Source organism: Chiloscyllium punctatum, chromosome 35 (assembly GCF_047496795.1).
Source record: "Chiloscyllium punctatum isolate Juve2018m chromosome 35, sChiPun1.3, whole genome shotgun sequence".
Classification (NCBI taxonomy): domain Eukaryota; kingdom Metazoa; phylum Chordata; class Chondrichthyes; order Orectolobiformes; family Hemiscylliidae; genus Chiloscyllium; species Chiloscyllium punctatum.
In genome coordinates, this window is record NC_092773.1 from 50,827,753 (window position 1) to 50,971,931 (window position 144,179).

A 144,179-nucleotide genomic window follows, 5' to 3' on the forward strand; every position below is an offset into this window, starting at 1 on the left:
ATAATTTTCTGCTGGTTCGTTAGGTTAGCTCCAGTCCAGCAGGGAGCTTGTCTGCAGAACGGTGAAGCATTGCAACAACAAAGATTGGCAACAGTGTTGTGTTAATGATACAGCCCTGCTGGACACCAATTCGAATGGAAAATACGTTAGTGCGGGAGGGGGGACCATTTACCATAACGGCGAATTCCATGTCACCGTGGAGCAGCGGAAGGATGGGTACAAACTTTATGGTGTAGCCAAGGCTGAGAAAGGCGCTCCATAAAGTTTCTCCGGAGACGTTACAAACACATTATTAAGATACAAGGAGGCCATGAACATGGGAGTTTTGGGTATCTACATTTCACCTGAAACTGTCACACGGTAAAAATCAGCCGAGACTGGTGTTGGAAAATTAGAGTAGGTCCAAGAAGCAGATTACTGACGTTTCGGGCATAAGCCCTTCAGCAGGATTGAGCCTTGTGGAACAAGGGAGTGAGAGACAAATGGAAAAGGGGTTGAGGCTGGTGGTAACATAGCTGGTATAGTGATGAATAGATGAAGTTGAGGTGGAAGTGATAGGTCGGAGAGGAGGGTGGAGCGGAGAGGTGAGAATGAAGATTGTCAGGACCGGAGTGTGGTGCCCAGTTCGAGTTTTGGGACGGGGATAAGGTGGGGGGTGTGGAAAGGAAGAATCTGCACAAATCCGTATTGAGACAATATGATTGCTAGGTACAAAGACAGATGATCTGGCGTTCTTCCTCCAGGAGTTGTGTAGTTAGGCTTTTACGATGGCGGTGGTCAACGAGACGCATGACCTGGGTGGAGTGGGCGGGGCAATTAACGTTTTCTGCACCAGTGCAATGAAGTTGGTTGCTAGGTGTGTCCGAGAGATGTTCTCTGAGACATAGAATATAGCATTACAGAGCGTTGATCAAAACATTTAGATCTCGATGTTACGCCGACCTATGAACTAATCCAAGCCCAATACAATTCAGTATCTCATCATCATCCAAATGTTTAATTAAGGACTGTTTAAATGCCCCTACCGCTGCTGAGCTAACTACTTTGGCTGGCAGGGTATTCTATGCCCTTACCACTCTCTTAGGACAGAACCTGCGTCTGGCATCTGTCTTAAAACTCCCATCCCTCCATTTGCAGATACGCCCCATCGTAAAAGCAGACATCTTAATCCAAGAAAAAGTCTCTTATTGTACATCTATATAATCCTCTGATGATCTTATATTTCCCGATTAAATCCCTCAGATCCTTCTTCTCTTCAATGACAACAAAACCAAGTCCATCAGCCCTTCTGCATATGACCTTCGCTCCCGACCAGGCAACTTTCTGGTAATCTCCTCTGCATCATTTCTAATGCTTCCACATCCTGCACATGCACGCTACTAATAATCTTTCCATTGGTGCAGTATTCTGCCTTCCGGTTATTCTTCCCAAAGAGAATCACAACAAGTTTATCTGCATTGAAACCCATTTGCAACCTTTCAGAAAAAAATCTGCAGTTCGTCCAAGTTTCCCTGCAATGTGTAAAATTCCTCCACGCTGTCCACCACTCCACAGACCTTCGTGTCATCTGCAAACTCACTAAACCATCCACCTTTGCCTGCGTCAAAATCAAGCATAAAAATGAAAAACAACGATGGTCCCAAAACATATCCTTGTGGCACAGAAATAGTCAGTGGATTCCATCAACCACCCCTCATTGCCTTCTTCCAGAAAGCCGGTTTCTAATCCAAACTAAATTTCCCTCAATCCCACGCCTCTGCATTTTATCCAAGTGCTTACCATGCGGTACATTATCAAATGATTTACTGAAGTCCATGTTCACCACGTCAATGGCTCTACCCTCATCCATATGCTTTCGTCACGTTCTTTAAAAATGAATGTGGTTTGTGAGACACAATCTGCCCTTCACAAAATCACGTTGACGATCTCCAATCAAATTAAGACTTGCTAGATGATTATAAATATTCTTTCTTATAAGCCTTTCCAAAACGTTTGCTGTAACAGATGTCAGGCTCAACGATTTATAATTACATGGGTCACCTCGACTAACCTTCTTGAACAAAGGCAAAACACTTGCAATCCTCCAGTCTTCTGGTACCGAACATGTAAACAATGATGACTCAAAGACCAAGGCCAAACTCTCCACCACTCATCCCTAGCTTTCCAGGGAATCCTTGGATAAATCCCATCAGGTTGAGGGCTGATCTATTTTCGCACATTTTAGAATTGATAGCACCTTCTCCGAAATAACCTCAATCCTTTCAAGTCTAACTGTCCGTATCTCAGTTTTCTCCTCGTCAATGTTCACCTTTTTCTGAGTTTAAACAGTTGAGAGATATTCGTTAAGGAACTCACAGTTCTCCAATGTGTCCACAGACAACTTCACACCTTTGGCCCTTTTCTACCCTCGTCATCGCTTTCCTCCAAGCCGACCAGTAGAATCTTTAGATTTTCCCTTTATTCGACCTGCTAATGACTGCCCATATCCTCTCTTCTTAACTCTTTTCTTAAATCCTTCCCAGTTAATCTGAAACTGTCCAGCAATCATCTGAACCAATTCGTCACGATGTCACAAAAGCCTCACTCTTTTCTTAAAAAGAGCTATAATTTCTTTTGAAAACCATGGTTCCCTTACCTTATGACTTCCTCCCTGCCAGACCGAAGAAAGGATATGCAAGTTGGCGTCCTGTCTCCCCGATGGAGAGGAAAATACATTGGGTAAAACAGAGACAGGAGATAACGTGTGTGGAAGTGCAGATAAATTTCTGTCGGATGTGAATGGATCATTTATGGCTTTGGACGTAGGTGACGGTGGAGGTGTGTGCGCAGGATTTGCAGTTCTTGCAGTACAGGGGAAGGTCTTGGAAGTGGTGGATGTGCGTGCTTTGGGAGGGGGCTTGCACCTGACAAGGGAGTCACGGAGGAAATGGACCCTCCGAATCGCAGACCATGGTAAAGTGGTAAACGTATACCCGGTGGTTGGATCTGTTTGCAGTTCGCAGAAGTGTTGGAGGACAATGACATGGACCTGGAGTTTACTGGGGCAGAAGGTGAGGACCTGCGGTTCTGTTTTTGTTGTGAGTGGACGATGGCGCTCAAGGGCATACCTGCTGGAAGTGGAGGAGATGTACTGAGGGCCCAGCACTACACATTCCTTGTTGGATTTTCGACATGTTTATGTGAAAAGAATAACTTTCAAAACATCTGACACATCTTTAAAGCACACGACTGTTCCAATAAATGTTGGGACTGGAATCGCCTGAATAGAGTTAAGTATTATTGCTTTCATTCGTCTCACTGATCTGATTGCACACCAGGGCATGTATTTTCTTTGAACTCGGGTCTATAATATGTCCCTGTAATGCTTTGATTCTGAGCTCTACCAACAAAACCTTCCAATATGTAAACCCTCTTCCATATTGGGAGATAGGGCTAAGGCTGTGGAAGCCAAGGTATTGAATCTATATAAGAAATCCTATACAGTAAAGGAATGGGGAAACAGCACGAATATGATGTTGAAGTTTAGGTAGTCAACTTCATGGACCAAAGGGACTACTGCAGTTCCTATTTTATACCTACCCAAGGTTACAATTATTCAGGAATGTATATAGATTCTGTGCAGAAAGAGCATTGAGGAAATGTTCACTCATGTCCGAGAATGTACGGAGGCTCAATGTGTTGAATAACCTACTCCTTTCCCGATGTTTCTGTGACGTCTGTGGGAAAGCAATGATAATGGCGTAACAAGTTCTAAGATATTAGGAAAGAGTTCTCTGCATGGTCGACAAGTCTGTGTTTCCTGTTCCATTTTCTGAAACAGAGGTGCGTGTTGTGGATTCTGTCCGGGTTTATACGTGAAGACCTCGGAGCAGGTTAATACAATAAATTGGTTAAGAGGCCATTGAAGAGTTTATCGCATGTCTGTTTATCAGGAGTCATTGTATACCAAATTAGGAAAGGACGGGTGATTTGCTTTTCCTCAAAGTACACTGGTGAATCAAATTGGTGTTTACAAACGACATTTGATTCAAAGTCAAAATTAATAACACCAGATTTTCGATCTCGATATTTTGTTAATTGTATTTAATTTATACAAGTGGCCAGAGAATTAATCTAGTCTGGATTAGTCATTCAGTCACATGGCCACAAAAAAACATCTAACGTGAGGAAATATCGGAGACCACGCTGAGCATGTTATTTCTGATCTGCTTGACAGTCTCCTGGTGAGACTGAAGCGGTGATAATTGTTCACTCGAGAAAATGAAAATGTTGGCTTGGAAGAAACAGAGATACTTGCATCTTGACTAAAAGAGATTGAGGTACACAAAGAAGAGGTATTCGAAAGAATGAATAGTGTGAAAATGGACAAGACCCCTGGGCCGGATGGGATCTATCCTAGGAACCTCTGGGAAGCAAGTGAAGAGATTGCCGAGCATTTGGTATTGACCGTAAAATTATCATTGTCGACAGGAATAGTGCCCGTGGACTAGACAGTAGCAAATGTGGTTCCCTTGTTCAAAAAGGGTAGGAGAGACAATCCTGGGAATTACAGACCTGTGATTCTCACTTCAGGTGTTGGTAAAGTGTTGGAAAAGGTTATAAGAGAGAGGATTTATAATCATCTCGAAAATAATAATCTGATCCGGGACAGTCAGCACTGTTTTGTGTAGGGTAGGTAGTGCCTAACGAATCTTATTGACTTTTTTGATAAAGTGACCAAACAGGTATATGAGAGTAAACCGGTTGATGTGGTGTATATGGATTTCAGCAAGGCGTTTGATAAAGTTCCACACAGTAGGCCATTATACAAAATGTGGGGGAATGGGATTGTGGGAGACATAGTAGTTTGGATCAGTAATTAACTTGCTGAAAGAAAAGAGGACTGTAGTTCATGGAACATGTTCATCTTGGTGTCCAGCGGCATACCACAAGGGTCGGTGTTGGGTCCTCTGCGGTTCGTCATTTTTATAAATGACCTGGATGAGGGAATAGAAGGGTTGCTTAGTAAATTAGCGAACGACATTAATGTCGGTGTCGTTGTGGATAGTGACGAAGGATGTAGTAGGTTGCAGAGTAACATAGATAGGATGCAGAGCTGGGCTGAGAGGTGGCATATGGAGTTTAATATGGACAAGTGTGAGGTGATGCACTTTAGGCGGTGTAATCGGAATGCAAAGTACTGAGCTGATGGTAAGATTCTTGGGAGTGCAGATGAGCAGAGAGATCTCGGTGTCCAGGTCCACAGATCCCTGAAAGTCGCCACCAGATTGATAGGGTTATTAAGAAGGCATACAGTGTTTTGGCCTTTATTCATAGAAGGATTGAGTTCCGGAACCAGGAGGATATGCGACAGCTGGACAAAGCTCTGGTACGGCCACACTTGGAGTATTGTGCACAGGTCTGATCATCGCATTAGAAGAAGGATGTGGAAACTTCGGAAAGGATTTACTCAATGTAGCTTGGTATGGAAGGAAGGTCTTACGAGGAAAGGCTGAGTGCCTGAAGCTGTAGGTGTTAGAGAGAAGATGGACAAGAGGTGACTTAATAGAGACATACAAGATAAACAGAGGGTTAGATAGGGTGGACAGGGAGAGCCTTTTTCCAAGTATGGAAACGGCAAACACGAGGGGACACAACATGAAGTGAGGGGAGATAGGTATAAGACATGTCAGAGGTAGTTTCAGTACTCAGAGAGTAGTAAGCGTACAGAATGCTTTGCCTGCAACGGTCGTAGATTCGCCAAGTTTAAGTGCATTTCAGTCGTCATTGCACAGGCATATGGACGCACATGGAATATTATAGGTGGGATGGGCTTCAGATTAGTTTGACAGGGCGGAGCAAAATCGAGAGCCGAAGGGCCTGTGCTGCGCTGTCGTGTTCTATATTCTATGCTCTCATGGGGGACTGGAAATGGTTGAGTAACTTTCCATCTTGCCAAGGAGATGTCAGAGTTGGAGCTGGAATGAAGTAGCTTCCCCAGGGACTCGGCTTGTCGTGCAGCACAAGTCTTCCAGCCTATTGCAGGAATGGTGTCAGGGTACATTCCCTTTCTTGTTTCTCTTGTGTTCAGTTGTTTCTTCGTTTGACGTGCAGCGAATCAAATAATTTGAAGAATGGCAAATGTAATTCTGTAGACATCATTGACAAAGGTAAGGTGGGTTAACGATTCAACAGTTTTTCTTGAAAATGGCACAGATCATTATCATTTGCGCTGGTGTGCAGGATTTAACCAGTATTTAGGATGGGGATACTTGTCGAATGCTCTAGATCACTGATTTGTTTCATCATTGATCACGATTTTTGAACAGATGTGGCAGTCTGCAGAGCTGATGTGTTAGTCTATTGAGATAATTTTTCGCTCTCTATCATATAATTTGATGTATTGCCACCTTCATCCAAGTACAATGAAACGCTTTGTTTATGAGCAGTACTGACAGATCAGTGAGGTTTGAGAAGAGGATTCTTGCAAGGCAAAATAAGGCATGATATTAAATACAGACTCCCAAAATTGCAAAGATAGTGATAAATTTGGCTGTTAAAAAAACAGCAATGATCTGTAACAAGACAGAGAAGAAGCAAAGGCATTTTATGAACAAAACATTGAAAAATCACTAAACAAAAATGATCTTCTAAACTCGTTAAGGATGTGTTCAGACACAGAAACAATTGCTCATTGTTTTTCAGAAACAAGTTGTCTCTTTGAAAGTATTTACCACAGTACGATGTTCTATTCAATGATTTTTCTTTATATATTCACTGTGACAGATTTCAAAATAATTACAAAAGTTTAAAGAGATGCTTGGCATATATTGTCTTATTAGCAAAAAAGGGTAAAAATAGATATATTTATAAGTATGGATATTATTATCATTATTGTTGTTGTTATTATTAATGTTAAAATTTCGTATAAAATATCAACATTTCTCGATAGGAAGGGGTAATGAAATTTGATAAGAGAGAGCCAGTAGAACGGGCAATAGAATTCAAGCCGCCGTCTCAAGACATAAAATGAAGATTATTCCAAAGAGTATAGCCACTAACTTTGACTTGCAACACAGAAAGATCCCAAGATAACAAAAATTGTTGAAAATCATATATTACTGAGAACCAAGGGTATTCATAGGTGTGCCCAATCGTTGATCAGATATTTCACAAGTTTTGTCCCACAAGGCAATGGGTGGATATCGTCATCATATGATGTATTATCAATGTAACAAAAAATGTCGAAACGTAAACTGTTTTTACACTCTAAATTCAGAGTGTATAAATGATCTATCTTTTGATTTGAGCTGTGTATTAAGAAACCAATTTTATTCTCACATCAAACGCAGATTCGAGGAATATTCGTTGCACCTCTCCCTTGATGTGATTGGGGCTGTGTTCTCGTCCTTTAGAGCGGGAGGATGAAAGAGGAAGGTCACGGAATTTTGCAATAACTATGGACGGGATTCCCACAGACACGAGACTTTAAAGTAAATAATAGTCTTTCAAAGGTGACCTTGTTGTGGTTTACACAATCAAGAGAGTCATGGATAGTGTAATTCGGTAAGGTTATTATCTGCATTAAAATGTTCGCCTTGTTTCTCTTTCAAATCTTCTCCCCCTAACGTTCAACCTACGGCCACTATTTTCAGACTCTACTATCCTGGGGAACAGACCTTCACTATTTATCCCATCCACGAATCTCATGGTGTTATAAACCTCCAGAAGGAGCAAATTTGACTCCAATCAAAACTGTGCTTTCAGTCACTACAGGCTTAAATTCAGAAAATCAATACTGACACCTCTTCCATTTCTATCAATACTATAATAATTTTAAACAACTTGTTTCAACATATCATGAAACACCTCTGTATGGTTTGAATCTAAAACTTTCCGCCTGTGTGTAGGGACAGTACCACAACTCGGCAACAGCCCCTCACACATTATTCTCCTGTGTGTTTGTTCAACAGCATGCTCTGACATGGTGTGACAGACCTTCGTGACAGGCAGGACTTGAATCCAGACACGATAGTCTGGAGGGTAGCGGCACTATGATACACGTTCAGGAATTGATATCAAATCAAGAGTTCTGGCTCAGAAGCTGGGGCGCCTTCTGCGACACAAAACCTACACAATGCCCAGGTTTTTGTCACATTTTGAACGCCAGCTTTCACATCGGTATGGATTCAATATCGTCTATTTAACCTTACTGAATTACGAGCACCACCAATACAGTCTGCCTAAATCACTAATTTCATTTTAGTTGGGGGTGCTGTGTGGCAAATTTCCCAAAGTCACTAAACATTAAAATAAATGCAGGGTGACCGTACACACTTCGGCCTCTTTGTTAAACGAATACAAGGTGTTTGCCTCAACTGTAGGATGTTCAGTACCTATGGTCTGCTGTCTCCCGTCTTTCAATGCACATCATCAATTGTTTGGCTATGATTTCCAACTAAACTGGTTATTATCTGTATTCTGCAATGTTACCGAGTGAAATGCTGCAGACACACTCTGTGCTGTGAATGATCTCGAATAGATATTATTACTGAACACCAAAGACGAAATAAGAGTATAATTTCTGTCCCAAACAGCAATCATTCTTACTCGTCTCTAACATAGAGGCATAGAGTCATAGAGATGTACACCACGGTAACTGACCCTTTGGTCCAAAATGTCCATGCCGACCAGATATCCCAATACAATCTAGTCCCACCTGCCAGCGCCGGCCCTTATCCCTCCAACCCTTTTCTGTTCATGCAAACTTCCAGATGTCTTTTAAATGTTGCAATTATACTAAACTCCGCCACTTCCAATGTCAGCTCACTCCCCGCACGTACCACTCTCTGCTTGAAAAAATGGCCTATTAGGTCTCTTTTATCTCTTTCTCCTCTAACCACACGCCTGTACCCTCTAGTTCAGGACTACACCACTCCAGGGAAAAGCCGATGGCTATTTATCCCTATTCATGACCCACATGAATTTATAAAAAGTTTTTAAGTCACCCTTCAGTCTCGAACGCTCCGGGGTAAATCGCCCTATCCTGATTAAACGTTCCTTGTAACTGAAATCCAAGAATACTAGCAACATCATTTTGAATCGTTTCTGAACCCTTTCAACTTTCACAATATTTTTCCGATAGGCAGGAGATCACAATTGCAAGCAATATTCCAACAGTGTCCGAACAATTGTCCTGTCCTGTATAGCCTCAACATAACCTCCAACTCAATACCTACACCAACAAATGATAGCATACCAAATGCCTTCTTCACTATCGTGTCGACCTGCGACTCCACTTTCAAGGAGCTATGAACCTGCACTCCAAGGTCTCATTGTACAGCAACACTCTTTTGGGGCTTATTATTAATTGCGTAAGTCCTGCTGAGAATTGCTTTCACAAAATGCATTACCTCAAATTTACCTAAATTAAACGTGTGATTGTCATCGATCTAAGATCATTACATTATACAATTGGTTGATTACTTTCCAACCTCCTCTCCCTTCCTGGCTGGATCTGCAATCCACACCACTTTCGTTCTGGCCAAACAAGGCAAACTAAACTCAGGGTCTCAGTGAAAATCAAGGACGTTGTGTGTAGGCCTTCTGAAGATGGCGGAGGGTCCTATGAAACCGGAAAGTGTGGGTGGGTATCGGTAATACCAGTCACTGAACTGAGGAGTGGCAGATAGACTTCAATTTGGATAAATGCAAGGTGTAACATTTTGGACAACAAACAAGGGGCGGTCACGTACCATTGGAAGTACGGTCACTGTTAGTGTTGTGGAACAAGTTAAGAAGGTGTTTACCACGATTATATTCCTTGATGGGTTTTTTGCGTACAGAATATGGGACAACATGTTCAGGTTGTACAGGATACTGATCAGTCCTCTTCGAGAATAGTGTTTCCAGTTCTGGTCCATCTGTTACAAGAAGGATATTAATGAGCTGGAGACGGTTCAGAAGAGATTTAAAAGAATGTTGCCATGAATGCGATAGTATCATCTTGAAATTTTATTATATCATGATCTATTCCATCAAATAAATGAAAGTTCAGATTGCAAATATTTGAGGCCTGACAGCTGAGTGCTCTGGCACTCTAAAAGTTGCATTTTTGCAAACAGACATGAGCCATTTATTCCATCTCACCGCATTTTTAAATTCTGTATTCCTGCATTAAAGACAACACTTGCATCCAAACATATGTGTTCTTATTCTGCAGATTAATTGTCTGTGTACACATTCTTCAATGCCTTTTGTTCGTCCAAGTATTAAATCTTCAGAGTCCTCATTTTCCAGCTCGCCTGTCACATCTTTAAAGATCTGGAGCAAATAATTTAAACACGATTTATCGTTTGTAAGATCATAGTTACTCTAATAGATTATGGTTTGACATTGCAATTGCCTTGTCATTAATTACCGAACAACAGATTTTTTGCAATATTCCTTAAATTCCAACAGTCTTCTCATTATTTTATACTCCAACGTGAAGATGATAATTGGAAATTATTAATTATCTATAATTCCTACGTTCTCGTCCACTCCTGGACAATTGGCACATGGCGTAAAGTGAACTGCTCCAATTGCTGTCGAAATGGGATTAGTAGCTGAACGGACTTACTCTCTTTCTGTTGATGCATAAGTGGTTTGAGGACTTATGGAATCCTCCTGTTGGCATATAACATTTGAGGGGCTGAATAACATCCTCATATTCCTCCATAAGTGGTTCGAGATACTGAATGGTCATCTCCTCCATCCCTGAAACAGGTCCCAGGGAGTGATTCGTCTTCCTCTTGTCCCATATGCCAGACACGTGAGATGAACGTCCTCCGACATTCTCATACAAATTCTTACATAGTTTGCTTTCATCTCCAATGACCATGCAGCATGCCCAATAGGGCTGAATGGCCTCCTGTTATGCCAATTTATCAATCTCTGTGGCTTCTTCTAGTTCCTACGTTACAGACATGAGGAGGCTAACGGAACTGATTCTGTTACTGTCTAACCCTCAGAAAGGATAAAGAGGCTAACTGGCCTCCTCATGGAACTCTATAGCCGGACTCCAAGGACTAATTAGCCTCACGTTATTCTGGTGTAGCAGGGTCAAAGGCCTGAATATGCATTTCCTGTTTCTATGTATCAGGCCAGAGAATTGGAATGGATTCCTTCATTTGCTGTGTAAATGTCTTCTGTTGCTGACTCCTTCTGGTGTTATGTGACATCACGTTTCATTCACGTAAACTCCAATGGATATTGGATTAATATGATTGTCCATTCCTCATCGATTCACACCTTCACTGCAGTCAACAGTTGAGCGAACCAAGGAGGTTTCAATGTAACAATATCCTATTTTTTCATTGCCGAGATCAAACGTGCCCATACGACACGAGATGTGAACTCAGAAAGATCCTGCACAGCGCCGGCAATAATATGCAAGCTCGCTGTAATGTTCCCAATCAGGTTAGAGCAGTCTCAGCTGTCTGACGAAATGCACAGCGTTGTTGAAATAACATTGTCATCTGAACTCCACCAATAAAACGGTAGCTCTCGTGAAAACGTCACAATTACATTTGAGCAGTGCATGTAAGATGTGGTGAGATGTACACAAAATAGGTTTAAAAAGATCTCATTGAATATTTCATCTCAATCTTCCATTCATCTCCCCATAGCCCACGTCGCTCAGATTCCATTGAATCTCGTAATGTAGAGCTTAGAAATTTAAGAAGTGGTAAATACTGACGGTAGTAAATTATAAAAGTGAAAATACAAGACAAATGTTGGGCATGTTCAAGAAAAGGCATTTCAGTAAACAAGATTGCATGTACCACAGTTATAGTTTTAGTTATAGAAGAAAATCTAGTTACATCTCAAACAGCGTTAAACCATGCGAATAGAAATAAAGAGAAAAAAAAATATATTATGAGCGTTAACGAGATGGATTTCTTTAAGAGTATGTTAGCGGCAAGCTAGAAATCACGTTCTTTTGGAATGTTTGCTGGAGGAAGAGCTACTTGAACACCTTGTTGTAAAGGTGCTTTTTCGGAAAAGTGATCATAATATATTGATTTTTTCAAATGATATTTGAGTACAAGATGGCTTTTTTGTTGTTTTTTTTGAGGATATGTTTATAAACTAAATCATAAAAATCATGAATGTGTGAGGACAATTGTGTTCATTGAATTGGAAAAGTGAATTAAAAACATATTTTCGAAGACAGGCAATGTTTGAATTTCATAGAAGCACTGTAGGGTGTACAATTTGCAGTCTTCAAGGACAAAACAACAAAAGGGAAAGGTGACTTAATAATGGTTAGCAAAAGTTAATTTGATTTTGGTAAAAAGCATGCAGCTTTGGTAAAATGGGGATTTTGCGAGAAGCATTGGATTGAGAGAAATTTAGGATCCAGTAAGGAAATCAGCAAAAAAAACAACATTACCAATTAACCAGAAATATGAAAACTGCCAAAAATCGTTCGCCGATATTTGACAGGAAAATGCAAGGTCTACAGTGGAACAGTTCGTGTGCAGACAGGTATTACGGTGCATGGTCATCCCTTGTACTAACTGAAACCAGCACACAGAAAAGATTCATATCGTGTTGTAATCTGTTAGAAATTGAGAGACAAATATCTACCCTCAAGTTAACGATTCAAAGCTGAAAATATGTTGCTGGAAAGCGCAGCAGGTCAGGCAGCATCCAAGGAACAGGAGAATCGACGTTTCGGGCATAAGCCTTACTTCAGTAAATCTTACGTTTCGGGCATAACAAGGGCTTATGCCCGAAACTTCGATTCTCCTGTTCCTTGGATGCTGCCTGACCTGCTGCGCTTTTCCAGCAACACATTTTCAGCTCTGATGTCCAGCATCTGCAGTCCTCACTTCCTCCATAACGATTTAAAGTACAACTTAAGACATGCATCCTGTAAGTCCAACAGAGAACATTTAAACCAAAAACTACTAACGACTCCTTTCTCATAAACCTATCTTTTGCCTCCCACTTAACATTTCTAATCTGATTTTTAAAAAAATCGATGAAGACTTACAAAAAGATACAAAGATTCAGCAACTTTCAGCTTGCATATTCCCCTTTCTAGATATTCCTCTGTAGAGCTTCTTCAGGTCGGCCACGATGTTCTGCTTCGCAAACTCCCCACAGGCAATTACCTTTCCGACAGTTCCTCATCGAAGAGTCTACATTTGCTGGTCTGTAGAAGTTCTCCGTCTAACTGTTCAAAATGTCCCATTTTATAGCCGAAAACATCTGATCTTTTCATTGGTATTAATATTAGCAAAATAAAACATTCAAAATTGATTAGATTTTGCAATCTTAGAACACAATCTAATTTGATTGCCCGAATTTGAGCGTGTTATTGCTGCATGGCAACCCTACTGCTGCCATGTGTTTTGACTAATTGTTACATTTTTACCTTGTTCATGAATCTCTGTGCTTTGTCATTCCTTGCTAGCTTTGCAACTTTCTTAAAGGTACAGTATATCTGTACACCTTCATAACACATGGTAACTTTTTTCTTTAGAGAGCAGAGATATTACAGAGGAACGAAATATTTCCTTTTGTCAATTTTTATGGAGAAATTTCCAGAAAATCTCCAACAAATACCAAGTGACTATGGGACTTGTTCAGCTAAAATCTAAAACATTTCAAAACAATAATGATGTAGTATTTGGAAACATAAATGGATTAAACATTGATACAATTGATGAACCAGATGTACATTGCACCAGAAACTCGGAGAACGTGGTAGTGCCCATATATATTACATTCAGGAATCATTTTTATCCCTTGTAATTTCTGGAAAGGCAGGAAACTCAGCGTTGTCTAATGTTTCGACAAATGTCAGGTGTTCGCAGTGATACTGAGAAACTTCACACAAAAAGGGAGTGAGTAACACAGGGACACGGAGAAGTGCGGGCAGACAAGCTTAGGCAGAATCCCAAGGTATTTTACATATGCATTCAGCAGAACAGAATAACCAGGGAATAATTAGAACCCATTCTAAAACAAGAGAACAATCTCTTTATGAACAAAGATAGATTTTTACATTAGATCTTAGCATCTGTTTTACTTAGTAGAAGGACAATGCTGTTGAACAATTTGAGAATATGGACTTTGAAGATCTTAAGCAGATTGTTACAAGATGTGAGCAAGGATTGATGGTTTTGGCTGGTATAAAATTGGCCAAATCCGTAGGACCAGATGAGTTGTATCTCAGTCGACTGTGAGACTAAAGTGAGAAAAGACACTCATCCAAATGGTTAAGTGACTCTTGCCACAGGTGAAATTCGAGAGGATTGGCGAACAGATAAGATGGACCCACTGCAAACGAAAGACGTTGCATGTATACCAGGGAGATGTAGCCCAGGGAACTCTCGAACAGTGAGATTCAGAGTATGTTGATGAACGTCTTGAAGAAAATATGGAGAGAGAAAATTGAGCTCCATCGAGAGAGGCAATATTTGACTAGGGATAGTCAGCATTTCTTTCAGAGAATGAAATTCAACCTAATAAATTTTATATTTTCTCAAGGAATCGTTTATACGTTTTTCAGCAAGATCTTTGAGAGAGCATCACGTGGGAACCATCAAAGGAAGTAATACCTCAGCAGCATTTAGCAAATTGCAAACAATTTATTTTGTGTGGTAGGAGACAGAAGGTGTTATGAGAAGTCAGTTGTGTGCGTGTCCCCCCGTCTACCACAAGGATCAGTGTTGTGTCCTGTCTTATTGTTGTATTCATAAATGACGTAGAACTGAATACGAATGGCTGGAGGAAGTGTGATAAATAAGTTCGTGTTTGATGCAAAGTTTGGCCAGCTGGTTTGCAATGAGGAGGAAAGTCTGAAGTGACAGGAGGATGCAGATATCATGAACAGATGAGCAGATCGATGCCACATGGAATGTAACTCTGATAAATATGAGGTGATGCACTTTGGAAGAAGGAACCAGACAGCGGAGTGTTCAGAGAATGGAAGCACGTTAAGAATCTTCTAGCGTACTTCTCCACAGACACCTGAGTGTGACTGGGCAGGTTAATGGTTGAGTGAAGAAGGCATAGGGGGTTGTAAGCATAAAGTCTATGAAGCGGGTGATAGATTATACCATCTGCACTGGGGTTTGATGAGGTCAAGATGAAATATTGTGTGCAGTTAATGTTTGTGCCACATTGAAGGAAAGATGTGATTGCACTGGGAGGGTTACAGAGGAGTTTAATCAGTATGTTCCCTGGAATGGAGCATAGCAGCTGTGAAGAGTGCCTGGATAATCTCAGGTTGTTTAGTTTGGAGCAGATACGCCTCAGAGCGAGGTGATTCGGAAGTATAAGATTCAAATGGCCATGAAAAGCTGAACACACTTCTAAAGTATAACGATTGAGTTTTCGAGTGGAATTGAGGATTGTGTTAAACCCCAAGCATGTTCGAGGTGGAATGCACTCCTTCAGAGGAGAATCGTCACGGGTAAACCTCACGACCGTTAAAAGCAATTGGTCGACCTTTTGAAGTGTCATAACGTTCCTGGCAATGGGTCTTGTGGAGGAAAGTGAGACTATTGGAGATAGTGCTGTGATTCTGAAAGTACGGATTCTATGCTGTTGCGTTTCCATGGTTGTGAAAGGTCATTTATTGAGCAAATTAAAACAGGAATTGCTCGTTTTCTGAAAGCTGCATTAACAGGGTGATATAAATGAAGTGGATCAGTTTTTTTAAAAAATTATGACAATGGAAAACGTAAGAGGAATCAAGTGTAGCTTCCTTTGCCAGAAATCAGAGAACGTAGAACAGAGAATGGAAAATAGGGAAATGAGAGAACTATGAAAAAAAAATCAATTCTGTCTTAGCAAATGAAACAAAATACAATAAAATACAATCTTCCGCGTAATGCAAGGAATTCCAAATCTAGTGAGAGAAAAAAATCGAATGGAATGACATTTGTAAAGAAATTGTTTTGGAGAAGCTATTTGGACTGAAATCCAACATAGATTTATGAAATAAGAATCATGTTTGAGAAACGGATTGGGAGATAAATTATAGTGAACGAATCAATGTAACACATCTGGGTTTTCAGAAAGATTATCAATAAAGTCTGAAGCCAAGTGCACAAAATCAAATGTCATGGAATTTCGGCAAATATATGGATGTGGTTTTAGAATGGTAGAGATGACAGGAAAAAAGCGAACAGTGAGTAAGAATTAAACAATGCTTTTTTGAAGTGGAAGGCACACGAGGTTTCGCAGGAAACAGTGCTTGGGCCCCAGCTATTCCGAAAACAGCTCAAACATTTGGTTGAGGAATTCTAATTCCATGTTTCCCAGCTTGTTGATTGCACGAAACGATTTTGAATTGTGAATGGTGGGGAGCATGTTACAAAACTCCAAAGTGATTGATACAACTTGATAAATGAGGAAATACATGGTAGATTAAAAGCAATGTGGATATATGTGACACTCCGATCTTTGGTACAAAAAAACAGAAAGGCGGCCCACATTTGGAAAAGTGTTTGGTTGAAAGATGTTGATCTGTCAAGGTGCGTATGTTTCTTTTGTTGTTTTGTTCTGTGCAGACTTTGAAGGTCTCTACAGGGCACTCGAAATTACATTCCCACACTGAGCATTGTACATAGACCCACCAAATGTGTAGCTCTAACATTAAAAAGGATCTGGATATCCTTGTACACCCGTCAATGAAAGCCATATTGCAGGAGCAGAAAACGGCAAGGAAGATAAAGGGGATTTAAGAAAAGTGCAAAGGGTGTCTTACTGCAGCTAAAGAAGACCTTGTAAGACCTCATCTCGAACGTTTTGTAGTGTTGTGTGCAGTATTGGTCTCCTTACCAAATAAAGGACAAACCTGACTTTGAAGGAATGCAGTGAAGATGATCAGACTGATCTCTGAGATATCAAGCTGTCATGGGAGTATAGCTTCTGTCGGCTGGGCCTGTTTTATAGGAGGTTTAGGAAAATAAGTGGAAATCTCCGTGAAATATATCAAAACTTTGAAATGGCGAGACAGATTGGAAGCAGGGATGATAATTCCCTTGGCTCGGACATCTAAAACAAGGGCCACCCAATGTATGTACGGACAGGCCACTCTGCATGACATCAAATTCCATTTCTGCACTGAGACACTGGTGAACCTGGGGACTGCTCTAACACATTAGGCTGTGGAAACCAAGGTACTGGAGATAAATATGAATTTCTGGACACGAAAGGGACGCGGAGTGTATAGGAATATGATATTGAGACCAAGGAGCAACCATCATTACGGCTACTTCCATAATGACACGATAGTTGTGTTCCCATAGAACATCGTGTTATTGAGAACCATCCATTTTAAATATCAGGGCATGTGGCAAAAACAGGGTAAGACACGAATCAGCAAAACATCAGTAAGATTGAAAACAAAAATACTAATTAGCCGAACAAATGCAATACAACAGTCTAAGTAAATCTTTAAATCATACATTGCAATGAAATCATACAGTAAATATAACACTTTCACACTATAATCCCTGACTACAGCACTGTACCATTCATCAAACCCTTCTGATCACATGTTGTCAACGCAAAATTGCAATTCTCCCCAAGGTTCTTCGCTCGTTTGAAACAAATTTCTTTCTGCAAGCTGACTAAAATTCCCAAATGAAGCTGAGATTCAAGGCTTGCATAACTGATTGCATTCCTGTTTTAGCTGAACACACAGAATTTGCATTTTGCAGACAGAGGATCGGAGATGCAGAGAGACTCTGCATCTACGTCTCTGAGCATTTGGTTTCTGTTGTTTTGGGCGATAATTCATTGAAATGGGACCAAAATGACCGTCCTCACACTCTCACTCTCCTGCTGTCTGTCTCTCCGTCGTGTGTTTAAAGTGATGCATTACCACCTTGTGCTGGCGGATTCACATCACTGCAGAAGGACAAGCTTTTCTTGCAAAAAAGCATCAAAAACTGAGACTCTCTCATATTTGATATCAATTGGTTTCTTTGTCACGTTCACTCGAATGACTGCAGTGAAAAGTTTGCAATGCCCTCGCTTATGTTGCCATTTGAGCTGCAAGATACCTGCGCACAGACTCGTCAGCATTTCTTGCACAAATGTAACAAATAATAACTCAAAGCCCACCAAACGAAAACAAGAAGAAACAGAATGATTGTGAATTACACGTATCTGTGCCAGCAGCGAGTTTCAAGACTGTACTTGGCACAGTCTCGATGTAATACCAGCCCCAGGCTCCAGGCCGTGCCAGGCCCCGTCTCCTGAGCGCACCTGGCCCAGTCTCCAGACCACAACGGGCACAGTCTCTCTACTCAACCGGGCCCAGTCGCCCGCCAGTACCATCCCAGTCTCCAGAATCTACCGGGCCCAGTCTCCAGACGGCGTTGGGCACAGTGTCCACACCACTCTGCCTCATACTCCAAAGAGAACCGGGCCAGTCTCTCGATCACCTCATGACCCAGTCTCCGGAGAGCTCCAGGCCCACTCGCCATACCGCATGGGATGCAGTTTGCAGACTGCACTGGGTTCACACCCCTGACACCACGATGGCTAGTCTGCAGACCAAACCGGGCCCACTCTTAGACCGCACTGGTCACAGTCTCCACACTGTTCTGGTCTGAGTTTCCAGACAACACCTGGTCCACACTCAAGATCATACCAGACAGAATCTCCTGACGAAACTGGGCCCAGGCTTTGCCCGCACCATCTGTAATCTCCAGACACACAAAGGGCAGTCTCGAAATGGCACTGAGCCCCGACCCCAGATTGCAATGGGTCCAGTCTCTGTACTGACCCAGGACAGTCTTTAGATGGTACTTGACGAATCTCTATCCCATAACAGGCTGGCCTCCAGACTGCACTGGGTTCCGGATCCAGAGCACTGCAGGCCCAGTCTCCAGACAGCGCCAGACCGAAACTCCAGGCTGCACTGATTGAGTCTCTACACCACACCGGGCCCAGTCTGCATACTGCACTTGGTTCAACCACTAGACCATACCAGACCACTCTACTGACCACACCAGGCCAAGTCTCCATTACACACTTTTTCGATTCACCATACCGCACCAGGTTCAGTCTCCATATCATATGGAACCTAGATCCAGACTGAACCGGGCCCAGTCTCCAGACGACACTGTTTTCAGTTCCTAGGTTTCACCCAGCCAATTCTCCAGAACACACTGGACTAAGACCGCAGACTGCACAAGGCCCAGTCTCCGGAAGACAGGGCCCATACTCAAGAGCACCTGCGCCCCGTCTCCAGTCTGCACCTGACAGAAATGTCCAGACTACACCAGGCCAGTTCCCAGACCGAACATAACCCAGTCGACAGATCACACACTTTCCAGATCACAGACCGCATTCGGCCAATTCTCCCGAATGTACCGGACTTCATCTGCAGATTTCGCCAGGCCCAGTCTTCAGGCCAGACTTGGCACATTCTCCAGACCGCACTGGGCCCAGTCTCCAGACCGCACTGTATCAAATCTCCAGACATCATCGGATCCAGTCTCCAGATTTCATGTGTCTAGTCTCTGGGCTACACCGGTCCCAGTTTTTTAGGCCACACCAGGCCTGGTCTCCCGACTGGCCGGAACGATTCTGCAGACTGCACCTCGCCCTGTCTCCATATTGCAAGTCTCCGACTCTCGAGCAGCGCTGGGCCCAGTTTCCAGACTGAACCGTGGCTAGTCTCCAGAACCCACCGGGCTCAGTCTCCAGAGTGCAACAGGTCCAGTCTCCAGACCACAAGAGTTCGTGTTTCCAGACTCCAACAATCCCAATCTCTCAATCACACAAGGCCCAGTCTTCAAAGCACACAGGGCCCAGTTTCTATACTGTACCCAGTCTCCAGAGTGCCTCAGACCCAGCCTCCAGACTGCACTGGGCCCAGACTCCAGAACATATTGGCACAGTCTCCACATGGCATTAATTCCGTCTCTGTTCTACACCGTGCCTAGTCTCCAGACTGCAGTGACCTTTAACTCCTGAAGCCACTGCTCCTTACTCCAGCCTCCATTCAGACTAACTGCTCCATTCCCCTCTCAGCCATTTTAATGTTGAAAGTTGTCGAATAAAATAGGAAAGCAAGATAAAAAACAGAACAGTAAAAGAGCAGCGAGATTAGAGGACCTCTCGCTGGAATATTACGACCCTACCGCCATCTTCAGGTTATTTCTCGGCTGTGTCCTGCTTCAGGGAATGAAGTGAGCGACTCAGAGCAATTTTGATGATTGATTGAAAATGTCCTTCATATATTGACAGACTGAGATAAACATGCCCTTTGCTGGCCTGCATGCTGAAATTAGGTTTTCTTCACGACTTTACATTCCATTCTCCCTATAATTTGGAACAATGCATCCAAAAGCATTCAAAGTTAGAGAAAGTAGAAGAAACTTCATCGCAACCTCTGCCAATCCATTTGCCTCAGAGTGCCCTAGATACAGTTGTACTGCTGTGGTCTGCATATCTCCCAACACTGTACAGATATCTAGTTCGGGTTTGCAGATTAATGCACATCTGTGGTCTTCACAGCTCCCCATGCTGGGCAAATATCTCGTCCGGCTTTATCGATCTATGAACTGCTTTGACCTGCATAGGTCCTGGTGCTGGACAAATGCCTAATTTGGAATTAGATATCTGTACACTGATAAGGTCTGCATAATGTTGTCAGATTGCTGAATTTCACCGAACACAGTTTGCTCAATGTAGTGCTCCATGCTGAATGGATACCTCCTCCGGGCTTATGGTGTCTGGCCTGATTCTGTGAGGTGGACTGAGATTGAGATACAGAAAACAGAAAAAGCCCAATACAATGCAGAACTGGCCCTTCGGCTCTGGATACGGCACCGTATGTTGAACTACTGAGAGCCTGTCCCACTACACTATCCCATCTTCTTTCAATTGCTTTTCGAAGAACTGTGTAAATGCCCATGATGTGTCAAAATTATCTACATTGTCAGGCAGGGGATTCCACTCTTTAAGTAAAGAACCTGCCCCTAACATCTCTCTTCAATCGATTACCCCTCAATTCCCAGGTATACCACACACCCCCTTACAAGCTGAAGGTATCACCTTTGACGAGGCTCTCGCTGTGCACCCTATCAAATCCTCTGATGATCTTGTATGTATCTGATAAATCCGCTCTTAGCCTTCTTCTCTCCAATGAGAGCAGGCACAAGTTCTTCAGCTTTTCGTCATAATATCTTCGTTCCAGACCAGACATCATCCTGGTAAAACTACTCTGCAACTATTCCAATGTTTCCACATTCTTCCTGTAATGAGGCGACCAGTAATTTACACAATGTTTCAAATGAAGCCGCACTAGCGTTTTGTACAGTTGCAGCATGACATCACGGTAACGGAACTCCATCTGTCTACCAATAAAACCTAAAACATCACCGGCTTCTGAACAGCACTATCAACCTGGGTGATAACTTTCAGGGATCTATGAACTTGAACATCAAGATCACTCTACTCTTCCACACTACCAAGAAACATTCCATTTTCCCAGAATTCTGCACTTCTGTTGTTTTTATCAAAGCGAATCACCTCACATTTATGTGCATTGAACTCCATTTTCCAGCTCTTAGCCCAAATCTGCAGTTTATCCAAGTGTCCATGCAAACTGCAAAATTATTCGACACTGTCCACCACGATACCGACTTCCTTACTAACACATCCACCTCTGCCTGCGTTCAAGTAATTTTGAAAATGACGAACAGCAAGAGTCCTAAACAAGACCCATGTGGCACACCAGTGGTGCTCCATGTTGAACATAACTAAACATTGCAGCCGAACTGGCAATGTCTTTATTTTGTGTTTTCATTCTTAACACTGGATGGTCTGCCTCTCCTCCATTAGTGTTGCAGTGTGACCATGCACTGTACATCATGTCGGTGAATGCACACTGTCCTGGCTACAGAAACAGTCACTTCGTTCTGATGCAGGCAGCCATTCACATCGTCTTCAGGTCACCAGTTAGAAAGAAAGGATGGCCTCTCGAATAAAGGTCGTCCCCTTGACACAAGGCTCAAAAACACCCTCGTCCTCACCAGTCCCTACTGCGCAGCAACCACAACAAAATCTTCTGTGTGTCCCGAAAGCGATGAGGCCTTTTGGGAACGTCAGGGAACAGACCATCAGAGAAATTGACGAACACTTCCGATGTCTGAAAGGATGAGACTGAACACTTTAGTACATACTGTACAACTAATTCATGTAACCTGTCCCCATTTCAGTAGCATACAATCTTTTTTAGTTCCTGAAGCAGTTACAGGTTCACAGTTACCCATGGAATATGCCAGCTGCAAAATTATTGTTCATTGTTTATCCATTTACAGTCTCTCCGCCTTCTGTTGATGATTTTGTTTCCCAGCTATCTTCTGGTCATGGCCAAACTTGCTCTGAATACATTTGTTCCATTTATCTGAGAGGCTGATATTGGTTACCAATGGTTGAAGGTCGAGCACTGGTCACTGCGTCACTGCAGTCGTTATTATCAGTTAAACTTATAGAGATTAATTTATCTCTAATTTACCTGTGCTTCTGGCTCAGTTACCAGTCCTCATTGTATTCCTGTGTCACAACTTTGAAAGGCTGAATGGTCCCCTCTATTTCTTCTGTAACAGACATGAAATATGAAAAGGTCAAATCCGATTGTTGACAAAGAGCGAGGAATGGCAGAATGGCCTCATTCTGTACCTGTTTTATTCACTTGATGGGCTTCATAAGTTGCTTCAGTGCTTGTGCAGTTGTGAATGGTGCTGATCATTTTGGAACAATCAGCGAACAGCCCAAAGGCAAGGACATTCCATAATCTAAATTCTCCATATAATTGTATACCCGACTTTACACGGAATATTCTACTCCCGGAACATTGTTGGTTCAGCAAGAGGAAGTGCTGGAGCGTTGAGCCGGACGCTGTCCGGAAGGTGAGGAAAACATTTTATAAACTCACCTCTAACGTCGGGGCACGCCAATGTTGTTTCAGCAGCAAGAAACTTCGCGCAGATCTTTATCAGGAAGGTGAGGAAAAATGTTTAATTTCTCACTTCGCCCGTGTGGGCCCACCATGATGTTTCAGCAGCTGGAATCGTAGAACGTCGAGTAGGAGGCTATCGGAGAGTTCAAGGGGTAATGCATTTGGGCGGTTGCTTTACACCAGACATTTGGTTTGTGTCTCCCAATCATCCTCCTCTTCTAACCAAAACCTAGTTATCTGAATCGTTTATTATGTGCTAAGTGTTTTCTTTCGTGGTTACATTATTTTTTTTCAGCGGCCGATTTGGAAATTAAGAACAGTGGGAATGGAGATGAGGGCTGACGAATATTCTTCCTCCAGTATGTGGGAGGTAAGGGTGGCCTGTACTATCTGTGCAGACTTCCTTTGTGGTGAGTGGTCCTAACGCTCACTCCTCGAGAGCTGTGTTAGGGAACTGGAGCTGGATGAAATTAACATCATTCGGGAGACGGAGTGGGTTATTGAGAGGAGCTCCAGCGTGGTAGTTCCTCCACCGCTACATGAAAATCGTAGATTAGTTGCATTCATGGTTAGGAAAGGGAACTGGCAGGCAGTGCAGTGATCTTCTATGGTGGTTCACCTCAACAACAACTCTACCGCTTTTGACACTGTTGGGAGGATCAAACGTGCCACCGGTAAGCAATGGGGCACATGGTTCTGGTGCAGCGTCTGTCCCTGCTGCTCTGAGGGGAAGGGAGGAAAGGAGCAGAACATTCGTCATTGGGGACTCCATCGTTAGGGGGATAGATGGAGGGCTTTGTGGGATCGAGAGAGACTCACAATTGGTTTGAAGCCTCCCAAGTGCCAGGCTTTGTGATGTCTCTGATGGTGTTTTCAGTGTCCTTAAGTGCAAGGGGGAGCAGCGCCAAGTCGTGGTCTACCTAGGCACCAACGACACAGGTAGAAAGATCTGAAGCAGAGATTCTGGGAGCTACTTTGGAAGCTGAGAGTTCGAACAAACAAAGTGGTCAGCTCTGGCTTGTTTCCCACGCCACATGCTAGTGAAGCGAGGAACATGGAGAGCACGGAGTTGAAAACGTGGACGCAGGGATGGAGCGGGGGAAGAGGTTTGGATATTTGGATGATTGGAGCTCTTTCTGGGGAAGCTGAGATCTCTACAAGCAGGATGGTCTTCACGTGCAATAGAGGATTAATAATATCCTGGGGAGGGTAATATGATAACGCGGTGGGTTTAAACTGATGCATCAGTGGGATGGGAACGTGAATTGTAGTTCAGTGTTTCACACGTTGAGGGGAGTGAGATGGGTTTAGATTTACAAGGTCACGAGGGAGTACCGACAACCATGATGTCCCTTTGAAATGTATGTACATCATGACAGCAGCATCCGGAGTAAGGTGGTTTAACCTGCAGCATCGTTTGTTACCAGGGATGTTCATGTTCTGGCCATTTCAGAGACATGTCGAGAGGAGGCATAGGAATGGTTGTTGCAGATTCTGGGATGTACATGCATTCAACAAAAACAGAAATAATGGTCATCGGGGGGAGGGGTGGCATTGTTGTTCAAGGAGGTTTCCATGAGCCTCCGAATTTGTCCAGGAATGCAGAGGACCAGAGTGCAAAGATGATAGTCAATAGCATCGCGAAAAGCAGGGTAATTCAAAAGGGCGTCATAACTTAATAAAATTTTGATTAAGATTACTGTCGTTCAGTAGGTTAGATGAGTCAGTTCGGGTTCGATGTGTGCAGCAGGGTGTTATGACATAGTATGTAGACAGGCAATAAGGGACGACACCATTCTGCAATTGGTTTTAGGGAATGAACTCGGCCAGTTGTTAGATTTGGACGTCAGTGAGCAGTTTGGAGATAGTGACCATAATTCGGTTGTGTATACAGTGTATATTGCAGGGAAAGAGATATACCTGGGGGAAGGCAATTATGAATCTATTAGGCAAGATTTAGGATGCATCGAATGGGGAAGGAAACTATGGGATGGACACTGTTGAAAAGTGGAGCTCATTCAATGAACAGATACTGCAGCTCCATGTTATTTGCATACATATGAGGCAGGGAGGTACTTGTTGAGAGAATGCAGCTATGATTTACTACAGAAGATAAACATCTTGTGAAGACTTATGTGAGGACGAGGCGTGAAGGCTCAGATCGGGGCTTGAGTGTAATAATTTACCCAGAAAATAACTATAGAGAAGGCAAATAACAGCCAGGAGGGGTCTGGAGAATTTGTTCGCAGATAGGACCGAGGAAAACACTAGGCCATCTATGGGCACATCAGCAATAGCAGAATGATTTGAGTAAGATTCTGGCCAATCAAAGATAGTAGTGGACATCTCCATAGAACATAGAACAGAGAAGAATACAGCGCAGTGCAGCCGCTTTGGCCCTCGATGTTGCGCCGATCCAAGCTCACCTAACCTACTCTAGCCCACTATCCTCCATATGCCTATCCAATGCACGCTTAAATGCCCATAAAGAGGGAAAGTAAACCACTGCTACTGGCAGGGCATTCCATGAACTCACGACTCGCTGAGTAAAGAACCAACTCCTAACATCTGTCCTATACCTACCACCCCTTAATTTAAATCTATGCCCCCTTGTAATATCTGACCCCATACGTGGAAAACGGTTCTCATGGTCAACCCTATCTAAACTCCTAATCATCTTTTACACCTCTACCAAGTCACCCCTAAACCTTCTTTTCTCCTATGAAAACAAACCCACGTGCCTCAGCCTTTCCTCCTACGATCTTCCAACCATACAAGGCAACATCCTGGTAAACCTCTTCTGCACCCGTTCCAGTGCCTCCACTTCCTTCCTATAGTATGGCGTCCAAAACTGCACACAATATTCCAGATGCGGCCGCACCAAAGTCTTATACAACTGCAACATGACCTCAGGATTCCGGACCTCAATTCCTCTACCAATAAAAGCCAGTACGCCATATGCCTTCTTCACTACACTATTTACCTGGGTGGCAACTTTCAAAGTTCTGTGTACATGGACACCAAGATCCCTCTGCTCATCCACACTACCAAGTATCCGACCATTAGCCCAGTACCCCATCTTTTTGTTACTCTTACCAAAGTGAATCACCTCACACTTCGCTACATTGATCTCCATTTGCCACCTTTCTGCCCAGCTCTGCAGCTTCTCTATATCCCGCTGTAACCTGCCACATCCTTCCTCACTGTCAACAACTCCTCCGTCTTTTGTATCATCCGCAAACTTGCTCACACAACCGTCTAACCCCTCCTCCAGGTCATTTATAAAAATGACAAACAGCAATGATCCCAAAACAGATCCTTGCAGAACACCGCTAGTAACTGCACTCCAAGATGAACCTTTACCATCAACTACTAACCTCTGTCTTCTTCCAGCGAGTCAATTCTTAATCCAAACCTCCAAACCACTCTCAATGCCATACCTCCGTATTTTTTGTAGTAGCCTACTATGGGGAACCTTATCAAACGCCTTACTAAAATCCATATACTCCACATCTACCGATTTCCCCTCCTCCACGTCCTTAGTCACCTTCTCAAAGAATTCAGTAAGGTTTGTGAGGCACGACCTGCCTTTCGCAAAACTATGATGACTATCCTTGATCACATTATTCCGATCCAGATGTTCATAAATCCTATCCCTTACAATTCTTTCTAAGACTTTGCCCACAACAGAAGTGAGACTCACCGGACTATGTTACTAGGATTACTATGTTACTAAGTTTCTAGGATTATCACTACCCCACTTCTTGAACAAGGGAACCACATTTGCTAGCCTCCAGTATTCTGGAACTATTCCTGTTGACAACGAGGACACAAAAATCAAGGCCAATGGCACTGTAATCTCCTCCCTTGCTTCCGAGAGAATCCTAGGATAAATGCAATCAGGCCCAGTGGACTTATTTATTTTCACCCTTTCCAGAATTTCCAACACCTCTTCCCGACATACCTCAAAGCCATCCATTCTACTTACTTGTGACTCAGTATTCACATCGGCAACAATGTCCTGTTCCTGAGTGAATACTGACGAAAAGTATTCACTCAGTGTCTCCCCAATCTCTTCAGCCTCCATACGCAACATCCCACTACTATCCTTGACTGGACCTATTCCAGTGTGTGTGGATTTGTGTATTTGTATGTGTGTATTTGTGTGTGGAATCTACGGATGTAGGGGGTGTGCTTAATGTATACTTTACAGCAGTTTTCAAATTGATAAAGGGCAACGTTAGTGAGAATACGGAAGGATATGCAACAACATTAGATCAGATTGAAGTGCTCAAAAACAGAGCTTTTAGTAATTTTAGTAGATTTGAAAATAGACAAGACGCCTGGGCTGGATGGATTGTTTCCTCGAATTTTCTGGGAAGCCGGGGGGAGGTTTGAGGGCCTTTAGATTTTGACTTTTTGTCATCATTATTGAAAGGAATAGTGCCAAACGACTGGAGGATAGCAGATTCTGTTCCCTTTTTTAGGATTGGCAGTCGGGACAAAACTGATCATTTAAGGCCAGTGAGATTTATTCGGATGTTGGAAAATGTTTATAACACTATGGAAAGGAATAATTTGCATTGGATAAGACAAATTGATTTTGTGAAGGGTAAGAAGTGCCTCAGTAACGTTATTGAGTAAATCAATAACCTGACAAAACAAGTGGATGAAGGCAAGCGGTTGCTGTGTTGTATATGGACTTTATTAAGGCGTTTGATAATGCTGTACACGGTAGGTTATTGCACAAAATATGGAGTTTGGGATTAAGGGTAACTAAGTGGGTTGGAGCAGAAATTGCCCAGCTGAAAAAAGACAGACAGTGGTGTTCAGTCGGCAATATTCTTCCTGGAGTTCAGTTACCAGTGGTGTGCTGTAAGCAGTTGTTTTGTGGCCGCGGCTGTTTTTCATTTTCATGACTGATCTGGATGTGGGCGGAAAAGGATGGATTAGTCAAATTTCAAATGGCGCTAAAGATGTGGATGGTGCTGAAGAATGTTCTGGGTAACAGTGGAATACCAGTAAGATGCAGAGAAGGCTGAGATGTGGCAAATAATGTTTAATGTGGAAATTTCTGAGGTAGTTCACTTTGGAAGAATCAACAGGAATGCAGCGCCCTAGGGTCATGGTGAAATTCTTAGCAGTGCGGACAAACAGAGAGATCTCAGTGTCCATGCAATTAAATCCCTGAAAGTTGCCACCCAAGCTGATAGGGTTGTTAAGAAGGCATATAGTGTGTTGTCGTTTTTTGGTTGGTGGATTGCGTTTCGTAGCCACGATGTCATGTTTCAGCTGTACCAGACAATGGTAAGGCCAAACCTGGAATTTTACATACTGTTCAGGTCCCTGTATGACAGGAAAGACATGCAAGCATTGGAAAGGGTTCAGAAGAGATTTTCAAGAATGTTTCCTGGTATTGAAGAGATTTTTTTTCCAAGGAAAGGATGAGGGAACTTCGCCTGTATTCTTTGGAGAAATGAAATGTGAGATTTGACTTAGTCGAGATGCATAAGGTAATACGACGGTCATATAGAGAGGGCAGTGACAGAGTTTTCCCTTGGATGGTGAAGGCTAACACGAGGGGACATTGCTTTAAATTGAGCGGTGATAGATTTAGGACATATATCAGGAGTGGATTCTTCTCTCAGAAAGTAGAAGAAGCCTGCAACAGTAATAGACTCACAGAGGTGAAAGGCATTTAAATAGCCATTGGACATACACATGGATAATGATGGAACTGTGTAGTTTAGATGGGCATCAGATTATTTTGACAGGTCTGCACAACATTGAGGATCGAGAGGACTCTGCTGCGCTGCAGTGGTCTACGTTCTGAACACAATTCTGTGGAAATCTCGATAATCGACTTTGGCTGGAACTTTCAACACAAGACATTCTCCGGACGTTTCTATGACAGACATTCAGCGGACCATTCTGTACCCGACGTTCCCCGATTCATGCTGTACCAGGCGTTCCGTGGATTATTCTGTACCCGGCATTTCCCGGAATATTTCATACTCGGCATTCCCCAAAACACTTTGTACCCGACATTCACCAGAACGTTCTCTACCTGACATTCCACGAAATCTCTTGATGCGACATTTCCTGGAACTTTCTGTATCCAACATTCCTTGGCACATTCGATACCCCACATTCCCCAGAACTTTCCAGACCTGACATTATTTGTAAACGGCCGGATGGCATGAACTGAGCAAAAGATCAAATCCAGAGGGAAGAAATCGCAGTCCAGAGAGAATGCGAAATTATTCCAGGTCCACTCATTTTATGCGGTGATTCTTTTTCCCTGATTTTACATATCTTAACGACAGAGGATCGAACACATTTTCGACTAAAAATTAGGAGAGAATCCTTCAGGACAGCATTGTTTTCACGTTCCGTATTAGGGAGTGGAAGAAGTGATTTGTGCTTGCTCTTGCTTGATCGAGTGTGCGGAAATTTTCAAGAAACCATCTCTTCCTACAGATGTGTCCCTGTGTGATGGGGAGGGAAATATTCTTGTGTCTTATGACATATTTTGTCTGTAAATCAGACCTTCCTGCTTTGTTTTAGTATTCTGTTCGTTTTGCTGTTTGTTCTTTGTTTATGAAGTATGGCGTGTTAAAAAAAAGAAAGCTGGCCTGGGGCAAAATATGATGTTGGAAATGATGATACTATTCTTGCTCCTCGGCCACAAGTTGCAAAAGTGTACTCTACAGGATCCTAGTGTTCGGACAGAAAGTTCTGCTGAAAGCCTCTTAAGATTTCCAAAATTAGAAATATAGAATTTGCTTGCCCCAGGGTTGTGACTGGGTGAAACCCAATTTGATAAGCCTTGGACCCACGCTGACTTTTGTGTCATGCTTCAAGATATTCCCGATCCACTCGAGTGTCCAACATTCGTTTTAATTGCCCAGTACATATCTGCTGTAATTACAGCTGGTTGCTTCAGGATGCGTAGACTTTAATGAATTTGCCATACATGACATATTGGGCAACTAATGAAGACTCCGTTGTATTTACCTTGGTTTCCGAGCGAAAGCAGTGTGACGAAAAACTTGTCTTCAGAGGTAATGTTTTCACTCTCTGCCCATTCTTATAAGGCAGATTGCACACTGGGTTAAATTACAGGAAGGGATTTTTAGCTCTTTTCATATTATTCAATTACCTGCAAACGTGCACAGGTCGTTACAGTCATCGAAACACCAAAAAATAACAGAAATATACAATGTTTTGTTACGGCTCGAGTATTGCAGGAAAAGCAGAAATGTGGATTTGAAATTCATTTGCATCAACGGAGATCCCATTGAATGTCTGAGCAGACACAGGGTGAATGGAAGCTTCATGATGAAAACTGTGCTTTCTTTATGAAACTCGCCACTTCACAACCGGGATGACGACAGGAGGCGAGTGCACAGCAGAGGTCACAGCCCGCATTGTCCTTATATGTGTTCTTGTCAGAAACAACTGCTTTACTGTCCTTATCCCATGTTCCATCACTTGGCCGTGTATGCCTTAGCATCTCAAATTATCATTTGAGAACTTCGGAAGTTTAGATGGGTTTCTGCCGTTGCGACCCTGACAGAGAGTGAGTTACAGATCATTCCACCCGCTGACTGAGAAAGTTTTCTTGCATTTCTACTCAAGCCTTTCTTCCTCTTATCTTAAATCTACACCCCCTGGTGTTCGATCAAGAGGAAACATTTCCTTCAGTCCACCATTTCCATGTTCCTCATTATTTTGTACACCTCAGTCATGTCTCCGCAAAATATTTTCTACTATCGGAAAAATACCCCATGTTATGGACGAGGCTGGACCATTGAAAACATTCTTCAACAGATGGCCCAGACCGTAATTTCGCTCTTTGTTTTGATAACTGTACAGTGAGTATTACCTGGATTAATTTAGATGGTTTGACTACGAGATTTTACGACAGCCAGAAAGACAAGCCGAACAGGTACGACAGGTACAACAAGCAACAAGACAACTGAACAGTCAACTATTGAATGTTTGACTCCCAGGTGACTTTTCCCTTTGTCTGTGTGATGTTGAACACGGGCACATTCATTTTTGAGGTCCACAATAGATTTCCTGTGACCATTATTAGCTAATCCAATTCGCAATTCGGTGACAGTATCCAGCCATGAGCGCAAAACTGATTCTATGTGGCTTTTGTCACAGAATTGTCCAGAGTACTTTCATTGTCAAATGAATTGCTGAGCTGATTTAACCAACTGAATACTTTTACGGCCATCTCGTCACCACTGATTATCAACTAATGTCTTTCTTAAGGCGCGAAAAGCTTCTGAAGATTGCCAGATTTCTCCTGAAACTTCTCACACATATTGTATTCTCCATTTCAAAGAATATTCTTTTTATGGTCCCGACTCAAACTTTTACTATTGAATAGCCCGTCAACATGCAATCTCGCTACTTCCATAGACCCTTGTTAACTTTCTGAAACCTTCAAGACGTTCATTATAAAATATTGCGATACTTCCTTGTCCCACAGAACAATCTAAGTGTCTATTTAAATAAGGCCAATCTGACCGATTTACCCAATCGTCTCTCAACTTTCTCCTCAGATACCCAGATCCACAAAAGTCCTCGACGTTTTCTCTTCTTTTATTTTTACGTGGAGTCTTCACCTCCCGCAAAGTCCTCGACCTTCTTTTCTCGTTTAAGTGGAGTCTTCGACTCCCACAAATGTCTTCAACATTCTTTTCTTTCACTTCTTCCTCCTTTTTTGTATTTGCATCCTGTCTCCCTGATCCTATCCTTGCTAAGACCGACCCTGTTCGGGCTGGGCGAGTGCAATAGACAGTGCGGATCAGGTCAACCACTTCTTGAATGAGAGGAAAACCAACTGGATAAAAAAAAACTCACTTCTGTCTGATTCCTCAATTCTCAATAGCGGAGGTCTCAAGACTTTTACACTGCTGTCCACGATCCGTCCGTGCCAAATCCACAATTCACGGCAGCATATGAAGATCTGGACCCTCTGGAGGGGCCTTTCGGTCCTGAGATCGGTCAAAAGAATGACGAAGAGGATGGTCTGGTTCAGCAAGGTTACATAATTTAATCATATCGGCTGGGGGCAGATTTTACCTGCAACTCAAACCTTAGAAACTTATGCGTTCCTTGGAGAAATTGTGTAATTGAATTTGAACAATAAACAATTTTCTGTTTCTTAAGAGACAGTCCAACCTAAATTACAAAGCAAAACCAATGAAATGTAATAAGGTGACATCATGGACAGTAGGTTAATACAATGATATTTGCTAGAAAACAGTATTGTCTTACGCACATTATCATGTCATATTGGTGATCCAAGGTTAGTCAGGGTGGTCAGTGCATGTTATATGATTCATATTATGAGGCCTCCATTATATGCTTTATCTATTAATTCAGCTAGCTCAACAAGACAGGAATGCAGGGTGAAGAAGCCATTTTGCACATAGTGTTAATTTGCAGCCTGAAGCCATTTTATTATGTTACTATGTCTTACTTGCATTGAGGATCCATTTTGTAGTTAGTACAAACAATGCATTAAGTGATTTCTCCTGACAACAGCCTAAATCCAGAATTTAGATCCCCAAGTTCTCCACCGTTGAACCTCACTCCAGTGCACACTCCTCCATGGTCACACGTCTCTCCCACACGCTGTCCCAACTTCATGCTGAGTCCCCTGCACGCTCCCCCAGGGTGAACCTCACTCCTCCACACACTAGCTCACCATTGCACTTACTCCCTTGCACACTCCAACAGCATCACACTCATTTCCCGTTTACTCCCTTGTACACGGACCCACTGTCAGTTCGACTTCCCTCACACACTCAACCACCACCTCACTCACACCCCTGAAAACTCTCTCACCTCATGCTCACGCCTTGTCACACTCCACCACCTTCACACTCACTCCTCACATACTCTCCCACTGTTATGTCCACTCCCCTACAGTTTTGCCCATGATCATGCTCACTTCAACCTCACACTTTTCCACCTCACGGTCCCGCCCCTGTACATTTCCCCACCACCACACCCATATTACTCACACACTCAGCCAACGCCATTCTCACTCTCCCGCGCGTTGAGCACCATCAGATCATACAGCCCACACGGTCCCACACCATCACACTCACTCTCCCGTGCAATCAACCCCGTTGCGCTGATGCCCTGACACACTCTTCCACCATCATGCTCACTCCGCTGCACACTCTCCATCATCACACTCACTCCCCCGTATACCCACCCATACTGACGCTCAGTCGTCCGCTCACTCTGTCACCATCACACTCACTCATCTTCACGTACATTTAACATCATGCTCACTCCATCGCATAGACCCAAAACATCACACTCTATCCCCTGCACACTCTCTCACCTTTATGCCCACTCATGTGCAAATTCCACCACTCTCAGGCTCAGTCCACTTCAAATATCTGCACCATGGCAATCACACCCCCACACACTCCCCCACCTCTCCTCCTGACCCTGCTAACATGATACGCACTGCCCCACATATGCACTCACTGGCACACGAACACCCGCGCACAATCACACAGCATCATGCTCAATCCACTGAACACTCCCCAACCATCACACTCGCAACCCCAATCACTACGTCACTGTGTCGTTCACTCCACTGCACAATCCTCCGTCTTCACCTGCACTCCCTGACATCATGCTCACACTCTCACACACTCCACAACTGTCACACGCACTCTCTAATACACTCCCCCATCATCATGCTCACTCCAACTCAGACTTCCTTAGCATAACATTCACTCCTCTGCGTACACCTCCAACAGATCACCCACTCTCCCGCACTATACGCCACAGTCATGCTCATACCTCAACACACTACCTCACGATGACCCTCATTACCCCACTAGGTCCTCAACATCACGCTTATTACTTCATGCACCCACCACCCCACCATCATGCTCATTCACTCCCGCACTCGCCCACCATCACTGTGCCTCCTTTGCAGTCTCTCTCCCCTAAGCATTGGGCTTGAATAATCCCCAGGGGCCTTTGACCTCAAAACAAACATATTCCGCGACTAACAGCCAGTGGTTCCAACTCAGCCTGCTCCATGTGTAATACCCTGTTATACTTCCTTCACTGGTTAGCCTGAACGACGCCCGAAGATTCCACCCCGATATTTACCTTCTTCAACAGTTTGTGTCTTCACCCCATTGTGTCCCCCGCAAGGTAATTTGGCTTAAGCCCCATAAATGTCCCAACTCAGTAACCTGGATCTCCCTACATTCCTTTGATCCCCAAACAATGGTCTAAATTTCCATGCTCCCCTGTGATCTCCAAGAAGTGACCTGATGCTCCACAGCTTACCCCCCCCTTACCCGAACAATCGCAGGAATGCCCAAGTCCCCAACCTCTCTCTCCCAGCAAGAGAAAATGAGAGAATATTCAGAAAGAGAGGTTTGGAGGCAGGGAGACTGCGACGTAGCAAGTGCAATATGGAGAGGCAGTGAAACAGAATGTTGAATGAAAGGGACAGTGAAATAAAGTTTGTAAATGTTTGGAAAGAAAAAGACACACACTCAGAGGAACAGTGTGAAAGTGGTAGGGAGATGTGTTGGGATAGGGACGAAGGGAGAGATATCGATTCTGTGGAAGGCCTGGGCGGAGTAGTGGACGTGCTGTGAAAGTAAGGACGGAGTGATGTAAACCCAACTCTTGAGCTCACGACCCATTCCACTCCCCTTGTCTAAGGATTATGATTTTGACTTAGTCTGTTTCTCTCCAGCACAGCTTCTTCAATGCAAACACAAACAATAATCTCGTTCAATCGTTGGCACTTTTGAATCAACATTTTTATTGTTTACAAATTGAAGTGATAGATACAGTCATGGGATGGTACATTTTCTCACTGACCACGAGTTGTGAAAAACGCTGAAATATGTCCCTATGCCGCCTGTTGGGTAAGGTTGGACAAACCAGCACTGTCCTCAGTTTGTTACCATAGCAACAGACTGAGTCATTGCTGAAGCAATGCACTGAAAGGATAAAATCCCGGCGGGATGCATTAATGAGTGAATTTGATTGATTGATGAATTTTGATAAAGGGACAATTAATCACAGTCTTCAGCTGCTGTCTGAACTTTGTCTGGGTCATGGCATAAATCGCAGTATTTGTGCAGCAACTAAGGAGCTGCACCATGAAGCCCAATTCCTGCACAAATGGATGAAGAGACATAGGAGAATACACAACGTATCGCATCCGATTCCATATAGAATACACCATTATCGTTGTCCATAATAGAATGAAATTGGCTGAGATCACAGACAGAAGTATTATGGATTTTTTTCGATTTCTCATTTCTGTGTCCGACCGAGTGTTTGCATTGTTGTGAGCCCGGACCCTCCTGCGGGCTCTGCTGGTCACTAAAATGTGTCTGATGGTACAAGCATTGAACAGCAGAATGAGGAGAAATGGGAGAGCTGGGGTCAGATAGTAATGCATGGATTCGATTATTACCCAGAAAAGAGAGAAATAAACAGACAATGTTACCCGACAAAACCAAGGTCCGTGCCATAGCCAGTAACGAGGTGTGAGCATATAATACCAGAAAATGTTCTTTAGACAACTAAGCACAGTAACTGTTCCCAGAACCACGCCCACTGTTTTCTCACTACAATATTTACTTTTCAGCTTCGGGCAACAAATGGCCACAAAGCGATCAAACGTGAAAGTGACCGTAAACCAGACAGAACAGTCAGTGGCTGCATAAAGCAGGACGGCGTGGATATTACACAAGGGGATGGACTTCAGGAAATGAAAATGTTCCGGATAAACAATGGGAATGTGTCTCAATAACAGGTCGAGGATAATAATCAGTAGATCCGCCACTGCCATGGCCCCCAGGTAACGTCTGACACATGGAGACAATCCACAATCTTTATAAAGCAGGACGTAGATCGTCACGACGTTAACTGTGAAGAAGGAAAATAAATAAAGTATACATCAGTCTGGAGGCAATGTTCCCAGTGTGAATGATGACAGAGTGAATTTTTCCAATGTATGTCTACTTTAAGAGATCCATTGAAATAATTGCAGCTGAAGTCAAAAATGGGAAGGCCTGATTTACTGACAAAATGTGTCATAAGACTCAAGAAATGGTCCCTCCCCTTCACACAGGGACACATCTGTAGGAACAGATGGTTTTTTGAAAATTTCCACACACCCGATCAAGCGAGAGCAAGCACAAATCACTTCTTCCCAATCCCTAATGGGTGACATGAAAACGATGCTGTCCTGAAGGATTCTAACCTAATTTCTCTCTTTTAGTCGAAAATGAGTTCGATCCTCTGTCGTTAAGATATGTAAATTCAGGGAAAAAGATAAACCGCATAACATGAGTGGACCTGGGATAATATCGCATTCTCCCTGGACTGGGATTTCTTCCCTCTCGATCTGACCTTTTGCTCAGTTCACTGCCTTCTGGCCGTTCACAAAAAAATTCATGTCTGGAATGTTCTGGGGAATGTCGGGTATCGAATGTGCCAAGGAATGTTGGATATAGAAAGTTCCAGGAAATGTCACATCGAGAAATTTCGTGGAATGTCAGGTAGAGAACGTTCTGGTGAATGTCGGGTACAAAGTGTTTTGGGGAATGCCGAGTATGAAATATTCTGGGAAATGCCGGGTACAGAATAATCCACGGAACGCCTGGTACAGCATGAATCGGGGAACGTCGGGTACAAAATGGTCCGATGAATGTCTGTCATAGAAACTTCCGGAGAATGTCGTGTGTTGAAAGTTCCAGCCAAAGTCGATTATAGAGTTTTCCACAGAATAGTGTTCAGAACGTAGACCGTTGCAGCGCAGCAGAGTCCTCTCGATCCTCAATATTGTGCAGACCTGTCAAAATAATCTGATGCCCGTCTAAACTACACAGTTCCATCATTATCCATGTGTATGTCCAATGGCTATTTAAATGCCTTTCACCTCTGTGAATCTATTACTGTTGCCGTCAGACCGTTCCACGCCTCTTCTACTTTCTGAGTGAAGAATCCACTCCTGATATATGTCCTAAATCTATCACCGCTGAATTTAAAGCAATGTTCCTTCGTGTTAGCCTTCACCATCCTAGGAAAATTCTCTCACTGCCCTCTCTAACTGACCATCATATTAATTTATGCATCTCAACTAAGCCACCTGTCAAACTTAATCTCTCCACCGAAAACATCCTAAGTTCCCTCAGCCTTTCCTCATAAAGAAAAACTCCCTTCATTACCAGGAAACATCCAGGAAAATCTTTTCTGATCCCTATCCACTGCTTGCATATCCTTCCTGTCATACAGTGAACTGCACCGTATGTAATGTTCCAGGTTCGGCCTTATCATTGTCTTGTACAGCTGAAACATGACATCGTGGCGACGAAACGAAATCCAACAACCAATAAACGACATCACACCGTGTGCCTTCTTAACAACCCTATCAACTTGGGTGGCAACTTTCAGGGATTTAATTGCACGGACACTGAGATCTCTCTGTTAGTCCACTCTGCCAAAAATTTTCCCATGACCTCAGAGCTCTGCATTCCTGTTGATTCTTCCAAAGTGAACTACCTCAGAGATTTCCTCATTAAGCATTATTTGCCACTTCTCAGCCTTCTCTGCATCTTACTGGTATTCCACTGTTACCCATGACATTCTTCAGCATCATCCACTTCTTTCGCGTCATTTGAAATTTGACTAATCCATCCTTTTCCGCCCACATCCAGATCAGTCATGAAAATGAAAAACAGCAGTGGCCACAAAACAACTGCTTACAGCACACCACTGGTAACTGAACTCCAGGAAGAATATTGCCGACTAAACACCACTGTCTGTCTTCTTTCAACTGTACAATTTCTGCTCCAACCCGCGTAGTTACCTTTAATCCCAAACTCCATATTTTGTGCAATAACCTACCGTGTACAGCATTATCAAACGCCTTAATAAAGTCCATATACACAACAGCAACCGCTTACCTTCATCCACTTGTTTTGTCAGTTTATTGATTAACTCAATAACGTCACTGAGGTACTTCTTCCCCTTCACAAAATCAATTTGACTAACCCGATTCAAACTATTTCTTTCCATAGTATTGTATCTCTTATAATCTTCTCCAACATCTTGCCACATCCGAAGAAATCTCACTGGCCTTAAATTATCAAGTTTGTCCCGACTCCCAATCCTGAAAAAGGGAACAACATCTGCTATCCTCCAGTCGTTTGGCACTATTCCTTTCAACAATGATGACATAAAGTCAAAATCTAAAGGCTCTGAAATATTTCCCCGGCTTCCCAGAGATTTCAAGCAAACTTGCTATCCAGCCCAGGTGTCTTGCCTATTTTAAAATCTACCAAAATTGCTAAAAGCTCTTCTTTTGAGCACTTCAAACCGAACAAATGATGTTGCATATCCTTCCGTATTCTCACTAACGTTGCCCTTTATCAATGTGAATACTGCTGTAAGGTATTCAATAAGCACATCCCCGGTCCACTATTATATTTGATTGTCCAGAATCTTAATCAAATCTTTCTGATATTGTGATGTGCCCATGGATGGCCTCGTGTTTTCCTCGGTCTTATCCGCCAACAAATTCTCCAGACCACTCCTGGCTGTTATTTTCTGGAAAGATTATTACACTCAATCCCCGATCTGAGCCTTCACGCCTCATCCTCACATAAGTCTTCCAAAGGTTTTCTCTTCTCTAGTAAATCATAGCTGCATTCCCTGGACAAGTTCCTCCCTGCCTGATATGTATGCACTTATCAAGGAGCGGCAGTATCTGTTCCTTGAATGAGCTCCACTTTTCAACAGTGTTCATCCCCTAGTTTCCTTCCCCATCCAATGCATCCTAAATCTAACACATTCATAATTGCCTTCCCCTAGGTATATCTCTTTCCCTGCAATATATACTGTAAACACAACCGAATTATGGTCACTATCTCCTAACTGCTCACCAACGTCCAAATCTAACATCTGGCCGAGTTCATTTCCCAAAACCAATTGCAATATGTTGTCGTCCATTATTGCCTGTCTACATACTTTGTCATAACAGCCTGCTGCACACATCGAACCGGAACTGACCCATCTAACCTACTGAACGACAGTAATCTTAATCAAAATTGGTTAAGTTAAGTTATGAATTACCCTGCTTTTCGCGCTGCTATCGACTATCATCTTTTAATCCGGTCCTCTGCATTCCTCGACAAATTCCGAGGAAAATGGCAAACTCCAAAAATGGTGACCTCCCTTTTATTGTTTCTAACCTCAACCCAAACTACCTCAGTGGGTTCGGCCTCTAACGTTCTCTCAGCTGCTGTAATACTATCCTTGATCAACAATGCCACGCCTCCCCCCTTTGACCCTTATTTCTCTCCTTGCTGAATGCATGTACATCCCAGAATCTGCAACAACCATTCCTATGCCTCCTCTCGACATGTCTCTGAAATGGCCAGATCATGAAAAACCCTGGGAACGAACGATGCTGCAGGTTAAACCACCTTACTCCGGATGCTGCTGACATGACGTACACGCATTTCGAACGAACATCATGGTTGTCGGTACCCTCTCGCGACCTTGTAAATCTAAACCCGATCTCACTCCCCTCAATTTGTTGTACACTGAACTACCATTCACGTTCCCATCCACTGATGCATCAGTTTAGATTAGATTAGATTAGATTACTTACAGTGTGGAAACAGGCCCTTCGGCCCAACAAGTCCACACCGCCCCACCGAAGCGTAACCCACCCATACCCCTACATCTAGATCTACATCTACCCCTTACCTAACACTACGGGCAATTTAGCATGGCCAATTCACCTGTCCTGCACATCTTTGGACTGTGGGAGGAAACCGGATCACCCGGAGGAAACCCACGCAGACAAGGGGAGAACGTGCAAACTCCACACAGTCAGTCGCCTGAGGCAGGAATTGAACCCGGGTCTCTGGAGCTGTGAGGCAACAGTGCTAACCGCTGTGCCACCGTGCCGCCCATAAACCCACCGCATTAGCATATTACCCTCTCCAGGAGATTATTGATCCTCTATAGCACGTGAAGACCCTCCTGCTTGTGAAGATCTCAGCTTCCCCAGAAAGAGCTCAAATCTACGATTTTGATGTCGCTGTGGAGGAACTACCACTCTGGAGCTCCTCTCAATAACCCTCTCCGCCTCCCAAATGATGCGAAGTTCATCCAGCTCCAGTTCCCTAACACAGCTCTCGAGGAGCTGGCGTTTGGAGCTTTCACCACAAAAGAAGTCTGCACAGACAGTACAAGTGACCCTTACCTCCCACACAGTGGAGCAAGAATATTCATCAGCCCTCATCTCCATTCCCACTGTTCTAAATTTCCAAATCGGCCGCTGAAAAAAATAATGTAAACACGAAAAATAAACATTTAGCACATACCAAACGATTCAGATAACATGTTTTTGGTTAGAAGAGGAGGATGATTGGGAGACACAACCCAAGTCGTGTTTTGGGTAAAGCAACCGCCAAAAAGTGTTACCCCTTGAACTCTCCGACAGCCTCCGACTCGATGCTCCACACTTCCAGCTACTGAAACAACATGGTGGGCCCCGACGGGCGAAGTGAGAAATTAAACATTTGTCCTCACCCTCCTGATAACCGCCTGCTCGATGTTTCCTCATAACCTGCTGCTGAAACAACATTGGCGTGCCCCGACGTGAGAGGTGAGTTTTTAAAATGCTTTCTTCACCTTCCGGAGAGCCTCCTGCTCAACGCTCCAGCACTTCCTCCTGCTGAACCAACAATGTTCCGGGTGCAGAATATTCCGTGTGAAGTCGGGTATACAATATTATGGAGAATTTAGATTATGGAATGTCCTTGCCTTTGGGCTATTCGCTGATTGTTCCAAAATGATCAGCACCATTCACAACTACACAAGCACTGAAGCAACTCATGAAGCCCTTCAAGTGTTTAAAACAGGTACAGAATGAGGCCATTCAGCCATTCCTCGCCTTTCGTCAACAATCGGATTTGATCTTTTCATATTTCATCTCTGTTACAGAAGAAATGGAGGGGACCATTCAGCCTTTCAAAGTTGTGACACAGGAATACAATGAGGACTGGTAACTGCCCGAAGCAGGGGTAAATTAGAGATAAATTAATCTCTATAAGTTTAACTGATATTAACGACTGCAGTGACGCAGTGACCAGTGCTGGACTGCCAAACATTGGTAACCAATATCAACAGCTTAGATAAATGCAACAAATGTACTCTGAGCAAGTTTGTCCATGTCCACAAGATAGCTGGGAAATAAAATCATCAACAGAAGGTGGAGAGACTGTAAATGGATAAACACTGAACAATAACTTTGCAGCTGGCATATTCCATGGGTAACTGTGAAGCTGTAAATGCTTCAGGAACTAAAAAAGATTGTTTGTTACTGAAATGGGGACAGGTTACGTGAAGTAGTTGTAAGCTATGTACTTGAGTGTACAGTCTCACCCTATCAGACATCGGAAGTGTTCGTCTCCTTCTCTGATGGTCTGTTCCCTGACGCTCCCAAAAGGCCTCATCGCATTCGGAACACACAGAAGATTTTGTTGTGGTTGCTGCGCAGTAGGGACTGGTGAGGACGAGGGTGCTTTGAGCCTTGTGTTAAGGGAACGACCTTTATTCGAGACGCCATCCTTTCTTTCTACCTGGTGACCTGAAGACGATGGGAATGCCTGCTTGCTTCAGACAGAAGTGGCTGTAGCTGCAGCCAGGACAGTGGGCAATCACCAACATGATGAACTTTGCATGTTCACACTGCAACATCAATGGAATGAGAGGCAGAGCATTCAGTCATAAGAATGAAAACACAAAATAAAGACAGTGCCAGATCAGCTGCAATGTTCAGTTTTGTTCAACTTGGAGTACCACTGGTGTGCCACATGGGTCTTCTTTTGGTCTCCTGCTGTTTGTCATTTTCAAAATTACTTGAACGCAGGCAGAGGTGGATGGGTTAGTAAGGAAGTCAGTGTCATGGTGGACAGTGTCGAACAATTTTCAGTTTGCATGGACACTTGGATAAACTGCAGAGTTGGGCAAAGAGCTGGTAAATGGAGTTTTATGTAGATAAATGTGAGGTGATTCGCTTTGATAAGAATAACAGAAGTGCAGGATTCTGGGACAATGGACGTTTCTTGGTAGTGTGGAAGAGTAGAGTGACCTTGATGTTCAAGTTCATTGATCCCTGAAAGTTACCATCCAGATTGATAGTGGTGTTCAGAAGCCGCTGATGTTTTAGGTTTTATTGGTAGACAGATGGAGTTCCGTTACTGTGATGTCATGCTGCAACTGTACAAAACGCTCGTGCGGCTTCATTTGTAACATTGTGTAAATTACTGGTCGCCACATTACAGGAAGAATGTGGAAGCATTGCAATAGTAGCAGAGGAGTTTTACCAGGATGATGTCTGGTCTGGAGCGAAGGTATTATTTCGAAAAGCTGAAGAACTTGCGCCTGTTCTCATTGGAGAGAAGAAGGCGAAGAGCGAATTTATCAGATACATACAAGATCATCAGAGGATTTGATAGGGTGCACAGCGAGAGCCTCGTCAAAGATGATACCTTCAGCTTGTACGGGGGGTGGGAGATACCTGGGCATTGAGGGCTGATAGATTTAAGAGAGATATGAGGGTCAGGTTCTTTAGTCAGAGAGTGGAATCCCCTGCCTGCCAATGTAGATAAATCAGGCACATCATGGGCATTTAAACAGTTCTTCGAAAAGCAATTGAAAGAAGATGGGATAGTGTAGGGGGATAGGCTGACGGTAGATCACAGTACGGCCCCGTATCCAGAGCCGAAGTGCCAGATCTGCTTTCTATTGTTTTGTTTCTATTTTCTGTGTCTCAATCTCAGTTCACCTAACCGAATCAGGCCAGACACCATAAACCCGGAGGAGGTATCCATTCAGCATGGAGCACCGTGTTGAGCAAACAGTGTTCTGTGAAATTCGGCAATCTGACAACATTATGCAGACCTTATCAGTGTACAGATCTCTAATTACAAATTAGGTATTTGTCCAGCACCAGGACCTATGCAGGTCAAAGCAGTTCATAGATCTATAAAGCCGGACGAGATATTTGCCCAGCGCGGGGAGCTGTGCAGACCACAGATGTGAATTAATCTGCAAACCCGAACTAGATATCTGCACAGTGTTGGGAGATATGCAGACCACAGCAGTACAACTGTATCCTGGCCACTCTGAGGCAGATTGGAAGAGGTTGAGATGATGTTTCTTCCACTTTCTCTAACTTTGAATGCTTTTGGATGCATTGTTCCAAATTATAGGGAGAATGGAATGTAAAGTCGTGGAAAAAAAACTAATTTCAGCATAAGGGCCAGCAAAGGGCATGTTTATGTCAGTCCGTCAATATGTGAAGGACATTCGCAATCGATCAGACAAGATTGCTCTGAGTCGCCAAAGTCATTCTCTGAAGCGGCACCCAGCCGAGAAATGACCTGAAGATGGCGGTAGGGTCGTATTATTCCAGCGAGAGATCCTCTAATATCGCTGCTCTTTTAATGTTCTGCTTTTTATCTTGCTTTCCTAATCTCTTCCACAATTTTCAAGTTGAACATGGCTGAGAGGGGAATGGAGCAGAGAGTCTGAATGCAGGCTGGAGTAGGGAGTATGGTTTCGGGTGTTAAAGGTCAGTGCAGTCTGGAGACTCGGCACGGTGTAGTACGGAGATGGAATTAGTGCCATGTGGAGACTGTGCCAATATGTTCTGGAGTCTGGGCCCAGTGCAGTCTGGAGGTTGGCCTTAATGCACTCTAGAGACTGGGTACATTGTAGAAACTGTGCCCTGTGTGCTTTGAAGACTGGGCCTTGTGGGGCTGAGAGATTGGGACTTATGCAGTATGGAAATACGAACTCTTGTGGTCTGGAGGCTGGATCCGTTGCACACTGGAGACCAAGCCCGGTGGGTTCTGGAGAATAGCTACGGTTCAATCTGGGAACTGGGCCCAGCGCTGTCCAAGAGTCGGATACTTGCAGTATGGAGACAGGGTGAGGTGCAGTCTGTAGAATCGTCCCGGCCCAGTCAGGAGACCAGGCCTGGTGTGGCCTAGAAACTGGGACCGGTGTAGCCTGGAGACGAGACCCATGAAATCTGGAGACTGGATGCGATGATGTCTGGAGATTTGATGCAGTGTGGTCTGGAGAATGTGCCCGGTCTGGTCTGAAGACTGGGCCTGGCGAAATCTGCAGATTAAGTCCGATGCATTCGGGAAAATTGGCCGAATGCGGTCTGTTATCAGAAAAGTGTGTGATCTGTAGACTGGTTTATGTTCGTTCTGGGGACTGGCCTGGTGTAGTCTGGACATTTCTGTCAGTTGCAGACTGGAGACGGGGCACAGGTGATCTGGAGTATGTGCCTCGTCTGGACCGGAGACTGGGCCTTGTGCAGTCTACAGTCATAGTTCAGTGTGTTTTGGAGAATTGGCTGGGTGCAACCTGGGAACTGGAAACGGTGTCGTCTGGAGACTGGGCCCAGTTCAGTCTGGATCCAGGCTCCGTATGATATGGAGACTGAACCTGGTGTGGTATGGTGAATCGAAAAAGTGTGTACTGGAGACTTGGAATGGTGTGGTCAATAGAGTGGTCTTGTATGGTCTGGTGGTTGAGCCAAGTGCAGTAAGCAGACTGGGCCAGGTGTGGTCTGGAGACTCAATCAGTGCCGCCTGGAGTTTCGGTCTGGTGCTGTCTGGTGACTGGGCCTGCAGTGCTCTGGATCCGGAACCTGGTGCAGTCTGGAGACCAGCCTGTTGAGGAAGAGAGACTCGTCCTGTTCCATCTAAAGACTGTCCTGGGTTAGTACAGAGACTGGACCCAGTGCAGTCTGGAGACTTGGCTGGACACGGTGTGGAGTCTGGGCTCAGTGCCTTTAGGAGACTGCCCTTTGTGTGTCTGGAGATTGGAGATGGTGGGGACAGAAGACTGGGCCCAGTCTGGTCAGGAGATTCTGTCCGGAATGGTCTTGAGTGTGGACCAGGTGTGGTCTGGAAACTCAGACCAGTATTGTGTGGAGACTGTGACCAGTACAGTCTAAGATTGGGCCCGGTTTGTTCTGCAGACTAGCCATCGTGGCCTCAGGGGTGTGAACCCAGTGCAGTCTGAAAACTGCACTCCATGCGGTATGGCGAGTGGGCCTGGTGCTCTCCAGAGACTGGGTCATGACGTAATCGAGAGACTGGCCCGGTTCTCTCTAGAGTATGAGGCAGAAATGGTGTGGAGACTGTGCCCAACACAGTCTGGAGACTGGGCCCGGTACATTCTGGAGGCTGGGATGGTACTGGCGGGCGACTGGTCCCGGTTGGTGAAAGAGACTGTGCCCGTTGTGGTCTGGAAACTGGGCCAAGTGGGCTCGGGAGACGGAGCCTGGCACGGCTTGGAGACTGGGCCTGGTATGGCATCGAGACTGTGCCCTGTGTAGTCTTGAAACTCGGTGCTGGCACAGATACATGTAATTCACAATCACTATTTTTCTTCTTGTTTTCCTTTTGCTGAGCTTTCAGTTATTTTTTACATTTGTGTACCAAATGCTGACCAGTCTGTGCGTGGGTATCTTGCAGCTAAAATGGCAACATAAGCGAAGACATTGTAAACTTTTCACTGCAGTCATTCGAGTGAACGTGACAACGATACCAATTGAAATCAAATAGGAGAGAGTCACAGTTTTTGATGCCTTTTTGCAAGAAAGGCTTGTCCTTCTGCATTGATGTGAATCCGCCAGCTCAAGGTGGTAATGCATCACATTAAACACACGACGGAGAGACAGACAGCAGGAGAGTGAGAGTGTGAGGACGGTCATTTTGGTCCCATTTCAATGAATTATCGCCCAAAACAACTGAAACCAAATGCTCAGAGACGTAGATACAGAGTTACAAGCACCAATCAAGCAAAGCACACACACACACAAAGGCAACCATAAACAAACAGGTTTATGGAGATATCAGGCAGCTCGTCATTCAATAAAATCATGGCTGCTCTGATCGAGGCAGAGCTGCACGCATTAATACACAATAACACAGTGCAATTCTGGACTCCTTCTGATCTGTATTGGAAAAGGGAATACGAAATACAGCCCTGTTAACACTGATTAGACCTCCATGACAACATCTGAGAGCTTGTAACAACTTTTATAATGTTTACTCAGAGACTGCACAGAAACATCAGGAAATGAGTAGCAGAATCAACACGTTAAGGCTCCCTTATTCTAATTCATGGCCTAACATCTCAGTGCACGTTTCTCATTCAATGTAAGTGTATCCCTTAATATGAATAACAATCGGGAAATATAAACTGCACCATTCCCTTCTGTTCATCAATATTGTCCACCATTCAATGTACAGGTAACTCTCATTTAACGCAAGCTAATTAAACGTGATTCGTGAATTTCGGACGCTTTCTTCTCAAAGCGAACTCCCATTCATTGTGACGTGATTCCATGCCGTACGTAAGCTGAACATCAACAGCCATCCTTCGGATCCTCTGTCTGCAAAATTCAAATTCTGTGTGTTCAGCTAAAACAGGAATGCAATCAGCAATGCAAGCCTTGAAACTCAGCTTCATTTGGGAATTTTAGTCAGTTTGCAGAAAAAAAATTGTTTCAAACTAGCGAAGAACCTTAGGGAGAATTGCAATTTTGCGTTGACAACATGTGATCAGAAGGGTTTGATGAATGGTACAGTGCTGTAGTCAGGGATTATAGTGTGAAAGTGTTATATTTACTGTATGATTTCATTGTAATGTTTGATTTAAAGATTTACTTAGACTGTTGTATTGCGTTTTTTAGGCTAATTAGTATTTTTGTTTTCAATCTTACTGATGTTTTGCTGGTTCGTGTCTTACCCTGTTTTTGCCACACGCCCTGATATTTAAAATGGATGGTTCTCAATAACACGGTGTTCCATGGGGACGCAACTATCGTGTCATTATGGCAGTAGCCGTAATGATGGTTGCTCCTTGGTCTCAACACCATATTCCTACACACTCCGCGTCCCTTTCGTGTCCAGAAATTCATATTTATCTTCAGTACCTTGGTTTCCACAGCCTGATGTGTTGTACAAGTCCCCAGGTTCACCAGTGTCTCAGTGCAGAAATGGAATTTGATGTCATACAGAGTGGCTTGTCCGTACATACATTGGGTGGCTCTTGTTTTAGATATCCGAGTCAGGGGAATTATCATCCCTGCTTTCAATATGTCTCGCCATGTCAGAGTTTTGATATAATTCACGGAGATTTCCACTTATTTTCCTAAACCTCCGACAAAACAGGCCCAGCCGATAGAAGCTATACTCCCATGATAGCTTGATATCTCAGAGATCAGTCTGATCATCTTCACTGCATTCCTTCAAAGTCAGGTTTGTCCTTTATTTGGTAAGAAGACCAAAACTGCACATAACACAACAAAACGATCGAGATGAGGTCTTACAAGGTCTTCTTTAGCTGCAGTTAGACACCCTTTGCACTTTTCTTAAATCCCCTTGAAATGAACGACAACAAGTCATTTATCTTCCTTGCCGTTTTCTGCTCCTGCAATATGGCTTTCATTGACGGGTGTACAAGGATATCCAGATCCTTTTTAATATTAGAGCTACACACTTGGTGGGTCTATGTACAATGCTCAGTGTGAGAATGTAATTTCGAGTGTCCTGTAGAGACCTTCAAAGTCTGCACAGAACAAAACAACAAAAGAAACATACGCACCTTGACAGATCAACATCTTTCAACCAAACACTTTTCCAAATGTGGGCCGCCTTTCTGTTTTTTTGTACCAAAGAGCGGAGTGTCACATATAGCCACATTGCTTTTCATCTACCATATATTTCGTCATTTATCAAGTTGTATCAATCACTTTGGAGTTTTGTAACATGCTCCCCACCATTCACAATTCAAAATCGTTTCGTGCCATCAACAAGCTGGGAAACATGGAATTGGAATTCCTCAACCAAATGTTTGAGCTGTTTTAGGAATAGCTGGGGCCCAAGCACTGTTTCCTTTTAAACCTCGTGTGCCTTCCACTTCAAAAAAGCATTGTTTAATTCTTACTCACTGTTCGCTTTTTTCCTGTCATCTCTACCATTCGAAAACCACATCCATATATTTGCCGAAATTTGATTTTGTGCACTTGGCTTAAGACTTTATTGAAAATCTTTCTGAAAACCCAGATGTGTTACATTGATTCGTTCACCATAATTTATCTCCCAATCCGTTTCTCAAACATGATTCTTATTTCATAAATCTATGTTGGATTTCAGTCCAACTAGCTTCTCCAAAACAATTTCTTTACTAATGTCATTCCATTCGATTTTTTTCTCTCACCAGAGTTGGAATTCCTTGCATTACGCGGAAGATTGTATTTTATTGTATTTTGTTTCATTTGCTAAGACAGAATTGAATTTTTTTTTCATAGTTCTCTCATTTCCCTATTTTCCATTCTCTGTTTTAAGTTCTCGGGTTGCTGGCGAAGGAAGCTACACTTGATTCCTCTTACGTTTTCCGTTGATATAATTTGGAAAAAAAAACTGATCCACTTCATTTATATCACCGTGTTAATGCAGCTTTCAGAAACCGAGCAATTACTGTTTTAATTTGCTCAATGGATGAAATTTCACAGCCATGGAAGCGCAGCAGCATAGAATCCGCACTTTCAGAATCACAGCACTATCTATATTAGTCTCACTTTCCTCCACAAGACCCATTGCCAGGAACGTTACGACGCTTCAAAAGGTCGACCAATTGCTTTTAACGGTCGTAAGGTTACCCGTGACGATTCTCCTCTGAGGGAGTGCATTCCACCTCGAACATGCTTGGGGATCGAAAGCTCAATCATTAAACTTTAGAAGTGTGTTCAGCTTTTCATGGCCATTTGACTGAAAGGAAAATCTACTGACTATCCAACCTTTCTATGCCCCTCATAATCCTATACTTCTGAATCACCTCGCTCTCAGACGTATCTGCTCCAAATTAATCAACCTGAGCTTATCCAGACTCTCTTCACAGCTGCGATGCTCCATCCCAGGGAACATACTGATTAAACTCCTCTGTAACCCTCCCAGTGCAATCACATCCTTCCTGCAATGTGGCACAATCATCAACTGCACACAATATTTCCTCTTGACCTCATCAAACCCCAGTGCAGATGGTATAATCTATCACTCACTTAAAAAACATTATGCGTACAACCCCCTGTGCCTTCTTAACTCAACCATTAACCTGCCCAGTCACACTCAGGTGTCTGTGGAGAAGTACGCTATAAGATTCTTGAAGTGCTGCCATTCACTGAACACCCGCTGTCTGGTTCCTTCTTCCAAAGTGCGTCACCTCATATTATCCGAGTTACAATCCATATGGCATCGATCTGCTCATCTCTTCATTTTATCTGCATCCTCCTGTCACTTCAGACTTTCCTCCACATTGCAAACCAGCTGGTCAAACTTTGCGTCAAACACGCACCTATTTATCACACTTCGCCCAGCCATTCATATTCAGATCTACGTCATTGATGAATACAACAATAAGACAGGACACAACACTGATCCTTGTGGCAGACGAGGGGACACTGGTCTTCACGCACACAAACAGACTTCTAATAACACCTTCTGTCTCCTACCACACACAAAAAAATGTTTGCAACTTGCTAAATGCTGCAGAGATATTACATTCTTTGATGGTTCCCACGTGATGTTCTCTCAAAGGTCTTGCTGAAAAACGTATAAACGATTCCTTGAGAAAATATAAAATTTATGAGGTTGAATTTCAATCTCATAAAGACATGCTGACTATCCCTAGTCAAATATTGCCTTTCTCGATGGAGATCAATTCTTACTCTCCCTATTTTCTTCATAACGTTCATCACCATACTCTGAATCTCACTGTTCGAGAGTTCCCTGGGCTACATCTCCCTGGGATACATCCGACATCTTTCGTTTGAAGTGGGTCCACCTTATCTGTTCGCCAGTCCTCTCGAATTTCACCTGTGGCAAGAGACGCTTAACCATTTGGATGAGTGTCTTTTCTCACATTTGACTGAGATACAACTCATCTGGTACTACGGATTTGGTCAATTTTATACCAGTCAAAACCATCAACCCTCGTTCACATCTTGTAACAATCTGCTTAAGATCTTCAAAGTCCATATTCTCAAATTGTTCAACAGAATCGTCCTTCTACTAAGTAAAACAGATGTGAAGATCTAATGTAAAAATCTATCTTTGTTTATATAGAGATTGTTCCCTTGTTATGGAGTGGGCCCTAATTATTCCCTGGTTATTCTGTTCTGCTGAATGTTTATGTAGAATACCTTGGGATTCTGCCTAACCTTGTCTGCTCACACTCCTCCGTGTCCCTGTGTTACTCTCTCGCCTTTTGTGTGAAGTATCTCAGTATCACTGTAAACACCTGACATATGTCGAAACATTAGACAACGCTGAGTTTCTTTCCTTTCCAGATAAAAGGGATAAAAATGATTCCTGAATGTAATATATATGGGCACTACCACGTCCTCCGACTTTCTCGTGCAATGTACATCTGATTCATCAACTGTATCAATGTTCAATCCATTTATGTTTCCAAATACTACCTCATTATTGTTTTGAAATGTTTTAGCCTTTAGCTGCACAAGTCCCATCGTCACTTGGTATTTGTTGGAGATTTTCTGGAAATTCCTCCATAAAAATTGACAAAAGGAACTGTTTAGTTTCTCTGTATTATCTCTGTTCAATAAAGAAAAAAAAAACATGTGTTATGAAGGTGTACAGATGTACTGTACCTTTAAGAAAGCTGAAAAGCTAGCAAGGAATGACAAAGCACAGAGATTCATGAACAAGGTAAAAATGTAACAATTAGTCAAAACACATCGCAGCAGTGGGGTTGCCATTGAACAATAACACACTCAAATTCGGGCAATCTAATTAAATTATGTTCTAAGATTGCAAAATCTAAGCAAATTTGAATGTATTATTTTGCTAATATTAATACCAATGAAAAGATCCAATGTTTTCGTCTATAAAACGGGACATTTTGAACAGTTAGACGGAGAACTTCTACAGACCAGCAAATGTAGACTCTTCGCTGAGGAACTGTCGGAAAGGTACTTGCCTGTGGGGAGTTTGCGAAGCAGAACATTGTGGCCGACCTGAAGAGGCTCCACAGAGGAATATCTAGAAAGGGGAAGAGGCAAAGCTGAAAGTTGCTGAATCTTGGTATCTTTTTGTAAGTCTTCATCGATATTATTTAAAAAGTCAGATTAGAAATGTTAAGTGGGAGGCAAAAGATATGTTTATGAGAAAGGAGTCGTTCATAGTTTTTGGTTTTAATGTTCTCTGTTGGACTTACAGAATGCAGGTGTACAGTCGTACTTTAAATCGTTAGCTCTAGGGTAGATATTTGTCTCAATTTCTAACAGATTACAACACGATTTGAATCTTTTCTGTGTGGTTGGTTTAAGTGAGTAGAAGGGATTACCACGCACCGTAATACCTGTCTGCACACGAACTGCTCCACTGTAGAACTTGCATTTTCCTTTCAAATATCGGCGGAAGCTTTTTGGCAGTTTTCATATTTCTGGTTAATTGGTGATGTTGTTCTATTTTTTCTGATTTCCTTATTGGATCCTAAATTTATCTAAATCCAAGGCTTCTCGTAAAACCCTAATTTTATCAAAGCTGCTTCCTTTGTAATAAAATCAAATTAACTTTTGTTAACCATTATTAAGTCACCTTTCCCTTTTGTTGTTTTGTCCTTGAAGATTGCAAATCGTGCACCTCACAGTGCTTCTATGAAATTCAAACATTGCCTGTCTTCACAAATATGTTTTTAATGCACTTTTCCAATTCAATGAAGGCAATTGTCCTCACTCATTCATGGTTTTCATGATTCAGGTTTATAAACAGATCTTCAAATAAAAACAACAAAAAAACCGTCTTCTACTCAAATATCATTTCAAAAAATCAATATATTCTGATCCCTATTCCAATGAAGCACTTTTACAACAAGGTGTTCAAGTAGATCTTCCGACAGCAGACATTCCAAAAGAATCTGATCTCTAGCTTGCTGCTTAACATACTCTGAAAGAAATCCATCTCGTAAACGCTCATAAAATCTTTGTTTTTCTCATTATTTCTATTCACATGGTTTAACGCTGTTTAGATGTAACTAGATTTTCTTGTATAACTAAAACTATAACTGTAGTACATACATTCTTGTGCACTGAAATGCCTTTTCTTGAACATGCCCAACACTTGACTTGCATTTTCACTTTATTAACTTCCTATCATCAGTTTTTATCTCTTCTTAAATTTCAAAGCTTTACCTTACAAGGTTCAATGGAATCTGAGCGACGTCGGCTATGGGGAGATGAACGGCAGATTGAGATGAAATTTTCAATGAGATCTTTTTAACCTATTTTGTGTACATCTCACCATATCTTACATGAACTGCTCAAATGTAATTGTGACGTTGTCACCAGAGCTCCTGTTTTATTGGTGGAGTAGAGATGACAATGATATTTCAACAACGCTGTGCATTTCGTCAGACAGCTGAGCCTGTTCTAACCTGAGTGGAAATATTACAGCAAGCTTGCATGTTATTGTTGGCGCTGTGCAGTATCTTAGTGATTTCACATCTCGTGTCGTATGCGCACGTTTGATCTCGGCACTGAAAAATAGGATATTGTTACGTTGGAACCCTCGTTGGTTCGCTCAACTGTTGACTGCAATGAAAGTGTGCATCTATGAGGAATGGACAATCATATTAATACAATATCCAGTGGAGATTACATGAACGAAACTTGGCGTCACATAACAAGGAAGGAGTCAGCAACAGAAGACAGTTACACAGCAAATGAAGGAATCCATTCCAATTCTCCGGCCTGATACATAGAAACAGTAAATACATATTCAGGCCTTTGACCCTGCTACACCAGAAAAACGTGAGGCTATTTAGCCCTTGGAGTCCGGCTATACAGTTGCATGAGACGGCCAGTCAGCCTCTCGATCCTTTCACAGTGGACCCAGAGTAGGATATTCAGCATTAGTGTCGTGTTAACAGTAATAGAATCAGTCCAGTTAGTCTCCCCATGTCTGTAACGTAGGAACTAGACGAAGCCACAGAGATTGATAAATTGGCATAACAGGAGGCCATTCAGCCCTCTTGGGCATGCTGCATGGTCATTGGAGAAGAAAGCGAACTATGTCAGAATTTGTGCGAGAATGGAGGAGGACGCTCACCTCACGTGTCTGGCATATGGGACAAGAGGAAGACGAATCACTCCCTGGGACCTGTTTCAGGGATGGAGGAGATGAGCATTCAGTATCTCGAACCACTTATGGAGGAATATGAGGATGTTATTCAGCCCCTCAAAATGTTATCTGCCAACAGGAGGATTCCATATGTCCTCAAGCCAATTATGCATCAACAGAAAGAGAGTAAGTCCGGTAAGCTACTAATTCCTCTTAATGCGGATAATGCGGACTCTGAAGATTTTATGCTTGGACGTCCAGAAAGCATTGAAGAATGTGGACACAGACAATTAATCTGCAGAATAAGAACACGTATGTTTGGATGAAAGTGTTGTCTTTAATGCAGGAATACAGAATTTAAAAATGCAGTAAGATGGAATGAATGGCTCATATCTGTTTGCTATAATGCAACTTTTAGAGTGCCAGAGCACTCAGCTCTCAGGCCCCAACTATTTGCAACCTGAACATCCACGTATTTGATGGAATTGATCATGCTATAACAAAATTTTCAGATGATACTATCGCATTCATGGCAACATTCTTTTAAATCTCTTCTGAACCATCTCCAGCTCATTAATATCCTTCATGTAACAGATGGACCAGAACTGGAAACTATATTCTCGAAGAGGACTGACCAGTATCCTGAACAACCTGAACATGTTGTCCCAAATTCTGGACGCAAAAGACTCATCAAGGAAGATAATCGTGGTAAATACCTTCTAAACATTCATGTCTACATGTGATGCAAACTTCAAAAAGTATACCTGAACATCTAGGTCTCCTTATTCCACAACACTAACAACGACCGTACTTCTAATTGTACGTGTCCGCCACTTGTCTGTTTGACCAAAATGTAGCACCTTGCGTTTATCCAAATTGAAGTCCATCTGCCACTCCTCAGTTCAGTGACTGGTATTACCGCGATCCCACCCACGCTTTTCATTTTCATCGGAATCTCCGCCATCTTCAGGAGGCCTGCACACAACGTCCTTGATTTTCACGAAGACCCTGAGTTTAGTTTGCCTTGTTCGGCCTGAACGAAAGTGATGTTGATTGCAGACCCAGCCAGGAAGGGAGAAGAGGCTGGAAAGTAATCAACTGCGTTGTATAATTTAATTATCTTTGGTCGAGGACAGTCACACGTTTAATTTAGATAAATGTGAGAAAATGCATTTTGTGAAAGCAAATCTCAGCAGGACTAATGCAATTAATGATACGGCCCGAGAGAGTGTTGCTGTACAATGAGACTTTGTAGTGCAGGTTCATAGTTCCTTGAAAGTGGAGTGGCAGGGAAACACGATCGTGAAGAAGGCATTTGGTATGCTATCATTTATTGGTGTATGTATTGAGTACATGAGTTGGAGGTTAGGTTTAGGCTATACAGGACGGGACAATTGTTCGGCCACTGTTGGAATATTGCTTGCAATTCTGATCTCCTTCCTATCGGAAAAATATTGTGAAAGTTGAAAGGGTTCAGGAACGATTTGAAAGGATGTTGCCAGTATTCTTGGATTTCAGTTACAGGGAACGTTTTACCAGGCTAGGGCGATTTTCCCCGGAGCGTTCGTGGATGAGGGGTGACCTAAAGGAATTTTATAAATTCATGAGGGTCATGGATAGGGATTTATAGACATCGGCTTTTCCCTGGGATGGTGTAGTCCTGAACTAGAGGGCACAGGTTTGTGGTTAGAGGAGAAAAAGATAAAAGAGACCTAATAGGCAAATTTTTCAAGCAGAGATTGGTACGTGCGGGGAGTGAGCTGATAGAAGAAGTGGTGGAGTCTAGTATAATTGCAACATTTAAAAGAAATCTGGAAGGTTGCATGAATAGAAAGGGTTTGGAGGGAAATGGGCCAGAGCTGGCAGGTGGGACTAGATTGTGTTGGGATATCTGGTCGGCATGGACAATTTGGACCAAAGGATCAGTTTCCGTGGTGTACATCTCTATGACTCTATGCCTCTATGTTAGAGACGAGTAAAAATGATTGCTGTTTGGGGGCAGAAATAATACACTTATTTCGTCTTTGGTGCTCAGTAATAATATCTATTCAAGATCATTTACAGCAGAGAGTGTGTCTGCAGCATTTCAGTCGGTAACATTGCAGAATACAGATAATAACCAGTTTATTTGGAAATCATAGCCAAACAATAAAAGGTTTTCATTGAAAGACGGGAGACAGCAGAGCATAGGGACTGAACATCCTACAGTTGAGGCAAACACCTTGCATTCGTTTAACAAAGAGGCCGAAGTGTGTACGGTCACCTCTCAAAGACTATTGTTTACTTTAATGTTTAGTGACTGTGGGAAATTTGCCACACAGCACCCCCAACTAAAATGGAATTTGTGAATTGGGCAGACTCTATTGCTGGTGTTAGTAATTCAGTAAAGTTAACCAGACGTTATTGAATCCATACCGATGTGAATGTGGGCGTTTAAAATGTGACAACTGCCTGGGCATTGTTCAGGTTTTGTGTAGCAGAAAGCGCCCCAGCTTCTGACCCAGAACTCTTGATTTGATATCAATTCCTGAACGAGTATCATGGTGTCTCTACCCTCAGGACTATCATGTCTGGATTCAAGTCCTGTCTGTCACGAAGGTCTGTCAAACCATGTCAGAGCATGCTGTTGAACAAACACACAGGAGAATAATGTTTCAGAGTGAGTGGCTATTGCCGAGTCGTGGTACTGCCCCTACATACAGGCGGAATGATTTAGATTCAAATCATACAGAGGTGTTTCATGACATGTTGAAACAAGTTGTTTCAAATTATTTTGGAATTTATAGAGATGGAAGAGGTGTTAGTATTGATTTTCTGAATTTAATCCTGTGGTGACTGAAAGTACAGTTTTGATTCGAGTCAAATTTTCTCCTTCTGGAGGTTTATAACACCAGGAGATCCGTGGATGGGATAAATAGTGAAAGTATGTTCCCCAGGATAGGAGACTCTGAAAAGAGTGGGCGTAGGTTGAACGTTAGGGGGAGAAGATTTGAAAGAGAAACAAGGGCGAAGATTTTCATGCAAATAATGACCTTTCCGATTTACGCTATCCATGCCGCTCTTGATTGTATAAACCACAACAAGGTCACCCTTGAAAGACTGTCATTTACTTTAATGTGTAGTGTCTGTGGGAATGTTGCAAAACAGCATCAACAAACAAAATGCAATTGATGATTTGGGCAGACTGTATTGGTGGTGTTGTTAAAGGGACAAATGTTAACCAGTTTGAAAGGAAATCTCCCCTCCCACTCAATATCTGTCTGGGGAAAAGTGAGCTCCTGATTGTGAGGTCACAATGGAGCATTTTGCGCATCTGAAGTTAAAATGCTCTTTGGCTGTGCAGCGATCTCCTCAAATGGTCGTCCACATTCTGTGTTCGACGTTTAAACTCTTAGGGATCATGATCATTGACAGTACGACCTCTGTCTGAATATCTGACAACAAATGGCCCAAATGGAGTATTGGGGAACCCTTACAAACCTCGATAACCAGCAGTACGAGGCCATGAAACCTGTTTCAGCTTCTGCACACAAAGTCGTGGATAGCAAATCAGGAAATACAGAGTGGAGATAATTACTTATTATCAGATAAGGATGCTTTATTCCGTGCATTTCCTCACAAATCATGACCTCATAGAGGTATACAAAACATTGAGGTGCAAGGATAGAATAAATAGGCAGTCTTTTCCCTGGGGTCACGGAGTCGAGATCTAGAAGGCTTAGTTTAGGGTGAGAGTGGAAAGTTATAAAAGAGACCTAAGGGGCAACTTTTACACACAGAGTGTGGTACGAGTATAAAATAAGCTGCCAGAGGAAGTGGTGGAGGCTGGTACAATTGCAACATTTAAGAGTCATTTGGATTTGCATATGAATCGGAAGGGTTTTGAGGAATATGGCTCGGATGCTGACAGGTGGGACTAGATTCGGTTGGGATATCTGGTCGGCATGGAGGGCTTTGACCGAAGGGTCGATTTCCATGTTGTACATTTCTATCACTCTATGACTGTAAGTTCATCAACAAATTACAATCTAGATTAATGATTTGTACAAAGGAGCTAAACGGACTAGTGCGCAATTTGCTAATACATCAGGATAGTCACTCAATAAGATGATTAGTGGAGCTGAGCAACTCCAATGGGTTAGAGACAGGGAAAAGTAGGAATTAAACCTTCACCAAGAAAAAGTACAACGTGGGTGATGGGAGGTTTGAGTTTTGTGCCAAGGATAAGACAATAAATTATTTAAATGTAGTGAGAATGCATAACTTGAAGGTGTAGTGCGATTTGTGTGTCCTGGTGCATGGCTCATAAAGTTGCGACAAGATGAATGGATTTTTTTGAACAAGGATATCGTGTATGATCTTTAGGATGTTTTACTGCATCATTATTGGCCATTACTGAGAACACATATGATGTACTCTGTCTATTTGCGATCCGTAAAACCAAAAAAAAAACCGTTTCTAAGATGTTAATCTTTCACGTTTTATTTCAAATTTACATAAGCTCACATAAAATCATCTACATGTCAAGTTGATAATTTATTATGGAGAAAATGTTTTTGTATATGACAGGAAAGAAATATGTCAACATACGGTGTTGAAAAAGCACAGTGAGTCAGGTCGCATCAGAGGACCAATCGAGTCGACGTTTAGACAGTAAGACCTTCATCAGGATGCTCCTCCGATATTGCCTGACTGGCTGTGATTTCCTCGCACCACACGTTTTGGCTGTGATCTACAGCAGATGTAGTCCTCACTATCTTGTAGAAACAATCATGTTTCATCATGGAGTAGGTAATATGATGGAATACAGGTCGGTCAACGTTAAAGGAGACCTCACATGGTCCTGTTTAGAGGCGGATAACAAAGCTTTCATTCAACTCGAAGAGGGAGTGAAATGCATCTTCCTGAGAAGGAATAGCCCATTGCTCCCTCTCTCTCGATGTAACTTCTCCCAATAATGTGTGAGAGTTCAAATCCTCTCCGTCATTTCTACAAATCATGGATGATTCCTTACCAGGATACTTTGGAATCTCCCTCACTGACTGAAGGAAAGAGACTTGAGCTAAACCCAACTGCTCCAAGTTGGGGTCCATTCACCAGCAGCTTGTGTCAGCAGGATCATTTCTGAAGCTGAATGATATTTGTCACAATCTCTCATTTGTTTTCCTTTTGACATGAAGTCAACTAATATTTAGATCAAGTTCTTTCAAGTTTATACTCTGCAGGCAGGTTGTTTTTCAGTTTGTCAACAAACGTGTGCACATGCGCGGATATTTGTGTATTTGTATATCTGTGTATTTGTGTGCACTATGTGGATGTTTTCGTGTGACTGTGTCTGTGCTTCTGTGTCTGTGTGTATGTCTGTGTCTGTGTGCGTGTCTGTATCTGTGTAGGTGTGCATGCGTGGATCTATGTCTTTGTCCGAGTACATTTGTGTGTATGTATGTCGGTGCCTATGTCTGCGCACTCTTGTTCATATGCCAATATTTTCAAAAGGGAAACATCGATGTATATATTTGTTGTATCCAAGCATCCAACATATTTGAGTAGCTCTGGTTTGGTCATAAACTTGCTAGATTACAAACGTCCCTGACTTGTTCCCAACATTTACCCTGACCCAGTCTGAGATTTCTATATTTAATCTGCTCACCAACCTAAATACATCCAATAGTTGCTGTGCAGTGGCGGTTTGAGACTAGAAAAGGAAGCAGTCACCTAAAAATCCAGGGAATTGCAGAGCGATGACCATGATGTCAGTGGTGGATATGTTATTGGAGGGGTTCTTTAGGGACGGGATTTGCATGTATTTGGAAAGACAAGAACTGATTAGAAATGGTCAACATGGTTTAGTGCATGAGACACCGTGTCCCATTGACGAGTTTTCTGAACAGAAGACAAAGAAGATTGAGGACAACAGTGTGGTGGATATTGTCTAATTAGACAACAGCAAAGCGTTCAACAAGCTTCTGCATGGTAGATAGATTCGTTAGGTCCGGTCACATGGGTTGCGGTGGAGCTAACTATTTGAATAACAATATTGTGTTGAAGGATGACAACAGAGTGTGGCGTTGAGGGTTTTTTTTTTCAGACTGAAGGCCTGTGACCAGTGGTGTGCTACAGGAGTGGTGCTGGGACAACTGTTTTTCATCACTTGTGTTAATGTCTTGGATGCGAACATAGGATATATGGTTTGTAAGTTCGCAGATTACATCACAGTAGAAGGAGCAGTGAACAGTAATGAAGGTATCCTCAGAGAGCACGGGGATCTTGATCAGAATGGCCAGTGGACGGAGGAATGGCAGATGGAGTTTAGTTTAGTTAAATGTGAGGTGCTGCATTTTGGAAAGGCGAATCAGAGCGGAGATATTCAACTATTCATAGTGCATCTTGGAGTGTTGCCGAACAAAGTGACTCACGAGTGAAGATGTATCCTTCCTTGAAAGTGGATTCAGAAGAGACATGATAATAAAGAACACGATTGGCATAGGTGTGTTCATCGGTCACAACATTCAGTGTAGAGTTCGGATGTCATGTTGCAGCTTTACAGGGTATTGGTGAGGCGAATTTAGAATGCCACGTACAATTCATAGCACTTTGCAAAAGAAACAGTAATGTTAAACTTGAAGTTGTGCTGAAAGGATCGAGAAGGAGGTTGCAGGTTTGGCAGGCTTGAGCAAAATGGAGATGCTGAATCGACTGGGGCTTCTTTCCCTCTCGTGTCGGAGACTGAGTGTTGACATGAAAGAGGTTTGTAAAATTACGATGGGTGTGAATAGGGTGGGGACTAAAGCTTCTATTCCCACAGATAGGGGGTTGGAATGGTGAGAATTTAAACCGACATTCGGCTCAAAATATTCACGCAGAAAGTGGTGTGTGTACAGAAGGAATTTCCAGAGGAGATTGTGAAGACTTGTAGGTTCTACATTTAAGAAGCACTTGGATGTTCATATTGATAGGAAGGAAGTAGAGGGATATGGGCAGAATGTGGCCAAATGGGACGAGAGCAGTTTCGGATGTCTGGGCATCGTGGAGATGATGGGATAAAGGGTCAGTTTAAGTGATTATATTTATTTGACTCCATAAAACGCATCAGAGAAATTCCAAAAGTGCCTTTGGAATGGGAATTCTCTTCACTGGAGGTTTGTGGTGCGTCTCTGCTTAAATTAATTCAAAGTTGAGTTGGTTAAATACTTGGTATGACATTGAATCAGGATAATCTGGTATAGACAGAAAAGTGAGGTTGAGATAACAGCTAGATCCGCCACAATCTTAGTGCTTGGTGAAGAAGAATGTAAGTGTCTGAAGTCCCACTCCTGCTCCTTAGTCCAATGTACCTATTTTCCATTCAGCACCACACACCTGCTAGACAGGAGCACTTAGCGGCCAAATTACTCCTATAATCGGGGGCATAGATACAAAGAAGACCATTCAGCCCTTCAAAGCTGTCACACACGCTTTGAGATATATTGGAAAACTTAATTGCAAAACCCAGGCTGGGTATGAAAGAGGTGTTTCATCTCTCTTTACAAAGATTCCCGTCTCTGCAATTTGTAGTCATTTGCAGTCACTGATTCACTGCGGATACAGCCCCTGTATCTCATCAATAGATAGGTCACAAAATTCTCTGGTCTCCCTGACTTCAACATTCAATAACATGACGTTCAAGGAAAACAAGGAACACCCACGAACATTCCAATAACAGAACGTGAGAATTTCAGTAAGAGGAACAGGTCGTTCAATCCCAAGACTGCTTTGCCCTTCACGAAGATCATGGCTGATCTGGTCCACGTCTCAAATACACTTTAATTTTCAAATCTTCACACCCCTCAATTCTCTGAAAGGTCAAAATCCTTCTACAGCCACTTTAAACTCTATCAGTGGTCTACTTCTCAAATTCCCTGGAATACAAAATTCCTGATATTTACGACACTTTGTGTGGGCCAAGCATTTCCTTCTACACCAAGAAGCCCTGATGCGAAGGGTAGCAGTGAAAACAAGGGCTCATGTGAAAGTGAGAGGTCCTGATAACCAGACAGTATTTAACTAAGGGTAGCACCAAGGAACCTGAACAAAATTGCATTTAGTAGGAAACAGTATAAAATTCCCACAAGTTAGAGCGATTTAAAGCACGGAGGAAGATGCTTGTTGTTGGTGGCCAGCAATTCTCTCATTCCCGGATCCTCAGGGTAGCTTCCTTGGAAAAAAAATCTTCAGTTGATTCAGCAATGTAATTCCCCATAAAATTAGAAGTGGGATGATCACTGAATATCACACAATGTTCAGAATAATTTATCCTCCCACAGTTCCTGAAACAGTCTGTGTCCAAATGCAGCAGGACTTGGACAACATTTAGACTTGTGCTGACAAAGTGTCGTTAACATCCATGTAACAGAACTGCCTGACACGACACAATTTCACAGTGAAAGGAGGAGGTCAGTCAGCACCTCGAGGTTATTTAACTGGAGTATGAGGAAGGCATTTAGACCATTTTTTCAACTGGATAGGAAGAGTGATAGCCCATTCTGTCCCTCCAGCTTATCAGATAGGAAGAGAAAGAATGCAATCCTATAAACCAGACCAGTGCCCCTTAAAAATATTTTAACACCGAAACCAAGATGCAACCATTTTCTTATTATGAAGGCAAGAGTAACGAAATTGGTTCAGATACGATATTACAGGTCAAACTAATAGCTAATGAAGAGTTTATTTAAACACTCTCAGTAAAAATTCAAAGAAAGAGGAATTTAGAATAACAAAACTATTGGAAGATTTAACAGAATAATACATGCAGTGCACATTACTAACTCTTAATATATTAAGATCCTACAAACATAGCCCCTTGGAAATAAGATAAATTTAGATGCATATTCTCACGTACAGTGCTCCAATATGGGAGGTACAAAAAATGATCAAGAGAAAATTCAGAGTACATATCAGCTCATGTGCTGAGCAATTCCCATGTCCACGTCCACTGCTATTGAGAATTTGCTCCCCCTATTCAGTAGATAAGTCATCAAGAGAAAATAAAGTACCTTTTAGGCATTCCCCTGGTCCGCGCTCTCATCGCTCCGACTGCGGACATTTATAACTAAACGGTTTAGGACACTGCTCGGAATAACGACCTGTCAGGGGAAACTACAGTGGCCAGTTCAAAAGTTTTCTGCTTCAACAGGGAAGGGGAGAGAACGGGAGACCGAAGGTGATAGTAGATTCAATGTTTAACTGTCGAGTGAGGAGATACTGTGCTCGAGGGCGAGACTCTTGGACGGCATGTTGTCTCTTGGGTGCTAGAGTCAACGATGCATCAGACCGAGTCCATAGCATTCTTATGGGGCTGGGGAGAGCAGTCAGGTATCGTGGTACACATCGATAACAATGACAAATCCAGGAAAAGGGAGGAGGACCTGGAAATAGAGTATACAGACATAAGTTTGAAGCTGGTCTGCAAGACAAGCAGAATAGTAATATGGGGATAGCTACCGGGACCACGTGCTAGTGAAGCGAGCAGGAGAGCGCAGATTATGACTTGTTTACAGGACAGGTGTCGGGGGGAGTGCGTAAGATATGTGAATCATTTTGATTCCTTCTGGGGAGTGGGGACCTGTACAAGAAGGATGGGTAGGACTGCACCTGGAGGGGTATCAATACCCTGGGCGGGAGGATTTAACCTAGATTGGCAGGGGAATGGGAACCGGAGGTAAGAATCCGATGATGTAGTAGGTAATTAACAGTCCGATATATCGTGGAGGGAGTCCGTGAAGAAGGATAGGCAGTTGCTAGAGCAGAGGTGAGGTAAGAGATAACTTGAGTATATTTTAATGCAATGATTATTGGAAATAAGGGTTAAGAACGTAGAGAATGGATCAGGGCTTGAAACTATGATTCTGTTGCCATTACAGAGACTTCGATATCACAAGGGCAGGAAATGTTGTTGGATGGTCCAGTATTTAACAGTTTAAAAAGAAACAGGGAGGGAGATAAAAGATGTAGTGGAATGACATTGCTCATCAAGAATAGTATCAGAGGGGCAGAAAGAGAGGGCGTCGAGGACTGTTTCTCGACAAATTCAGTATGGGTGGAATTCAGAAACAGGAAACGAGCAATAATTTCATTCGGGTTTTTCTGAAGACCACCAATTACAACAGAGACATGGAGGAGCAGATTGGAAGGCAGATTTTGGAAATAAGTAACAGTATTGCTGTCATGGGTGACTTTTACTTCCCTAATGTTGATTGTCACATACTTAATGCAAATAGTTTGGGTCAGGTATGGCCAGGGAGACTCCTGATGCAATCTAAGGATAGGCCGACAAGATGAGAGGAGATGTTTGATTTAGTACTTGGCAACGAACCATGCCAGGTGTCAGTGCGAGAGCATTTCGGTGATAGGAATCACAACTCCATGATCTTTACTATACACAAAGACAGGCAGAGGAGCAGACAGTATGGGAACGTATTTAATTGGGAGAAGGGGAACTACGCAGCTGTTCGGCATGAACTGGGGCGCTTAAATTGGAAAAAAGATGTTCTTAGGAAAATGCTCGACATAAATTTCGAGGTTGTTTAGGAACTTCGTGCTGCGAGTGCTGGGCAGGTTTGTTCCACTGAGGAAAGGAAAGGACAGTATGATGACGGAGCATTGGATGACAAGAAATGTGAAACAACTCATGAAAATAATGGAGGAAGCGTAGTTAAGTTTGTGGAGGCGAGATCAGACAGGCCTTCAGAGGGTTAAAAGGTAGCCAGGAAGGAACTGAAGAATGGACAAGGGAGAGTTACAATGTGACATGAAAAACTTAAACGTGCAAAAATAAGGAGCAGAGTGAGGTTTTCTTCACTTTTTGGTGGATAAAGAGGATGACCAGAGTGATGGTAGAGCTAATCAAGAATAATGGACGGCACATGTGTCAGGGCTTTGAAGAGATGGGGAAGTTCTTAATGAATGTTTTGCTTCATTATTCACGAAAGAGAGGAACCTTTCTGTCTCTGAGGACATCGTGAAACATCTTGAGATGCTCGAACAGGTTAATGTTGTTCAGAAGGAAGATTTGCTAATGCTTTCGAAAAAAATATGAGGATACAGACATGCCCTGGGACATACCGGATACATCGCAGGCAACGACGGGAAGCGAAGGAAAAGATTGTGGCGCCGCTGGATATAATCTTTGTGTCCTGACCTTTCATTGGAGCAGTGTCAGATGATTTGAGGTTCGCAAATGTTATTCCCTCGTTCATGAGAGGGAATAGAAATATTCCTGGGAATTACAGACCAGTCTGTCTTACGTCTATGTTTTTCAAAGTATAAGAGAGACTTCTGAGAGACAGGATTGATGATTACTTGCAAAATCCTAGTTTGAAAAGAGATAGTCAGAATGAGTTTGTGAAGCGGCTGTCATGCCTCGCAAACGTTATTGTATTCTTTGAGAATGTGAACGAAATACTTTGATGAAGGTAGCACAATGGTTGTGCCAAGCAGGCGAAGATAAAATGTAGGGAGGTGGTGCTTGGTGGAGGGGCGTTGAGAATGCAGTAGGTGGAAGGAGGTTAAGGTGAGGGTGATAGGCCGGAGAGGGGGTGGGGGCGGAGTGGTGGGGAAGAAGATTGCAGGTCAAGAAGGCGGTACTAAGTCCGAGGGTTGGGACTGAGATCAAGTGGGTGGAGGGGAAACGAGAAAGCTGGAGAAATCTGCATTCAATCCTTGTGGTTGGAGGGTTCCTAGGCGAAAGATGAGGCGCTATTCCACCAGGCGTCGTGTAGCCATGGTCTGGCGATGGAGAAGGCCAATGACCTGCGTGACCTTGGCAGAGTGGGAGGGGGAGTTAAAATGTTCAGCCACGTGGCGGTTGGGTTGTTTGGTGCGTGTGTCCGAGAGTTTGAGCTTTTCCGATCGGAGCAAAGAACGATGAGAGATGACTTGATAGAGTTGTACAAGGTGATAAGAGGCATAGTTAGAGCTGATATCCAGAGATATTTTCTCCCCCAAGGCATGAATTTTAGGTGATTGGAGGATGGTTTGGGGAGATAACACAAGGAGGTTTTTCACACAGCGAGTGGTATTACAATGATGTGTATGGAGATTAGTCTGATCTGGGAGTCGGGCAAATGGTCGGCCCGATATCGAGAGTCGAAGAGCCTCTATTATGCTGCAAGGTTCTAATTTTTATGTTGTATACTATATGTTGTAAACAAAGTCCACATGATGAAGATGCGAGGAGAAAGATTTCAAAGGGCCCTGAGGGACAAGTCTATCGTACAGAGGGTGTGCATGCATTGAACATTCTGTCAAAGGAACTGATATGTGCAATACAACATTTAAAATACATTTAGAAAGCTGCATGATGAAGAATTCGAAAACTATGGATCATATACGCACATGAGATTAGTTCAGCTTAAGAAACGTATTTGGCAATGCTCAAATAGTCTGCTCCTCCTCTTTATGACTCTCAGTCTCTGTGATTCTCACTCCTTTCCATTGACCAGTTATTTGGCGTACTCAATTCATTTACAGGTTGAACATCTGCAAGGACCACTTCTACTGAACCAGCACTCTAATTTTTCTTGAACAAAGATTTCGTGACATCCATGTGGTGCTTTGGACCTCAGCATCAGGAAAAGCAGAATTCGATTAAATCACAATCTCTAATATTTTGCCCTGGTTAATCCATCAGATGGCCATCAACCGAATTTATGGTTTAGTGAGGAGTGTGGGGGAACATGCCAGAGTCAGAACAAGATGATCTGAAAACTGATACCAACGCATTTAAGCTGCCGCCTTTAACTTTTTACATTCCAAACAGGTTATTCTAGCATATCAGCAGAAGCTGAAATGGGAGCATCCTTCAAAAAATGCAGTGCAATGCTGCCGTGATGCTTGGAACACTGTGTATCAGACTGCTTTGAATCGATTGATTCAAAGTACTCAGCAGAAAACTTACACGAGTTTTCCAGCACAATAACGGACTTGATTCTAAATGTGTGCAGGGCAGTGTACTAAAGAAGAGAGTGTGGTGCTGGAAAAGCACAGCAGTTCGGGCAGCATGCGAGGAGCAGGAGCAGGAAAAAATCCACTTTCCCCGCAAAAGCCCTTTATTAGGAATGCTCATTCTTACACGCTTGGGTTTTCCAGCACACAACCTCGACTCTGATCTACAGCATCTGCAGTATTCACTTTCTCCTGTGCACCAAATAAGTTAATCAAGGTATTACCCAAGCATATAAACCAGGCAATCCACTCCCTACTGAAGAGCATACATGCATCATGCATGTCATTTGATCCAGCTAAATCCAGATATGACATAATTTAATGCCATCAGAGAGGCAGTAGCGCAACACGTTTGAGGTCGAAATCTACCAAACACACTCCCGCTGCTTAAAGGAAGGACGACACAAGATTACACGACACAACGTTGAGCAGAGCAAAATAGCAAAGACGTATCCCTCCTTAATGTGCTCAATACCACCTGCCCTGACAACCATACATCTGTTCCATTGGTCACTGCTGCAGATGTCAGCCAGGTTTTCCTTGAAGTTATCCCAAGAAAATAGACAAGCCCAGATAGTGTGCTAGACCGAGTTCTCAGATCCTGTGTGGAGAAGCTGGCATAGATATTCACAAACATCTCCAACCGCCCTGCACTACAAGCCGAAGTCCCCACCTGCTGCAAGAAGACCAGCATCATCCCATACCCGAGAATACTCATTAAATTGCCTTAATGACAATCGCTCAGAAGCTCAGACATCAATAATTGTGAGGTGCTTCGATATGCTGGTTATGCCGAGATTAATACCAGTCTCCCAGATTGTCTACATGCACTCACGATTTCCCAACCAACATAACACATTCATTGCACACGTCAAATCATAAGATCATATGATCAGCGCCGGAGACCCGGGTTCAATTCCCGCCTCAGGCGACTGACTGTGTGGAGTTTGCACATTCTCCCCGTGTCTGCGTGGGTTTCCTTCGGGTGCTCCGGTTTCCTCCCACAGTCCAAAAATGTGCAGGTCAGGTGAATTGGCTATGCTAAATTGCCCGTAGTGTTAGCTAAGGGGTAGATGTAGATATAGGGGTATGGGTGGGTTACGCTTCGGCGGGGCGGTGTGGACTTGTTGGGCCGAAGGGCCTGTTTCCACACTGTAAGTAATCTAATCTAATCTAATCTGCACTCATTCCGGCAAAATCTGAACAGCAAGGGCACCTATGTCACACACATATTCACTGATTGCTGCTCTGCCTTTAACACCATTATCCCGTCCATACTGATTGCAAAATTCCATGACCTTGTTCTTTAATCCTCCCTCTGTAAAGGACGAGAAGACAGCCCCACCGACATCAAGGGAGAGGTGCAACGAATATTTCTCGAATCTGCGTTTGATGTGAGAAAACAATCGCTTTCTTAATTCACAGCTCACACCAAAAGATAGATCAATAATACACTCTGAAGTTAGAGTGTAAAAACCGTTTTCGTTTCGATATTTTTTGTTACAATGATATTACATCATGTGATGACGATATCCTCCCATTGCCTTGTGGGACCAATCTTGTGAAATATCTGATCAACGATTGGGCACTCCCATGAATAGCCCTTGGTTCTCAGTAGTTTATGATTTTCAACAATTTTTGTTATCTTGGGATCTTTCTGTGTTGCATGTCAAAGTTACTCTTTTTAGAATAACGTTCATTTTATGTCTTGAAGGATGGTTTGAATTCTGTTGCCAATTCTACTGTCTCTCTCTTATCAAATTCCATTACCCCTTTCTATATAGAAATGCTGATATTTTATAAGAACTTGTAACATTAATAATAACAACAATAATAATGATAAAAATAACCATACTTATAAATATGTCTATTGTTACCTTTTTTTTTGCAAATAAGACAATATATGCCAAGCATCTCTTAAAAGTTTTGTAATTATTTTGAAATCCGTCACCGTGAACATATACAGAAAAATCATTAAATAGAACATAGTACTGTGGTAACTACTTTCAAAGAAACAGCTTGTTTCTGAAAAATAATGAGTAATTGTTTCTGTGTCTGAACACATCCTTAACGAGTTGAGAAGATCATTTTTGTTTCGTGATTTTTCAATGTTTTGTTGTTAAAATGCCATTGTTTCTTCTCTGTCTTGTTGCAAATCATTGAAAATTTTTTGGCCATCTTTATCACTACCTTTGCATTTTTGGAAGTCTGTAATTAAAATCATGCCTTATTTTGCCTGGCAAGAATCCCCTTCTCAAACCTCACTGATCTGTCAGTACTGCTCAGAAACAGAGCGTTTCACTGTAATTGCATGAACGTGGCGATACATCAAATCATATGATAGAGAGCGAAAAAATATCTCAATAGACTAACAGATCAGCGCTGCAGACTGTCGTATCTGTTCAAACATCGTGATCGATGATGAAACAAATCAGTGGTCTAGAGTATTCGACAAATAACCAAATCCTAAATAATGGTTAAGTCCTGCACACCAGTGCAAATGACAATGATCTGTGCCATCTTGAAGAAAAACTGTTGAATCCTTAACCCACCTTACCTTTGTCAAGATGTCCACAGAATTACATTTGCCATTCTTCAAATTATTCGATTCGCTGCACGTCAAACGAAGAAACAGCTGAACACAATAGCAACAAGAAAGGGAATGGGCCCTGACACCATTCCTTCAATAGGCTGGAAGACTTGTGCTGCACGACAAGCCAAGTCCCTGAAGAAGCTATTTCATTCCAGCTCCAACTCTGACATCTCCTTGGCAAGATGGAAAGTTACTCGACCATTTCCAATCCCCCATGAGAGCATAGAATATAGAACATTACAGCGCAGTACAGGCCCTTCGGCCCTCGATTTTGCTCCGTCCTGTCAAACTAATCTGAAGCCCATCCCACCTATACTATTCCATGTACGTCCATATGCCTGTGCAATGACGACTTAAATGCACTTAAACTGGCGAATCCACGACCGTTGCAGGCAAAGCATTCTGTACGCTTACTACTCTCTGAGTACTGAAACTACTTCTGACATGTCTTATACCTATCTCCCTTCACTTTAAAGTTGTGTCCCCTCGTGTTTGCCGTTTCCATATTTGGAAAAAGGCTCTCCCTATCCACCCTATCTAACCCTCTGTTTATCTTGTATGTCTCTATTAAGTCACCTCTTGACCTTCTTCTCTCTAACGCCGACAGCCTCCAGGCCCTCAGCCTTTGCTCGTAAGACCTTCCTTCCATACCAAGCAACATTGAGTAAATCTCCTCTGCATCCTTTCCGAAGCCTCCACATCCTTCTTATAATACGATGCCAGACCCGTGCACAATACTACAAGTTTGGCTGTACCAGATCTTTGTCCAGCTGTACCATATCCTCCTGCTTTCGGAACTCAATCCTTCTATGAATTAAGGCCAAAATACGGTATGCCTTCTTAAGAACCCTGTCAATCTGGTGGCGACTTTCAGGGATCTGTGGACCTGGACACCGAGATCTCTCTGCTCATCTGCACTCCCAAGAATCTTACCATCAGCTCAGTAAATTGCATTTAGATTACCCTGTCTAAAGTGCATCACCTCACACTTGTGCATATTAAACTCCATTTGCCACCTCTCACCCCAGCTCTGCATTCGGTCTATTTCTCTCTGCAACGTACTGCATCCTTCGTCACTATCCACAACATCAGCGACATTAGTGTCGTTCGCTAATTTACTAACCAACCCTTCTAAGCCCCAATCCCGGTCATTTATAAAAATGACGAACCGCAGTGGCCCCAACACCGACCCTTGTGGTATGCCAACAGTAACTGGACAGCAAGATGAACATGTTCCATCAATAACAACCCTCTTTTCTTTCATCAAGCCAATTACTGATCCAAACTGCTTTGTCTCCCACAATCCCATTACATCACATTTTGTATAATAGCCTACTGTGGGGAACATTATCAAACGCCTTGCTGAAATCCATATACAGCACATCAACCGCATTACTCTCATATACCTGTTTGGTCACTTTATCAAAAAAAGTCAATAAGATCTGTTAGGCACTACCTACCGTTCACAAAACAGTGTTGACTGTCCCGGATCAGATTACTATTTTCTAGTTGATTATAAATCCTCTCTCTTATAACCATTATGAACACCTGAAGTGAGAATCACAGGTCTGTAATTCCCAGGATTGTCTCTCCTACCCTTTTTGAACAAGGGAACCACATTTGCTACTGTCCAGTCCTCGGGCACTATTCCTGTCGACAATGATAATTTTAAGGTCAAAGCCAAAGGCTCGGCAATCTCTTCACTTGCTTCCCAGACGTTCCTAGGATAGATCCCATCCGCCCATAACACTCTGCATTATTTCTAATACCTCTTCCTTGTGTACCTCAATCTCTTCTAGTCTAGATGCAAGTATCTCTGTATCTTCCTAGCCAACATTTTTATTTTCTATAGTGAATAACCAAAATCTGACCATTTATCACCGCTTCAGTCTTACCAGGAGACTGTCAAGCAGCTCAGAAATAACCTGCTCAGTCTGGTCTCCGATAGTTCCTCATGTGGAGATGTTTGTTTGTGGCCAAGTGACTGAATTACTAATTCAGACGAGATTATTTCTCTGGCGGCTTGTATAAATTAAGTACAATTAACAAAATATCGAGATCTAAAATCTGATGTTATTAATTTTGACTTTGAATCTAATGTCGTTTGTAAACACCAATTTGCTTCACCAGTGTACTTTAAGGAAAAACAAATCTACTGTTCTTTCCTAATTTGGTTTACAATGACTCCTGATAAACAGACATGTGATAAACTCTTCAATGGCCTCTTAAACAATTTATTGTATAACCTGCCCCGAGGTCTTCACGTATAATACAGACAGAATCCACAACACGCACCTCTGTTTCAGAAAAGGGAACAGGAAACACAGTCTTGTCGACCACGCCGAGAACTCTTTCCTAACATCTTCGAACTTGTGACACCATTCTCATTGCTTTCCCACAGACGTCACAGAAACATCAGGAAAGGAGTAGGTTATTCAACACATTGAGCCTCCGTGCATTCTTGTACATGAGTGAACATTTCCTCAATGCACTTTCTGCACAGAATCTATATACATTCCTTCATATGTGTAACTTTGGGTAGGTATAAAATAGGAACTGCAGTAGTCCCTTTGGTCCATGAAGTTGTCTACCTAAACTTCAAGATCATATTCCTGCTGTTTCCCCATTCCTTTACTGTATGGGATTTCTTATATAGATTTAATACCTTGGCTTCCACAGCCTAAGCCATATCTCCCAATATGGACTAGGGTTTACATTATGGAAGGTTTTGTTGGTAGAGCTCAGAAAAAAGCATTACAGGGATATATTATAGAACCGAGTTCAAAGACAATACATGCCCTGGTGTGCAATCAGATCAGTGAGACGAATGAAAACAATAATACTTAACTCTTCAGGCGATTCCAGGCCCAACATTTATTGGAGCAGTCGTGCGCTTTAAAGAGCTGTCAGATGTTTTGAAAGTTATTCTTTTCACATAAATATGTCGAAAATCCAACAAGGACTGTGCAATGCTGGGTCCTCAGCGCATCCCCTCCACTTCCAGCAGGTATGCCCTTGAGCACCACCGTCCAATCGCAAAAAATACAGAACCGCCAGGTGCTCACCTTCTACCCCAGTAAACTCCGGGTACATGTCATTGTCCTCCAACACTTCTGCGACCTGCAAACAGATCCAACCACCGGGGATACGTTTACCACTGTACCATGGTCTGCGTTTCGGAGCGACCATTTCCCCCGTGACTCTCTTGTCAGGTGCAAACCCTCTCCCAAAGCACCCACATCCACCACTTCCAAGACCTTCCCCTGTACTGCAAGAACTGCAAATCCTGCGCACACACCTCCACCGTCACCTCCGTCCAAAGCCCCAAATGATCCATTCACATCCGACAGAAATTTATCTGCACTTCTACACACGTTATCTACTGTCTATCTTTTATCCAATGTATTTTCCTCTCCATCGGGGAGACAGGGCGCCAACTTGCACATCCTTTCCTCTGTCTGGCAGGAGGAAGTGATAATCTAAGGGAACCATGGTTTTCAAAAGAAATTATAGCTCTTTTTAAGGGAAAAGAGTGAGGCTTATGTGACATCGTCACGAAATGGTTCAGATGATTGCTGGACATTTTCAGATTAGCTGGGAAGGATTTAAGAAGAGAGTTAAGAAGAGAGTATATGGGCAGTCATTTGCAGGTCCAATAACGGGAAAATCTAAAGCTTTCTATAGGTATGCTTGGAGGAAAGCGATGACGAAGGTAGAAAATGGCCAACCAACGTGTGACGTTGTCTATGGACACATTGGAGAACTGTGAGTTCCTTAACGAATATCTGTCAACTGTTTAAACTCAGAGAAAGGTGAACATTGAAAAGGAGAAGACTGAGATACGGACAATTAGACTAGAAAGAGTGGAAGTTATTCAGGAGAAGGTGGTATCAATTCCAAAATGTGTGAAAGTAGATCAGCCTGATGGGATTTATCCAAGGATTCCCGGAAAAGCAAGGGATGAGTGGCGGGGAGTTTGGCCTTGGTCTTTGAGTCATCATTGTTTACATGTTCGGTACCAGAAGACTGGAGGATTGCAAATGTTTTGACTTTGTTCAAGAAGGTTTGTCGAGGTGACCCATGTAATTATAAACCGCTGGAACTTACATCTGTTTCAGCAAACATTTTGGAAAGGCTTATAAGAAAGAATATTTATAATCATCTACAAATGATAATTTGTTTGGAGATCGTCAACGTGATTTTGTGAAAGGCAGATTGTGTCTCACAAACCTCATTAATTTTTAAAGTACGTGGCGAAAGCATATGGATGAGGGTAGGGCCGTTGACGTTGGGAACATGGACTTCAGTAAATTATTTGATAATGTACCGCATGGTAAGCACTTGGATAAAATGCAGAGGCGTGGGATTGAGGGTAATTTAGCTTGGATTAGAAACCGGCTTTCTGGAAGAAGGCAATGAGTGGTAGTTGATAGAATCCGCTTACTATTTCTGTGCCACAAGGTTATGTTTTGGGTCCTTTGTTGTTTTTCATTTTTATGCTTGACTTTGACGCAGGCACAGGTGGATGGGTTAGTGAGTTTGCAGATGACACTAAAATCTGTGGAGTGGTGGATAGCGTGGAGTAATTTTACACATCGCAGGGAAACTTGGATGAACTGCAGATTATTTTCTGAAAGTTTCCAAATGGGGTTCAATGCAGATAAATTTGTTGTGATTCTCTTTGGGAAGAATAACAGGAAGGCAGAATACTGCACCAATGGAAAGATTATTAGTGGTGTGCATGTGCAGGATGTGGACGCTTTGGAAAAGATGCAGAGGAGATTATCAGAATGTTGCCTGGTCGGGAGCGAAGGTCATATGAGGAAGGGCTGATGGACTTGGTATTGTTGTCATTGGAGAGAAGAAGGATCTGGGATTTAATCGGGAAATATAAGATTACCAGAGGATTATCTCGATGGACATTAAGAATCAATTTCTTGGATTAAGATGTCGGCTTGTGCGATGGGGGCATATCTACAAATGGAGGAATGGTATATTTAAGACAGATGCCAGACGCAGTTTCTGTACTTAGAAAGTGGTAAGGGCATACAATACCCTGCCTGCCAAAGTAGTTAACTGAGCCGCAGTAGGGGCATTTAAACAGCCCTTAATTAAACATTTGGATGATGATGAGATACTGAATTGGATTGGGCTTAGATTAGTTCATAGGTCGGCGTAACATCGAGATCTAATTGTTTTGTTCAACGCTCTGTAATGCTATATTTTATGTCTCAGAGAACATCTCTTGGACACCCCGATCAACCAACTCCATTGCACTAGTGCAGAAAGCTTTAATTGCCCCGCCCACTCCACCCAGGTCATGCATATCCTTGAACATCTCCATCGTCATAGCCTAACCACACAACTCCTGGAGGAAGAACGCCAGACCTTCTGTCTTTGTACCTTGCGATCACATTGTCTCAATAAGGATTTGTGCAGATTATTCCTTTCCACACCCCACACCTTATCCCCGTCCCAAGCCTCGAACTGGACACCACCCTCCGGCCCTGACAATCTTCATTCTCACCTCTCCGCTCCACCCTCCTCTCCGACCTATCACTTCCACCTCAACTTCATCTATTCATCACTATACCAGCGATGTTACCACCAGCCCCAACCCCTTTTCCATTCGTCTCTCACTCCCATGTTCCACAAGGCTCAATCCTGCTGAAGGGCTTATGCCCGAAACGTCAGTAGTTTGCTTCTTGAACCTACTCTAATTTTCCAACACCACAGTCTCGACTGATTTTTACCGTGTGACAGTTTCAGGTGAAACGTAGATACCCAAAACTTCCATGTTTATGGCCTCCTTGTATCTTAATAATGTGTTTGTAACGTCTCCGGAGAAACTTTATGGAGCGACTTTCTCTGCTTTGGCTCCACCATAAAGTTTGTACCCATCCTTCAGCTGCTCCACGGTGACATGGAATTCGCCGTTATGGTAAATGGTCCCCCCTCCCGCACTAAAGTATTTTCCGTTCGAATTGGTGTCCAGCAGGGCTGTATCATTACCACAACACTGTTGCCAATCTTTGTCATTGCAATGCTTCACCGCGCTGCAGACAAGCTCCCAGCTGGACTGGAGCTAAACTACCGAACCAGCAGAAAGTGATTTAACTTCCGCCACCTTCAATCCATAACCCAATTGAAGATCGTGTGTTGTTTCCCTTCTATACAGTCTCTGCTGTAAACTGTTACGACAGAGCAGCAAATACTTCTACTACTTCAACAAAACATACAGAACACCTCACCTGTCTTTGTATTCTGTTAAAGTATGAGTGGCAGACACTGACTTAGATCCCACTGTTTAAACGAAAAGAAATCATTCTTTAATTTCAAAAATGAACATTAATACACAAGTATTTGCTACTTAAAGTTTCCTTTGTCTTGAAGATTTTTATCTATCTCACATTCTATAATATCACACTGAACCAACAAATCCCATGTTAAATTTACAGAAGATAAATGTTCACAATTAGACTGCGGCTGCAATCTTCCTCTGTCTGTGTGGCTGCCTGGGTCGCCTGCTATCTTCTGCTGCAAAGATGTTTCGTATCAAAAAGGTATACTTTTGGAGAACGGGTTATTGGGCAGTCTGCCTGACAAGGGCAGGTGTTGCTCTTCTCTGCCGTTCGTTCTCTCTCTCTCTCTTTCTCTCATACTCACTCACACTCTGTTTCTCACTTAGTCTACCCATTTATCTTTTTACTTGCTCCCTTTGCTCAGCTAAGAACATTCTCTTTTTATTTTCGTCTCGATTTCTTTCTGCTGCCACTCTCTTTGTTTGTCTATTAACCACAGTTTGATCAGTTGTAAATTAAGTTTTTGTAACACTACTGGATTTTTCTGTTTCTCAAACTACCAAAGTGTTTGAGTAAATCTTTTGCAATTACAGCTTTCATTTTGTTCCTGGTTAAACACAAATCCAAGTTCCTTGCTAGTTCTAACTGTATGGATTTTTTCTGTCCTTAGAGTTTTTCCTGACAATTTTGCGTTTAATCTTCAAACACCAGAACGTCTTTAGAAATTTTATGAGCCATTTCTCTCACTTATAATTGAACCAACCACAAGTCACCAAAATTAAACAAATGGCCTCACTGGCGTTTTAGTTAAAGAATGATGACACTCATCGGCAAGTATTTAAATCTGTTCGTTTGTGCAAGTATCAGAATGGATTTTTCTAAACCTAACCAAATCATAGACTCGATCCTCCCCCAACACCCCACCCCCACCATTTGTGAGCCATTTTGCAGACACAGATACACTGTAAACGCTGAACTCGTACGCCGTCCACGGTGGGTTAACCATACCCTACGGGATACCTTAAGCCATGCAGAAACACAAACACGGGAAAACCATCCACAGAACCTTCACTGAATTTCTAATAACAGAGGAAGTCAAATTGGTGTATCCGTGGTGCACCCACACAGTGGCTCCCTCCCCTCAGTTTATATACCCGTCTGATAAAACATTACATCTCTGCACAGTGCCAGGGATCGGAAATCTTAACAGTTCCGTTGTCCATTAAGGCAGTTGACAATGTAATCACACAATTTTCTGGACATCAGTCATGATAACAGCAACACGACTACTGCCGGTCGAGATTGGTGATGGTTTGGAAGTGATGGCCCAGCAGTATGATGTCGAGGATGTGAATCCCATGACCCAGATACTTATCCATAACTCAGATTGAATTCCGCAATGGCTGAGGGTAGAATTTGAATTAGTTATGTAACTGAAATGAAGACTTAATGAATCGCTTATCGATTGTGAGAAAACACATCTCTCTGATTAACATCCTTAAGGGAAATAAACCAGACGACTTCACATATTGTGGCCTACATATGATACCAGGCTCACAAAATATGTGGTTGACTCTCAACTGTCTTTTGAAATGGCCAGCTGCTCAGCTCTACTATTCACTGTAAAGTCGACAAGAAATGAAAACAGACCCACAGAGGAACTGGCAATTTAGAGCACGTGGACTGCAATCGTTCAACTCTGCAGCTCTCCATCAACTCTACAAGGACACCAAGAAAAGGGAAACAAATGCTCAAAACGCCATTCAGACTGAAGACCATTAATGAATAAAAGAAGAAGGGAATACAGACTGACAAGACATAACTCAGATTGAAGTTCTATTTGGGATATATACCGACATGGCTATGATATTCAGTGGTTTGGGAAATGAAAAAAAATAATGAAATTGATCGCTCATATTATTTCCATCCGAGCTGATCCAAGACATTTCCATTTGTTTGGTCCTGGTTTCCTCTGTTTGTCGATCTTACTCCACCTAATCAACTCACTCTTTCTCCCCTTTAAACCAAATATCGCTGTCATCAGCATCAATCGCATGGTTTTCCAGCTGTTTGCAGTTCCGTTATATGGTCAGTTGTTTCGAAATGTTAACTTCGTTTTTCTCTCGTCTGAATCTGCTAATCTGCTCATTTTTTCCCCCAAACTTCTTGTTTCTTTTCATTTCAGATCTTTAGGAACATTCTCTGTTAGATTTGACGCTTAATTTTCTTATTAGGTGGGATGTCAGCATCACTGGCAAGAGCACCATTTGTTGACCATCAGTAATTGTACTTGACTGTGGATAATCCGCAAGGCAGTATACAGCCAAGTACATTGTGGTACCCTTAATCCACACCAGGTAATAATGTCAGATTTCTTCACCAAAGAGCATCAGTGAAGTCGATAGTATTTTTTAACGACAAAAAGCTGCTGCTATTATTGTTAGTATACGTGAAATTCATTTTCATGCACTTTGAGTTTTAGTTCTTCCATTGGCTGTAGGAGTGTTTCAAAACTTCAATTTAATATAATAGTCCGTGAACCTGAATTATGTGCTCTGGGACATTATTACTCTGACATGTTGCAGCTCTCATAAAGTTACTTTAGAGACAGAAACAAGTTTGTGTTCAAAATATTTCTTATTAGAAATGTGCCCAGTCGAGCCCTGTAACCACAAAGTCTGAATTTTAAATACACGTTGGTAATGGCTTAATTAGCAACAGAAGTGACGTGAAGGTGGAGATTGCGATCTTATGGAGCTGGTAGTAGACAGGCTTGGTGATGGAGAGAATACTGTGACATAATTAAAATTCTAGCTTAAACCTTCCCTCGAGTTTGCGAACAGTCTCGTGTTCAGATTTTTCTGAGACATGGGTTGAAACTCGTGCATAACAAATTGAATATGTAACTGAAACTGAAGACAACATTTTCCATCTTTGTCAAATGTGGATTACAGAAATAGCAATGAAGTTCAAATTGTTTAAGGAATGAATAAATCGACAGAGATAGAGACTTACCAGGAACACCGACGATAGCGAGAATGGGATAGTAACCCGCCTGAATGATCATCAGTACACCGCAAATCTTCCAACGTAATGTTCCCCGGGAAAAATAGTAAAGACCCGACAATAAACTCCTATCCATTGTTGTAACATTCCAGTCGAATGTTCTCGGATACAGATTTCTCCTCCCCCTGTGTCTGTAGCTGTTGCTACCTGTTAGAATTGCAGGTGATGCATTTGCTGCAACAATGAGATAATGCATTGGAAGAAGCTCCTTATTAATAGCAGAGGGAAACCCTCCAGTGACACAATTAGATTCCGTGGAGATTAACATCAACCACTGTCGCTTATTAAGCAGTTCCAGTTAATACCTTTCACTACAGCACTTTCAGCATACAATAATAACTGGACTGGACTGGATGTTGATGTCGTTGGCTATTTTGGCTTATATCGCATCGTGTATTGCTCTTATTAAGTCAGTGGTGATGGAACGTAATTAGTGTTTCTGTTCATCGTCAAGCGAATGCTGTTGTGTTGTCCAAGTGCAATGCTGTAGCTCCCTGCACCGCTGCAGCAACCCCCACCCCACCACCATATCAAGTTACACAATCTAAAGATCTTCACATGAAATATGGATTTCGCCAAAGGTTCATCTCACTGCTAGATTAACGTAATTTTGTATCTTCAACACGTAAATATCCTTCAGGTTATTGAGTTTATTTGCTATAAGAAGTAACATTTACAATTTTGACTTCAGTCCAAAGCCAAGCACCGCTTGTACAATGACCGTGTTCATTAAAACTCATGCATGAATGAATCAGGAGCAGAATGAATATGACATTGACTCGGAGACAGAAAGGAATGGGGCCAGTGCGTATGGAAGCAGGAGAGGAGTACAGTCATATTTTCCAGGCAGCATTACTCTTTACAATATGGAATGAAATGTAATTCCTTGCAAGAAAACATGCCATTTTGGAGATGGAAAGTTGATTAGCAATGTGATCAGAGAAGGATATTTTCAAACGTGATATGGAGAATTATATTTTATACATAATGTTTAATCACAGGGTAAACAAGCTGATAACATTGCTCAGAACTAGACAGAATTTTCAGAAATAAAAGGAGTCGCAGACAGCAAAATGTTATGGATAGAGGGAACGTCCAGGATAACAACAGCATAGATATAGCTTATTCCAAGCTGACGCAGCGAAGATGGCCCGAATGACCATCATCTTTAATGCAATGATTCAGTGATATGCAAGAAAAGTTTTAAGATGCTGAAGGGGCAAACGTGATGAGAGAAGAACAGAAATTGTGTCATCAGCATCTTCATCTGTTGATTAGATTAGATTCGATTCCTTCAGTGTGGATCAGGCCCTTCAGCCAACATTTCCACACCGAACCTCTGAAGAGTAACGCACCCCCTCTGACTAATGCACCTAACACGATGGTCAACTTAGAATGGTCAATTCACCTGACGTCCATGTTTTTGGATCGTGGGAAGAAACCGGAGCTGTCTTCTGTAACCACTTCTCTTCCCGTGGTGTAGACATTCACTTAGCTGATTTGAAGTGGATTCCAACAGCTTTAAAAAATGATGTGAAGGAACGGAGAATTAGCCTCCAGTCAGGATGGCAAATGATGTGGAATAAAACCTGCAGGGGTCGGTTTTCCCATTGCTCAGCCGAAGTTATTACCAAATTCAGAACTGTCTCCAAATCCCATTGATCACTTTTTTTTTTCAGGGTCTTTGATGCCACGCTCCGACAACTACTCTTTTTTTCGGCAAGAGAATATACTCTGATATCACTTCAAACATTAAGAAAAATATACTGCAGATGCTGGAATCTGTACTGAAAGCCACCAGTGCCGAACAAGGCAGCGGGTCAGACAGCATCCAGTTCATTTTTGAATCAACATTCAGAACTGCCCCAGGGAGAGTAATCCAAATCCTCTCAACCCCCTGCATAAAGAAGTTTCTCCTCATCTCACTTTTACCTATTTCATGAAAAACTTGAATTTACGATTCTCATCACTTTTGCAGAATATTCTTTTTGCCCTGCAAATCATTTCATAATTTGAGCACCTCAATATGTCAACAACATATTCTTCCTGGAGCAGAAAACACTAAGCCTGTTGAATGTATTAACCATTGCTTTCTGAACTGCTGCTTTGATTCACAGTCTTATCCTTTATTTGTTTAATTTCTTCAGATTTGGGCAAATAAAACTCTCCACCAAAATACTGATGGCGCTCCAGTTCAGCTGAAAACCTCTTCATTTTATACACGTCCCAGCTGCCCTGGGAGAGATCCCAATGATCCAGAAATGTGAACCCCATGCCGCACATCAGCTCTTCATCTGCAGAATATCTTGACATCCCCTGTGTAACTCCAATGTAGCACACAGACTAATCGCAAGGTTGCAATCTTGGAGATCCTACTTTTCAATTTACAGCCAGCTCCCTGAAATGGCCTTGCAGGATCTTTTCACTTTTCCTGCCGATATCATTTGTGGCAATGTGTAGCACGACCGCTGGTTGTTCATCCTGACAGTTATAAAAACTATCCTCAGCATCCTCAGAGACATCTTTGACGCTGATATCAGTTACTGGCCCATCTTCGAAAAAATTATTTATTGTGTTTTGCAACAGAGAAACAGCCAATTTTCCAGAGCGTTTGCGATAATCTCTAGCTTGTCAACAATGATTATTGCTGATTGGGCAAAATCTATGCAACCAAGAATTAAAAGGTTCTGAATTAATCACGCAGAGGGTGGTGGCTCTCCGGCATGAGCTGAGAGAGGAAGTGGTGGAGGCTGGTACTATTACAATAGTTAATAATCATCTGGATTGGTGCGTGGATAAGAATGTTTCGGAAGATATCGGTAAATATTGGCAAATGGCACTCCATTAATATACGATAACCTGTCCGCATGGACGAGGTGGACAGAAGGTTTCTGTTTCTGTGCTGTATATCTCTATGATTCTTTCCAAATATTTGATCGTCCAATGATCATATCAAATGCCCGATTACTTTTATTCAGTCCATGAACACCATCTAATTTACTTTGCCAGTACACGAACTGGAGAGGTATTTAAAGCTTTTCGAAGTCTGACCACTCAGAAAATACCGTATAAATTCGCAGCCGTATCGGAGTAACATATCACCCTGGAACAGCAACAAATCTTTCTAGTTTTTTCAATTCGGTTCACTTACAGACACACGCAAACACAAACACACGCAATGCATTACTTCATCAAAGAGAGCAAGAAACTTTATCAATAAGTAGCATGGTAACTGGAATGAAGGATTGATATGAACGAAATGTGAGAGAAGCGTGTTTAGAATGGAGTGAAGGAAGAGGATGAACAGTCAGAGGTCGTGACATACATTGATACCAATGACATATGCAGAAGGACCTCTCCTGAATGGTCATTTAGACTTGAATAGTTAGCTTTCTCTGTCTCCATGAATGCTGTCAGACCCGCTATGCTCTTCAGCTTTTCTTGTTTCCATTTACCTCAAATAATGTTGGTACGTCAGTTGAAACAATAAAATGCAAATACAGAGAATATGCTTTTTTCAGCATTTTGCTAATTTTCCTCACAATATTCAAAAAGATAATTGATACATGGACGTCCGGCTCGATGAAGGGACGTTTGTCATATTCGTGTTGAGTTTGTTTGGTTTGGTGCTGTTACAGAGAAACAGAAATAAGCTTCCTTCTGTACAAAGGGACCAAAATCGCCCCGCTCGCGCAGCATCAGACAGTGACAGACATACACCAGTGTCTGTTCCTATTCGACATAAACCATTTCAACCTTATTGTTCACCGATGACCAGCAGAAACAAGAAATCTTCATCTTTCATCATTCTGGTTGTAAAGCAAAATCGCTGATGAATTAACTCAACATTTTCTTTTCAATTATTTCGCAATAAGAACAGTCGGGGTTTAATCTTATAATTTGCTTCAACGTCAAGGTGGGCATGTGGTTGTGAGTTGATCTCCCACAGGATGAATATTCATCCTCTTCACTCTCGCGCTTTGAAGCCAATTTAATGAATGGTTCTGTATCCATCCTGCGAATGACAAAATCCTTCTCCTCGGACACTTGCAGGAATTGTTCAAACAACGTGCTTCAGCTGCAGGTAAAGTACAGAGGTTGCCGTGCAAGATGACAGAACCGAGTGCAATATTCATGACGTACAAGCCTAATGAATAAAAAATGCAGAGGGTCAGAGTGAAAAGGGAGAATTTAGCTCCATCTCCAAAATAAGACTTGTTGCTCACTCATAAAATAACTCCACTGCGTCAGTGTATTAACTGCTAAAATAAGTAAAACAAGGACTGAGAGTTTCAATTCTTTCTCAGGGAAAAACATCTGGAAAACAGAAAGAAAATCGAGGACTGTTCATGATATTCAAAAACGATAACGATGAGAATGTGGAAACATTTCATTTCATTAGGAAACATTTCATTAGAGTGTGGAAACATGCCCTTCGGCCCAACAAGTCCACACCTCCCCGCCGAAGCGCAACCCACCCATACCCCTATATTTACCCCTTACCTAACACTACGGGCAATTTAGCATGGCCAATTCACCTGACCTGCACATCTTTGGACTGTGGGAGGAAACCGGAGCACTCGGAGGAAACCCACACAGACACGAGGAGAATGTGCAAACTCCACTCAGTCAGTTGCCTGAGGCGGGAATTGAACCCGGGTCTCTGGCGCTGTGAGGCAGCAGGGCTAACCACTGTGCCACCGTGCCGCCCATAATGTGGCGGAGTGAACAGGAAGTAATTTTAAGGGTGACCCAGAGATGAGCCCCTTGGTTCACAGTGAGGAAGAAATTCATAGAACATCGAAATGCAAAAGTACAGCACAAAACAAGCCTTTCTGCCCACGATGTTGTGCAGATGATTAATCCTTATGTAAAATTAAATAACTCACCTACACAGCTCTCAATTCACTACGGTCCATGTTCATGTCCAGCAGTCGCTTAAATGCTCCTAATGGCTCTCCTTTCACCATCAATGTTGGCAACGCATGCCATGCATTTACATCTCTCTGCGTAACGAATCTACCTCTGATGTCCCCTCTATACCTGTCTCCTAATATTTTAAAACTATGACCCCTCGTTCCAGTCAATTCTGCCCTGGGTAAACGTCTCTGGCTATTATCTCTATCCATAACTCTCATTACCTAATATATCTCAATCAGGTTACCAGTCTTCCTTCTTCTCATCAGGACAGGAAAGTTCGAGCTGAGTCAACCTCTCTTCATAAGACAAGCCCTCCAGCCCAGGCAACGTCCTGGTAAACCTTGCTTGCACCCTCTCAAAAACCTCTGTGTTCTTCCTGTAGTACGGCGACCAGAACTGGATACAATATTTAAAGTGTGGTCTCACCAGGGATGAGTAGAGCTGTAGCAAAACGTTGCAGTTCCTCAACTCGATACTCCTGTTAATGAAAGCCAATACATGACATGTTTTCTTCGCAATCCTAACCATTTTGGTGGCATCTTTGAGGGATCAATGTACTTGAATACCAAGATCCCTCTGCCAAGAATGTTGTTTTTAATCTTATATTCAACATTCGAGTTCGACCTTCCAAAATGCATCACTTTGCATTTATTGAACTTGAACTCCATCTGCCATTTCTTTGTCCAGTTCTCCATGCTGTCTATGTCGCGCTGCAGCCTGCAATAGCCATCCATACTATCAACGGCAACGCCAACATTTGTGTCATCTGCAAATGTACTAACGCACTGCACAACCTCCTCATTCAAGTCATTTATAGAAACTACAGAGAGCAGAGGTCCAAGAACAGAGCGCTGCGGAACACCACTGAATATTCATCTCCAGGCAGCATACTTTCCATCTAAAACCACTTCGGCCTTATGTCAGCTAATCAATTCTGAATCCAGACAGCCAAATCTCCCTGTGTCCCATTCCTACTGACGTTATGAATAGGTCTACAATGGGGAACCTTATTAAATGCCTTGCTTTAGTCCACATACACCACATCCACTGCTCGATCTTCATCGTCTTCTCTTGTCACGTGCTCAAAGAACACAATAAGATTTGTGAGGCTTAACCTGACCCTCACAAAGCCATGCAGACAATCTTTAATCACGCAATGCTTTTCAAGACAGTCATAAATCCTATCGCTTAGATTTCTTTCCAAAACCTTGCTGACCGCAGACATTATGACTGTCTTGTCTGTAATTGCAAGGGGTTTCCCTTTTACACTTCTTGAAAAGAGGAACAACATTTGCCTCCTTTCAATAATCTAGAATCTCATGGAATATCAGAACTTACCGAACCGAGGACAGCCTAGACATCCCTGTAAAATTCCTGGACAATTCACGTTTTCAGTGCAAGCATACTTCTCCGTCAGCGCCAATATTAGTCGAGCTGTTTGCCACTATTATTTTAAGTTAACCAATAACGTGGATACAGCAATTCCTAGATTGTAATACAAACTTTTCGCTGTAAGGTCGTACGTTCTCGAAGTAAGAATAAATCCCTTCTTCCCGGGTGCTCACTCTGAGAATGGGTTTGTGTTCCTGACATTTATTAACTCCCCAGCCCAGCGCTAATGATCTTGGTGTTTGTTACCGTGATTAGGTTCCGGTCACTTGAGCGCATGTTTCAGAAAAGAATGTTTGTATTTGGGCCAGGAATGCGAATGCTCGCAAACTAACAGTCCACACGGAGACAAGAGGAAAATACCACCGACTGAACTGAAATCCATTCCCTGAAATCAATTCGCAATTCTCAGATACTAAAGCAATCTACGTCCCAATTTCGAAACGTGTGAACATTATTCAGGTATCGCTGATTAGCGGCAAAAAAGAATATTTCTTCAATATGGTCAGGCAATAATTATATCCAAAAGGAGAGATTGAAAACCCCATGTTTGATATCGGTGATATAAGAATGCGGAATACAGGGTTAATGGTAGGGTTCTTGGTCAGGTGGAGGAACAGAGGGATCTTGGGGTCTATGTACATAGATCTTTGAAGGTTGCCACTCAGGTGGATAGAGTTTGTAAGAAGGCCTATGGAGTATTATCGTTCATTAGCAGAGGGATTGAATTCAAGAGTCGTGAGGTGATGTTGCAGCTGTACAGGACTTTGGTTAGGCCACATTTGGAGTACTGTGTGCAGTTCTGGTCGCCTCACTTTAGGAAAGATGTGGAAGCTTTGGAGAGGGTGCAGAGAAGATTTACCAGGATGTTGCCTGGAATGGAGAGTAGGTCATACGAGGATAGGTTGAGAGTTCTCGGCCTTTTCTCGTTGGAACGGCGAAGGATGAGGGGTGACTTGATAGAGGTTTATAAGATGATCAGAGGAATAGATAGAGTAGACAGTCAGAAACTTTTTCCACGGGTACAACAGAGTGTTACAAGGGGACATAAATTTAAGGTGAAGGGTGGAAGGTATAGGGGAGATGTCAGGGGTGGGTTCTTCACCCAGAGAGTGGTGGGGGCATGGAATGCGCTGCCCGTGGGAGTGGTAGAGTCAGATTCATTGGCGACCTTTAAGCGGCATTTGGATAGGTACATGGATGGGTGCTTAATCTAGGATAGAAGTTCGGCACAACATCGTGGGCCGAAGGGCCTGTTCTGTGCTGTATTGTTCTATGTTCTATGTTCTAATCAATCTCCAACTATTGACCCGAAATTCACCTGGACCCGGCATTGAAAAAACTTAATTCCAGATACTAACAATTATGTGGCATTCAGCTTATCCCCAGAATTCCCAAAGCTGATCTATTGTCTACATGGCACCTTACAGGAGTGCAATTGAAGATCCTTTGCTACCTGGATCAGCGCATCTGCAACAACTTTTATCGAGGGGCAAGTAGACAGCTTAATTTACTCTCCATCCTCATCGCAACAATGACACACAAGTTGCATTGCTATGTCTCCCTCTCAACTGCATTGTGGATGCACCAACACTAACTAGCTATATTAAAATCACAAATGAATTTAAAGGAACGTCCAGTTTTCTAATATTTATTGTTCAATGCAGACATTAACTTCATTGATTTGAATGCCAAGTGGGTGCGTTTAAATTTGTGATCTATTTGAGAATTTCAAGTCGTGCATACATTAAAACAAAACACCATCTGACAGCTACGATCACAGATAAAACAAGATAATGAATCTGATTAGCAACCTTTTCAAATGCGAGGAAAGAGGCTTCCTCATCTTTCTCATCAAATTTTGGAAATGATTGAATATAACCGTTCACAAACAGATTCTCACTCGGTTTCTGACAACCAGGGCTTTTCTCATCCTCACGATCTTGCTTGTGAATCATACCCTCAGTCTTTATCTCCAGCCTCTTCAGCTGACATTCCCTTTGAAGTGTCAGTATTGAAGGTCAAATGTATTTTTTTTCTTTTCCTTTCTCCACTCTCTCTTTTTTCCCTCTCTTCTGCTGCTCTCCCTTCTTCTCTCTGTTCTGTCGTTCTCACTTCTTTCACTCTCTTCTGCTTTTAATCGTAACTCAATCTGTTTTATTTCTGGTGTGCTTTTCTTATCTCTCGTCTCTAACTCAAACTGCTTCATTTGCAATTGAATACCTGCTGCCTGTATAGATTCTGATGGTTTCTCCAGCAATTTTAAATTCGAAACTACTGCTGTAATTATCTCTACTTTACTCACATAAGCAGGCAGTTCCAATTCCGGCTTGTCTGCTAATTGCTGCAACTTTGTCTTTTTCATCTTTAGCAAAATTTCCAAAGTCACGGCATCCAAATACATAAAGTTTTTGGCGACTGAAAGAATCGTTACTGTCCCAAACGCTCTACACCCAAGAAAAAGGAAATTCCGAACTAAAGACACTGGCAATTACTACTCACTGTTTAAAATCTTGCAAAGAGCCCCCGGAACTGTTATGCACTCAGTTAGACCAGTCAAACCATTCTTAAGCAACCAGCCCAGACCACAACTTTGCAATTCGATTCGATACTTGTACAGTGAAAATAAGCAGAGTAAGATACCTAGGTTGATTGCCTGTTTGTAAAACAGACAGAATGTATTCACAAAATTACACAATGAACCAGAAGGAAGAGAACAACGATCGCTGACAGAACTCAGCCTATCCAAATAGGAATTAATTATGCTGTTCCAAATATATGCAATAGTCGCAATAAGCAAAACCCCCTAAAAATCTGTTTAAATGGAACAAATGCTTACAGCTTGAAGTTAGAAGTGCGGAAGGAGAGAGAGAGAGAGCCTGTCTGCACAGCTGAACTCCTAAGTTGTTCTGGACCGAACTGCCCAGTTAGAAAGTTGATGAACCACCTTTCATTTTTAGGTCACTTCTAAAACATGACCGCTTTGGTCTTATGTCTTCTTTGTTTACATACAAAGGAATGTCTCTCAATACCATTCAATATCTGTACCATGCAAGACGAATCTGAACCGGGAGATGTTTACAAAACCTCTGATTAAAAAAAATCAACGCAATATCCTTGACAAACGACACAGTTTTCAGAAAACGTGTCCAACTCTGTGACAGTCTGGATGAATAGAAAGATCTTAACGTCCATGTCCATCCATTCCTCAAATTTATCATCCCAGTTAATAAGGTTGTTATTATTTCGTATTGTTTCTTGACTTTCATTTCCTGGGATAATAGGTTTAAGAACTGCTATGCTATTTTATAGTTCTATCGAACTCTGCTTCGACTGCACTTGGTGTATTGTTTGCAGTTCCATTAGACTCATTACACGAAGTATGTGTACGTTTTAGAGTGGGTGCAGAGCGGATTTACCAGAATACTGGCTGGACTGGAGGGCATGTCTTATGAAGTAAGGTTGGGCAAATTACGACTTTTCTGATTGGAGCGAAGACGAATGAATTGTGACGTTATCTAGATATCCAAAACGATGAGAGGCATAGATGGACTATGATTTGGAGATGTTGGTGACGGACTGGGGAGTACAAAGTTAAAGTCACGCAGCACAAGGGTATAGGCCAAAAGGTGTAATTGGAAACATGAGCTTTCAGAGCGCTGCTCCATTTTCAGACTAGGTAGCCAAAGACTTCTTCCCAGCGTGGAAATGGCAATTGCAAGGGGGTATAATTTTAATGTGAATGGAGGTAGATTTAAGAGAGATGTCAGAGTTTGGTTGTTTACACAGAGAGTGGCGGGTCCGTGGAATGCACTGCCCGCGTTGGCAATAGAGCCAAATACATTCGGGACTTTAAAGCGACTCTCTAACGCACATGGAAGAAAGTGCAATGAAGCTGGTGTACAGTAGGATAAAAGATCGGCACGACATCGAGGGATGAAGGGCTTGTACTGTGCTCTACTTCTCTATGTTCTAATCCTGTACAGCACATTCGAAGGGCTGAATAAGAACGAGGAACATCAGTCGGCAAATAGTCCTCTTCAAGTCTGCTCAAGGCATTGAATATGATCACGTCTGATGTCATTCCGGCCTTACTTGCATTTCCCTGCTTGCTCTCCATAACCCTTCACTTACTCAATGTCCCATAACCCACTGCACTCTGGACATTTACACAGATTCACAACTCTTTTAGAGAATTATGATCTCGTTACACCTGTATTAAAACTGCTCTACGTTATCCTAAAATCATGACCTCTTGTTCTCGATTGCCTCACGCGTCGGAATTTCCACTCTATATCTGCATTTTCAATCACCTTTGGCATCTCACATCCTTTACTGAGATCCCCTCTCATTCTTCTAAATTCCAGAGAATGTTGGCCTGAAATTTCAATATCTCTTCATACTACAATCTCTTCATCTTTGGAAGCAATCTGGTTGCTTCTGAACTGTGTCTAACGCAGCTAAATTCCTTCTCACGTCAGGGTTCCAGAACTGCATATAGTGTACATTTGCCGTCTCACGAATGTCTTGCACAGTTGCAGCAACATTGTCTTACGTTTACACTCTATTCCTTCAGATATAAACTCTTAAATTGCATTTGCCTTTTTCTTTACATGCTGGACTGCATGTCAGCTTTCTGTTATATTTACGAGTTGACTCATATAGTCTGCACTTAAGCAATTTTAGAAAATAACGTATCTTGACATTCCTCTTACCAAAATAGAAAAGAAAAATTAAACTTATCTGCTAATTATTGGTCCATTCACAATATCCATTTATACAACTTGCGTTGTAAATTTCTGACATATTATCTGCAATGCACTTTTACACCGATGTTACTGGCAAGTGAAAATGAAGGTATAGAATTACGTAAACCCTAATCAACGTTATAATACAGATTTTAAACAGTTGGTGCCTGCGGACCGATATTTATAGTACCCCAGATATTGCCCACCACGAAACGACTAATCTATTCTGTCCACGGTGGTCAAAAGTTGGAGACGCTGGTGTTGGACAAGGTTGTGCAAACTTAAAAAAAAAACACACATGATTGAGAGCACTTCAGATTTATTTTGAAGCACTAGCTTTCGGAGTACTTGCAGAATTATATTTAACTTCGCTGAAAAACTGAATGAATCCATGTAAGATACTGTAAATCCATTTTCTGGATTAGAATCAGTCTGATCATTATGTCATTGTCAGCCTTAGGAGGAGTTAACGCCTTCAATACCTTACCTGGGCTGACATGACACCAATTGTTAAAGTGCACGTGACAATCTAACATTAAATAAAAATGTCTTGTGATTTACATATGAAAGATCTTAAAGCAACATGGTCATTATAAAAGACTTAACAGACAATCCGTGTATTTTCCAATATATAATATCAGTTACATCCCACTGTAGACTTCTGCTATAAATTATGTGTCTTACAATCTAATTCCCCACAATCACCTGACGAAGGAGCAGCGCTCAGAAAGCAATTCTTCCGAATACATTTGGTAGATCATAATCTGTTGTTGGGTATTTCTTTTAACTAGTTTTCCTGAAGAAGGGCTCATGCCTGAAACGTCGATTCTCCTGTTCCTTGGATGCTGCCTGAATTGCTGCGCTTTTCCAGCAACACATTTTCAGCTTTATGTTAACTATTCCGTCGATGCATTATTGTTTGTTTCCCCAAAACTGGACAAAGCTCATGAATTGCTTCCAAAGCCACGTGCCCTTATCTGACGTATCAATCTTTATTTGCGGCATTTTATTAAATTCCTTCTGTAAATCCAGATATTTTACAACTCCAGGATCTCCATTTTCCACGCTGTTTGTCGGAATCTGATGAGTTGTAGTTTGATGTTGCAAATGCCCCGTAATGCATTCCTTGATAATGAAATACAACATTTTTTTCTTAAAATACTGATCGTTTGTACACTACATTTAATTCCCCAGTGAAGATGATCCTCCTGAGTTCTTTTCTCGCCGTAATCTTTATGTTTCCATCCAATTTCCATGTGACGGGCACATGCTTTAAATAGGCTGCTCCAATTTGGCTTAATCCGGTCATGTCTTACCGGTTTATAAAATTTATTGTATGAATGTCTTCCTGAGATTTTACATTCAGCAGAAGGAAGAGCGGGAAAGACGACCACGGGGCTGCTGGCGAGGTGAATCATTGGTTTACAAACTTGCTTCGAGCCCCAGGCGCTCTGTTTTGTTTTCAGTCGCAGGAAAAATGGGAACAACGACGACCGAGCTGCAGGGAAGCTAAATCACTGATTTAAAAACGTTTCTCGTGAATAAGCGAAGCAAACACTGAGCTGGAGATGGCTGAGTAAGTGAGATAACATATTTGGGAAGGTAATTGATTTTGTATTATTCCTTATTTTTGAGATGTCTGGAAACTTGGATATGTGGGAATGAAGGTGATGGCAATTGATTGTTCCTCCTGCAGAATGTGGGGGGAAGGGTGACCTGCTTCAATTCTTGCGAACTTCATCGGCGATAAGAGCACTCAACTCATGGACATTGAAAACCGCGTTAAGGAACTGGAGCTGGAACTGCGGAGAGGGAGGGGGTTGTGGAGAGAAATTACAGGGAGGTAATCACACCTGATGGAAAAGAAGCAGGCGGACGGGTCACATTCAGGTGACGGAAAGGGAACTTGCAGTCAGTGCAGGGATCACCCGAGGCCGTTGCACTCAACAACATGTATACCTTTATGGACACTGTTGTGAGATCGAATTACCAGGAATAATCCATGGGGTATCGGTGTCTGGAGCTGAGTCCCTATTGCTCAGAAGAAAAAGGGGACTTTGGTGATCGTAACAACAAATCGCTAAGTTTACTTTAGCCATGTAAAGTGATTGTTATACTCCAGGGTAAAAGTTATAGATCGGGGCAAGACAATTAAATTCCAATAAGGCAAGATTTCGATGCATACGATTGGGGCAGAAACAGCAGGGGATGGGCACAAATTGAATTCTGGGACTTAATCAGAACAGCTACTGGGTATCCTTGATAAGTATGTACTGGTCCGGCAGGGAGGAAGTAGTTGAGCGAAGGAGTAGTTGAATCTCTTGTCAAGAGACAGAAAAGGCTTAGGTTGGAATGAGAAGAGAAGGCTAAGATAAGGTGCTTTGCGACTTAGAAGTGAGCTGGAAAGATCCAGAAAAAGAGCTGAGAAGAGCCACGAGGGGACATGAGCAGTAGTTTTCAGAAAGAATCAAGGAAAACCCGAAGGCTTTCTACGGATATATCAGAGATCAAAAAATGACTTTCTTGAGATGAGATCGAATCAAGGGCCACCCTGGGAAGTTGTCAGTTGTGTACGAGGAGATGGGTAAGCGCGAAATTAACATTTTCTCGTCAGTATTCACACTCAGACAAGACAATGTAGTCAAGCATATTACTGAGATACAGGCGACTGGACTCGACGAGATTGAGGTTCACAAGGAGACGGTTTTAGCAATTCTGGAAAGTCTGAAAATATATTGGACTGGATGGGATTTATCCTAGGATTATCTGGGCAGCCAGGGAGGAGAATGCAGTGCCTTTGGCTTTGATCCTTCTATTGTCATTGTCTAAAGGAATAGTGTCAGAAGACTAGAAGATAGCAAATGTTGCCCCTTTAAAACTTTTTTTCAAGAGGAACGGATACTTAAAAATACAGTCCACAGATTCCTCAAGAACAAACCACGACAAATATATCAAACACAGCCAGAAACTCTAATCACCTTACCATACATCAAATATGGTACAGAAATGACAGCCAAACGACTAAGACCCCTCGGAATCCGCTTTGTGCATGAACCCATCCACACTCACAAAGAAAAACTTTCAAACTTTTTGGACCCAGTTCAACCCATGGACAAAACCAATGTCGTCGACAAACTTCCATGAAAGGACTGCACGAACACTATGTAGGACAAACAGTAAGATAGTTAGCCACCAGGATACACGACCACCAGCTAGCCATAAAAAAGGACCCTCTCTCCCTACACACGGATGAAAAGAAACACACTTTCGACTGGGAAAACACGTCTATGCTGGGGTAGGCTAAGCAAACACACGCCAGAGGAATCCTCGAGGCCTGGCACTCCAACCACAACGCCATAAACAAACGCATAGATCTGGATACCATCTATCAACCCCGTAGAAAACGAACAGGAAATGACATCACCACAAACCCCAGGTACCCCATCCAGGACAAACATATAAATAGAAAGCAGGAGACAACAGAATCGCTTCACTTGGAGGTCGACACTGATGATGTTACCTCGCAAGGTAATGAAACGTCTGGATATCAACCTGCAGCTCAGCGAGCAAACCTACACCCTAAACCTCAACCTGAGCAGAAACCGTCACAAACCTTGTCATAATGATACTTGATAAGAAGTAAAAAATAAGACAGTGTGTTATCTCAACGTCAAGATAGGTATCGCTGGATACCTCTTTTAATTCTACCATTTATCTTTCCCGAGCTTGTATCGTTCATATTCCACAGAATCTGTTAAGGTGGAGCTCAGAAATAGTAAGTAGAAGTAAATATTAATGGTAATTTTATGTCCATTTCAAAGCTGCAGTATAAGTATTGGGCATCTTATACAACAGGAAATTAGTTATGTATGGTTGTGGGCTCAGCAGTAATAATAGACGACCTAAATTCGATCCAAATCGCGTTAGCATAATCGTACTAATACTGTCAAAAATGGATTTAATAGTGTATATGAAATAGTTTCCTTAAACAGTATATTGAAAACCGAGCTGGAAATTGGCCGACTTTTGCATTGGTAATGTGTGATCTGAACAAATAATTAAAAATCTTTCTGCAAAGGAGTTTCTGGGAACATTGATTACAATGTATTGAACATTAACTGGCATTTGGTCACAGTTGTTTTTGTTCGAAAATAAGGTTAAAATCCTGAGCCATTCACGCCACGACTATATCAAGCGCAAGGTGGCATCAGTGAATTGGAGAAGTTTAAGAAATAATAGTTAATGGAATTCAGGCAATATCTGTTTATTTGTAACAGGTGTGCAATGTACACACATTCCTCATAAATGAAAAAAGCAAAAAGGAAAGCGGACTCAGAAATGGTGAACAAAAGAAGCTAAAAGTTGTATTAGATCAAAAGTAAAGGTTCAGCAAAATACTACTTATTGGAATAAGACAGGGGATTCAGAGAAATTTAGGACGAAACAAAGGACGATCAACAATCTGACATGGAAATGGAAAAGAAACTTGAATGCAAACTAAGAAAAGACATAAAGGACCATGAAAATCTTCTATCAATGTTTGAAAGCAAAATAAAACAATGTCAAGTGTGTGAAACAGTGGGTGAACATCCGAAAAGGATGATTTATTATGGAGAACATAGAAATTACACGGAAAGTAGAACGTTTCTTGGTGTCTGCCTTCATTGCAGATCATCAAGAAAATCTCCCAGAAATACCAACTGACCATGGGAATTAAGTGGTCAAAAAGAAATCATTCGTATCAGTTACATGGCAGTATTTGAGAACATAGCTGGATTGAGAATTGATGGGTCACGTGTACTTCATAACAGAACTTTGGAGAAAGAATCAGTCGGTATATTTACTGCATTTGTAATTATTGTGTTATTTCCTCATATATTCTGCAAAGGTAGGTAGACATACAGGACAACTGGGAGGTTTGATGTCAATCCAATTATTTAAACAGGGTAGAATAGAGAGCGTGAAAAACAAATTAGTCACCTTATCATCAAGAGTATTTTGGAATCTATTTTTTCGAGTGTCTTTTTGGATATTGAGCAAACAATAGCAGCATAGGAGGAAATTACGAAGCATATATGAAAGGGAAAATATAATCGACTTTTCTTTAATTGGTTGAATATGTTTCTGATGGATAGCGACAATGGAGAAGCAGTGGATGTAATGTAACCCGATATTCGGTAGTATATTTTAATACTACACACAATGAGTTTGTGAATATATTTGAAGTGAGAGGGATTGGGACGAACATATGCAAGTGCAAAGGTAAAATAAAGGATGGCTTTCATTTAATGAAAATTGGAAGAGATTCTGCATCAGTTACATATAGTGTTGTAGAAACTGTAACTGGAGTATTATCTCCAGTTTTCGTCTCCATATCCAAGGAAACGTATAATGACCACAGAGGGCATGAAACTGACATTTTCTGGATTAATCCCTAACATGACAAGATTGTCTGGTAAGGAATTTTAACTTCTGTTTTCGAGAGATTCAAAAAAGTGAGAATTGATCACAGTGAAACTTAGAAAATTCACACAGCGGAAATTGACTAAAATGGGAGTATGGACAGACAAAAAGTCTCCTCTCCATCCTAACACTTCCACCCCCACTTCCATGTACCTATCTTCTCTCATCCCCAACCCTTCTCATTTGATTCTCAGCCCCCTTGACACCCGTGCCTCATTCAGGATGAAGGGTTTATGCCTTTAACGTAGACTGTCCTGCTCCTCGGAATCTGCCTGACAGGCTGTGCTATTCCAGCCCGACCAATATCGAATCAGGTAATAAGTGACTTGATGAAAAAGCACAGCAGGGCAGGCAGCAACCGAGGAGCAGGATCGTTGACGTTTTGGGATAAGACATTCATCAGCACTCTCTTGATTCTTGGACATTCGTGATGCTGAGCTTATGCTTTAAAATATCACCTCTCCTGCTCCTTGGATGTTGGCTGAACTGCTGTGCTTTTCCAGCGCCACACGTTCCGACTCCAGTCTCCAGAATCTGCAGTTCCGACTTTTTCGGAGCATGGACAGGCAAGAAGATGAAGAATCCCAAGAAATTTTACAAGCCCTTCAATGTGAACAAAATTACCAGCGCACAAATATAGTTGACAAGGTACCAATGCTCTCTGCTCGATACTAGAGAATATCAACAGACTAAAAATTTGCACTTCATTTTTTTTAACTTGGAGAAGGAGAATGCAGGCACACAATTTGAGGACATGAACTGTGAACAGATTGATCAGATTGGTAAAAGATGAGAGCAGGCATTCGTTTTTTTTTTCTGGATTCTTATTCAACAAATACCCAGTCAGGATGAGTTGTATCCAGGCAGAGAAAAGGGCCTGATCCAAACTTCTAAGTTGAATATGGCAACAGAGGGAGTGTCAGATGACGGAAGAACAGACGATCTGATTCCACTTTACAGAGAAAACTCGAAGGGAAAGACCTGGGAATGATGGACAAATGAGTCTCACATCATTGAAAGGGAAACAATTGCAGGAAAGAGGCAAGAAGCAATTCAATTGCTATTTCGAGAGGCAAGGTTTGGTCATGGGGAGTATATATGATTTTATCATAGGATAATCATGCCTGGTTAATTTGGTTGCTTTTTTTTCGAGTATGCCGATGTGATTTTTCAGCAAAGGCTTTGACAAAGTCCTGCATGGGAATCTGATACAAAGTAACATTGCATGGTATCAATGGATCGTGGTGAAAATGCATTCGAAATAGTCTCAGAACTGGTCGAAGTCCGCTTGTGTGCCAGGAATCAGAATCAGGAACGCCAATGCTGGACTCGACTCCTCTCAGCGAGCGAAGCAGATTATTTTATGGAATGAAGTTTCCTGCCGAACGAGTCACATGACCCTGCATCTGGAAGAGGCATGGTCGACCAAATGTTAGTTGCAGTGATGTACAAAGTTCAGGCAGACGAGGTGCTCCGACCATATGAAAGCTGTCGTCTTGCAAGTGGGCGAGGAAACAAGCATACTCTGCCCCTCCGATCATCCACAAAGGTTATTGGAACACATGGATTCTCCCCATTCACATACAGTTGAAGACATCTTTAGATGAAATGGGCATGGCAGATGTGGCATACTCAAAAACTCGACTGCTTGATGTCGTGGATCTTTTTTTTTCGGAGATGCTCCAGGTACAAGAAGCGGTATGTGAGGCTGTGAGGCAGGATTCAGACTTGCCCAGGACAGTCTACACGGAATTGAACAAGTCTGCATTTGGACCCTTAGAGAGGGCGAGATGTAATGTTTGCAACAAGGTTAGCCGGCTGGACGACATAGATTTTGATTTCCCGATTGTGGTTGATAACCTGGTTCAAACAGAGACTCCAGATTGACAGATATAAACAGGAGTGACAGAGCGTCTGCTCACTCTGAGACCTGTCTGCGAAAAAGCCAGACCATGGGCAAGTCCTATGCATGTATGAATGGAAAGTGACTTGACGAAGGGATACCAGCCTCTGTGAAAATATTTTCATAGTGATCGGCATATGGGAAGATAATATAAGTAATTCAACTTATCAGCAAAATGGTAATGGGAGGAGTTTCTTTTTGAACTGCCTATAACAAAAGGGACAAGACGTTTACGTGACAAAATCATAAGAATAAAGGTAAACCAGCCCGCAGCAACTAATACAACTTTTTTTGCGAATTGAGTGTCGGCATTGGCTGTAATATCCCAGACCCGCCTCAATTTGAGGAGTGATTTGAAGACGCACGTTTTGGATTTGGGTTTACAAAGTAAAAACTCAAACATCACTGGTTTATTGTCCAACAGGTTTATTCGGATTCCATGAGTTATCAGAAAAATTGGAAAGCCTCTGATATGACGTCTGCCGTCAAGAAGGGAAAAACTGAATTCAGGAACCTTAAGAATAGTTCGCCAAGCATCTATTTTTGGGATGTATTCAAATGAATTAAGAAGGAAAGCATTGCAGCTCAACTGAGAGTCAACATTGTTTTGTGAAAGGGAACTCATATTTTGTCACGTAAATTAAGCAAAATAATGGGTTCCCTGAGACGCAGACATGATAAAGAGGAATAGGCAGATAGTATATTTGTGTTTATCTTTTCAGAGGATTTCGTTAAGGTCGTGCGAAATAGGAGAATTTGCAAAAGACAGGAGCTCATAAAATGGTGGATAATATTTTTGACATGGAAAAATAATTAAACAACACAGAGTGGAGAGTCATCTGGCACGGAATGCTGGCTCATTAGTTAGCACTACTGCCTCACAGCACAGAGACTCAGCTTTGATTCAAGGCTCAGGCGATTGTCTGCTTGGAGTTCACTTATTTTTCCCGTGCCTGCATGGATTTTCTCCTGCCAAGCCGGTTTCATCCCACAGTCCAATGATGTGCAGGCATAATGCATTAGTTACGGGAAATAGTGTTACAGGAATTGGATGGTGGAGGGGGGATGAGTCTGGCATACTCTTCCCAGTTAGTTGTGGAACAGATGGGCAGAATCACATTCTTCTACAGTGCTAGGATTCTATAAGTGTTGATTAATGAAAATTCATCCGTATATAAAAAAATATATCTTACTAGAAGACGACAAACATCATTCCGACAGCATCAGTTACCTATATAATCTATGCTGATGTCTTGAAAGGGATAGCTGAACGAATATTGTACTAAAGTTTGCGAATGACACAAACATTGATGAGAGGGCCTGTCACAATAAAGATGTAAATAGTCTGCAAGGGGATAGAGGTAAGTTCAGTGAAGTCAAGAAATTTGGCCGGAAGAGCCAAAAGGTAGATTTAAATGGCGAGAGATTCCCAAAATTAGTGCACTGCAAAGGCTTTGAAACAGAAAACCAGCACCTCAGTGCAGAAAGAAAGAAGATTGATTCATTAAGCAGATTCCTGTGTTGACCGACCAAGAACGTAAATAGCTTGGCGTTTATTCATTGCAGATAAAACAAGAAGTCTTTCTACATCTCGGCAGAGATTCGAACTGGGGGACATAGATACAGAATAATGTACTCTCAGTGAAGGCACAAATGGAAAGTAATATATTCTCACAGAAGGTAGTACATGACTGGAATTAACATAGATGTGTGGGGTCGACCACTGGAAACTTTGAGAGGTGAGTTGGATGATTTATTGGGTGGAGGGATGCAAGAAGTGTGGTGGAGTGCGAGGCGTTGGCACGAAAATTGACTTGAGTCATGAAGTAGATACCCATGTCATTATTGAATGACGGGGCACAGTTAAAGGTCAGAGTTGATAAAAGAGGAGAAAGCACAACAGGTCAGCAGCGTCAGAGGAGCACGAGAGTCGAGTTTTTGGCACAACGATTCAGCAAGACTGGGGGAGGGAAAAGGGCTAAGAAAAAAATAATAGGAGCCGTTCTGTGGAAAGGTCAGTGGAAATTAATAAGTAGATGCAGGTATGAGGTCATTGGAAATGGTGAAGCGGAGAGGCGGGAAAGACACTTTAGGTCAGGCCAAGGAGTAAGGAGAGGCAGGTCTTGACCTGGGGTAGCGGGTTCCGAGATTTGTAAAGTCGTGAATAATATGTTGAGTTCATAAGGCTGTAATACCGATGTGAAAGACGAGGCGTTCTTCCTTCAGTTTTCGTGTGGTCTTACTTTGCTGGTGGAACATGTCCAGGATGCACATATTGCAGTGGGAAGGGGAGATGAATTGGATAGCAATCCCGATGTGGTTTTGATAGGAACGGGGAGACAATAGATGCTCCCTGAATTCGTTTCCGAATTTGTGATTGGTTGCTCCAAAGCAGAGGATACCACACTGGGAGTAATGGATGCAGTTAAGCAGTGGAGGGGAAGTGCAAGTTAATGTGGCCTACTCCTGTTCCGAATTATTGTGCTCTGATATTGGGAAGTAACTATTTTTCTCTGAACCATTTAGTGCAATATTACATTCACGGAGACAGATGATTTCGTTGAGTTCTCTCCAGGTGAGGTCTGGGGCATACAGGCAGCAAGAACCTAATTCTGCAGCATGACCAATATCTGGAGCAGATGCTGCAGAGTGGCGAAGCTTGCCGAGTGGCACTGGAGGGGTAAACGCAGCCACTTATTACCCTAGTATGGATTTTTAAAGAACATTATACGTATCTACACGTAACGTTCAAAGTGGACCCGAGTGGATTCTGTGTTGCTGATGTGATGGACTGAATGGATCACGAGAGCATTGACCTAAGAACGTGTTGTCTTTTCGGCGCTTTGACAGTATTCCACCAGCAAATAAATTGTAGATAATTGCATAGTAATCCCAGCTGCATTATTCTCCTCCTCCCCAATTATTCATAAAACATCTGTTTTCCAAAAATTAAACTAAATCTGTCTCGACATAATTTAAATATTCAGTCATTACAAATATTTGCGAAAGAGCATTTCCACTTCAATGGATTCCCACTTAGTTCATTTCACCTCACCCCTGGTCTGACTGAATGTGAAGAGAGTGACTGTTTCCGTTTCTGCTCCCACTCCCCTACTGGTCACAATAAATTGTAAACATAAACACATTGTTGAAATGATGAATGACATTGGCCTCAGACTGAGTCAGGTTGGATTATAGGTTTAACTCAGTCAGATTTATTTACACTGAAATACGCTTCCTCAAACAAAGGTGCAAATCTGAATAATGGCTGTTTTGGACCGTACAAAGACCCATCGAGGATCCATCTGATCCACTCTGCTCAAGTTCTTGTATGATTTAATAAGATCACGTGTAATTCCAAGAGGAAACTGCTATATTTCCATGACGTAAGCCCTTCATCCCAGGAATAGATGATGTGCAACATCTGTCAGGTAATAAGACAAGAATGAAAACCTCACACGCAGACCTCTGGATGTGGTCTCAGTAAACTTGACTTCAAAGTTGATTGAAAGTACAGCTAGCGAGAATGTTTTTACGTATTGTCTTAATCTTAAAAACGTCTTCAGTTTAGAACAGAGATGAGGGCAATTACTTTCCTTTTTTGGAGTAAGACCATAAGACAGTGAGGCATAGGAATACATATTAGGGCATTCAACCCATCGTGTCTGCTCCAAACTTCAGTCATGGCTGAAGAGTTTCTCAACGCTATTCTTTCGCTTTCCCCCATAACCCTTGATCCTCATTAAAATCAAAACCTATCTCTTTCAATTTAAATATATTTGCTACTGTGACCTCCACAACCTTCTTTGACAATCAGTTTCATAGAATGACCACTTTCTGGATGAAGTCCTATGTCCTTATTACCGTTCTGAAAGATCTTCTGCGTGTTTAATGGCTGCGCCCTTTGGGTTGTCTCTCCGACCGATGAAAACACCTTCCCAAAATCTACGGTGTCCAGGCCACTTAGTATTTGTTCCAATTTGATCACCCTCATATTTACAAACTCCATCCAGTATCCATCCAGAGTACTCAAATATTCCTCATATGTTAAGCCTGTCATTCCTGAGAACATTCTCATTAAACTCATCAGAACACTCTGCAAGGACTAGACATTCATCCTGAGATATAAGGCCAATCACTGCGCACAATTCTCCAAGGGTAGCTGGACCATCGCCTTATAGATCCTCAAAGGTTTATTCGTGCTTTTCTATTCAATTACTCTCAAAGTAACTGCCCTCATTGTATTTTCCTTCCTCACTACAACTCATCCTTCAAGTTTAGATGAAGTGAATCCTCATCTAGAAATCCCAAGTAGATTTGCATTTCCTCATTTGGAAAAAAGCCCATGCTTCTATTCGTAACAAAGCACAAAAAAGACACATTTTCCCGGGTTGCATTTCATCTGTTCCATGCATTTTGCCTTTTCTCCTAAACTGCTCAGATTCTTCTGCAGCCTGCCTACCTCCTCAATGCTACCTGTACCTCTGACTATCTTGTCTTTTCTGCCGACTAAGCCGGAGTACCATCACTTCCTTGATCGAGGTCATTAATGTATGATTGAATGGTATAGTTGTGGTCGCATTGTCACCGGCTGCCATCGTGAGAATGTCTATTTCATCCTCATTCTCAGCTTTCTGCCATACAGTTAATTTTCTATCCATGGTCTTACTTTGCATCTAACACGATGGATCCTAATGATTCTCACCAGCATCGTGGACAGCCCATTGTGAAAGGCTTTATTGAAGCCAACGTAAATAATATCCATTGGCTCTGGTTGGTCTAAACTGCTCGTTACTTCCTAAAAGAATTCTCGCAGATTTGTCAGGGATGACCTCCCCTTGATGAAACCATGTTCATTTTGTCTTATTTGAACATTGTTTTGGGCCTTTGGAAACCTCTTCCCCAGAGGCCGAAGGAGTAAGACTATTTTTGAGGCAGATACAGAGATATTCATGAATAGCAACAGGGTCAAGTATTACCGAGAACCAGAAATGTCTAATTTCATTGCTGTATGTAAACTGTGTTTATATGTATAAATATACATAAAGTTGATGTAATATAGCGTTTGGTGTGCTCGCCCCCAGGAAAAATGCCTCCTGAATACACGCGTGAAGCAAATTGGTGTAAAAAAACATCCGGGCGTAAGCTGTGCAGAGGCAGGAAGCAGGGAGTTCTCTGACTGAAAGTTCTTGCCGTAATCAGATCAGCCGTATTCTTATTGAATGTTGGAGCATGTTTGAATTGCTGTAAGACCTCATGACGGAGTTTAATTGTACATAGTTTGAAAAACAAATTCTATTCCTTCCCCTTACTTTTACCGACTGGGTGACTGATTTTTATTGATGCTGGGAATTGTATAAATATGAACTGGAACATTCGATAAATGACATCTTCCAGAAAATTGTTAAATTGATATTATCTACAATATTCTGTACTGGCAATCAAGGTAAATTCTAGAACTAATATACTGTAGAACACTTCACATGTGACAAAATTTGTAAACGACTGAACATCAGTTAATTGAACGAAAGATAAGATTCTGAGGGAAGGCATCCCATTCCAGGAAGAAGGGCACACTGTTTCAAAGTTCCCCACATCTAGTTAAAGATGTGAATATGTTCTCCTTGCATTGAAATATCTTTGCGACACAGCATCGACCACAATTCGGACTAAAAGACAAAATCTTCCCATCTCCGTTTGTCTTCAAGGAACTGAAAGATAATCCTTCAGGACGACAAACATTTCAGTCTTCGTATTCGGAACTGTAGAGGTGAACTGTGTTTCCTCTCCACTGATCGTGCGTATTGGAATATTTGGAATGTTCCAGAAACATTCTAGATGTGCTTCTGTGTGTTTGGGGTGGGAGTGTTTCTTGCGTTTTACATTCAATTTCTGTAAATAATTCAGAAAATGCCACTATCTATACAGTTTTAATTATATCAGTAATTCTCTGACTACAGTGACTCATTTCAAAATCTCACTGCGTCCTCAATCAAACTGGTAAAGTTATTTGAGGTTGATGTATAATGTGATTGTTTTACTTCATTACAGTTAACGGAGTAACGATCTTCGTCCTGTTTTATAAAGACTGTGGATTGTATCCATGTGTCAGATCGTACCTCGGGGCCATGGCAGTGGCAGATCTGCTGGTTATTATCCTCGACCTGATATTGAGACATATCCCGATTAGTTATCAGCAACAATTTCGTTTCGTGTTGTCCATCCCTGTGTGTAATATCCATGCCATTCTGCTTTATGCAGCTACTGACTGTTCTGTCTGGTTCACTGTCACTTTCGCTTTTGATCGATTTGTTTCCATTTGTTGCCAGAAGCAGAAAAATAGATATTGCACTCAGAAAACAGCGGCTGTGGTTCTGGCAGCTGTGACTGTGCTGAGCTCTTTAAAGAACATTTTCTGGTATTTTGAGCTCACAGCTCGGTATTCACGGAGTAACCACCCATGGTTTTGTGAGGTAAAAGACAATGTTCGATCTTCTCATGTCTGGGTCACAATAGAGTTCATCCACCACATTCTAACCCCAGCTCTCCCGTTTCTCCTGATTCTCTTGTTCCACGGTTTCATCGTCAGACTCATTTTAGTGACCAGCAAAACATGCAAGAGGTACGGAGCTCACACCAATGGGGACACACTAATGCGAAATCGACGAAAATCCGTCATTTTACTTCTTGTGATCTCGGCCAATTTCATCCTGTTATGGTCAATGTTAATGCTGTATTCTATATGGTCCAGAATGACATGGATTGGGTATGATTCTGTGCATCGCCCGATATTTGTGCGGCAAATGGGATTCATGCTGCAGTTCCTCAGTTGCTGTACCAACACCGCAATTTATGTCGTGACCAATACTAAGTTCAGGCAGCAGCTGAAGAATGTGCTGAAATATCCCTTTACTCAAATTAATAAAGCAATCAAAATCATTCATTAATGACTGCATTAAGCACTTTCTTATTTGAGTGCAATGTTTCAGCGATAATAATCCTGTTGCTATGACAACGACCTCGAGGCAGTCCTGGTTTGTGGAACCTGACCCCCAGTTTACAGGTTCACACTTCCGCTTAGGGCCAGTGAGAAAAGAACCATTCCACTTCCTGTATCTCAAACTAGTCCGTAAATTTTAAAAAATCATTTGAAAATGACAAGCAGCAGAGAGAACTATATTGTTGTTTGTCTTTGTGTGGAAGAAGCTGAGCTGGAGAAAGACAGATCTGCCGCAAGTCCCCGACCTCAGGTAAGGGGAGGGGACATAGAGCGAGCTCAAAAGTTTGGTTGAGGTCGCTCTGTCATTGCTTCCACCTCTAAGTCACTACTCCAGCTTGACCGCAAAATAGTGCATCGCTCTGTACTTCGTCCCTCGCCGTTCATATGCCCCTTCAACTCTCGTAATGTCCCTCTGAAATTACTGCACAGAGGCTCATATCCTGTCCACCAGCCAACATTGTTTCACTTGTGCAGAGTACCCTGGCCGTGCGAGCAAGCCCTGAGTCAATCCCTCGAACTGAGGCGATTCTAAATGCCCTGATCGTCTGGAAATGCAAGGATTCAGTATTGGTAACATTTTGCAAGTTTTATTACTTCCTTCTCCTTTGGTCAGTGAAAAACAATGCCATTTCCTTTAAGGAGAATGGCGCCAGGAACGAAAAATGAATGGTAGTGCTGAGATCATTTCAAAATACATTTGAAGGAGAAAATAAAGCACTCCGTGTCCCGCAGTGACAATCTGTTCACAAATACTGAGAGAGTATTTTTGGAAAACGCATGCACTTTCTCCAAGTGCACCCTGACCCAAACGTAACCACGGAAGAGTGCCAGGTAGTCCGCCATTACGATCACCTCCATGGCCCGCTGCTTGGACTTGTTTATGGCCAGCTTGGTCAGGCGCAGGAGCTGACCCACGAAGAGATCTACTGACCTGCCCACTCCACCCACCACCCTCGTCCGTATTGGTTGCTCACAGATCAAGAGCATGGGGCTGAAGTGCAACCAAAAACATAAAGAAAGATCGTAAAGAAAACTAAAAGACGTGTGCAAACGCTCGCACCCAACATAGGCAGGGCCCATAGACTCCACAGCACCACAGAACCAAGAGTTGATTTGGGAGATATGAACCACCGCAATCTCCATTCACACAGAACTAGTGCGTGTAACAACCTCCTTCCCAGAGCCCGAGGGAAAGAGGGAGTACCCTTCATAAACACCCCTCTGCTAGGAATCTCCACCAACCGGTGGGAAATGAGCAAGCAAAGGACGTCCAGGCGGTTAATCAATGCGATTGGATGAATAGCGTGCATCATTAGTCTTTTGGGGCCCTTCGATTTGCACCTTTAAAAGGGACATAAGTAAATCTCCAGAAGTGGCTCACGTTGTGAGACACAGTCGCCTGGAGGCAGCATGGGGCCATGCCGTCAATGTTAAATTCTGTCCGAGCAGGGGCATGTGCAGACCGGATTCTACCGCATACCTGAGCATCCTCCAACTCGTGCACTACGTCGAGTCTAAGCAGTGCTGTTTTAAGTCGTCGAATGGCAGTGATCACAAACCGGACGTATACCGCTACCCAGCTAACTATATCCTGTAGCAGCGTCAATCCCAACCATCAATCACCCAGCACATTCCCGACATTGGTCACACTCAGCAGGACCGTATTTCCCTCTGACAGCCACTCGAACCCGCGAGTACAGAGATGCAGATTCCTGAGCAATGGCTCCTTGACAACAACCACAAACTCTGCCAGCGGTTAGACGTGATGTGATTCAACCATGTTCCAGACAGTGATCAGGTACAGGTAAAAGATAGGTAGTGTCCTGAGGGCGAACTCCCGACAGTGACTGTCGATAAACAGGAATTGTGTGTTGTAGTTGAGTTTACACACCCAGGTGAAAAATACGTCTTCAGGGCGTTCAGCCTTCGAGGAGGTTCAATGCAAAGGTTTCACGACAAGTTCTGAAGGCAGAAAGTCACGGAGGCACACCAGCGAATGACCACCCTCCTCAAAAGGGAGACTCAGAACCTGTGATGTGACGCAGTTCGTCTTTTTTTCTGGTATCAGAAGAAGTGAAACCAATTTTCTCTGCATGTCAGTAACAGAGCCAGGAAGAGGGAAAAAAACACCAGCTGCTGCTTCACTATGATGAGCACCAGCTGGTCAAAAACCAGCACTCGGCATAGTCCTGTCATGCGGATTAAGCATTTGCGCTGGACGGATCCAAAGAGAATATAGCCGCGAAGAGACGCGAATTTGGACCCTGACACCCTCTTGATCCGAGGCAAGGGACCTGTCGTCGGCCAGCAGCCCAAGAATATGATGACTGATGTTGCACCTCTTTCTCCCAACGAGTCGATCAATGGGAAGCCACAATCCAAGTTCTGGACGAGCTGGACCCTTAATCTCACGTATGTGCCCCGGGGCCTGAAGAGCTGCAGGTCTAAGAGTGCAGTATTCCAATCTTCACACAACTCCCGCAGGGCAGATTGCACATCAGGCTGTCTGAATTGTTACTCCAAATCGATCACATCATTCTTGAACACCTCAATACTGGATTTCTGTCTCTTTGTGGGCCCCTTCGCGTTATTCTGGAAGAAAACGCATACGTAAGCCTTGCCCATGCCCAACCATTGCCTCAGCGAGGGAAGGTATCCATTCTTCCTACTCCAGATGGCCTAGAACTGATGAAAAGTGTCCCAGAGCAGTCCTCGAACAGCAAGTTATTAACGTGCCAGGACGTGTACCCGACAGGACGCGAAAATGGAAGGAGTTCCATCCACACCAGGTGATAGTTCATGCACGGCATCTGCCGCATGGAGGCTGCCAGAAAGCAGGCGGTAAATGTATAGGTGGTAGATTCTGGATTCTCTGACTTCAGGCCTACCAAAGGTGAAGCCGATTGAGTGAAAAAGAAGTTTCCACCAGATGGCAACCAGGTCGCAGGACTTGTCAAATTCTCCAAATCCCCTCCCCAAAGCCAAACCTGTCCAGGCACCGCCGTCTCCCTGTCATCGAGGATTCAATTAAAATCTCGCCTGAGGAATGCGCATTGGCTTTCAACGATGGAAGTGAGATGAGTGGACACTTCTACATAGAAGCACGTTTGCCTCGATTCTTCCAGGGCAGCATAAGCATTCCAAAAAGTAAGCACTGCGGCCCCAGCCGAACCGGCACGTGAAGCAAATGTGCCTAGCAGAGCGTCCCAGACAACCGATGTCTCTGGCTGAAAATGTGGGACAAACAAAATAGCCACTCCAGTAAATCTGCGGCGGAGGTGACACACGGAGACTTCCCTTTCTACTCCGGGGTCAGGTGGCTTCATCTCCCGGGGTAGCGTGAGGTTCGTGCAGGCCGCACACTGCATAATTCCCGTCCTGAAGGACCGAGGACGTTTGGAATTTGTGGTGTCGTTCCCTGCTGCCGGTGATATTGAGGCTGGCTCTGGTAGTCTTTATTGTGTAATCAACACCAATACAATTAAAAGCATGTGCCCAAAACTCCCTCACCTTCACCAGGAGTAAACCAAGGACATCCTGATTTGCTTTCATTGTTTTATGTCCAGCCCAGTTGAGGCTGAGAAGCCTGGGTTGACCAGTATAGCAGCTCTAAGAAGCTTGAGAAGCCTTAGTTGACAAATATAACAGCTCAAAGCAGCTCAAGTGGTCGATGCCAAATGGGATCTATTCCAACGACGATGAATTTCCTCAACAGAGTCCCAAAGTTCGCGGTCGAGGGAGAGGTCGGTAGGGATGCAATCGGGAATCATAAACCTCGCTGGAAACAGACGTTGCATGATCGCCGTGTCCAGAACAGAGCCCGAACCCTCCTCCGGGCAGTCACCCTCGGCTTCCAGCCACGACACCAATGTGAGAGTGGGTGATTGTCTGGCACCACCAATTTATCTCAAAACCCCAGCAAACCCACCCTCAGGGTTATAGGCACTAATCGTCTCAGCGCACCCATTGCTGAAATTCCCCGAGGTCAAGTCATCGTGTAGCAGATGCTGGTAACCCTACTCCTGTCCCGACATGGAGACGCCTGACCCTGATGGAAAAAAGTCCACCTCCAGGCCACGTCATGCGGTTAAACAGTCTGGGAGGGAGGACTAAAGGTAACACGTTCCTCTCCTCTACCGCCCATGACCAACGTTGCTAAAAACCTTATTAACTGCACAGTCGCCCACGTTTGGTTCTGATTCGTCCCATGAGAATGGAGGAACGCCGGCAGCAGAAGGACCTGCTGTAGTATCCGGTGATCGAGTTGGTTAGGTTATGGTGCACGATATGCAGGATGGGGCGTGGGATCATTTCCTTGGGAGGGACAGAGCCCACTGTTGCACCACAGGGAAGCCCATGGCTTCCTGAGCGTTGTGCCTTTCTCCCAGGGAGGCATTGTGTATCTTCTGGGATCTCCCCTTCCCATGCACATTGGTGGTCACTGGGCCCGATGTTCCTTCCTCAGCCTCTCCAGGAATACTAAATGCTATGGGAAAACAGGAACATGGCGAGGGCAGGTAGAGCAAACTTTGGCACATCCTGTTCCACTTCTGGGTTGTGAGGCGATTTCGAGTGGGACAGTGGTCCAGCTTCTTTCCCAGGACCCAGGATAAGAATTCACTTTAGCAGCGGATTCCCCGATGTCAGAGCCGGGATACGGAGGTTGGGGCAGGTTACAGTCTTTTGGATCACGGTTTCAGCTGTCTCATTGCATGAGTTGGCAGAGACGCCCTGGTGGTTGGTACGACAGGGTCATGGTTTTGCTACGGGAGGCCCTGTCCTCACGGAGGAGGGTAAAGGACCCGTAAGTGACCTCTTCCTGGGTCAAGCAAATAAACATACGGAGCTGTAAGGAGGAAACTTGCTTAAGGACAGGGTTCCACAGATTGTGCAGGAACAGTTGCACACCGGACTGGTTTTTCCCTGGCTTTTGAATTTGGGGAGAAGGAGCTTGCTGGCAGTATACATAGAGAGATTGGAGATCACGACGGTCTGGGCAGTGCCTCCAATTGGTCGACAGGTAGGGATGTTCCGCCCAAACTGAGATCTCTCTGCATGGCCAGGTGGACCACATGCTCTTTCAGAAGCAAAGATACGGCCTTCCCGTACATGTGGGCTGCAGCGACGGTGACCTGTGGGCTGACCGTAGTAGACATGGCCTCACTCTATGCCTCGAAGGTCATGCTGAGAAGGGGATAGGCCTTCACACACGGAGTCTTAATTGATTGAAGGGGACTGGGTTTGTAGCAGGGGAATGGGCCGCCGAGCCTAGAAAGAAGCTCCCCCGGCATAGGCACGACTCAGGCATGCCATTTTGAGGTTTACACTGTCCTTCTGCTCATAGCCACAGAGGATGTCTCCGAACTCAGGTCTCAGGTGACAGTGGCGATTCCTGCCTCAGAAGGCGAAGGCATCAGCAGCAACAGTCCCAGACGTTGGTGGGGCAGCAGAGAAGGCAGTCGCAGTAGTTGCAGGACCAGACAGCAGCACAACCCAACTCAAATATTAGTAGGGCTCAGATAGTAGACGCAGAGTGAGGCCAGGTCAGATAACCGTGGTCTTACTTGAATGATTGTGGGGCCAAGCATCAGTGGCAGAGGCAGGCAACAGGCAGCTACAATAGTCACATGGCCAGGTGGAGACCCAGGCACCAGTGGTAGAGGAAGATCATGGGCTGTAGCAGTAGAGTTTAGCCCCAGGCAGGAGTGGAAAAAAAAGGCCCCAGGCAGTAGCAGCAGAATTGAGGTGTAAATGAGGCCTAAACTGCAGCTGTGGTAGCAGGCCCAGGCTGCAGCAGCAGCAGTGGTGGTGTTCGCTGGTGGAGCAGCTGAGCACAACTAAAATTAAAGGAAACAAAAAGAAGTAAACTTAGAACAAGCAAAGCAAACACAAACACTCAATGAAAGACCCTGATCGAGAGGCAGGAAGGGACTCAGCAGACCAGCCTGTCAACAGAAATGCATCCGGCCGAGGACCAGATGAACGTTGTCGTGGATTCTCCAGCACTGTACCATGTTGGACTAATCTGATTGATTCATGACGGCCAGCACAGAAGTAAAGGAAGAAGTCCAAACCCTGGTGAAAATTTTGTAATCCTTGCTGAGGAAGAAGACCGCACGCCAGTTCTTGAAAGAACAAAGGTCCCTTTTCTTCAGCAGCAGGACAATGACCGCACACGTCAATAAAGGGACCACTCTACGGCTGTACGACACTTCATCATGACTAATGTGTAGTCGCTACTCAGGATGTCCCAGAACGCCATAAATAACTCCAAGCCAGCCCATCCAGCTTCTGGAACTTGAAGATCGGGAGCAGTCGAGGGCCCCTGTCAATTCCCATAAGGTAGCAGGAGCATCGACCCGCACCACTCCCTGTGGGCTGAGCTGTGGGAAAAATGTCCTACAGACCCAGTGAGTATCCTCCCTGGACGGATATTGAGTGAAGAGAGCCATGTAACAGGAGCGCATCTGGGCCTGATACCCTCCAGATCCAAGACGGGAGATCCATCATCTGGCAGAAGCGCAAGGAGCTGCTGATGGATGCGGCATTTTGTTTCCAGCTAGAAGAAGAAGGGGCCGCCATAGTCCTAGTCTGGGAGGAGCTGGATCCACGAACACATGTATGTGCTTCGGAAACAGAAGATCTGCACGTCTCAGAGCCCGGCCTTCTTCTCTTCGTACACGCCTCGCAGGGCTGTGGGCTCATCGGGTTCACCAAGACGTGACTCCAGGTCAACCACCTCAATCTCCACCTCCAATTTCAACCTCTTCTTAGACCCCCTCGAGTACTCCTTGACAGAAAGAGCGGACCTGAGCCTTGCCCACGTCCCACCATAACCAAAGAAATGGGAACCTTCCCCTCTTAACCTCTCCCGGCGGGCCGGTACTGGCAAGCAATTTTTGGAACCGTTCGTACTCTCGCAGCTGATTTTTAATGTATCAGGACGGAGACCGAGATGAGCGCGGAACAGAGGGAGTTCTGCCCACGATACCTGCCGCATGGAGAACGCTGGAAAACAAGAGATGTACGCCCGCAAAACATGCAGGCTGTCGATTCTGGATGCTTCAACACCAGTCCTTACGAAGATGAAGCCGATGGAGTCAGGATGGACAATCCTCCGATTGTCCACCAGTTTGAGCGACTTGACAAAATCCTTCACACCAACGCAATGCTCAACCATGTTGCGCACCGCCATGGTCCCTGTCCTCGAAGGATACAGTTAAAATCTCGCCCAAGGACAAAGCATTGGCTCTGGTTAATGGAGGTGAAACGCATAGACATTTGTATGTCGAAGAATGTTTGCCTCGGTTCATCCAAGGAAGTGGAAACGTTCTCAAATTGAAGTTCGCACCGCGCTGCCGAACCGTTAGGTGAATCAAACTGCCTGGCACAGGCTCCCTTTCGTCCGACTGAAATTGCGGGACCAACAAGAATGCCACCTAGATCGATCTGCACGTTAGGTGATTCAGGGAGACAACCCCTTGACCCTCAAGGAAGTGAGTGGCTTCATTTCGCAGGGTACTGTGCTTTTCTGCAGGAAGCACGCTCATACTTCCATCTCGAAGAACTGAGAAGTTCTGGAATCTGCACTATGACTCCGTGTTGCCGGTAATGTTGGGGGCTGTCTGTCTTTGTCTTAATTTCAGCAGTTTTGTACAAGCATCATCAATACAATTAAAGTGGTACAGTGTTACTGAGACGACTAGTGAGAGCTGCAGAAATCCCTCAGCCTCACCAGGAGAGCAAAGCGGAAGTTCTTGACATGCCTTCACTTACGAGCGTTTCGTCCATTTGCTGGGTGAGCAGCCTGGGTCGAACTATAAAATTGCAAAAAGGAACACGACTGGTCGAGCGCCAGCCGGAATCCATCCGGCGATTTCCTCTACAATGTCGCGGAGTGCCTCGAGAGGGATTGAGGGTGGGCTCAGTGGGTACCGCCTGGGAGCAAAAACCTCGCTAGAGATGGATTCCACGTCTTCCCCGGTGCACAGCAGCGTTCCAGAACCCTCATCCGGCAGTTGCACTCGTCACCAGCTGCTCCCCGACAGTGAGACTGGGATATGATCCGCGTCAGCCCGCTGGACTGAAACCCGCAACCACACAACCTCCGGATTTACCGATCGTAACTTCCTCAGTGCAACCCTTTCCAGAATTCACTGAGTTCAGCTAGTCACCCAATGAGGCTCCGCTCATCTCTGAAAACCGGGACGAAGGCTCCTCGGGGAAGAGGTCCTTCCCCAGAGCAAAGACGCTCAGAAAAACAGTTTGGGAGTGAGGATAACATCTTCCTCCAATCCATTACTGGATGATCCGGCAATATTAAAGTTATTATAACCAGCTGTACTGAGGCCGACATGGGGCACAGGATCATCCTCGGTGGCTGGTCGAATGATGGAGGCAGGGGAATCTACTGCGACCAACAGGATTACAAGTCGGCCAGGCCACATTACAAGAAAGGAAGGAGGCACCAAACTCCCGTTGGGTGGGTTTCGCACTGTCGGCATGTGGCAGGAAACTCCTCCTCATCCTGGGGTGTTGCCTCTTCCTTATGGTTCCGGGAAGCATGGGAAACATTCTTCCCTCCCTGCCCGCTCTCCTGCTCATGCAGCCTGAGGCTTATCGTCCCAGCTTTTCTCGGTATATCATTGGATGGGTGAAGGCAGGAAGCATCGCAAGTGCGGGGAGAGCCAATTTGTATAACTTACTGTCCTGTCCCGGGACAATCATGTGATGGTAGGCCAGCCATGGGCCCATTTGCCTGTTCAGTACCCAAAGCTAAAGCTGCTGCATGATGGGGTACAACAGCAGCGGGTTCCCCGAGGTTGGTGCTGGGGCCTGGAGGAGTATTGCAGGGCCTGAATCAGGGACCCTTCAGCCAAGTGAAACAGGCAAGGGTACCACAGGATGGCCATAATGGAGCGGGTGTCGGGCATGGGGACAGGGAGCATGGATGCTCGATGTCATCACCAAAGCGCAGGGCTTCACATCGAATTGAGGTTTGGTGATCACGGTTCCCACTTTGGGGTGACTCCGACGCGGTCACAGAGGCAAGTTCATGCTGGGGTGATTTAACATATAGGGTCTTCTTCCACACGTTCTGTCCAGCCAGGCGCTCAGTCCTTCCCTGCTAATTTCGAATGCACGAGAAGATCCTGACATTGGTCCCGTTGATATGGTCTTCAGTCTTGTCTTAGGGAGAGGGAGTGTTGGTGTGGCAGCGCCGCCAATGATTGCCGGTGTGCACTGGGGAACATTCTTTCATCTGTGCCCCACCACGGAGCACATGTGACATTGCATGCCTTCAACTGTCCAGAAGACACGGTAGACTGCGCCCTCATGGTGGACCTTAGATTAGCCCTCAGTGAATTCATTCTTGTGCAGGAAAATGTAGCCTGCAGTAAAATCCAGAGATTCAAGAAGACTTTTTTACATCAACATTGCGCAGGGCTTTTCTATTTAACATAAAGTTCCTATAGAATTATTTCTGACAATTAGTGCGGCACAGTGGTTCAGTGGTTATCACTGCTTTCTTACAGCGCCAGGTCCACGGGTTCGATTCCTGAAGTTTACACATTCTCCCAGCGAATGCGTGCATTTCCTCCGGGTGCTCTGTTTCCACCCAGAGTCCAAAGGTGTGTGGGTCAGGTGAATTCGTCATGCTAAATTGCACATAATGATCGGTGCATTAGCAGGGAGAAAGGTAAATAGGTCTGGGTGAGTCGGTGTGGACGTCTTGTGCTGAATGGCCTGCTTCCGCACTGCAGGCAATCTAATCTAAAAGAAACCTCCCGCATTGTGCAGGTTGAACTCCATCTGCCATTTCTATCTGTGGTCGTATACATTCTCTGACAGTCCCAATGTTGGTGTAATCTGCAAACTTGCAAATCAGACCAACTGCATCTTCCTCCAGATCATTTATGTATATCACAAGCGACAATGGGCCCGACATGGATACTTATGGAACACCAGGATCACAGGTCTTCATCTTACCAAACTCCATTCCCGAATTCCTCTCCGTGTCCTGGTGATCAGCCAATTCTCTATCCACCTAGTTTGTCCACTCTGGACGCCATACGGCTTCAATTTCTCCATCTGCGTCGCATCAAGAACCTGATCAAATGACTGACCGAAGTCATGTATATGACATCTACAGCCCTTTCCTCAATAATTAACTTTATAATTTCCTCAAATAATTCTATTAGTTAGACCCTCCCTGCACAAAACCATATTGCCTATCACTGATAAGCACATTTCCTTCCATTTATAAATTTATCCTCTCAATAAGTATCCTCCACAGCACCTTGCCAAACACTGAGGTGACATCAATCCTGATGAAGGGTAATTGCCTGCAATGTCGGTTTTCAGGTTCCTCGTATGCTGCCTGACCTGCCGTGCTTTGTTGGTGCCACTGTAATCTTGACTCTAACACTGACATGAGTCTCGCCGATCTATTGTTTTTGGATTATCCTTCCTATTCATCTTAAACAAGAGGACAAACCTCATAGTTCTCCAGTCGTCCAGACTACGGCAGAGGAAGTGTTGAACGCTGATCCAATACAGCAGAATTGAAATATGGATAGGTAATGATCTCTAGATGCTGGTGCTGGACTTAGGTGGATAAAGTTAAAAATCACACATCACCAAGTTATCGTTCAATAGGTCTAGAGGAATATGAGCCGAGTGCTGGCAAATGTGATATTTGCTCGATAGAGACGAGTTGCACCGTGCTTCTTTTTGACACTATAACTCTATGACTCTTAAAACTCAGCCGTTTTCAAGGACGCTCCAAATCTATTTGTGAAGGCAACAATAATTTCCTCTGCCACTTCCCTCAGGAATCTGGGATAGATCCTATCGGACATAGAGACTTGTGTCCTTAATGCATTTTAGAATACGCAACACTTCTTCCCTCCAAATGCCGACTTGACCTGAAATAATCAAACATCGGTGTCTACCCTCAACGTCCATCATGTCGCTCACATCAGTGAATGCCGAAGCAAAGTCCTTATTCAGAATCTCACTGATTTCTCTGAATCGCGGCATAACTTTCCTCCTTTGTCCATGAGTGGGTCACACTTTTAACTAAATAACCTCTTGCTCTTTATTAACGAATGAAGCGCTTCAGCATTTCCCTTACCCTGTTTTCAAAAGATATCTCATGACCACGTTTAGCTCTCTTCATCCTTTGTTTCATATTGATCCTACTTCATGATATTCTTTCAGACCTTCGACTGTTGCCTAGACCATACGTATGTTTCTTGCTTTTTCCTCTTTGCTAGATTAATAGTTTCATGTGTCATCCAAGTTTCTCTGCTCTTACCACTTCCATACCTCAGTTTCGCAGGGACACCTTTGTCCTGCACTCACTTCAACCTGTCCTTAAAAGCCTTCCCTACAGTAAATGTGGATTCAACCACAAACTCCGACAGCCAAACGACATTCTCCAGCTCCTGTTGATTAATTTTATCGCTGGTTTGCCCCCAATTTAGCAGTCTTTCTTTGGTTTACTCTCGCCTTTGGCCATGAGTATTCTAAAAAAGATGGAATTGTTATCCCCTACTGAACATCAACGAGTTGGTCATGCTCACTCACCAACACCAGGTCCAGTACGACCTCATCTCGAAACGGGTAATTTTCAAACTGGTCCTAAAATGCTTACGGAGTATACTTACAAATTCTGCTTCATGTGAACGCGAACAGTGAGTAAATGTCAGTCTATTTTAGTAACATGTAAATCTCGCGCCACCAACACCCTGTTGCTCCAAAATGTTCCCATAATCTGCCGACACACTCGCACCTCTGTTTAACGCTCGCTGTTGGGAGGCCTGTCGTACAGCACCAACATTGTCACTGCAGCCTTCCTATCTCTGGATTCTGCCCATAATGCCTCACTTGCCGATTATTCCATCGTGCCCTCCTTCAGCATAGCTGTGATATCTTCGGTGACCAGTCATGCAATTCCTTCAGCCTTTTACCTCACTCTCTATCCCCTCTGAAGCAGCCATTTCCTGATATATTTATTTGCTAATTTTACCCTGCACTGAATGAAGTATCAGTAATACCAATAATATCGTACTCCTAGTTGCTAATACATACTCTTCCGTCTACTGCCTTATCTCATACATTTCTTGCATTAAAACAAATGTACCTCAGATCAACTGTCCCTTTATGTTCATTATCGGCACCCTGCCAACCTGTCGAATTTGTCATATTGACTTCTTTATCGAACTCCTTACACAGTTTAGGTACTACCGCCTTACTGAACACTAACATCTTTATTTGTTTCACAGTCCAATGCCACATTAACACTAACCCCCCACAAAAGCGTGAGCAAAACATCACCGAGGATATTGGTTCTTGTCATGCCCGTCTGATTTGTAATAGCACTCCCTTCTTCAGAAAGGGACTCCTTATATCAATCATCTGAAGACATCCCTCCTGCACCATCTCTCAAGACACTCATTCATCCTGACTCTTCTTTCATTTCTGCTTTGGCTAGCACGTGATTTCGTCTTCCGGAGCATCGTATCACTTGTACAGGCACCCCCTTTTCTGTAGCTGTGCCTCTCTCTCACCCCTTTATCTTTCACTCCTCTCTTCCTCTCTCTCTCCACCCCCACCACCACCACCACCCCCACACCCCCTCCCCACTTTCTCTGTCCCGATCATTCTCCTCATCTCTGGGCAGCCATTTTCTGCTCTGGAGTTTTGATCAACGTGTCTCTCTCTATCTGTGTCACTGCCTGCCTGTTTCGCTCTTTCTCGCACTCTCCCTCTCTGTGTGAATATGCAATGCCTCTCACTGTTCAGCTTTCTTGTGCTCTCAAGATGTGATCAATGTCTCAATATCTCTGTTCCTGTTTATTCCTCTCTTTCTCTCTCTCTGACACACAAACACACACACACACACCCACACACACACAATTGAATCTCCATCTCCCTCCCTCTCTGTCATTCTATCTGTCCTTATTCACCTCTTCATTTGTTCTCAGTATTTTCTTGTCATCGGAAATCGATTGCCCTACCTCTCTGTTCTCTAATTCATCCACTTTTCGATTGAAATGTTCTCTCCATCCTCGCATTTGCCAGTGTTCCTATCTTAGCGTTTCATCTCAAAAACGTTTGTAATGTCAATATTACGTTTGGTAGGATGAGGGAGCATTAAGAGGGCGGGGTAAATACAGGATGAAGGATAAAGAGGGACGATGCAAATGATCGACAACCAGATCGTCATCAAACTCAGACAGGTTAGCTGTGTGAGGGCGACCCACAGGGCGAGGAATTGCTCAGCAAGGTCTCCCTGATGGAGAACTATCACGGGATTCATTTTGTTTCCTGTCGGAGCCTATAAAGCCACAGCTCTCTAAAGCGAGGGCTGCTGTTGGAGCCAAGGGGAATTCTGCACAGTAGGATGCCACTAGCTCAAACAATGTTGGTAGAGCATGAAGGTTTTGGTTTCTTCACCAGCTATGGTTAGAAAGCCCTCCTCCCCCTCCCGAACTCTACCTTGTCTAAATTTGGAACAAATGACCTCTGCCAATATAAAGGAAAAGACAGCCTCTGTTCCTGCACTGCATGATCCCACAGTCTTAAATTTGAAACCAGGCCTCTCCCATTAAGCCCACCAGTAAATATTACATTTCCCTATTTTAACTTGCACCTGGAATCAGAATGAAAACGAGAGCCCACCACTTACCCCTTCCCCCAGTTCTTGAAGGTGTGACATATTTCATGCCTCACCCTATTCGAGGGACTTGCATTCGCTCTCTATTAAAGATACAGTACACACCTCCAACTTTATAACAACAGGAGCGAGTTGTATGGAGGGCGGCATCAGTAGTTAGCTGGGATAAATATGGTGGAGCCTGACAGCCAATATGATTAAGTTAACAAGGGACTCGTGGTAGAAGCGTCTTCCTGTATCTGTCATGCTCACTGTGAAAGTGAAATAAAATAAGGAAACAATTTTTAAAGATAACTTCCGTATACCCCAATAAGGACAGAGAACTGGAGGAATGCTGAATTAGCAAACATCGCCCGGAAGCATCGTTTGCAATGCTTATTAAACGCCACCTCTACTCACAGAAGATTTAACATTACCTTGAAGATGTACTTAGAAGAGCTTTCCGTGAAGACAACCTTTAAGACTCCTGTCTGGTGTCTGTCTCACTCCTATTTGCCGTTCTTGCAAATAACCCAAAAATTTGGCGTTTTCAGCAGGATCACCACCATCGCTCTTCTTTCACACTACTGGCATCTTCGAGGTAAGGACTCCTAGATTTAAAAGTCCTCCAGTGAAAATGATCGTTTGTGTGATGGAAGGTACCAACCAATGTGATGCAAAGAAGGTGAACAAAGTCGGTCCAGAATTTATTAATAAATAGAAATGTCTTTTTCGGTAATGAATTGGATAATCCAAGCTCAAAAGGTATCGAGTGTGTTGTTTTGTTCGAAAACACGTGAGGTCCAAAGCAAAATATTTTGTCCATTATCGAACACTGTCAAGTCGTACAAACACTGCCTGACATTCTCGAAGAGGAAATCTTACAAAACTTAAATAATGTATTGAGTAATGATCACTCGAATGCGTGCTGGGTATTTGAAATTGAACTGCCTTGACAACTTATGATGTGGTACAATTTTATCTCATAAAAGTATTCAAAACATTTATCCGATAATAATTGATAATATTATATAATGGCACGCTGATTCATTTGTGTGATCAATAAATCTGCATCATTACATTAATTTGAGATTACTTCCTCAATACTGTGACGTTTTCTCCCACTCCATATCTTACAAGTTACATTTACCAATGTTCATCTTAAATTAATTACTGCTGTTCAGACAAAGTGTAGATGTTGTCCAATTTTAAGGTGTTAGCACATGGTTCGAAAATTTAACACAAGCTCACTATATTGTTCTCATGCTGAAAAGCAAATCACTTAGAACATAGAAAATGGAACATAGAACGATACAGCGCAGAACAGGCCCTTCGGCCTTCGATGTTGCACTGACCTGTGACCTAATCTCAGCTCGTCCCGCTAAACTATCTCATCATCATCCATGTGCTTAAACAAGGATGGTTTGAATCTCCCTAATGTGGCTGACTTGACGACATTGGCAGGCAGGGCATTCAACGCCCATTCCACTCTCTGCGTCAAGAGCCTGCCTCTGAAATCAGTCTGAAATATATCACCGCTCAATTTGCAGTTGTTACCCCTCCTAAAAGCTGACGTCATCATTCTAGGAGAGAAGGCGTTCACTGTCTACCCTATATAATCCTCTGATCATCTTGCATGCATCTGTCAAATTTCCTCTTCGCCTTCTTTTTTCTAATGAGAGCAGACCCAGACTCACAGCATTTCCTCATAATACCATCCCTCCAGAACACGAAATTTCCTGGCAAATGTCCGCACAGTTTCCAATGATCCCACATCCTTCCCGAAATATGGCGACCAGAACTGTACACAATATATCATGTGTGGCGGCACTAGCGTTTTGATTAGTTGCAGCATGATATTGTGGCTACAGAACTCAAACCCTCTACAAGTGAAACCTAATACACCTTTTGCCCTCTTAACAACTTTGAATCCATTGTTACTACAACAGCTTCCTGCCAACTTTGGCTGAATCTTCATCTTGTCACATTTGTCACTCACCCTGCATTTTTCCAAAAATTAAATGATCGTTTGTATGCCTGCTGTATACTACAATTTCGCTAACCTCAACCACCAGGCCAATCGATGCATTCCATATTTAAATACGCGCTAGGCAGGAGAAAAAGATGTTTCCTTATTGCGTTGATTTTGCTTCCTTTCCAAAATACCATAAAACTGGGTATTATGTTGTCCATCCTGTTACTATTGGGAAAAATGTTTCCTTTACTCCCATCTCCCGTGCCATGGCAATGCCATTAAGTTCTGATAGATGTCATCTCAGCCTCTCCGATATGAGAAACAAAAGTCAGAAATTCTGCAGTTTTTCAATTCTACTGAACTCTTGCATATCCTGAAGCATATTTGCAAACCTCTTCTCCACACACACAACAAATTTATAATCCTCTCTAAGATGTGAACACTGGCTATCAATTCATGGGACTTGAGCATTGCTGACAGGTTCATGCTTTGTCGCCGAAACGTTTCTGCCCTTGAAAAGGTGATGGTGAGTTGTTTTAAGGACTGAAATATAGTTTCTTCACAAGAGCAATAATCCTACTACGGAGATAGCTCCATCAGGTGTGCTGCTCTTGTCCCTGATGTCTGTGGTCCCAGTTTAAAAGGTGCTTTACGATGCCCCGATGAACCTATGTGCAAAATACCCTGGCTGTTATCCAATTTATATCCTGTTGATGTTGAAAACATCCTCCTTGGTTTTCTTTCCTTTCATTGATTATTGGTGTTTAGAATAGCAGATATATTCTTAACTGATGTAAATGCTCAACTGTCTTTAATGAGATTCACCCGTGACCACTCCCGTGCTTCTGCACAACAATTAAAATGTTGCCCTTTGTTTTATGCTATCATTTACCGGTCGTTTCATCAACATATATCACATCGCTGTTCTCCAGATGATATTCACCTATCATTGATCTGGCCAGTCCAGCAAATTTGAGGACACTGTTGTTCGTTTATTTAAACTGTTAAGATGAAACGATAGGAGACTAATTTTGTACGTTTGCAGATGACAGCAAAACTGCTGATGCAATAACAGTGAAGAACGAAATCGAATACTACAACTTGATCAACTGGGCAATGGACAAACAATTGGCATGTGCTGTTTAATTCGGATAAATCGGAGGTGTTTCAGTTTGGGAACAGAAACAAAGGCAGGACGTACCAAAACAATGGTAATGTCCTGGGGATCATTGCTCAACAGACAGTCCGGATACATGTGCATATTTCCTTGAAAGAAACATTACAGGTAGACCGGGCTTTGAAGAAGATATTTGGCACGTCTGTTTTCATAGGTTGTAGCATTGAGTACAGACGTTGAAATGTCATCTTGCAGTGTGCAAGACATTCGTAGGTCACATTCGGAATATAGTATACAATTTTGTTTACCCTGCCATAACAGGCATGCATTAAACTGGAAAAGATAGAAAAAGTATTTCCCACCATGTTATCAATAGTGGAAGTTTTCAGTTGTCAGGAGCGGCTGGATCGTACTGTGTACTAAACGGAGGTAAATGGGGTTTGTTCAGTTCCGGAAAACTATCTGGAATCGAGGAAAAAGGCGAAAGGATCACTTTCCTTGCAATATGAATCTGTGATTTTGTAACTCTGAATAGTGATTAGCCCTTCTTAGAGCTTATAGTGCTTTGAAAGTTTAAAATCATCTGCAAATAAGTTTAATTATTCTCGACGAAATAAAATCGATATAATTCAATAAGGATACGTTAAGGCAATAGCGAAGATCTCCAACGCTCCCTGGAGAACAAAACTGGAAAGATAGTCAATTGCAAAAAAAAAGTCAATTTACGACGAGTTTGTTTAGTATCATTAAGTTTTATATCAGCTTTGATGACATCTCTGTGACTCCGATGTTGAAGAGATATTGAAAGTAATATTTACTTGAAGAAATTTCAATTTAAAAATGTATATATTACTAGAGTTTTTAACGTAATTAAAAATTGAAGGGTACCTACAGACTGATGACGTTTATCCCATTGAGAATCAACGCAAAATATTGTTGTAAGGCCATAAGACATAGGAACATAAATTCGCCCAATCGACCAAATGAGTTTGCTCCACCTTGCAATCATGGCTGATCGGGTTTTCAATCTCACTTTCCCACTCTATTCCTTTAACTTTTGTCAACTTGAGCAATCAAGAATTTATTTCTGTTTAGAAATACGAATTACATATTAATACTGAATTATCCATAACATTCTGCAGTAAGGAATTATACACATTCAATAATCTCTTGATCAGATGTTTGTTCCCATCTCTGTTCAAAAGTATCTTCTCTTACCTCTGAGGCTGGGCCATCGGGTCGTTGTCTCTTCAGCTAATGGCAACATCTTCCCAATTTCTACTTTGCTTTGGCAGTTTAGTATTCTTTAAGTTTTAGTCATTTACACCATCACTTTTTGAATCCCCACCGAACACAGGTCCAGAGTGATCAGGCTTTTCTCATATGTTAAGCCTTTCATTCCTGGGGATCAATCTCGTGAACTGCCTTTCGACCTGTGGAACACAGAACAGTACAGCACAGAATAGGCTCTTCTGCCTTTGTTGTTGTGCCGACCTTTTGTCCGACTCTACGATTAAACTAACCTTCATATCCTTCAATTTTCTATCGTGCATGTGTCTATCCAAACATGCTTCAATGTCCCAAAGGTATCTGAGACTGCTACCAATACGAGCAGTGGGTCGCACGCATCCAGCACAATGTGTGTAAAGAAACAGTCTCTGTCATCACCCCTTAACCTTACTGAATGACTTGGAAATTATGACCCGCCGTGATAGCCATTTCTGCCCTGGGAAAATGAACCAAGATATATATTTCATTATCTTCATATCTGTGTCAAGTCACTTCTCATCATTTTCACTCCGCTCATAAAGCCCCATCTTCCCCAACTATTCTTCGTAAGACATGTCCTCCAGTTACTTATCATCCTGATAAATCTCCTCTGCACCGTCTCCAAAGCATCCACGTTCATTCGATAATGAGAGGACTAGAGCTGAACACAACATTCCAAATGTAATGTAGCCAGGGCTTTATAGGGCTGCAGCTTTACTTTGTGAGTGTGAAACGCAATCCGGCTGCTAATGAAAACTAATAGAGCCAAGACCTTCTCTCCAACACAATCCACTTAGGTGGAAAATTTGAGGGAACTATGGACGTATACCTCAAGAACCCGCTGCTCCTCCATACTGCCAAAAATCTTGCCTTTAACTCTGTAATCTGCATTCATATTCGACTTGCCAAAATGAAACTGTTCTCACTATTCCAGTTTGAACCAAAACAGCCACTGCTTAGTGAAGTTCTGCGTCCTGCCAATGTTCCTTTGCAAGGTGTGACAACCCTCCACACTGTATTCAGCTCCAACAGCCTTCACGTCATTAGCAACCTTATGAACCCATCCTTTCACTTCCATGTCCAAGTCATTTACAAAAAACAGAATAAAGCGACGATCCTTGTAAAACACCTCCGGTAACGAAGCTACAGGCAAAATACTGTCCATCTACTATCACAATCTATCTTTTATGGGCCAGGCAGTTGTGTATGCAGGCATCCAGTTTTCCTGTATTCACTTCGTCTTTAATTTATAAATAAGCATACCATGGAAACCTGACCAAATGCCTTACTATTACCCATAAGCATTACATCCACTGCTCTCCCTTTATCAAGGAGTTTTGGCAAGAATTCAGTTAGGGTTGTCACGCATGTTCTTACCGTTTCAAAGCCATGCTGATAATCTCGAATCAAACTGATTTTTTTTTCAAATAAGTAGAAATCCTGTCTCTCAGAATTCTCTCTAATAATTTTCCCACCAACAACGTAAGCCTGACTGGCTATTCATTTGGTACTAAAATGTGAACAATGAAGACGCATAGATCATCACCAAAGGAGCAGCAAACTCTTCCCTCTCTTACAGTAGTAACCTTATCTGTATCCCCTCTTGCCCAGCAGGCTCATCTACTTTCATGTACTTCAAAATTTTAATCACATCGTCCTTATTAAAATAAATTTGTTCGAGCGTATCAGCCTGTTACAAAACACCAAAAGACATCAGAGTGCATGTCAGGCCATTCGGCCCATAAGTCCACTCCACCATTTAATCATGGCTGATGGACATTCCAATTCCTCTCATCGGCACTCTCCCCTTCGCCCGTAATTCCTTGTGAGACCAAGAAATTATCAATCTCTGACTTGAAGGCATATTATTTCCACGCCTCCACTGTTCAGTAGCAATGATTTCTGCACGGCAAACCATACTGTGGCTGAAGAAATGCCTTCTCATTTCCTTTCTAAGTTGACCCTCTCTACAGGTCCAAGACTCCCGCCGAACTGAAACAACTTCCCAGAGTCCACAATTTCTCAGCCATGCATTATCGTGTACGTTTCTATTTCATCTCCCCTCAACCTTCCAAATTCTCATGAATACAATTCCAGAATCCTCAGCTTTTCATCGGATGTTGGGCCTCCCCCTCCATGGATCATTCGTTTGAATCTCCACTGGACACGTTGCAATGCCAGTGTGTCCTTACTAAGAAATGGGGTACAAGATTGCTCACAGTATTCTAAATCAGGCCTAACTAGAGCTTTATAAATTCTCAGAAGCACATCACTGCTTTTATACTCCAACCTTCTTGAGGTAAATGACAACATTACATTGGTTTCCTTAAACACGAACTCAACCTGCAAGTTAATCTTTAGAGAGTCCTGACTAGCACTCCAAGATCCCTTTACAATTGGGCTTTAATAATTTTCTCACCGGTTAGAAAATAGACAATGCCTTTAAACATTTTATTTTCACAAAGTGTCAGACCTCGCATTTACTCACGTTGAATATCATCAGACATTTTCTGGACCACTCTCCTGATCTTTCTAAATCTTTCTGCAGCATTCTGACCTCCTCGGTACTACTTGCCTGTCAATGTAACTTCGAATCATCGGCACACTTCGCCAGAATGCCCCGAGTACTTTCATCCACTACATAATGTGAAACGCTACGGCCACAACACAGAATCCTGCGGGACCCCACTTTTGACCAACTGCCATTCCAAAAGAAATCATTTATCCCAAATGGCTACCCTCTGCCAGACAGCCAATCCTCCATATATGCCCATAGCTCAATTTGACCTCTCAGGCCCTTATCTTACATTATAGCAGCTCGTGAGGCACCTCAAATAAAGGCTGTTTGGAAGTCTAGATAGTTAACATCTACTGGGTTTCCTTGGTCTGACTGACTTATTACCTCTTCATAAAATTCAAACAGATTTGTCAGGCACAGCTTTACTTTCGGAAATTCATGATGACTTGCTTGTCCTTATCCGACCCTGCATTTCCATGAATGTAGAAATCTCACGCTCAACGATGGATTCTACTATTAACCCAACTACCGAAGTTAGATTATTTTGCCTTTAATTTTCCATCTTTTGTCTTGATGATTTCTGGAACAAGGTCGTTACAACACGGATTTTCCATTAAACTGGACTTTCCCCGACTCCAGTGACCTTTGAAAGATCACAACTTTTGCCTCTGACCATTCCTCAGCCGCATCCCACAGGACTCGGATATTAATGCCATCGCTTTTCTAGGACTTCTTCATTTGTAATGCCTACAATAACCAACTCGGTCCCCTGACTCTCCACACATGTTGAGATATTATTTATTTCTTCCACTGACGCAAAGTACATATTAATTTCTTCAGCTATTTCGTTATCTCACATAACTAGACTTCCAGCAGCAACTTGGAGTGGCCCAATGTCTAGTTTTGCCTCTTGTTTGTTTATTATGTATTGAAACACTCTTTTACAATCATTTCCATTATTGCTAAGTATGGCTGCTTAGTGGCCACACACGCAGATGACAAGCAACATGAGTTCGACTGGGACAACACTACTATTATAGGACAAGCCAAACAGAGAATAACCAGGGAATTCCTAGAGGCATGGCACTCATCCACAAATTCAATCAATAAGCACGTCGACCTGGACCCAATATTCCGACTACTGCAACGGACAGCTGCAACTGACAAACAGAAGTGGCAGATTCAAACCACTACAAATGCCAGAGGAAAGATCACAGAAGCGCTTCACAGGAGGCTCCCAAGCACCCTGGAAGTCAGCGCGACAGGGGACGAAACAATACAAATTCCCAGCTCGGCGAACAGAACCACAACAACGAGCACCCGAGCTACAAATCTTCTCACGAACTTTGAACTTTCCTTTCTAACATGCACTATTTCTCTCCCAGTCCCTCTTGCACACCTGAACCTGATCACAATTCTGAGGTCTGTACTTAATTCCCATTATGTATTTTTTGCCGTTGTTGTTCCTCAACTACACCCACACATACTCCACATCATCTGAACCAAGATAAGGTCCCTCTCACTAGTGAGTACTGAAGCAATTTGTTTCATCGGGACCGACCCTAACTCCACGTACTCAAGTCACAATCTGCCTACACCGTATCTGATAGGCAGTACCCTCACTCTTGTTATCATCGTTTTCCCCACAATATTAAATAATGTTTTGTCGTTATCCTCAACCCTACCACCCAATGCTTTTCCATGCCGACTTCTACATCTACTGTGTCCATTCTACACTTCCTTTCTGGCAACCTTGTAGACCTCTAGAACCCTGTCTGATCCTTGCTGCATCAAAATTAAGTAATCATCCTTTTTCCTTTTTACTACAATTTCCACATGTCCTGTCTTCTGTGGTTCATTCACTGTGGTCTCGCTTTCTTGCCTCAGTGGAACAAATGTAACCAAGACTCGGACAATTGTTGCGGAAAAAATAAAACCTGCACAGTCCAGTAGTGTGTTTGTTTGTGGATATTTGTTCCCAATACATGTTTCACGTATTGGTATTGATTTTCTCTCTCCCCAATTAAAGTATTGAACATATCTCCTACTCTTGGCCATGGCTGTCGTCAAGGTCAGGATGTTGTGATCACTATCAACGAAATGCTTGACACTGCGAGATTTAAGGGATAACCTGGATCTTTGCCAAGCACAAAATTGAATATGGCCTCCCCGGAGTCCACCGACATACATATTGAGTCGCGAATCATTCCTGCATACACTTGATAAAGTCTTCTTCTTCCAAATTATTTGAACAAAGGAGTTTCCAAAATTGAAGAAGTTCAGGTCACCCATGACAGTAACCCTGTCACTTCTGTACCATTCGAAAATCAGTCTGCCGATCCGCTCCTCCGTGTCTTTGTTTTTACTGGAGGATCTATAAAAAATCCCCCATAAGGAGACTGCTCCTTTCCTGCTTCAGAATTTTAACCTTACTGACCCTGCAGAAAAACCATCCTCGTCATCTCCCCTTTTGTATTTGTGGTACACTCCCTGATTAGCAATGCGCCTCTCCCTGTCCCACCCCCACCTCTTTTGGCTCCTCCTCTCATCATTTTGTAACAAGTAAACCCTGAAATACCCAACAAACATTCCTGCCCATCTGATTACCAAGTTTTAGTGATGGTCTCAACATCATGACACAAATATAGAATCATGCTCTAATTCATCGACCTTATTCCTGACACTTCTTGCATTAAAATATGCAAAGCTAAACCAATTACACTGGCTCAACATGTCTCATTCTACTGTATATCATGCCTCACAGTTTTCTGAATTTTGTATCTGCCTGTTTGCCACCCACCCAACCTGGGAAAAGTAGTTTCGGTTCCCATCATCTTCCAAATTAATTTAACTCCTCCCAAAGTACTCTAGCAAATCAACCTCAGAGGAAACTGTTAACGCTTCAGTTGAGGTGAAACTTTTCTTCATATTCCAAGTTCCAAACTCTCCAGTATGAATCCCAATGGTTCACATACCTGAAGCTGTCCCTGCTCCAACAGCTCTGCAGACGTATGCTTACCTGCACTCACTCTCTGTTCCTCACTTCACTAGCCCGTGGCCCCGGTTGCAGTCCTGAGATCACTATTCTGCTTGCTTTGCCTTTTAGCTTTCAACCTTGCTCCCTATATCCATTTTATACTCCCTAATCACTTTTCTTTGTTATTCCATTGAGACCGATATGTACCATCTCCTGTAGCTGTTCACTCTTGCCCCTTCAGAACCGTGTACACGTGACTCGAGACATCCGTGACACCAAGGCACGGGAAGCCATGCACTATCGGGTATGGGCCTTAAAATTGGTCAGGATACATGGTGTGATTTTTTGATTGTTTTCCAAATGCTCCCTGACAAGTCATGAAATTCTAGTTTGCTGCAAAAGAGCAAGTGTTATCTGTTTATTCAAAGAGGGCAAGAGGGATGAATCAGCGAACTATAACATAAACCATAGGTTCGAACATTAGATGCAGTCAAGCTTCTGGAGAAAGGGACAGAGAGACAGATTTAATATACTTTTTAAAAAGGCAGTGATATCTGATAGCTTTGAACATGTTTTCAATGAAGCTAAACAAGTGAATTCCTGACATCCATTCAGTTGAAAGAATAGATCCGGTTGTTGTGATGACTTTTGCAACCTTACTTGGAGGACACTTCGGGTGAAACAAAACTAAAGTTCAATCAGATCGAGGATATCATTTTAATCTGGGTGCAAAATTGCCTTAGAAGCAGGAAACAGAGAACAATGGGAACTTTTTTTTCAATAACTGGAAGAATTTTTCCTGATGTATACTGCAAAGGTCGATGTTGTAACTCTTGTTAAATGATGCATACGTCATTGACTTAGACACTAATGCAGGAGGTTTGGTCATGGCACTAGAATCGTTGTGGTAAACATGAAGTAAATCCTTTAAAGCCAGGACAATGCACTCAGACTGCAAAAATGGGCATTAGCATTGCAAAATGAATTGTTTAGGCTGGAGATACTTCCCTCAGAGCCTCAAAAACTTCGGAGTAATTGAATAGTCTGCACGCAAACAGGAGGGGAGAAGATAGTTTAGATAGGATTTAACAATTTCTACATTACAGACATGAACGACAGGGGCATATAACTTAGCCAAAAGGCAGGAACTTTTAGGCGATTCAGGATTGTTTTTTATCCAGCATGTATTGTGTATCGGAAACGTTCCGCTGTACAAGCCGGTAGGGGAAAAATACTGTGCCAAATGAAAGTAGCAATGAGGTAATGCGTTAAAATGCCAAAATGTACAAGGTTAAGAACGATGTGATGGAATTATCCACTCCAGTAAAGTGGTAGTGTCAGAGAGAGTTATCGACTTCGGCAGCATGGAGAAAGGCCTTTCAGCACAAACTGGTCTATGCAGACCAATATGCTCCTCCATGCTAACCCCATTTCCCTGAGCTTTGTCCATATCCTTCTAAACCTTTCGTATGCATGTATTTCTCGAAATATGCTCTAAACGTTGTTGATGTTACTCACCTCAAACACTTACGCTGGCGGCTCATTCCAACTGCAGAACACTCTCTGTGTAAAAACGTTTCCGCTCAAATTCCCATTTAATTCTTTCCACTTTAAACTTAAACGGATGGCAACCCTGGAAAAAGACTGAGTGCATTCACCTATCCATACCAGTCATGATTTGACGCAATTCTATAAGTCAGTCATATCCGCTCTCAGTAAAATTCGCAGCTTGTCCAACCTCTCCCTCTAACTCAACCCGTTTGAACTGTGGCGACATCCTTATAAATATTTACTGTAGTTTTTCCAGTTTAATAACATCCTTTCTCAACCAAGGCCACTTATTTCAAATACAAAACTTCAAGTGCGTCCTCACCAAGGTAGTGTACAACTACTAAATGATTTCACAACGTTGACACACAATGACCTGACTGATCAAGGCCAGTGCTGCAAACGTCATCTTCACTGTCCTGTCGATGTCTGATTTTACTTCCAGAGAACTGTACACATGAACTCCAAGATCCCTCTTTTCCACAACATTCATTAAGGCCCGACCATTCATGAAGAAATTCCTTCTTGATTTGACTGTCTAAAACCCAAGACTTCACATCAATGGATTTAAGTTGCCTTCTCTTGGTCCATTTCGCAAGCTGACCAAGATTCTGTTGCAGTTCATGAAAGGTTTTCTCGCTGTCTTCTCTTCCTGAATTTTAATCTCATCTGCCAATTTGCAAACCGTGTCTTGTTCATTGTCATCTAAGTCACTGATCGAGATAGCAAACGGTAATGGCCATGGCACCGAAACCTGAGAAACTCCATCTTTCACAGTTCTCCAGCACAAGAAGCATCCTTCCATTATTACTCTATCCTTCCGACGTTGAAGCTAAATGTGTGTTCAATTTATCAACTCGCCATGGATTCATGCGGTCTAACCTTGCAGAGCTGCTTACCGTCTGGAGCTTTATCAATGGTCTTACTGAAATCCATTGAGACTACTTGTACACCCTGCCCTCGTTTACATTCCTGGTCGTTTCATCAAAGAACTCTAACAAAACTGTGAGGCATCATCTCCCCCGCACAAAGCCATGATGACAACTCCGAATCAAATACCCTTCTTTCCAAATGCATTTATATCTTGTCTCTCAGGATCTTCTCATGTAACTTACCTACCACAAATGTTAAGCTTACTTGTATATAGCACTCAAACTTTTGTTCCCGTGCCTTCTCGAATGAAAGCACAACATTCACTACCTTCAAGTCTTCTCGGACGTGACCCATGGCTACCAATAATGCTTAAATGTGAACCAGAGACACCATAATTTCTTCTCTTACGTCTTCCAGTGTTGTTGGACATATATGGTCATGACCTGGAAATATATTCACCGTTATACATTATAATACATCGAATACCTCCTCAATTGTGATATGGGCTGTTCCTCAGACATCACCAATAACTTTACCAAATTGTCAAGTCTTCATGTCTTTCTGAACAGTAAACATAGAGGAGAAATATTCACTGAGAATGTGCCCATCTGCTGCGATCCGATACATAGATATCCACTTTGGTCCTTGAGTAGATTAATGTTTGATCACAACTTCAGGTAAGGTGGGATGGAAGAGATTTTCTGTGTTTAATACAAAATGACATGGCTATGTATCTTTCGGTTTTTTCCATCCTTTGCAACACAAACAAATTTGAACGACCACCCATTCATCCACAGTCTACACTGCCACTTTAAGCAGTATCAGCCCATTCGGCAGCGTTTTTCCTGAACGAAATCATGATGGTGATTCTAAATTCTCAAATACATTGCTGATAAAAATTGTTCCTGTCTTTTCTAGGTGGCTCCAAAGATCTTCCTAGCACCGATATTAAACTGCTGAAACATTAATCGCCAGATTTATTTTGCCAAGCATTGAGGCACAAACGGATAACTTTTACAATTCTCCAACCTACTCACACTGCACGAAGTGTGATGGAAGATGGGATGGTTAATGCCAATACATCTTCAATTTCTGCTTCCATTTCCTTCAATATGTTTGAATAAATTCCGTTGCCTTATTGACTCTTAGTACTGAACGTTGATGCAATTCATCTTAAAATTTTAATTGAACCGGGTGACGGAATATGCTCCTCCATCGCCAGGGCCTTAGCAGCATCTAACTTTTACACAAAGACAGGTGCAACTGATTGATAAAACAGTTTTTTTGTCGCAGCTCCGAATTGCAGCATAATGTCACTTTTGAGTCTTTCCTCATTGGCCTTGATTATCAATTTAACGTCGTATTAATATTGAACGTAATTCAAGAAAGCAGGTATTTCCCTGCATTTTGGTTGCTCTTTGGCTCACCCTTCTCTTCTTGTCATTCCTTCCCTCCCTTCTCAGTATTGTGTATTAATCTTGGTTATCGATGATAGTTTGACAAATGATATCTATTAAATATTTACTAGTTTCACATTTGTCATAGTTTCGATATGGCTTCACATTTGGACGGCAGTCCATGTTGCTGCAAGAAACTCCTGTTTGAAGTCAACAGCAAGGGTAACCCGATTCATGTTGGAATGACTGAGGAAATGGTAAGGAGGATAATGGGAGTGAGAAGTGCCCGGGCAAATCTTTCAAACGGCACTGTATGACTATGCAAATGTAACAAAGAAACATGAAGGAAATGATCTTTCCATTGCATAGGAGCATCTTCTCTCATTGCTATGCTGAAGTCTTTATCAAAATAATGATGGTTTGGTTCTTTCTGTTTAAGCCAGTACCTTACACAAGATCGCAGGGTCTATTGTCATTCTCCGTAATCAATTCGTTTGGATGACGTTTTTTTCCGCATCAGCAATTGCCAATTGAGGGATGAGGGTACATAACAAGGAGACGATGAGAATTACATGATTTATAGAGTAAGGTCTTGTCTGTATTTAACATGCTAATAATTTACTTCTTTTCACGATTAATCAAATTGGTATTTAAGTTCATTTCGAATTTCCTACCTGAATTTAATTTGGATCCCTGCATAAACAAAAGGGTTGATCCGAGAACTCAAAAGCAGAAGCATAAATCTGGATTCATCTAAGACAACATTTGATTTCTTCATATCTAATCATGAGAAATAACTAATATTCGTAATTCGGACAGACAGGAAGTACTCCAGAAATAATAAATATACGATAGAAATAAATTTGTCGAAATGGCAAAGTTTAAAACTTTGGATTTTGTCTGCTTCTCTGATTCTCCTCATTGGACTGGGTTATTAGACATCTGTGGACCTGAATGGGTACAGTAATGTTTCTGACAGAGCATGAGGCAGGAATACAATTCTGATGGGAGGCAGATGGTTAAGACGTGACATGTATATTCATATCCGGTCCATCCTGTTGCTGCATCAAATAACAATTTTATTGTACAGAACCAAGAAATGCCATTAATTGTGTAGAAATTCTTACTTATAAAATACAACAGAGAGTTTTCTGAACAGCGAAACGCACAGACAAGACCAAAACACAGGCCGCTGACTTACTGATACAGTATTTTATTCTTAACATTTAGCAACATGGCACCATTACATATACTAGCAGTCTCCACGGAGATTACTAGAAATCAATTATTGACTTGCATTCATTAATGAAACCTTTACCACTTCCATTTTTTTCCTTTACATAATGAAGTTTGTTGTTAAATTGCTTTTGGAAGCGGAATATGCTAGGACGGCTCAATGATGCCAAATACGTGCATTCGTAATTTGTATTCTTTTTTAAAAAATAAATGTAATGTATTAATGGTGAAAATGCGTTTAAACCACCAGGCGTTTTGGTTTGTAAGATTTTTATTTCAGCATTAATTGTTCTCAGTTCACGATTCAGTTCACTGTGAACAATCCAGTCGTGAAAACAGGATTGATACAGCTCCAGAAATTCAACTGTTACAATTGATTGCATGTCAAATCTGTGAAACAATGGTGTTTTTTTTAATAACAACATCTGGACGTCTATATGCATAAGATAGAGTCAGACAATTAGACTTGGTATCGAAGGATCAGTTCGACAAGACTGCTTTTCTTTGCGATTTCCCCAGGTTAATGCCGTACTTTCAAACAACCACGGTTTGGAAGTATTCCTTTCAATTTGAATATGCTCTTGACTGGAAAATCGATTCCGTTCCTCCTCGGACGCTGCCTGACCTGCTGTGTTTTTCCATCATCACACTCTGATCACCAGCATCAAGCAGTACTCACTTTCTCTTTTATGTTCAGATCAGCTTATCTTAATAGAGAGTAAGCATGTGACTCCCAGTTTGTGTCTCGTCAGAAAACCTAGTTTTGTTCAGCATGACGACATTTGAGTGTACAGTTTCAAATCGGCTTTGCCCCTTTCAGGTTGACCAGTTTAATACCACCAGGATTGGATTGTATTCCGCCAGCCTGAGACAGGTGAAGTTTCAATTTTGTATTATTAAGTTTCATCTGCACAGTTTCTGTTTATGAAATATGCTTGCCAAGACTATTCTTAGTCAGAATTGACTTTGCGGTCAGAAACTTTGGATGAGGCACAGAAGGTATAGTTCAGTCAGTAATGATTTTAAAATGGACAAAGTGGCATCAAGGAGCTGTTTAGGCCTGAGAATTGGAGAGTTGTTGATTGTATAGCTGTTGAAGAACTGAATTCCTCATGACACTGTCGAAATAAATATCCGAGTCTGGGTCCAAACTCGAAAGGTTTTAAATTGTTTTGTTATAAATCTGAGCAGACTGTTCAAAAATAACGGATGTTGACTCGTTCCAGGTTAGAGTGTATATATATTTCAGTGAATTTATATTTAATGTTTATGATTCCAGCTCTGTTTGTCATGTTCACATTCAGTGTGAGCCAGTTCAGTTCTTCACAATTATTCTCACCTTTGATAGGTTTCGGTTTGATTCACTCATCGCAGGACTGTCACTTCAGAATGACAGCATTGAATTGATTCTTGAACTGCGCCTTTGCTGACTTATAATAAGAGTTGACAAGATCCTAGTTAACGTGGCTAATCTTGGTGTGCATGACCTGTCATAACAAATGCGTAACTAAATTATGTATATTTGACATTATGTGCTGAATATCGATACATAATTGAAATAGCTAGTTCATATGTTGTCATGCACATCGTTCTTGTCAAAACTGAATGAAGCTGTCAAATGCAGGTTCGGTGACTGTTTGCAGGTGCACGTGTCCACTTTTAATTCTGCTTCGCAAGATTTCCATTCAGAAAGTTTGTCTTAATCGATATGTGGTTTCAGTTAGCGAGCTATATTCAATGATGAAATGTTAACCAAACGACTGGACGTTGCTGTTGAATAAAAATAAACTGAACTACATCAGCAAAACTCAAGAATGTCAATACCATGCCCAACAATGTAAAATGCCTCTTTAGCATCCAATTCACAATCACTAAACATTTCGCAGCTGTGTGTACCAACAACAAATGCAGTGCAGAACTTCGCCACTTGTTTTCTACCACTTGTACTCAATCGATAACCATAGAAACTTGAAGGAAAAGGACAGAAGAAATATTCGAGCATCACTACCTCCAATGTCCACTTCATCATGTACAAACTTGTAATTATACCGCCATTCCTTCATTATTTCAGGCTGAACATCTGAAAACATCCTCTCTCATGAAATTGCAAGTCCATCCACAGAATATTTACTCAGCAGTTCAAGAAGGAAGATTAGCAGCACCTTTATCTGCACAATGACAAAATGTCAATACATATTAGCTGAGCCACCGCAGCGCACTTTCTCTGAATGAATGAAAGGAAAGGTGAGACCAGCTTCTCCAATTCATTCAGAATGAAAATATATTTGCACAACAGTCCGAATGGAAAACTGACTAGTAAAATGTAACTGATGTGACTTGAAAGTCAACATGGTGATGGACTAGATTGTAAATGCAGCCTCTCTGTGGAATTGTTTTGATGCTGTCAATTCAGAGGCTTTAAACGTGAATTTACCATTGCCCTGTTCCTTTTTCCTGAATAGCCCATGGTATCACAGTTTTACGTCCTCTGGGCTCTGCACAGTTCAGTCAGAAATTCACAGTTATCTGAAACTTTCATGACCCAGAGACAATAAAAACATTGTCGTTGATATTAATACAATTATAGATGGAATACTGGATATCGTTAAATGTTTAAAAGATTACTCATCGGTTTATCTTTCACAGAGATTGAACTGAATAAGTTATTGAAATTGCAAATGAAAAATCATAATCATCAGTGATGTAACTTTTTAAAACATTTCATTTGGACAGTGCTGAACATAGTTAAAATTTTACTGCGAAAAAGTGTAAAAGTGAGCCTTCACCAATTAAAACAAAATAGATATTCTATTAATAATGTTTACTATGCAATCTGCTATCACATTGAAACTCACTTTGTCAATATAGTGGATGAGATTTAAGTGTAAATCATGTTTATAATTAACTTTAATCAGCTTTTGAAAGAAAATAAATGCATGATGGTGACGAGTGGAAGAGGGGAAAAGGGCAAGACTTCCACATCTGCAGGTCATTCTGCTGAGAAATACAATTGCAATACTTTTACACACGTCTAGCAAGTTTAAGATTACCATGGAATGAAAGTAAAGGACAAAGTAACCCCTCGAATAACCACGTATTACGTCTACCCATTGTTTTGCTTATGCCATGTTTATTTTATTTTCAATCCAGAAAGAACTGCGAATACTGTAAATCAAGAACAAAACAATAATTGCTGAAAGAGCACAGAAATTCTGGCAGCATCTGTGAAGACAAATCACAAATGATCCAGTCCTCTGGAAGGGTAACTCGATCCAAAATGTTAACTTTGATTCTGTGCACAGACACTGCCAGACCTGCTCAGCATTTCGAAGAATTTCAGTTTTTGCTCCTCACATTGTCTTTTCTTTCCTGGTCATTTTCAACGTTTTGAGTAGTCTGCTTAACATGATAATTTTGTTGTGCACAGCATTATGATCCAATTCTGTCATATCACAGTGAAGTCTGCAGTGAAAATAAACTACCACACATCTTCTCAATGCTTTGTTATACTCTTTACCTTAACAGGACGTTTGCTCCTGATCAATGCTAAAATTGTTCTTTAAAAAAATGTTGAGAAACTACTCCGACGATTATCTCATGTATTAGAAGTAGCATTATATCCAGGATTATAATTGTTGGCGATGTTAACCGGAACTGAAAATGTGTTGCTGGAAAAGCGCAGCAGGTCAGGCAGCATCCAAGGAACAGAAGAAGGACTTATGCCCGAAACGTCGATTCTCCTGCTCCGTGGATGCTGCCTGACCTGCTGCGCTTTTCCAGCAACACATTTTCAGCATCATCAGATGTGTCCTTATCTTGTTGGATGACGGCCTCTTTGACGGGCTGACCATCCTCATGATGGATTAAAATCATTTGTGACTTGAAGAAAAATCGACTCTGTTGCTTCCCCTTGCTTTTCATACCGGAAACTGACAATTTACAGAAACTGGGAATTGATTCGAACATTATATGCGACATTGCATAATCAAACACATGCACAAAATTCTAGAAGTGGCTGATGCGCGAAACGTCGATTCTCCTGTTCCTTGGTTGCTGCCTGACCTGTTGCGCTTTTCCAGCATTACATTTTCAGCTCTGACCTCCAGCACCTGCAGTCCTCACTTTCTCCTCTATGTTAACAGGAAACATAAGCGCGGCATATCAACTGCATCGGAGTATTTGCTTAATTCGTTGTTACCGTTTAATTTTCTCTGCATAAGTTCGTAAGAAGCGGTTTATAATCACTTTAAAGTGGCTACTCACCATCTGTTGGTAAGTTGTAGAATTATCCTCTGACCTCTTCTGTTTGGGTACAATATTGTTTCTCAACGCCCAAATGAGAAAGGGCTCGAAAAAATTAACAGTTTCAATGGAAACATTAAAACATACACCAAAATGTGAACTGCATTATTTGATAATGTTCAGATCGTGCATTTGTCCTGTAGAATGAAAAGCACTGCCTATGTTTCAAGACTTAGAAATGTGATGCATACAGATACATACACACAGAAACACACACACACACACAGACAGACACACACAGACACACACACACAGACACACACACACACACACACATACACACACACACACACGATCACAGATCGCCAGTGGAATGAAGATAAATCTGTTTTATTAAACTGGAAGGCAGAGATAACGGCTTAAGGTGAGAAACTCTGGGAAAAGATAATGGTTTAAAGAAACATATTTGGATTAGATTATCGATACAACAGATAAGCTTCTCTGAGTTCCTCGTTTTGAGCTGTCGCACAACTGGGTACGAGTGAAATACGGGCCAGGAAGCTACAAGCTGGAAAGTTGCTGTGTGAACGTGGAGGAAAATGAGTTGTGAGTGACAGGTCCAGGAAGATATCAAAGCCGGAAGAGCTATTTACAATGAATGTTTTTCAATGCATGTTTCACTGGATTTGGATAGGTTTCTGTTTCTGAATTCCCTGCACTGATCTAGAAAATGGAAATGGATTACTTGAAGCTTTGGGACTTATATTATATCGCTCCACCTCACCTTCCTCGTTCTCCCAATCCCAATTTGAGACCGCAGGCTGTGGGTTCTCTGCTAGAAACCGCGCTGGTTTGAATGCACAGAAAACGGTTAAGATTTTAGTGATAATGATCGATCATTCTCCCCAGAAATTCCAGCGGAGGAGAGGCTGGTTTCTCTCCGTCATCAAGGAAGTGCACCGCCCTCATAAATTGGGTTTAGTTTCTTTGACACATATCAGACTGTGGGGACATAATTGAGACATAAATGATGACAGACATAGACAGGAGACTCAGAATGATTTTTTCCTCATGGTGAATGCATCAATGTCCAGGGGCCTGGCTGAAGTAATGGGTAGAAGATTTGGAGTACAATGATGTTTTTATTCTGGAGAGTGATGGGAATCTGGAACACACTTTTTGTATTTGTTGTAGATGCAGAAATCATCACAACATTTGAGAAGCGTTTCAGTAAATACATGCGATACCGAGGTATTCAAGGCAATGTGCCAAATGCTGTAAACGTTCTTAAAGCAGTTTAGCTGTTTTTTTAACTGGTTCACACTCGATTGGCCGAAACGCTTTCTTCTCTCTCCTGTGCACTCTGAATGCATCCATTTCCGTTCTGAGAGAAACAAGCTGAATGGTTCAGGTTGTGGTCAAGGCGAGGGTTGCAAGTAAACAAAGAGAATTATCCGTAAAAGAGCTGAAGAAGTTTACAAAGAAAGGGCTCACTTTACCAAATCAAAGAAAATGCTTCTGGAGAAGTAAAGAGTTAACGAACGTGTTTGGCTGAGATGTGGATGGGATGTCAGCAATCCTCAAGGCAAAGCATATACAATCAGCGAGAAACTTAGAAAATACCAACAGATGAAATATATTTCGAAAAATGAGATGAAATTATCTCGCTACCAATGTCATAGCCGAGTTGTTAAGCCAATCCTTGGAGTTTTCCGTGGATAGCTGTGCATCCTGCCGATCTTGATAATTTTATGTTTCTTTAAATCAGTTTCTGATGAGTTACTGCTCAAAAACAAATAAGAAAATTCCCATCGTCTTTCAACATTTTCTGATATCTGTTATTTTGTCTCCAATCAGTACGATGCCTTTGAAAAAAGACACATCAGTTGTTTGTTTCCAGCAACACCTTCTGGGAATTTGACTCCCCTGTGTCCACTCTCTCTCCCCCTCTATCTCTCTTGGCTCGTATCAGTGGATTTCACCTCCGTGGGTTTCTTTGAGGTTCGGGTGTCCACCGGATTAAATACAGTTTTCCTACCTCAAACTATTCACACGAACACTATATCTTCATGATCAAGAGCATTTTAAGCTATGATCAAACGGCGTGATAGAAGAAAGGTGAAAAAGCAGATTTTGTTTTGACCATGACACTGGGAGCTTTGAACTTCTCTATCACAGCAAACAGTTGACGAAAAAAAAGATACGTTCTCAGGAAGATTTAGATATGTAGTTCGGACGGCTGAACTGATCAAAGGATATGTCGAGAGAAGAGGAAGATTGAAGTGAGTTTGATTATCGTCCATGATCCGGTGGAATTGTAGAACGTATGGAATGGTTTATTAATGTTTCTGCGAGGAGTAGGAAAGTTTAAAATAACTACTGCGATAAATAGACATCCAGAGACAACCGGAGAACGTCAGAATTACCGAGAAGGGACCACCTGGATAAAGACAAATACTGTCTACAGCTAGAAAATTCGCTATCTGCATTCTACCTGCCCAGATTAGTGATGCAAAAGAAAACCCAACAGCCACCCACATACTGTATCTACAGGACAATAGGTGAGGGAATGGATTAACTATCTGAGACATGGCACAATGCAGAAAAATCACTCACCTCCCACAAGCTGGTTCCACAAAAACACTTATTGGACGATGTCGCAACTTGGTTGGTATGGATCAAGGTTGACCAAGCTGCCAGTTTGTCGTTAACTCAGTGAACTCGATAAATTCAGAAGCTCTGGATGACAGTTGTGTTAGGAATATCAAGTCTGGCTCTGTCCGTGCTCCTCCTCCTGTTTGTGGTTGTTTCCCTGGTTCCATGTTGCTGACTGCTTGAAAGAACTGTGCCCCCGGGCAATCTGTGTCTGTATGTAATTGTCTGATAATATCAATTCTCCATATCCTTCCTGCATCTGTCAGCCCCAGAATATGGCTGAGTGCTTCTTAGATTCTGATGGTGGTGACAGCTGCTTGTTAGGTGGTTTCTTTGTGCAGCAGTTTTCTCTGGAGTGAAAATGACGGAGAAGCTGCTGTGTTGAAATCCGGAGGAATTTCAATGCAGAGGGATCTTGTGTTTTTTAATACGCGATTGTCAAGTGAATGAAATTATGATGTACATGGGGATTTCTAATGGTCACTGCCGAGTCAGTGTTGATTAGGCTGATTTTATAACATTTATTTCTATCGAATTGTTTCATCCTGTTGCACTGACGGTTTCATTCTGAATAAAGCTTTAATCTCATATATAGGCAAAGTTGGAGAAGAAGACCTCGCTTCTGAGATGTCGGTCGAGCCTTCGAGAATGAGCCACGTGAACCACTGCCATGCAAGTGCTGATGGTGCTCACATGATGTTGACTTTTTGACAATTGTTAGGCTGTAATTATAAACTACCTTTTATGTATGTATGTTTGCAAACACGAGTGGGCATTTATATCGCATTCTGGATATATTTGAAACCCAACTTGTATTTTCAGGCATATGAAAATTTATCATGGAGGAACAGAAAACCAATGCGAAACAGTATTGTATAAGATGCCAGTTCATTGAACATGGAAACAGGAGGAAGTCAGAGAGGTTTAAGGAGTCTTTTACATATACAATTTTAATGTTTTCATAACATTTATTTCTACTGAGCCTTTTAATCCATTTTGAGTTAAAATGGTGAGGAATGTCGCACAGTGGTCTTCACAGCTGCATGCAGTACCACGAAACTGTAATTAATTCTAGGGGAGGGTTCATGCTTGACTGTGTAGAGTTTCTTTTTGTCCATATTAGTGTGGGTTTCCCTGGTGTCATCACACAGTCCAGGGATGGTCAGAGTAGGCAGATCGGCCGTGCTAAATGTCGAGTTATGGACAGAGTGTGGTGGGGGTCCTGGGTTTGTGTGGTATAAACTTCAGAGGATCAGTGAATATTCGACTGCCCGACTGGCCTCTGTTTGCATTGCAGAGATTTAATGAAATGTATGCTGGCATTACGTTGCCTTTTTTCTCCCAAGTATCAGCTTACAAATGATCAACTTTTTTTCTTGTATTTTATAAAGTGTGAACGTTCATGTTTTTTTCCCTCACTGCTATGCTCATTTTATGTTTTGAAAGGACGAATTTTAGTTAGACAATTCAAAATGAAACCACATCCGCACCTTACAGTCACTCTTTATCACAATCATGCCGACTCAGGATTTTGTACATTGAAGGCGAAAGCACCACTTCCAAAGAAGGGAACCCCTTGATCTGCATCTGGCAACTTTTGGAATAATTCATCTGAAATGTCCAAACACTCACACTTTTGTGAAACCATTGAATTGTGGGAATCTGGGGAAGTTACTTCTTTACCCATCCAAGCAAGAAATTCACCATCGCAGTCAAACTGGGGACACGCCCTTCACTTCTTCTCATTGTGGGCAGGGAGCTCTATCAGACATTGAAACTTCAAACACAACAGTCAATTCACATCAGAAAAATACCATTCACTTACCCCATGCGATTATCGACGTTTATTCGGTCACTCCAGCCACTGAGACACCAGAAAGTTTACAAATAACCACAGCTACATGTTTATGCTTTCTCTTGCTCACCCCAATCAATGCACATTGATCTTTGGATGCTTGCAAAGATGTTCTTAAATCATGCTATATTGAAAGTGTTCTTCTTCTAGAAATTAAATGTAATTGTGTCTCTGGAGGACTCGGTTTTGGAAAATCGTTGCACATGTTCAAGTTCGTACCTGATAGAAACTGCCTCCCTGCCCAGTGTATTAGCAAGGATTATCTGTTTCTTCAACATTTAATGAACGACAATTCGGTCACTTTCTGTTTGTAAGCATAGAATTTTGAGGCAGTTGACATTTGTTTCCACAATAAACTTACTGAGACCTGTTTCTGGTAATGTCTATAAATGTCTCTAGTCTGGTTGTCTTTTCCAGCTTTAAAAAATCAATTTTATCTAAAATAAATGATGTATACAGTCTGCATCAAATCTCTGCAATGCAGATTTTTAAACGAGTCTGTATGTACCTATATCCTCCATCCTTACCTCCAACAAGTGTGAGGGACTCATAGAGGGACTTTGCGATGAAGAATGAAACAATCTGGCCAGCTATCTCTGACGCTTCCTTCCCTCCCGTTTTGTCCTGTTGTCTCTGAAATTCCTTTTACCGTCGTTGTGGTACTGCACCATTGTTGAGATTTGCTTCTATTTCCGTTCATGCCCTTTCAGTGCTCACTATATGTCATTGAACTTTTTTTATAGTGTCTACAAGACACAATTTCACTTCATTCTTTCCCTGAGCAGCAGCGGGATCATACTTCACCATGATGTGCAACCTCATGGCACAACACAAACAGTCAAACATTCTTAACAAGCCAGGGGAGCAAGCCAGCTGCCTCCTGCTCTGGGTCTGTATTCAGTTGCTCATCCAATCCGAATAGACGCCAGCAACTTCACACTGGAGAGAATCTGTTCATCTTGTCAGAGTGTAGAAAGAGATTTACTCGGTCATCTATTCATGAAGAAACACAGTTGAAGGATTTTCCGGTTGCACCAAGGAATAAATCAGAAACATTGTGTCGTTTAGACCTACATTATTACACGCTGCTGCAGTAACATCATTGACATTACAGATTAAATTTTTAATTCAAATTTGCATCGATAGGACTAAATTTTGGAAATGATCCCACGTCATTGTAAAGCAGGCACCCAATGATGCAAAGTGATCATGTACCAGCAAGTTGTGTGAAAAGGGAAGTTGTGATTCACGTGGATGGATTAAACAACAACGGAATCTCCTGAGTGATTGTGAAGGTTCGGTTCTGGATGCTGTTAACATCGATCTCCAAAGCAGACCATCTGAGACCTGTTTCTTCTGACGCAAAAACACCATTAGTGTAATTACCTATTTGGTAAAATTAAAATTTAATCTGATTTGTGTTTTACACTTGGTGAATCAAATCTTTGTGATTACACTTAGGCCCATTCTATTTTACAGAACTCTCCATTTCCCCTACGTCATCCACCATAAACGCCAACATGTACGAGGAGATCATGCAGATTCATTGCCACAAGTATGAGATAACCTAATCAGCTGCTCGCCTGCTTCCTTCCCTCATGATATGCCATGGTGTCTCTGAAACGTTCCTTTTGATCAACACAATCCGACACAATTGTTTATTTTTTCTGCTGTATTCTGTCATGCTTCTATGCGCTCATTTTACCACATTTAGCGCTTTACATGTAGAGTCAACAGAGTAAGTGTTCAGCTCTTACATTCCATCAACAGAAGCAGAATAATGCTCGAGCACAATCTGAAATGACATGACCCACTGACAGGGGATTTTGCAAAGATCGTATCTTAAGGACTGTGGAGAGTGCAACAAGGTAAATTTATTCAAGCTTGTTCCATAGATGTCCAGCTCGGAGAAATTCTGAAATTTACAGCTAAAAAGAATGCATTTTAACATGTTTGTGTCATACAGATTAAATGCAACGCTGCCATTAATTAAGCACCATATCATTTACTTTCTTGTCAATTCCAGATTGCTGTTTTCACGTTTACAACAGAGCCTGTTTCCCTTCAATGTTAACTGTTTTCACCATCTGTCCTACACTTTCTGGATTTCTGAACACACCTGACCGTATTGTGCAATGCTGATGCCCTGTGTCACTCGTCATTATTCCCGTTTTATTCCTCAATAGTTTAATTATCGAATCTACATTTACTATTTTTTTAGAAATATCAATTTTGTTGTTATCCATATAGTCTATTGTTCCTGCAAGCGTATTTTCTACTGCCAGCTATGTTTTACAATAATCCTTTCCTTTCCTTTTATTTTCCCAGTTTACTCTCTGCTCTTATCCATACCCGTTGCCAATCACCGCAATTGGCCCTTAGCCATGCGGAAGTAAACCAAACCTGACTTAGGGTTTGCAAGTAATATTTGAGCTCCAAGTATTATTTTCGTATTTATCCATTTCTTCAACTGTCCTTGAATCATGCCATTGAGTATCGAAGCTCCATTTTAGTATTTGAAGCAATCCTAACGCGACATATTATCCGAATTCGTGTTTTTATTTGGACACTCAGTCACAATTTCAACACTTTAGCACGGAATACTTGTTCTGGAGAAAGACATAATCAGTTTTCCACTCTTAAATATTATAGTGTGCTATTTTAATGGTGGATTATCAAATCACCTTCTGAACAATTGATGTCCAATCTGCAATAAATTGTGGAATTGGTACTGAAATTCAGCCGAAAAGTTTCTTAATCAGTACCTGGGCATTGAAACATAAACTTGAAATTTCCTTTATCACTGAGTTGATGACAGTGAGTGATATGATCACCCATTGACAATAACGTCTGAAATCATAATGCTGACGATTATCTTATGATTATCCAGGGAGATTGTTTATGCCCCAGCTTAAGTTTCATGGTGCAGTCTGTTCAATAAGGGCAAAGTGACGAAAAGAATGATTATTAACAAAAAAAGGTAGTGAATAATTTTATTACATAACAAAATGACGGATCATAAGTCTTTGTGAAGATATTTCTTCTGGTCCTGCCCAAAACGCTACCCATTAGAGACATTTGATTAAATCAATTAATCTAGTAGTGTCATTTATAAAGATTGCTTAAGTCTTTGGGTAAATTAGCGACATCCTCATAGCATCCATCAATATCGTGAAACGTCCTCCGATAATAACCATTTACATGGGCATGTCGGAAAATCAGCAAAGTGGCTCCTCTTAAAT